At 37.4% G+C, this 116,219-nt stretch overlaps 1 long non-coding RNA gene, 2 other non-coding genes and 2 pseudogenes across 4 annotated transcripts; 1 reads left to right on the top strand and 4 right to left on the bottom strand.

The window, feature by feature from the left end:
- Nucleotides 1-6,337: 6,337 nt before the first annotated feature.
- LOC128311938 (uncharacterized) lies at nucleotides 6,338-17,177 on the bottom strand. 2 transcript variants are annotated; one of them, XR_008290673.1, is made up of 4 exons: nucleotides 14,822-17,177; nucleotides 12,056-12,191; nucleotides 10,870-10,935; nucleotides 6,338-8,316 (listed from the first exon to the last, which is right to left on the bottom strand). It is a non-coding gene; the product is annotated as an uncharacterized LOC128311938 (long non-coding RNA). The 2 variants fall into 2 exon arrangements; XR_008290672.1 differs by lacking the exon at nucleotides 6,338-8,316 and having other exon boundaries at nucleotides 8,340-10,935.
- Nucleotides 17,178-17,377: 200 nt separating this feature from the next.
- LOC128311649 (NXPE family member 4-like) lies at nucleotides 17,378-19,806 on the bottom strand (annotated as a pseudogene).
- Nucleotides 19,807-33,147: 13,341 nt separating this feature from the next.
- Nucleotides 33,148-111,409, bottom strand: LOC106980578 (NXPE family member 4-like; annotated as a pseudogene).
- LOC113593273 (U6 spliceosomal RNA) lies at nucleotides 56,046-56,152 on the bottom strand. The gene has a single exon (XR_003413364.1). It is a non-coding gene; the product is annotated as a U6 spliceosomal RNA (small nuclear RNA).
- On the top strand, nucleotides 90,972-91,074 carry LOC113593269 (U6 spliceosomal RNA). Its single transcript, XR_003413360.1, has one exon. It is a non-coding gene; the product is annotated as a U6 spliceosomal RNA (small nuclear RNA).
- Nucleotides 111,410-116,219: the final 4,810 nt, after the last annotated feature.

Raw genomic sequence — 116,219 nt, 5'->3', positions numbered from 1 at the left:
TGGGTCGAAGTGAATTGGGGGAGAGAAAAACAGTGGTGCTGTGGCGGGGAAGGAACCCTTTCTGTGGAGAGACAAAAGGGAGAGAAAGGGAGAGAAAGAGAGAGGAGTTGAGTGATACCAACTTTGCACAAGAGGAAAACCTCTCTGGACCATAGACTGGGGAGTGGGAAGTAGTGAGTGTCCCAGTTATTTTTTTCAAATCAAGTTTGGAGCTCAAAGTCTGAGGTTTTGGAAGTCTGTGACTTTCTTGGAGTGGAACTGTGGCTTGTGCTCCTCGGAAGGAGGGAGCTGGCCCTGGAATGAAAATTGTGGTGTAGAGATAATCCGAGGTGCACTGGGAGAGAACATTCCCCTTCTTGCAGTACTTTTGGAAGAGGGTTTCTTACCTCCCCAAGGACAGAAGCCTCTTCAGGTACCAGCCAAAGACCTTTCATCAGCTGGGTGGAGAGGCTGTACTCCAGAGCAGGGGTGGGGGGTGGTTCCGCACGGTTCCAGGTCCTTTAAAACTTCTAATTTTGAATCCCAGTTATGCACCAAAGGAAAAAAATGTAGGAGAGTTGTGGAGCAAGGCTAGCTGACTGCCCTTGTTCTTCCGTGAGGGCTGCCTGAACAGTGGGGCAGGGGTGAGACCCCCAGTCAGGGGATGAGAGATTGGGGTGGTGCCATTTCCCCCCCAACACCAACAGGGTGTAGCTTCAGAAAGCAACACAGCAGCCCCCAGGAAAGACAGGACCCACTTACACCAAACCCCAGCCCATGCCTGGCAACTGCTTATTTATTGGGGCAAGAGTGACTCTGAGCCAGTGCAGTAGGCCTTTCCTCCAGAAGACCAGCAGAGCCAGCCCCCCACCATGCACCAAATGCAATGAAACCAAGTGCTTCAAAACAACACCAGTTTTTCCTTTTTTTCTTTCTTCTTTCCTTTGGAATCAGGCTCATAGTTTCTTGTTTGATTTTTCATTTCCTTTTCTCTTTCACTGGATCAGGCTTTTTAATTCTTTTTCTTTTTTCTTTTCTTCCTTTTTTTCTTTTTTTTCCTTTCTTTTTCTTTTGAGTCAGCCTTATAGTTTTTTGATTCTATGTTTTTTTTGGTCCCCTTTTCTTTTTTGGGGGTATCAGGCTCTTTTCCTCCCCCTTTTCAGGCTTACTTCAACAAAACAAATCAAAGTACACCTAGTTAAAGGTCCAAACACTCCGCCACTGCAAGCAAGGAGGAGCTCTGCAGAGGACTGACCAGTGGCAAAGAGCAGCCAAAATGCAACAGCAGAGAGCACACAGCATACAGCAGAGACACTTCCTGAAGTGCCATGCCCTGGACAGTGTATGACCCCTTTTTAAGATAGCCGTACTCTCAGGTGTAGGAAACATAATAAACTTTTAAAACACACAAAAGACAGAGACTTAGCCAAAATAGCGAGATGGAGAAGTTCTCCCCAAAAGAAAGGTCAAGAAGGAATCACAGGCTACAACTTTTTCAAAACAGATATGAGGAATATCTGAACAAGAATTCAGAAATACAGTCATAAGACTACTAGCTGGGCTTGAAAAAAAGCATAGAAGACACCAGGAAAAACCCTTTCTTCAGAGATCAAAGACCTAAGAACTAGTCAGGATGAAATGAAAAATGCTATAACTGAGATGCAAAACAAATTGGATACCGTGACAGGATCAAAGAAGCAGAGGAGATAATAGGTAAAATGGAAGATAAAATTATGAACATTATTAGGTCATGGGGGGAGACTTAGAGAACTAAATGATTCCATGAAATGAAACAATACCCATATCCCAGGAATCCCAGGAGAAGAAAAGCAGGAAAAAAGGGCAGAAGGTTTATTTGAACAAATTATAGCTGAGAACTTCCTTAATCTGGGAAAAGAAACAGGCATTTAAGACAAAGCACAGAGAACTCCCCTCCAGATCAATAAAAACAGGTCAACACCATGACATATCTTAGTGAAACTTGTGAAATACAAAGACAAAGAGAATTTTGAAAGCAGGTAGGCACAAAAAGTCCTTAACCTACAAGGGTAGATACATAAGGTTAGTAGCGGACTGGTCCATGGAGACTTGGCAGGCCAGAAGGGAATGGCAGGAAAAATTCAATGTGCTGAATGGGAAAAACATGCAGCCAAGAATTCTTTATTCAGCAAGGCTGTCATTCAGAAGGACAAAGAATAAAGGAGAGGTAAAGAACTTCCGAAACAAAAAGTAAAGGAGTTCATGACCACTAAACCAGTCCTGCAAGAAATTTTAAGGGGGACTCTCTGAGTGAAGAAAAAAAAAAGACCAAAGCAACAAAGACTACAAAGAACCAGAGAACATCACCAGAAACACTACACCTACAGTGAACACAATGGCACTAAATTCATATCTTTCAATAATCACTCTAAATGTAAATGGACTAAATGTTCCAATCAAAAGATATAGGGTATGAGAATGGATTAAAAAAACCCCACAAAACCCCAAATCCATTTATATGCTGCCTACAAGGGACTCATTTTAGACCTAAAGACACCTGCAGATTGAAAGTGAGGGAATGGAGAAATATTTATCATGCTAATGGACCTCAAAAGAAAGCCAGAATAGCCACACTTACATCAGACAAACCATGTTTTAAAACAAAGATGGTAGCAAGAGATAAAGAAGGGCATTATATCATAATTAAGGGGTCTATCCATCAGGAAAATCTGCCAATTGATGCCCCCACTTAGAACACCGAAATAAATAAATCAATTAAAAACAATCATAAAGAAATTTATTGATAAGAATACCATAATAGCACAAGACTTTAATAACTCACTTAAAGCAATGGACAGATTGTCTAAGCAGAAAATCGACAAGGAAACAATGGCTTTTAATGACATAATGGACCAGAGGGACTTAACAGATATATTCACAACATTTTATCCTAAAGCAGAATACATATTCTTCTCAAGTGCACATGGAACATTCTCCAGAATAGATCACATAGTGGGTCACAAATCAGCCCTCAACACACAAAAAGATGGACATCATACCATGCATATTTTCAGATCACAATGCTATGAAACTTGAAATCAACCACAAGAAAAAATTTGGAAAGCCCTCAGATACATGGAGGTTAAAGAAATCCTACTAAAGAGTGAATGAGTTAACCAGGAAATTAAGGACGAAATTTAAAAAACACGTGGAAGCAAATGAAAATGAAAACTTGACAGTCCAAACCCTTTGAGATGCAGCAAAGGTGGTCCCCTAAGAGGCAAGTATATTGCAATTCATGCCTATCTCAAGAAGCAAGAAAGGTCGGAGAGGGAGCCACACTGTAAGAGACTCTTAAAAACTGAGAATAAACTGAGGGTTGATGGGGCACGGGAGGGAGAGGGGGGTGAGTGATGGGCACTGAGGAAGACACCTGTTGGGATGAGCACTGGGTGTTGTATGGAAACCAATTTGACAATAAATTTCATATTAAAAAAAAAAGCAAGAAAGATCCCACGTACACAAACTGGCCTTACACCTAAAGGAACTAGAAAAGGAGCAGCTTTAGCAAGTAAAGCCTAAAGCCAGCAAAAAGGTATATAATAAAGATAAGAGCAAATAAATGATAAACAAACAAACAAACCCAGTAGAACAGATCAATGGAACTAAATGCTGGAGTTTTGGAAGAATAAACAAAATTGATAACCCCCTAGCCAGACTTACCGAAAAGAAAAGGGAGAGGACCCAAATAGATAAAATCACAAATCAAAGAGGAGAGATCACCACCAACACCACAGAAATACAAATAATTTTAAGAGAATTCTATAAAAATCTGGAAGAAATGGACAATTTCTTAAAAACTCATAAACTACCAAAACTGAAACAGGAATAAAAAATATGAATAGGCCCATAACCAGCAAAAAAAATTAAATCAGTTATCAAAAATCTCCCAAAAAAACAAGAGGCCTGCGGCAGATGGCCTCCCAGGGGAATTCTACCAGACATTCAAATAAGAGTTAATACCTATTCTTCTGAAACTGTTACAAAAAAATAGAAATGGAAGGAAAGCTACCAAACTCATTCTATGAAGACAGCATTATCTTGATTCCAAAACCAGATAGAGACCTCACTAAAAAGGAGAATTACACGTCAATATTCCTGATGAGCCATTCTCAACCACTATTAGTAATTAAAATAATTATTCACCATGATTAAGTGGGATTTATTCCAGGGCTGCAGGGCTGGTTCGATAGTCACAATTCAGTCAACCACATTAATAAAAGAAAGGCTAAGAACCATATGGTTCTGTCAAGATGCAGAAAAAGCATTTAACAAAATACAGCATTTTTCTTGATAAAAACCCTCAAGAAAGTAGGGATAGATGGAACATACCTCAAGATAATAAAACCCATATACAAAAGATGCACAACTATTATCATCCTCAATGGGAAAAAAAAATGAGAGCTTTCTCCCTAAGGTCAGGAACATGACAGGTATGTCCACTCTCACCACTGTTGTTCAATAGCTGGAAGTTCTAGCCTCAGCAATCAGACAACAAAAATAAGGAAAAGGCATCCACATTGTCAAGGAAGGAATCAAACTTTCACTGTCACAGATGACATGATACTCTACACAGAAAATCCAAAAGACCCTACCAAGAAACTGCTAGAACTGATACATGAATCCATCAAAGTCACAGAATATAAAATCAATGAACAGAAATTGGTTGCATTCCTATACACCAATCATGAAGCGGCATAAAGAGAACACAAGGAACTGATCCCATTTACAATTGCACCAAAAAAATACCTCTAAGATACCTAGGAATAAACCTAACCAAAGAGGTAAAAGGTCTATATACTGAAAACTACAGAACACTTATAAAAGAATTTAAAGAAGACACAAAGAAATGGAAAAATATTCCATGCTCATGGGTTGGAAGAACAAATATTGTTTAAATGTTGATACTACCCAAAGTGATCTACACATTCAATGCAATCCCTATCAAAATGACACTAGAGTTTTTCACAGGACCAGATCAAACAATCCTAAAATTTGTATGGAACCAGAAACGACCCCCAATAGGGACCACAATTCTGGATGTCAAGCTGTATTATAAAGCTGTAATCATCAAGACAGTAAAATATTGGCACAAAAACAGATACATAGATCAATGGAATGGAGAACCCAGAAATGGACCCATAAATATATAGTCAACTAATCTTCAACAAAGCTGGGAAGAGTATCCAAAGGAAAAAAGTCTTTTCAGCAAATGGTGTTGGGAAAACTGGATAGTGACATGCAAAAGAATGAGCCTGGACCATTTTCTTACACTATACAAAAAAAAAAGTTCAAAATGGATGAAAGACACAAATGCGAGACAGGAAACCATCAAAATCCTAGAGGAGAAAACAGGCAACAACCTCTTTGACCTCAGCTGCAGCAACTTCTTTCTAGACATGTCTGTGGAGGCAAGGGAAATAAAAGCAAAAATGAACTACTGGGACATCAAGACAAAATCTGCAGTGAAGGAAACAATCAACAAAACTTAAAGGCAAGAAGATATTTGCCTTTAAAGGGAGAAGACATTTGCAAATGACATTTGGTTAGTATCCAAAATCTATAATGAACGTATCAAACTCAACACCCAAAAAACAAATAATCCAGTGAAGAAATGGGCAAAAGACATGAATAGACACTTCTTCACAGAAGACATCCAGATGGCCAACCGACAAATGAAAAAGTGCTCAACATCGCTCTTCACCAGAGAAGTACGAATCAAAACCACAATGAGATACCACCTCACACCAGAATGAGAATGGCTAAAATTAACAACTCAGGTAACAACAGATGTTGGCGAGGATGTAGAGAAAGAGGATCTCTTTTGCACTGCTGGTGGGAATGCAAACTGGTGCAGCCACTCTGGAAAACAGTATGGAGGTTCCTCAAAAAATAAAAAATACAACTATCCTATAACTCAGCAATTGCACTACTAGGTATTTATCCAAGGGATGTAGGTATGCTGTTTAGAAGGGGCACATGCACCCCAATGTTTATAGCAGCATTATCAACAACAGCTAAAATCTGGAAAGACCCCAATGTTCATGAACTGATGAATGGATAAAGGTGATATGGTGTGTATATACAATGCAATATTACTTGATAATCAAAAAGAATGAAATCTTGCCATTTGCAAAAATGTGAGTGGAACTAGAGTGTATTATGCTAAGCACAATAAGTCAGAGAAAGACAGCTATCACATGATTTCACTCATACATAGAATTTAAGAAACACAACAGATGAACATAGGGGAGGGGAAGGAAAATATGCTAAAAACAGAGTGGGAGGCAAACATCAGAGACTCTAAACTGGGGGTTGCTGGAGGCGAAGTGCGTGGGGTGGATTGGGCTAAATGGATGATGGGCATTAAGGAGGGCACTTGTTGGGATGAGCACTGGGTATTATATGGAAGTGATGAATCACTGGATTCTACTTCTGAAACCAACAGTACACTGCATGTTAACTAACTTGAATTTAAATAAATAAATCTAAAACAAAAAATTCTGAGCTATAAGAAAACATTATACACGAACTTAATTGCAGGATTTTAATGTATCGGTGGTATATACATAACGATGTATTTTAAATAAATGGTATGTTAGAGTCAATAAAATATTTAGCTCCCATTGTCTCCTTCTATATTACATTATTTAATCTAGTATTTATTTCAATTTTTTAAGTTCCTCAAATTATTCAGTATTATTTTAACTGTCTAATAGAACAAATGTTTTTTACATGTTTGCCAAGTGTCAGGCATTGTTCATATGTTTGAAAAGAAACAACCCAATTTGTCTGTGCCTTACTATCATCAGTTTCCAGGTATATATCTTATAAGGCTGCTATTAGGATTAAATTAATGCATGACAATATTTAAAACAGTGCCTTGCACTTAACGCTCAGATTCATAGGAAGTTGCAAAGATTGTAGAGAGAGATCCTCTCTGCCTTTCATCCAGTTTTCCCCAATGGTTATGATTTACATGGCATATGATCAAAACCAAGAATCTGTCACCGGTACAATGCATGCACGTAGTTCTCAGTAATTTTACCCCACATGTAAATTTGTGTTACTACCTCTATGACCAAGATACAGAACTATTCCCTCACCACAAAGATCTACCCTTTTGTAGCCACACCCTCCTTCTCCCGTACCATTCCTAACTTCTGGTAATCACAAATCTATTCTGTCTCTATAATTGTGTCATTTCAAGGATGTTATATAAATGGAATTATACATGGTGTTTTGAGATTGACTTTTTCACTTAGCATATAGCATAAAGATCCATCCACGCTGTTGCACCTACCAATAGTTTGCTCTTTTGTGTTGCCAATAGTATTCTATTGTATGGATGTACCCAGTTTGCATGACCATTCATGCGAGGAACATTTGTTTCCAAGTTTGGGGTATGGCAAATAATGCTGATATCAACAAATGTGAACAGGTTTTTAGGTCAACATAAATCTTCCTTTCTCTGGGATAAATGTCCAGGAGGGAAATTCCTGGGATGCATGTTAAGTGCATGCTTAATTTTCTATTTTAACCTGAACTTTTTTTAATGTTTTATTATTTATTTTTGAGAAAGAGAGACACAGAGCATGAGCAGAGAAGGGGCAGAGAGAGAGGGAAACACAGAATCCAAAGCAGGCTCCAGGCTCTGAGCTGTTAGCACAGAGCCTGACGCAGGGCTTGAACTCACGAACTGTGAGATCATGACCTGAGCCTAAGTCAGACGCTTAACCAACTGAGCCACCCAGGCCCCCTAACCTGAACTTTTAACCAGGAATTTTACTCTTTTACATATAATATGATTGCTGATGTAAACAGACTTATTTCTATCTTATTTTGTAAACCCAATTTCCAAGTCTTGCCTGGTTTCTTTATTGGTTTTCTTGGTTTCTTTATTATTGTTTTCTTTAAAACATTTATGTATTTCCTTTGTTAGATTTTTTCCTCTTCTGGCTTAAAATTAGATATTTCTTTATGAGCTGTTCTTAATTAAAAAAAAACCCGATAGGCTTAAATTTATACTTTAAAAGATGCATCTAGATAGCACATAAAATTTTCCTATTGGTATATTGTTATCACTCAAACCAGTATTAGTTTGCTGGAACTTCCATAACAAAACACTACATACTGAGCAGGGTAAGCAACAGAAATTTATTTTCTCACAGTTCTGGTGGCTCTAAGTCCAAGCTCTTCTGAGGCCCCTATCCTTGGCTTGCAGATTGTCACCTTCTTGCTGTGTCCTCACATGGTCTTTCTTCTGTGCATGTGCCTCCCTGGTGTCTCTTCCTTTTTCTATGAGGAGAGCAGAGCTACTGGATTAGGGTCCTACCCAAAGTGCCTCACTGTAACTTAATAACCTCTTTAAAGACATTATTTCCAAATACGGTTATATTCTGAAGTCCTGGGGCTTGGGACTTCAACATGAATTCATGAATTCAACATGAATTGGTGGGGGGACATAATTCAGTATACATTTAATATCATCTGGAATCTCTGTTATTTTTAGGTTCACATCCTGGCTCTACCACCTACTAGCTCTGTGACAAATGGCAAGTTATTCAACTTTTCTGTGCCTCAGGATTATCGGTTTATAGGTATATAGCTGACAGGATTGTTAGGAAGATTAAATGAATACTTACACGGTATTTAGAACAGTTTTTTTGTACTTAGTTTAAGCTCAGCAATTATTGTCCACTACTGTCATTACCACCTGTACTAATATTTATGCTTAAGTCTTACATATAATAATTCTCAATTATAGCAATATTGTTTTGTAACTGGCTTCTCTAACCGATATTACTTCTAAAAATTTACTCCTATCTACTAAATTGATTTCTCTTCTTGTAAATTTTTTAGTGCTTTCTGAAAGGGCCAACACAACACTGAATAGGTTTTTGCTTTGCATCCACAAATAGTTAAGTCTATCTGGTATAGGATGAGAGGATGAAAAATATTTGTCTTGTATCTTTGAAGATGCTGTTCTATTTTCTTCTTGCATCTAATGTGACTGATGAAATATCAGATATCGATGTTAATATCCTTCTGGAACTTTTTAAAATTTTCTCTTCATCCTTGGTTTTATGAAATTTATGCAAATCTTTTATCTTATCTTTTCTTGGTAGTTTTAATGGCTCATGACCCTTTACATCTGAGAACTAATATCTACTAACTTTCCTTTCACAATTTTGATCTCATTTTCCGTGTATTCTATATTCTGGAGGAATTACTGAGTTAATATTTCACCTTACCAGTGTATGGTTTTCATTTTGATTTTCACTGTGTCCCTCAAGTTTTTTTTTTATTTCATCTATCTTATGTTTAGTTTAGCAAACATCTGGCTAACTTTAAGCATGCTGCAACATCTTCTCAGGTCATTCCAGAAATGAATTATACTGTTTCCTGAATGTGCAAATCTCTTCTCTGTGTTGTGCTTGATGTCTTTTCTTTCAAGTATTCACCTTTTTCAAATGACTGGTAATTTTGGTTACGTATTCATCTTTGAATGTGAGATCTACTAGTAGCTTCCCTGTATAGACATACCTTCTTTTATTCTGTTTCACTTAATCGTGCTTTGCAGATACTGAATTTTTGTTGTTTTGTTTTACAACAACATTGAAAGTTTGTGGCAACCCTGCATTGAACGATCTATTGATGCCATTTTTTTCAACAGCATTTGCTCACATTGTGTCAGTCACATTTTGCTAATTCTTGCACTATTTCAAACTTATATTTGTTATGGTGATCTATGAGCAATGATTATGATACACTGAAAAATTACCAATAGATTATTTTTTAAATGTTTATTTTTGACACAGAGAGAGCAGATGAGGGGCAGAGAGAGAGGGGGACAGAGGATCTGAAGCAGGCTCAGTACTGACAGCAGAGAGCCTGATATGGGGCTTAAACTCACAAACTGTGAGATCATGACCTGAGTCAAAGTTGGGTGCTTAACCGACTGAGCCACCCAGGTGCCCCAGCAATAAATTATTTTTAAGCTAAGATTTAAACATTATTTTTTTAGATATAATGCTATTGCACACTTAATAGACTACAATCTTCTCAGGGCTCTCTCCCGAGCCAAGTATATGAAACTTTTGTGGCAATCCAGTCCTGAATTCATTTTGGACTGTAGTTTTCTAGTTTAATCTCCTCTCTTTTGATTTCAGTCTTTGGATTTTCTCACACTCTGTTGAAGGAAATTCTTCTTGTTTTCTGGCATGGTAAGGAAGTTTTATAAATCTCCTTCCAGACATTTCTGTGGACTTATTTTAGAGGGAAGGCTACAGCATGTGCCAAGTCCACCATTTTGAGTAAGTTCGACAGTTTTTCTTATTGTCAGCTTCCTACTTTCTGTTAGTATCTTGTTATCTCTTTATATTTTGAGTCACACTTGTTTATCTTTTATCACTAGATCCTGTTTGTATAATATCTGATAAAAGTTTCTTCTAGACTGGGTTGAGAATCTTGGACAGGTTCTTAACTTTCTACTCCTCTCTAGGCAGAATTTAGTGATCAGTAAGATGGGATATTAAGAGTACAAACTTCTTAGGGTTTTTGGTAGTTCCTTTAATCTGTTTCTTTCACTGAGGAGAAATATGTGAAATAAAATCATTCAGTCTCCATACAAACTCCGTGTGTCCACTTTATCTTAAGAAGATTCATAGCAAAAGATAGAAATACTATTATTTCAACTGTTTTCCATCAGGGTATCCAGAAAATTCTCTTTGGTATCAATCATAGATCCTCGGCCTGTTTAATTCTGTTAATTTCCTAGAGTTTGTAATGACCTGAACAACTGCATCTGCAGTCTTTTATTATTACTCTCCAGAGGCAAGTTGATCTTACAGGAACACACTATCCAGGACTCTTTCAATTGTAGTTTCCAACTCATGCTAGTAGTTTCCATGACAGCTAAAGGAAAAAGAAAAAAAGGGAATTTAATGAGTCATCTAGGGGTTCAAATAAGGTAAGCAAGTTCTCTAAGCCTCTAGGCTCTCCTGTCCTCTCTTTCCTTAAATCCATTCTCAGACTGGTTCATTTCACACTGTAGTCCCAAGAAGCTTAAGCCACACATGGGCTTCAGTGTTCAACTTTCACAATGAGAGGGGCCCACATCCTTCCAGAATTTATGTGTCACAGAAAAAAACACAAAGAAGAACTCTGATGGACTCAATTGGGACCCATCACTTATGCGGTGGTAGAGTGCTTTGATGGATGAGTAGGATCCAAAAAGAGGGAGAACCCCATGTTTGAGAGTTCCACTGGTATGATATAAACTGGAGTAAAGGCAGTTCTCTAGGAAAACAGGGGCTCTGTTACTAGAAGGAGGAGTACTGGTCAGGAGAGAAACAACAGATGTGCAGTACAAGAGGCAATACAGATGAAGGCAGCTAAGAGAGGGAGTCCTATTTCCTGCCTTTAATTCTTTGTTTAGGGAAGCTTTATCTGAAACTTTGTTCTATTCCTCACATGAGTCATAAGAGTTATTCGTTCATTCATGCATTCATTCATTCAGTCCCAAACATGTATTGCATGCCCTCGGTTGAAAACTTGGAAATAACTAGGAATCCAAGCATGATCTCTGAACTCCAAAGGTCAGGCATTGTTTATAAATGATAAAGGTATATTCCCTGCCCTCATGAAATATATGATTTAGTTTCAGTGTTATCTATGTTATCAGACACATACAGAATTATTTCTAATATATAACATCACAGCCATATGAAAATAGTGCTATGAGTGCACAGGAAAGGAGTGGTTGAGTATGCCTATATAGATCTGGGGCTTGAAGTTTGATGGTTCTCTTTAATTAGAGAATGCTATGAAGGAATTTCTTTCCATTAAAAAGGAACAGCTTGGATGATGGGTTTAAGGCAGGAACATATATTTAATATGATCCTTACCTAGTTCTGGAAGTGGGAAACCCATTTAAGAGATACTTTTAGAGGCTAATTTAGTGTGAGATATAGAAGTTTAGGCTATGCTGGCAGATCCTTGGTTTCATTTCTTAGTTATTTCCATACAAGTTTACCTCTTTAGTTGGATTACTTATACTTTCTGGCAGAGACCAAATCTTATTCTTCCTTATTTTTCTAAGTGTGCCAAACCCTTTCCAGGAGATACTTGGAGCATTATTATTGTTCATGTTCCAAAAGAGCAAATCTTTCCTGGCAAACACAAAGGTACAACTGTTAACATATGTTCATATTTTTCTTTCTCTTTTAAAGCTTCAGTCACCAATAGGTAGTCATGAAAAATACAACCTTTGTCCCTAAATTTGAAATTTCTGACTCACAACCTGACAGTATTTCATAATATACATCTCATGGGCTTTTTTTTTTTTTGCAGACTTGATGTATCTTGGAGTCTTTCTGGAATATCTAGATATATCCTCCTGAAAGAGAACATGTCTTTATAACATGCCATTATATAAATAGCTGTATAATTATTAGCTATTAGCTAATAAGTGACTATTAGTCACTGTGGCATCCAGCTTCCTCCCTGACAAATGTAAAAGGAGTCTTTATTTTATTCAACACACACAGATTGAACCAATATAGTCTGGGTGTTTTCTAGATGCTGTGGACAAAACATCTAGTGAGCAACACAAGGCCTTTATAGTCAGGGAGCTTAGAATCTAGCATTGAGTAGAACAGGTAAAAATCACATATAAATCTAACTTAATAAGATCATCTTAGATAGTGATAGTCACATAAAAAGGGAACATGATAATATAACTGATAGATGGAGGGACCTACATCTAGTTTGTGTGGTCAGGAAAAATTATCTCTTAGGAGACACTTGCCCTGCGGCTGGATTTAGAATCCATTGAAAGATTTTATCTAAGGAAGTGAAATAACACAATTTACAGTTTCAAAAAATCAATCTGACTGCTGTGTAGAGAATGCCTTGAAGAAGTTTCAAGATTATAAGGAGAAAGACCAGTTGTTGCCTAACTCCAGGAGAGAGGTGGCCTGAGCCAGGATGATAGCAATGAAAGTACAGAAGAGATAGATTTTCTACATTTAACAAAATATGACAGGATTTTGAGGTGACAGAAATGGATGAATAAAGAATAGCTTCTATTATATGAGTCTTGCTAACATTTTGTGAATTGGAGAAGACTCGGACAAAGGTGTTTTGGGATATAAATCAATAATTCTACTTTGATCATGGTGAGTTTGAGATGCCTCCTAGATAATAGAGTTCAGTAGGCAATTGGTTATGCAATTCCTAAACTCAATCAAGAGATCAGAGTTAGAGACGAATATTTAGAAGTCATTGAAATTTTAGGCAGTATGTAAACCAGAGAGTGGATATTACCCAGAATGAAAGTGTAGATAGGGCAAAGCAGTGAAGGGGATGGAACTCCAGGGTATTTCCAAATTTAGAGGCCAAGTAGTAGAGGTGGAATGGGCAAACGAGAGGGGGAAAAAGTCTCTAGGCAGGCAGGCAGGCAGGCAGAAAACACAGAAAATCATGTTACACAAAGGAAAGCGAGGGTCTGAATAAAGAAGGTGTATTCAACTTGAATGCTACCAAGAGGTTGAATGGTATGAACATAGACAAGTGGCCATTATATTTGACAACACAAAGGTGACCTTAAGAGGAGCAGTGTAGAACATAAGCCAACATGGAATGTGTTGTAACAGAGAGTATGAGTCATGAGGACAGTGAATAAACAATCACATTTTGAAGCAGGCTTTGTTCAAAGAGGAGAGATGTGTGACGGTAACTGAAGAGAAATGTAATTTCAGGGATGGATATACACATACAAATACATGTATATATTTATACATATAGATTTTTAAATTTTTGTTCATTTTTTTAAAGATGCAAAGTATTATTAGAGCATGGTCTTCTTTCCTAAGGAAAAAAAGGAATACACTAAAGACTGTAACAGTTATCAATTTTTCTCTCATGTCCAAACATTCCCTTCAATATACTCTCTGCAATAATGGACAGAATTCTCTCAAGCATGCCTCCTGTACAATGAGCACATTGTTTAGCTTTCTCAAGAGAGGGCACTGGAAAGACATTAGAGGAGGAAGGTGCTATCCTGCTATTTCCAGTGGCTACGCAGTGGGTTGGTGTTTTGGGTGTGGGACCATCTGGTGGAGCTCTTCCCCAGGCTTGCTCCCAGAACCTATCCATCATTTTATTGCCTTGCAGACTTGTTCTGAACTAGTGATAATCTACCCTGGCCTTTCCTACACAGGAAATGATGCCACAAAGCTTCCTCTCTACAAAGACCTCCTCCTTGTCTGGGCACCGATTACTTCTGCAGGTCTCCTGCACAGTTTGCCTGTGTTCCAGATCCCCACCTGCTCTGCATGCCCATGCCTCTGCTTGCCACTCACCTGTACCCTGGCCACCATCACCTGTACCCAGAAAACACACAGAAGGTGTTTTCTGCTTGCCTAGCAACAGCCCATGAACTGTGGTCTGGGAAATCCAACAATCTCTGTTACTTTCACCAACAAGGTCTGACCCTCAGCCATGGGAGGATCCCTTCCAAGTTGCTCTTTCCTTGGATTCCCTCCCTCTACTCTAAGAGTACCATATGATTTCCTTATATATTACAGTCACTCCTTTACCAGAGTTTGATAATTCTCTAGATGGGACTTCCTCAGTTTAGTTCACTGTATCGTTTCTACCTTCTAATTGGACCCAAACTTATACAACAATGAGAGAGTCTAACTACAGGAATTCAGCACTAAGTGGTACTTAGAAAATACCAGTTTTTGAAACGTTTTCCTTGGAAAGGTCCCCATATATGTAATTAAAAAACACTTACCTTCTCAGTTTCTTCTCAGTATATTCTTTAACACCCTTGCCCCTTGATAATGGTTTCCCTTGGAAATATTCACCTCTTTGTTTCTTTCAGGAGTAGTTTTCCATGTGTAACAATTCATTCTATCTAAAAGGCTGGGTGCCAGTCATTTTTACCTTTTCATCCCGTTGCAAGACCAACTTGCATTTCTGGGTACATACCCGGCAATCATCTCAGACAGGAAATGACCACATCTAATGTCAAGGAGGCATAGCAACAGTTACTTCTATATTTATGATGATTCAGTTTTTGGAAGAACCAAAAGTGCAAACTTCTGAGAGCTGTTCTGAATGTATTGTCCTATCTGAGCTTACATTTCTCTTAGGATTTATATGTTACAAACATATTTCTCTTTCTTTTCGTAAAAAAAAATCTCTAGGTCTCATTCTAATTTTTAGTCTCTGTTCTAAAATTATAGTCCTCTGTGTGTTCTCTTTAAAAATCTGCCCTTTAACATGACCTCCAATACCTCTTATCCATTCTCACTTCACTTGAAGAATGATTGTGGAAAATCACTTTATTAATAGAAAACAACACGTGCTGTTCCAGGTTTCCATGGTTTCACAACTCTTGTTCATTCTGACCTTAGCAACTGGAACAGTCTATGGTGATGCCCGAGTTAAGGTAACCAGTCCTTCCCTCCCTTACCCTCTATTTTCTTGCTCTATTGCTCCTTCTCTCTATTTTTCCATCCCTCTACTGCCTTCCAATTGTAATCAGAATAAAATTCAAACTCCTTGCCAAAGGCTACAGAGGCCATACATGATCGGGCTCCTGCTTTCCTCTGTAACTTCTCCCTCCATATTTCCTGCATTGCCAATACTCCAGGCATAATGATCCCTGTTCCTTAAATAAACCCAGCTCCATTATGTCTCATGGGTTTTGCAATTGTCATTTTTTCTGTCCCTACTTTCTCTCATGGATGCCTCATTTCCAGTATTTTGATCTTACTTGAAGTGCTTTCCCGAGAGGTCTTCTCTAACTCTACTTGTCACCTCCATCACCATCATGCCATCATTGTGCATTACATAACATTATATACTTTGTTTATACTACTTGAGCAGGTCGGAATTATTTTATATCTACATTATTCTTTCTTATAACGTAAATTCTTTCATGGCAGAGAATTCATTTGCCTTTGTGACCACTTTATGACTACAGACTAGAATAGTTCCTGGCGCATGATGGATAAAATTTTTGACCATCTGAATGTGGACTGGGCACTGAACTGTGAACCCTTGTTCCTGGGCAAATAAGTAAAAATTTATTATCCTTTACCCAGAGGAAACTGGATAAATAGATTTATGATGTTTCTACTATAATTTTTCTTTCCTAGAAGCAGCAAGAGTAGGTCAGAGGCCCAGAAGTATGTGGGCATGGTTTGGAGTGAAAAATTAAGGAAGAATATGCTGCCAGGTTGTTTTTATGATAATGATATTTCCCTTTCCAACTGAAATTCTATCAATCATTATTTTTTTAAATGATTTTAAATTTTAAATTTTTAAATGATTAAGTTTTGGGAAGGTCTGTTAAAATCCAAGTGAGAGAGTAAAATGTTAAACCTCCATGTGTAGGTTACAGAAACCACTGTTTTGATTATTGGTTTTCAAACAGTTTTAAGTAGTGGAAGCTTTTCAAATCAAAACCTTCCCAGAAGTCCAGCACACATATAGGTCAACATGGCTGATATCCTGGCTGAAAGGGCGTAGCAGAACTTGTATCCTGCCCACCAGGCACCTAAGTCCTGTTCCTCCAAGCAGTACCTGAGGGACCACCTATAGCACCCAGATTTGTACAGAGCAAGGTTTGAAAATCACAAATCTTGGACCAACTCCTTTATTTGGGAAATAGGCCCAGAGAGCTGAAGTTATCCAAAGTTGTAACATTACTGTTGACAAAAGGACTGCAGCTCAGCTTCTTGAATGCTAGGGCACTGTGCTTTCACCTGCTATTCTATATTCCTGGAGGATAAATTCTATCAAATCAGGTTAGCTCCTAGCAGTGGGAGTTCTTAAAAGGAGAGACAAGTCAACGGATTTTAGTATCCAGGGGACCTCACTTGGAATTCTGCTCTTCTAGGATTGAGGACATGGTGAATTACCTCACAAGACTCCTCTTGCCACTCGGCAATCATCTTGAGTTGGTCTTTCACGGTAGAAAGAAGAAAATGGGACTTTCTCCAAATATTTTATGGCTTTATTGCACGGAATGTCCATGAATCAGAAATTTTAACCATTTCTCCACATTCTTGCATTAGAAGTATTGACTTCCCATTTGTGAAGAGTGGCAGGACTCTTATCAAGAAGTGTAGGTCCCTTTCATGAGCATTAATTTTTTTTTCCTCTTAAGTAGAAGCCCAATTAGAAAGAACTGATTTGGTTCAATTGGTGGTTTATGGATTAGCCATAGTGTAGATTATTTCATGCTGATTGGGAGTGCAGAGCCAAATACAGCATCTGACAGGACAGCAAACACTTCATAAATGTTTTTAATTAAGTAAATAAATTTCAGAGATGTTAGCTACCAAATACAGTTTAACAATATATTAATTTGATTTCTGACTACAGGTTGAGGTGGGTGGACACTATTTTGCTATATGCAATTGTTTTATCAGGCATCAATGATGCCCACATAGAGATCTTGAAAAATGTCCTTAATGGCAAGATACTGGATGTAACCATGAAAATCACTAAATCTTTCCACATCGGTGTGCGTCTCCCTGATGTTTTCTGCCTTGATGATAACCATAGTGTCTGGGCTTCTCAGAAGATGCTGCTGAACAGCTTTGTGGACATTGAGGGCCCTTCAGATAAAAACATCAGTGGGGAAGGGTCTGAAATGCTGGCCCAGAGAAATAACAATGACAGTGTGTTTATCTCCTCCAGTTCTGTCAATGACTCTGGCAATGTACTCAATTTCTTTCACTGAATAGGTCAATGATCCAATCAAGGGATAACCATGTTTTTGCCACTGAATGTTGATATTCTCATCCAAGTCCACAGCAAGTTAGTGTTGAAATTTTCCAGCCTCAGGCAGATCCATTGACTTCAGTGCTGATGACAGGTAATCCCCAAAATGAAAGAAGTGTAAAATTATAAAGATCATAAAGACAGAAGAAAAGGTTTGGTGTTTATCGTAAGTTAATCATGACTGATTTATTACTGGTTCAACTGAAAGAATAGCTTTGAAGACTATTTGAATCAAAAGTGCTACGCAGATAAATTATACATGCTCCCTTGCAGAACCATGCAAAAGCAAATTGGGGATGGAAAGCATTCAAGTAACTTCACTGGAGTGTGATGTAATTTTTTAGGTATTATTTTTGTACATTTTGTGAGCTGTAGATTAAGCTTATTTGAGGATAGAGAAAGTACTAATTGAAGTATACATTTCAAAAACCAAATAAACCTAATACTCTGTTTCCTTAAGACTGGAATTATATTCTCTGCTTCTGCATTTCCTTTACCTATTCTTAGAATGGGATTGAGCATGTCATCTATAATAATGGTTTTACTATCCATTTGTGAAGGGCTTCATAGTTTACAAAGCATTTATTTGGATTTATACATTCATTCACCTCAAAGTGTGCTCCTCCTTTCCACACACATGTCCCCCTTATCCATTAAGAATACATTCCAAGACCCACAGTGGGTGCCTGAAACTGCAGATAGCACTGAACCGTATATATACTAGGTTTTTTCCTATACATACATTCCTATGACAAAGTTCAATTTATAAATTAGGCACAGTAAGAGATGAACAATAAAAAGGAGAATAATTATAATATACTGGAATAAAGTTAGATAAATGTGATCTCTCTCTCAAAAGATCTTGTTGTACTGCACTCATCCTTTTTCTTTTCTTGTGATGATTTGAGATGATAAAACGCCTACATGATGAGATGAAATGAGGCGAATGATGTAAGTGCTGTGACATGGCCTTTGGCTACTACTGACCTTCTGACAATATGTCAGGAGGATTATCTTCTGCTTCCAGACCACAGGTGATTGTGAGTAACTCCAACTGTGGAAAGTGAAACCATAGATAAAAGGGGGTGAGGGGGGGGAACTACTGTGTCTACACACACACACACAATTTAACTGCCATGTTATAGAAAACCAAGAGATGAAATGATCTGCTCAAGATTATACAGCTAGTGACAGAATCTGCACTTGACTTTGAACTTCCTCCCAATTCTTGTGAAAACAGTCTACCCAATCTTAGAACCTATGAAAATGTAATATGAACAGAATAAAATGATGTCCTTCAATTTTTCATCCCATAAATTAGACCTTTATTGGGGCCAGCTGCTTTGTAGTTAGAACTTCTAAGGAAAATATATATAAGAAGATTATTAATGCTTTGTAACAAGTGCCATCTTTGAAGTAAAGGGCTACATTTAAAGTTTTAACCCAGGGGGTTTGAAAATGAAGACACTGGAGCATTAGTTGAATGAAAATGGCAGTATCATTGTCTTCATTCTGCTGCTAATTTACTTCAATATCCTTGCCCAAAGCATGCTGTAAGATTTAACTTTTAACAAAATGTGTAGCACACATTTTGCTACAATTTAAAAGATTAGACAAAGAGGGAGGTAACTCAGTAATTCAGTACTTTCTATAACCTAAGAGATCCACTGGTACTGAATGTGATGCTAGAGATTACCACCAGACCCTTAATTGTTTAAAGATTACCACCAAACTGAGGTGTGGAGGAGTTCAGAGGTCACAATTTAAAACTCATCCCTTCTGGTGGGAATTCTACATACTGCTCGGAGCCAAGGCCCTACTGATTTTATAGTGGGAGGATAAGCTTACCTTCTAAGTTTGAGATCACAAGAGTGGCAACATTCCAGAAAGGCCATAAGAGAGCCACATAAGGTGCACTGTCCCCAGTGATGATAGCCACGACCCAGGACACAATGGGCAAACAGTAACAGTTTTATAGGTAAGAATGCTAAGATCTACTAATGAGTTCTGAATTACTTTTTGTGCATCCTTGGTTTAGTAAATAGAGAACGGGACTAAGATTCTAGCCACTGGATTCTAGCCCCAACCTGGATGTTAGATAACTGCATTGAAGTTTTCTAGGCACTTTCTATGTGTCTGTGTGCCTTGCAGTGTGTTAAAAATTTTATAACTATTATCTCATTTAGTATTTATAACTACCAGGTAGTATCATGTGGAGTTGATCGATGAGGAAAATGACGCACTGACAATAAGTAACATGCCAAAGGTCATGGCTCCTAAGAGGCAGAGTTTATATATGATAATACTTAAAAGCATGTGTTTTTTTTTGTGCCTAATTCTAACTGATGCAAAGTCATCACCTTGCTCCTGGCATCTCTCTTTTCATGTAATGATACAGTGATGATAGCTTATACCAAAGAGAACTTCACTATGTAACAAACAATTCTAAATGCATTGTATATAATACTTCATTTTACCAGGTGGGTACTATTTTCATCTGCATTTTACAGATGAAGAAACTGAGGGGGACACTAGTTATGTAAATTGCACCATATTATCCAGGTAGGACATGGAGAAGTCAAATTTTGCTTCCAGGGCAACAGGATCTAAAATCCACACTCTTAAGCATCATCCCAACTGTAGAAAATGGGCAATATCTTATGGTATTTTCAGCTCTGTTAACAATTTTCTGAGCATGCTGGATACAAACTGAGGCATGTATTCTACAGGGATAGGAATGTAATAAACCTTTTCTATACTTGCTCCCTTCCAGTCAGATAAACATATTGTTTTAAAGGAAAGGGAAGGATGTCTGGAAAAGTTTGAGTATGTTGTGATTAAGAAATATGAAGAAGAAGCCTTTCTTATTGCTACCTTGAAATAAAAGTAATTTCTTTAAGAGATATAAATAGTAGCTTAGACTGTGGCATACTGCTGATACTGTTTTTGAAATATTCCATCCACTGGCAGATTGTGGAATCTCCCATTAGATATATAAAATTCCCTCTTAGGCATTCTTTCATTTTGATTGGAGCCAAACTACAAGAGACAGGATTCCACGTGTCTTTCCAGACATGTCCACCCGGGATTGTGGATGCCATTCCAAACTCACATTTCTTTTTCATTCGAACTGTTTTTTCTGCCAAAGAATCAGCAAGATAGGATCTTTGAAATATCACCTTATTCATCACCATTTATTAAGAATCTATTATGTTTTCTAAGTATCCTCTTAATAGGTCATGAGGGAGGTGAAAAAGCCTATTGAAACATCATCCTTTAAATGTAATAGTTTTTTTTTAGTGTAATTTTTTTCTGATATGAATTTTCTAAGTGATGCCCATTAACGTTCATTATAGAGAACATGTTTTCTCCCCTTTCCTGCCTCCCCAAGAAAAAGAACACTCTGGGTAAAATTTAAGCATTTATTTGCCTTTCTATGAAAGTTACCAATTCTTGCTTAGTAATAAAAACTCAATGATTTTATCATTCTAGCCCTCTTTACCCCCAAGTTTGCTCCATTCTGTCACAGCACCTTAAATGCCATCATCAAACTAAATTCTTTGAACAGAGGGTCCAGAACGGCAGCATAGGAAGACCCTGAACTCACCTTCTCCCATGGACACACCAAATCTACAATTACATATACAGCAATTCCTCCTGAAAAAGTGAGGGCTGATTGAACAGCTTCTGCATGACAAATGATAGAGGGACTATATGGAGAAGGGTAAAAAGATAGGAGCATGGTAACAATAGGAGCCTCATTCCCAATGCAACAACCTCATGGAGGGGCCCACATACAGACTTCCCTATCTAAGGGCACAGCAAAAACCAGCTATTTAAAAGGCAACTAGTTTGTAAGTGAAGAAAATGCATTAACTAATCCTAGATCATCTACTAAATAGACAAGGAGCTACTGAAACGCTTTCTGGGGCTGGAGATGCTGGTAAGTGCCATTTTTTGCATTCTCCTTCCATCTTAATAGCATTGATGGGAGCAGAGTCCAAGTGCTCTAGCCAGCTTACTAGGGCTGCCCCAAGCAAGTCCTGTGCCCCTAGTTCACAACAGCTCCAGCTGCCCCTAGAAGAACCACCCCACCCTGCAACCCCCAGTTTGTGCCCTCCCAAGCTCCAACTGTCCTGCCAAGGGGCCCCAGAGTGGCATGCCACAGGATTTCTCCAGGCCATGCTTTACCCAGCCATCCTGCCAAGGTGGCCTAGACTGCCCTGGCATGATATACACCAGGAACCCCTGGCACGCACCCACTCCAGACTCAGCCATCTTGTAAGGCACTGTGTGTGACAGGATCTCCTGGCCCAGGCCCACTCCAGGTCCAGCTGTCTTACCAGGGTGGCCCCAGCACAGTACACCCTAGAACCTCATGACCCATGCCTGCTACAGCACCAGTCATTCTACCAAAGCCACCAGGCACACAGTTTACACAGGGGATGCTCCTACACAAGGCCACACTGTTAAGACTGAGAGACATGATCATTCTGCCTATTTCATAGAAAAAAAAAAGAGTGAAGCAAAATGAGGAACTGAGAATTATGTTCCAAATGAAAAAACAAAATACCCCCTACCCCAAAACCTTAATAAAACAGAGATAAGTAATGGTTATAATGATGATCAACAAAATGGAAGAATGGAGAACTTTAAGAGTTAGAAAATATAAAAAAAAAAGCAGAGCCAAAGAATACAAACTGAAATGGAAAATAAACTAGAGTAAATCAGCAGTAGAGTATATACAACAGAAGAATGGGATAGCAATCTGGAAGACAGAATAGTGAAAATCACCCAAACTGAATGACACAAACACTGAAACAAATTGAAAAAATAAAAAATATAAGGATAGTTTAAGGTAGCCATGGGATAACATTAAGCATACTAACATTTACATTATAAGGATCCCAGAAGAAGAGAGAGAAGGAAATGGGCAGAAAAACTCATGTGAATAAGTAATGGCCAAAAACTTCCCTAAGCTGGAGAAGGAAATAGACATCCAGGTCCAGGAAGCACAGAGTCCCAAACAAGTTGAATCCAAAGAGATTCATACCAAGACATAGTATGCCAATCAAAATGGCAAAAGTTAAAGGTAAAAAGAGGATCTTAAATCAGGAAGAGAAGGATAACCATATACATAGAAACCCCATAAGGTTATCAGCTGATTTTTAGCAGAAACTTAGTAGGCCAGAAGAGAGTGGAAGGATATAGTTGGAGTGCTAAAAGGAAAAACTTACAATAAGGATACTCTACCTAACAAGGTTATCATTCAGAATTGGAGGAAATATGGAGTTTCCTGGACTAGCAAAAACTGAAGAAGTTAATCACCACTAGACTGGACTTATAAGAAATGATAAAAAGAAAACAGTAGGTCATATCTGTGTGTGTGTGTGTGTGTGTGTGAGAGAGAGAGAGAGAGAGAGAGAGAGAGAGAGAGAGAGAATTTCATTAGTAAAGGCAAATAGGCAGTAAAGGTAGTAAAGAGTCACTTAAAGAACTAGTATGAAAGTTAAACACAAAAACAGGTTAGGCCACTATAACTACAATAAGCATTTAAGGGATACACAAGATAAAAAGATGTAAAATAAGACATCAAAAAAAAAAAAAAACCAAACAGATGGGGGGAACAAAAATGTAGTACTTTAGAATGCATGTGAACTTGAACTAACAGCTTAAATATATATATGTGTGTGTGTATGTATGTATATATATGAACCTTATGACATCCATAAACCAAAAACCTACAATAGATGCACAAAAGAGAAAGGAATCCAAATATAACTGTAAAGAAAATAAGCCAAAAAATAATAATAATTAAAAAAAAGAAAATAAACCAAAAGGGAAGAGAAGAAGAAGAAAGGAATGGAGGAAACACAGAAAGAACCAGAAAGCAATGAACAAAATAGCAATAAGTACATACCTACCAGTAATTACTTCAAATTTAAATGGAGTGCTTCAATGGAGAAAAAAGAAAGCACAAATTACCAGTGTTAGAAATGAAAAATAAGATTTCACCAAAGATTCTGCAGACATTTAAAAAGTACCAAATCATTATTACAATAAAAATGTATGCCAGAAGTTTTCAAAACTTAGATGAAATGGATCAATTCTTTGAAAAATAAAACTTACCAAATCAACAAAAGATGAAATGGAAAATCTGCATAGTCATGTTCATATTAAATACATTTAAAATAAAACACTTCTAAGAAAAAAGAAGGCATAGGGTGGCAAAACAGATAAAAAAATAAGACCATTTTTAAGCTGCCTACAAAAACTCACTTCAGATATAAAGACACACAGGCTGAAAGTGAAAGAAAGTAAGATATTCCATGCAAATGAAAATAAAAAGATAGTATAAAATACTCATATCAGACAAAACAGACTTTAAAACAGAAACTGTAACAAAAGACAAAGGAAGTATCACATAATGATAAAGGAGTGAATCCAAGGAAGGGATATAATGTTTGTACTATTCATGCAACCCAACATTGAAGCATCTAACTACATAAAGCAAATATTTAAAGACATAGGGGGAAATTGATCGTAACAGACTAACAGTAGGAGACTTAAATACTCCACACTTTCATTGATGGGTAGAACATCCAGACAGAAAACCAATAAGGAACAGTGGCCTTAAATGACACATTATAGATATCCATAGAACATCTCATTCAAAAACTCCAGAACACCCATTTTTTTAAAGATACACATGGAACATTCTCCAGGATAGGTCACAAGGCTCAGTAACTTCAAGAAGAGTGACATCAAAACAAGCATCTTTTCCAATCACAACAGTATGAAACTAGTTATCAATTACAAGAAGACCTGGAAAAAACTAAACACATTTATTAAACATGTTACTAAACAACCGATGGATTAAAACAAAATCAAAGGGGAAATAAAAATACCATGAGACAAATGAAAATGGAAACACAACTCTCCTAAATTTGTGGGATACAGCAAAACCAATTCTAAGAGAGTAATAGTAATATTGCTCTAAGAGAGTAATTGTAATTGCTATAGTAATATAGCAAGTAAGCAAGCAAGCAAACAAAAATCCCAAATTAACAATCCAGCTTTATACCTGAAGAAATCAGAGAAAAAGAACAAAGCGTAAAGTTAGAAGAAAAGATGTAATAAAGGTTAGAATGGAAATAAATGAAGCAGACTGAAAAAAAATAGAAAAGATCAATGGATTAAAGCTCATTCTTTGAAAAGATAATCAATAAATGTCAAGCCAGATTCATCAATAAAAACAAGAGAACATGAAATCCTGAAATGAAAGAGGAGAGCTTACAAAATGATACTACAGATATAAAGTATCCTAAGAGATTACTATGAACAGTCACATGCCAAAAATTTGGAAAACCTAGAAGAAATGAACAGCTTTCTAACTCTGCATCATAAAGAAATAGAAAATCAGAATAGGCCATTACAGGAAATGAAAGTGAGTCAGTAATTTTAAAATTTTCAAAAACCAAGGGTCCAGGACCAGACAGCTTTACAGGTGAATTCTAATCAACATCTAAAGAAAAGTTAATACCCAGTTTTCCCAAATTATTCCAAGAAATTATAAAGAAAGCAATGCTTTCAAACTATTTCACGAGGCCAGCACTACCCTGATAGCAAAACTAGGCAAAAACACTGCGCGTGCGCGCGCACGCGCACACACACACCATTAAAGGCCAATATTCATGATCAACTTAGATGAAAAAAATTTTTAACAGAATATTAACAAATAAAATTCAACAATACATTAAAAAGATCATATAGCACAATTGACTGGGATTTATTCCAGGAATTCAAGGAAAGTTCAGTATCTGCAAATTAATCAATGTGATATATCGTATTACCAAACTAGGATAAAAATCCTAAGATCACCTTAATAGATGCATTTTGACCAAACTCAATATACATCTATGACATGAACTCTTAAAGTGAATATAGAAAGAACAGATCTCAATGTAAGAAAGGCAATATATGACAAACCCACAGCTAACACCATACTCAAAGGAGAAAAGCTGAAAGCTTTTCCTCTAAGATCAGGAACAAGACAATAAAGTCCACTCTCATCACTTTTATTCAACATAGTATTCGAAGTCCTTGTACAGCAATCAAACAAGAAATAAATGTCATCCAAATTGGTAAGAACTATTACTATTTGGAGACAACATAATACTATACACAGGTAACCATGAAAGCTTCACCAAACTGATTTAATTAACATAAATTCAGTAAAGTTATAAAATACATAATCAATATTCAGAAATCTGTTCTTTCTCTACACTAATAACAAAGTAGCAGAAAGACAAATCAAGAAAACAATTCCAATTATACTTGCATCAAAAAGAATAAAATACGTAAGAATAAATTTAACAAAGGAGATTTAAAACCTATCAACTGAAAACGTAAGAAACTGATAAAAGAAATTAAAGATGACAAAACCGTATGGAAAAATATAGCATGCTCACGATAGAAGAATATTGTTAAAACGTCCATACTACTCAAGGCAATGTACAGATTCAATGCAACACTACTCAAAATATGAATAGTTTTTAAAGAACCAGAACACATATTCCTAAAATTTGTTTGTTACCACAAAAGACCCTGAACTGTGAAAGCAATCTTGAGAAAAAAGACCAAAGCTGGAGGTATCATAGTCTGATTTCAAACTATACTACAAAACTGTAGTAATCAAAACAGTATGTTACTGGCACAAAACAACACACAGATCAATAGAGTAGAATAGAGATACCAGAAATAAACCCACACTCATGTGGTCAATTCGTGTATGAAAACAGAGCCAAGAACATGCAATGGGGAAAACACAGTCTCTTCAATATATGGTACTAGGTTTCCTTTTTTAAGATTACTTTAGCTATTCGGGTTTTTTTCTGGTTCCATACAAATTTTAGAATTGTTTATTCTAGCTCTGTGAAGAATGCTTGTGTTATTTTGATAGGGATTGCATTGAACGTGTAGATTGCTTTGGGTAGTATTGACATTTTAACAATATTTGTGCTTCCTATCCAGGAGCATGGAATGTTCTCCATTTCTTTGTGTCTCCTTCAATTTCCTTCATACGCTTTCCATAGTTTTCAGCATACAGATCTTTTACCTCTTTGGTTAGGTTTATTCCTAGGTATATAATTATTTTTGGAATTGTAAATGGGATCAATTTCTTGATTTCTCTTTCTGCTGCTTCATGTTTGGTGTATAGAAATGTAACCAATTTCTGTATGTCGATCTTGTATCTTGCAACTTTGCTGAATTCATACATCAGATATAGCAGGTTTGGGGTGGTGTCTTTGGGTTTTCTGTGTAGCGGATCATGTCATCTGCAAAGAGTTAAAGTTCGACTTCTTCCTTGCTAATTCGTATGCGTTTTATTTCTTTATTTTTGTATGAGGCTAGGACTATACTAGAACTTGCAGTACTATGTTGAACAACAGTGGTGATAGTGGACTTTACCTGTCATGTTCCTAACCTTAGGGAGAAAGCTCTCAGTTTTTCCCCACCGAGGATGATATTAGCTTGTGGGTCTTTTTTATATGGCCTTTATCATGTTGAAGTGTGTTTCATCTATCCCTACTCTCTTGAGAGTTTTTATCAAGAAAGGATGCTGTATTTTGTCAAATGCTTTTTCTGCATCTATTGACAGAATCCTATGATTCTCATCCTTTCTTTTTATTAACGTGGTATATTATGTTGACTGATTTGCGACTACTGAACCAGTCCTGCAGGCCAGGAATAAATCCCACTTGATCATGGTGAGTTTTTTTTTTAATGTTTATTTTTGAGAGAGAGAGAGAGAGAGAGAGAGAGAGTGAAAGAGAAAGAGAAAGAGAAAGAGAAAGGGGCAGGCAGAGAGGCAGAGTGAGAGGGAGACACAGAATCCAAAGCAAGCTCCAGGCTCTGAGCTTTCGGCACAGAGCCTGATGCAGGGCTTGAACTCATGAACTGTGAGATCATGATCTGAGCTGAAGGTGGATGCTTAACAAACTGAGCCACCCAGGCACCCCTGTGAATAATTCTTTTAATGTACTGTTGAATTCAATTTGCTAGGATCTTGTTGAGAATGGTTCATCAGGAATATTGACCTGTAAGTCTCCTTTTTAGTGGGGTCTCTGGTTTTGGAATCAAGGTAATGCTGTCTTCATAGAATGAGTTTGGAAGCTTTCCTACCATTTCTATTTTTTGGAACAGTTTGAGAAGAACAAGTATTAACTCTTCTCTTTAACTGCCTGGTACATTTCCCCTGGGAATTCCCATCTGGCACAGGACTTGTTTGTTGGGAGATTTTTGATTACTGTTTCAATTTCCTTGCTGGTTATGACTCTGTTCAAATTTTCTAATTATTCCTGTTTTGGTGGTTTGTGAGTCACTAGGAATTTGTCCATTTCTTCCAGATTGCCCAGTTTGTTGGAATATAATTTTTCATAGTAGTCTCTTATAATTGTTTGCATTTCTATGGTGTTGGTGGTGACATCTCTTTCATTCATGATTTGATCTATCTGGGTACTCTCTCTTTTCTTTTGGGTAAGTCTGGCTAGGGGTTACTAATTTTGTTTATTCTTTCAAAGAACCAGCATTGGGAGGCCTGGGTGGCTCAGTCAATTAAGCATCTGACTTTGTCTTGGTCATGATCTCATGGTTTGTGGGTTTGAACCCCGTGTCAGGCTCTGTGCTGACAGCTCAGAATGTGGAGCCTGCTTCAGATTCTGGGTCTCCCTCTTGCTCTGCTCCTCCCCTGCTCATGCACACTCACTCTCTCAAAAATAAACAAACATAAAAAAAAATAATAAAGAACCAGCATTTAGTTTCATTGATCTGTTCCACAGGGGTTTTTTTGTTTGTTTGTTTTGGTTGTTTGTTCCTATATCAAAGCTAGAAGCATCACAATTCCAGATTTCAAAGCTTGATTATAAAGTTGCAATCATTAAGGCAGTATGGTATTGGCACAAAAACAGATCAATGGAACATAATAGAGAACTCAGAAATGGACCCACAAACATATGGCAACTAGTCTTTCATAAAGCAGGTAAGAGTATCCAATGGAAAAAAGACAGTCTCTTCAGCAAACGGTGCTGGGAAAACTAGAGAGCAGCATGAAGAATGAATCTGGACCAAATTTTTACACTATACGCAAAAATAAATTCAAAATGGATGAAAGACACAAATGTGAGACAGGAGGCATCAAAACCCTACACAAAAAAACAGGCAGTAACCTCTCTGACTTTGGCTGCAGCAACTTCTTTATAGACGTGTCTGTGGAGGCAAGGGAAATAAAAGCAAAAATGAACTATTGGGACCTCATTAAGATAAAAAGCTTCTATACCGCAAAGGAAACAATCAAGAAAACCTAAAGGCAACCGACGGAATAGAAGATATTTACAAACGACATATTGGATAAAGGCTTAGTATCCAAATTCTATGAAGAACTTATCAAACTCAACACCCAAAAAATCAAATAATCCAGTGAAGAAAGGGACAGAAGACAAGAACAGACACTTTTGAAAAGAAGACATCCAGATGGCTGACACATGAAAAGATGCTCAACATCACTCATCATCATGGAAATACAAATCAAAACCTCAATGAGATACCACCTCACACCAGAATGGGAATGGCTGAAACGAACAACTCAGAAAACAACAAATGTTGATGAGGATGCAGAGAAAGGAGAACACTTTTGCACTATTGGTGGAAATGCAAAGTTGCAACCACTCTTCAAGACAGCGTTGAGTTTCCTCAAAAAATTAAAAATATAACGACCCTGTGACCCAGCAATTGCACTACTAGGTATTTATCCAAAGGATACAAAAATACTAATTCAAAGGGGAACATCCACCCCAATGTTTATAGAACCATCAGTAAGAGCCAAATTATGGAAAGAGCTCAAATGTCCATCAAGTGATGAATGGATAAAGAAGATTGGTAAATATGCATATACACAATGGAATATTACTGGGTAATCAGAAAGAATGTAATTTTGTAATTTGCAACAATGTTGATCGAACTAGAGTATATTATGCTAAGTGAACTAAGTCAAAGACAGATATCATGATTTCACTCAAATGTGCAATTTAAGAAACAAAACAGATGGACATAGGGGAAGGGAAGAGAAAATAAGATAAAAACAGGGAAGGAGAGAAACCATAAGAGTCTCTCAAATACAGTGAACTGAAGGTTGCTGGAGGGGAGATGGGTGGGGGGATGGGCTAAATGGGTAATGGGCATTAAGGAGGGCACTTGTTGGGATGAGCACTGGGTGTTATATAGAAACGATGAATCACTGGTTTCTACTCCTGAAACTGATTGTACACTGTATGTTAGCTAACTTGAATTTAAATAAATAAATCAATTAAAAACAAAACAAAACTAAAAAAAATAAATGGCATTTGGAAAACTGGACAGCTACATGTAAAAGAATGAAACTGGATCATTATCTGATACCATATCCAAAAACAAATTCAAAATATATTAAAAGACTTGAATTTAAGACCTGAAACCATAAAACTCCTAGAAGGCATAACTAATTTGACACTGGTTTTAGCAATACTTTCAGGGAACAATTTCCTAAGACGAGGGCAACAAAATCTCATATATACAAATGGGATCACGTCCAACTAAAAAGCTTTTGCACAGTCAAGTAAACCAACTAAACAACACAACAACCTACTGAATGGAATCATAATCCTGTAAGTGGTTAATATCCAATATATATAAAGAACTTATACAACTTAGTGTAACTACCCCCAACAATCTGGTATTGAGCACAGGACATGAAGAGATTTTTTTTTTCCACAGAAGACATAGAGATGTCTAAAAGACACATGATAACATGCTCAACATCATTAATCAATAGGCAAATGCAAATCAAAGCCACAATGAGATAGCCAATTTGATGGCTGTGAAGTGTTATCATGAAAAATACAAAAACTAACAAGGGTTGATGAGGACGTGGAGAAAAGGGAACCCTGTGCAGTGTTAGTGGGAATGTAAATTGAAGCAGACACTATGGAAAACAGTACGGAGTCCTCTCAAAAAAATTAGAAGTAGAAATAGCAGAGGAATCACTAATTCCACTTTGGGGTATTTATTTGAAAAAAACAAGAACACGGATTTGAAAAGTCATATGCGCCCCTATGTTTACTGCAGCATTATTTACACTAGCCAAGATATGGAAGCAAGCTAAGGGCCTACCAATAGGTGAATGTATAAAGAAAAGCTGTGTATGTAAATATATACACACACATATACATTTTGTAAATATATATACCCCCTCCACACACACACACACACACACACACACACACACACACACAATGGAATGCAAGTGAACCATAAAAAAGAATGAGATCTTGCCATTTACAATAGCAGGGATGAACCTACAGGGTATTATGCTAAGTGAAATAAGTCTGACAGGAGAAGACAAATAAATGCCCTATAATTTCACTTATATGCAGAATTTTAAAAAATAAAACAAATGAACAAAACAAAGCAGGACACACAGATACGGAAAACTGTTAGCTGAGTGGGGAGAGATTAGGGTGTAGGTGAAATAGGTGAAGGTGATTAAAAGGTACAAACTTCCAGTTGTAACATAAATAAGTCATGGGGGTGTAAAGTACATGTTACACTGTAATAATTTTGCATGGTGACATGGTAACTGGACATCATGGGGATTTCTTAATATATAAAAATTTCAAATCACTATGACATATACTGAAGACAATAGGAAAGTGCATGTCAATTATACTTCAGTAAAAAAAGGAGACAACAGAAGTAAAAAAGAAAAATACTCATAAATCCTTTGAGTGAAATGCGGAGTAACATAAAAAATAATTAAGAACTAGTTTGTTTTGGCACTTGGGCAGTTCACATGGATAAGATTGCAGGCTAGAGTCGAGTCCAAGATACGCCAGGTATTAACCCATTAGTCAGTGGTTTGTGAAGAGTCTGGGAATCTGAGTGGCTACTGGGGACTATTCACCAACCACAAAAATAGTTTAATGTTCAACTGGCAGGAGCGTATTTGTGTATCCTGGGTATCTCAAAAAATGGCATCTCTTCTTTTAGGTACATATTTACACTTCAGTGTAAGTTTACCAGCAATTATCAATCTGTTAATGCTGAATTTACAGAGACACAAAAGATTTTCCCTTAAATCATTTGAAAGAGAGATTTCTTCAGATATTTGCAGTCAAAGAAATTGAAGAGAAATTAATAAATCTAAGTGTGGAAGTGCTATTTTATATGTTAGAATGTTTTGAAAGGCAGCAAAAACCAAGAGGGGAAACTGTAATGAACTCTTTTTTTCTAATTTTTGAGAGAGAGAGAATGCACGCACACACACATGCACACACACAAGTGGGGGAAGGGCAGAGAGAGGGAGAGAGCATCCCAAGCAGGTTTTGTGCCATCAGTGCAGACCCTGATGTGAGTTTCAAAACTCATGAATGGTGAGATCCTGACTTGAGTTGAAATCAAGAATTGGACCCTTAACCGACTAAGGTGCCCAGGCACCCTCCCCCAACTTTGTTTTAATGAACTAACTCTTAGATGGTAGGTTGCAAACCTTTAGATGGTTATTTTTAGGTTCTTAGTGATGTGGGAAGGGGATGATGGTGGTGATGTGGAGAGGTAAACACCTAGGTGTAAATTGGGAGAGAATTTTGATATTTGAAGGTTACTGTGTTGGATGATCAGGTAATTTCTTGCCGATTAATAGATTAATGGTGAGTTCCACTTCTTAAAACAGGTTTATGATAGCCTAGTGATTCCAATCATCCATTCACTTGGGTAACTGATATCTTGGCCCACCACAGAGAAGCCTGATACGCAGAATACCAACAGGACTGATAACAATGAACAAGTCACCTGAAGAAAGAAACGCTTTAAATGGATTTAGTACTGGCACCTGGGCAGCTCAGTAGGTTAAATGTCTGACTTTTTGGTATCAGCTCAGGTCATGATCTTGCTGTCCATGGGATTGAGCCTCACATTGGACTCTGTGATGACAGCATGGAGTCTGGGATTCTCGCTCTTCCTCTCTCTCTGCCCCTCCCCTGTATATTCTCTCTCTCTCTCACAATAAATAAATATTGAAAAATAAATGGGTTAACATTAAGCACGAGTCATTAATTATCTACTGCTTCGGTTACTTCTTAATTCTACGAATTGACTACTGTACCCACAGTTCTAGGCCACTGATTACATTTCCCTTTCTTTGTTTACTAGGGTTTACCAGGGGGTGCAGATACCCGGAAGATGTGCAAGGTAATTTACAGAAGTAAGAATATACTCGAGCACTTACTTACATGTATATTTCTGATTCCCTTTTAGTATTTATTCTGTTTATGTACCTTTTTGTTTCAATGATAAGGGTTAAATATTCACAAGGATTGGGGACTACTGGAAAGTAAACACTGTCCCCAAATGAATTCAAAGACCTTTTCTAAAATGGCTCTTTATAGAGTCCCAAAATGGACATACTCCTAGCACTTTCACTAGATCAACATGTAGGCTAAATCATTACTATATTTTCCCAGGTAGTCTCCAGACTATAATTATTTACCTTTTGAAGAGTCTCCATTCTTGTTTGCTGAGACAAGAAACATCCTTGTTTTTGGAATGCATGTGAGTGCAGCACAGGGCATGTGCTGAGGTCTCACACAGTAGAAGGCTACTTGCTCTTGAGTATCCAGGTATGCACATAGCTCAGTGCTTGAGTTTAAAACCAGGGCACAATCAGTATTGACAGGGGAGGTGCCCCTGGCAATCTGGCCTGTGAAGATCGCCCTGTCATGGCCTTGGTTCCTTGCCTCCAGAGAGCCGACACTCCTTCCCTGGGGTGGATGAGCAGAAGAGACAGAGATACCCGGCCTTCCCAGGGTGAAGCTGTCAAGATGCCATTGTTGAAGTCTGTCGCCTTTCCTGAAGCACCTGCCTTCAGATCTGGGGAGGACATCCTGGCCTCAGGAAATCCCCACCATACATCTTCCTGTGTCCCAAGTGGCCCCTTACCTCCAGAAGGAGGTCTAGCTGATCCCCCCGGCAGTAGGCATCTCGAGGGTGAAGGACAGTGGCTCTGCTGTGTGCAGCACTGGTGGTGGTGTTCACGTAGGTGAAAGGTCTGGGTGGGATCAGCTGGTCTAGTTTCTCCATGATTCCCTTTATTCTCAGCTCAGTCTCTGCTGATCAAACTACTGGATGCAGTGGTACTTCAGGACATGAAGGCTTCATGATAAAACTCCAGTGATAGAGGGAGATGGGCATCTTAAGTGTAGTCCATATCTGAGGTGATAAGGAATACAATAAAGAACATAGATGATGTCTTTATGTAATATCATCATTTTTGGTAGGCTAGCCAACTTCGATCTTTTATAGAATAAGAGCAGGTGCAAAACCTGAAATAAAATGATACGGAGATTTTATTATCATACATGTTTCATGGGAAAAATAAGTTTCCTCAAATTTGGTGGTAGAACTGCACGTTTCACCAGCTAATCTGTTTTGGGTTCTAGGATCTTCTTCCCTAAAGTGGTGATGATAAAATACACTTTTACTGGGGCGCCTGGGTGGCTCAGTTGGTTAAGCGTCTGACTTCAGCTAGGTCATGATCTCACAATTTTTGAGTTCAAGCCCCGCTTCAGGCTCTGTGCTGACAACTCAGAGCCTGGAGCCTACTTCAGATTCTGTGTTTCCCTCTTTCTCTGCCTCTCCCTCACTCTTGCTCTCTCTCTCTCAAAAATAAATGACCATTAAAACATTTTTTTAAAAAATACACTTTTGCTGGGCAATTGTCAAGACAGGAAAAATTGTTTTTTAACTGCAGAGCACACAATTTTTATTGCTGTTTTATTATTTAATCTTAAAGCTAGAACTCAGTCATTAAAAATATTCTTAAGTAAATGTTTAAGATGCAGGGGGATTTTATGTAAGATACGATTTTTTTTCTGTACTTTTATACTCTGCTTAAACATTTTGTGATATTTATTAGTATTTTTCAGATTGTTCTAGTTAGGAGATAATCAACATAGGTTTATAAAAATATCTATTTTCTAATCATAAAATACCACTGATTATTAAAATGCTTTTTTTTTTTTTAGAGTTTATTTATTTTGAGAGAGAGAGAGAGAGTGGGGGGGCACACATGTGAACAGGGGAAGGAAAGAGACAAGGAGAGAAAATCCCAAGCAGGCTCTGGGCTGTCAGTGTGGAGCCCAACATGGGGCTTGACTCACAGAACATGACCTGAGCTGAAATCAAGGATCAGAAACTTAGCCCACTGAGCCACCCAGGTGCCCCTGAAATAACATTGATTATTAAAAATGGGAGATGTGAAACTGTATAGGGGATATAAATCAGTGATAATTATACCAACCATTGATAATTATTATTCATCTTATGGTGATTTTTCTTTCATTTTTCTGTATGCCATTTAACATGATTATGAACAAATTAAATATTACCAATGAATTTTGATTTAAAAATAGTATTGTTAAAAACTTCACCTTATGTCACTGGCTCATATAGTCTTCCAGCCTATGGATACAACTTAACAGTTTACCTATTTCCATCTTTGTATTTTTATTGCATTCAACTTTTATAATCCTGTGAAGAACACTTTTGGTATACATCTTTGCAATCCAAGTTATTTGCTGAGAACTCAGAAACAGAATTATTGGTCCAAGGTGGTGAACACTGTTAAAGCTCTTAACACATGATGGCAAATAGTTTTCCAGAAATGTGGTGCTAATTTGTGCCTGAAGGAGAAGTGAATGAGAATTGTAGTCTTACAACATGCTTTCGACACTGGCTAGTTCAATTTTAGAGATATTTACCTGGATTAAAACCTAACTCTGTCACCCACTAGTTACACAATCTTGGTTAAGTTTGTTAACTTCTCTGTTCGTCAGTTTCATCATCTAAAAAACTGAGTCATAAAGATACACCCCTTATATGTTATTTTATTAATGGACTAACATGAAAAACATTGGGAATGGTACCTGGTACACACTAAGTGTTTGTATTACCATCCCTGGTATTTGATAAAAATGCTTTTATAAAGAAAAATATCAACATATCAAATAACAAAATAATCATAGTAATTATAGTACTATCTCACAATTTTCAATAAAGGCAGAATAACTTGTGTTAGACCAATTCTGCAGATAACAATAAACCAAAAATAAAGAAAATCCTTCCCATAGCGCTAGAGAGTTACCACTAGCAGGTTGACACTGGAGGGAAGTTGAAACTTGGAATAAGGAACAGCACTGGGCTTGCATTGTAGGGGGTGTTAACTCAAGTTCTTCAAACAGAAGGGAAATTCAACCAATAGAAACATGGATATTCTGGAAGGAATGAAAACACCAGAAATGCTAATAATAAGGATAAATATAAAATTCTAAATGTTTGTCTCCTAATTTCTTTAAAATGAATGTAATTATTATTATTTTTTAAAAGTTTTTTCTTAGGTTTATTCATTTATTTTGAGAGAGAGAGAACACGAGCACAGCAGAGGGAGAGAGAGGGAATCCCAAGCAGGCTCTGCACTGTCAGCACAGAGCCCAATGAGGGGATCCATCTCATCTACCATCAGATCATGACCTGAGCTGAAACCAAGAGTCAGATGCTTAACTGACTGAGTGCCCCAAAATGTTTGCTTATTTTTGAGGGAGAAAGAGCCCAAGCAGGGGAGAGACAGGGGCACAGAGGATCCAAAGCAGGCTCCATGCTGACAGCAGCCAGCCTGATGCGGGGCCTGACCTCACAAACGGTTAATTTCATGACCTGAGCCAAAGTCGGATGCTCAACTGGCTAAGCTACCCAGGCACCCCTAAAGTGCATGTAATGATTTAAAGTAAAAACCAATTTTGTAATAATATGAAAACTACAACATAAAGAATGGGGAGATGAGTCAATGGAAGTGAATAGTTGAAAGGTTATTACAGATTACATGAAGTAGCACGATATTAACAATAAAAGAGTGTATATAATAATACCTACAGGAAACACTTAAAAAAAAAACCTTATAGCTGTAAAAATAATAAAGAAACTAAAAGGAAATTCTAAAAAAATTCAATTCATCCCAAAAGAGGAACAGAAGGGCCAAAGAGAAAACAAACAGCAAGTTGGTGGATTTAAATCTAGTGATTAATTTTATTAACAGTAAATTGCCTAGGGCACCTGGGAGGCTCAGTTAGTTCAGCGTCTGACTCTTGATTTTGGCTCAGTTCTTCATCTCATGGTTAGCGATTTCAAGCCCCACATTAGGCTCTGCACTTACAGCATGGAGTCTGCTTGGGATATTCCCTCTCTCTCTCTCTCGCTCTCTCTCAAAATAAATAAATATAAACATTAAAAAACCAGTAATTTGACGAAGCATATTTTTTTTAATTTTTATTTTTAAGTAATCTCTACATACAATTTGGGTTTGGACTCATAGCCCCAGGATCAAGAGTCATGTGCTCTATTGACTAAGCCAGCCAAGTGTCTCTATTTGCTGTCTAACAAGAATGTAGGTTAAGTATGAAGTTATCTATAGACTGAAAGTGAATGGATGGAAATTAATATACCATTTAAGCATAAAAAAGCTAATATTAAAATAGACTTCAAGACAAAACAGTTACCAGACATAAAGATGGACATTTACAAGTGGTAAGAGTCAATTTGCTAGAAACATAGGAATCATAAATGTGTATGTGCCTACACATCCATGTATTTATATGTGAAAAAAAATTGACAGAATTCAAGGGACAGATCAAGAAATTCACAATAATTAGAAACTTAAAAACCTATTTTAGTTGCTATAGGAACTAGATAAGAAATAATAAACTAGAAGATAGGAACATTATCAGAGTACTTTCTTAATCATCAGATATTATCAGATAATTCTCAGAATTTTTAATTGTTATAACTTCAAATAAAAAATTTAAGTAATTTTTAGTATGATAGAATTATACTCTGTGCAAAAAACTTGTTGGTGAAAATAAATAGGAAACTCCTGATTCAAGAAGGAGGACAAGGGATATATTACAGCCTCAATTTCCCACAGAATGAAAGACAGAAAAATAAAAAACTTAAAACTTTCTAAGTATTCTTGGAAATAGGAAGAGGTACCTTAATTAGACCATAATTTATAAGAAGTCTGAAAAAGAGGGGGGCTTGGCTGGCTCAGTCAGTAGAATACATGACTCTTGATCTTGGGGATCATGAGTTCAAGCCCCACATTGGGTGGAGAGATTACTTAGAAAGAAACAAAGAAACAAAGAAACAAACAAAGAAATGTCAACAGTAAAAGGCAGGAAAAGTAAAAGGCAGAGGAGATTAGATCAAGGAAGAAAACCATGGCTCCAAATGCATGTCAGTGAGAGTTCTGCAGAAGATGGAAACCACTTCAGGGCTACTACAAACCTGGAGGAAATTGATGATTGGATTAAGAGGTGGTAAAGGAGTGGCCCATAGGAGGAGTATTGGGATGGTTAATACTTCCCTATTTTTCCCCTTGTGCATGGCCAGGCAGATAGAAATGGGAACTTTTGTACTCTACTGTGAGTAAAAGCTATAAATATTTAAGTTTGAGGATGCAGGGTAGGACCCTGAATGTGTGGCAACACCCTAGACAAATGCAGAGCATTTATTGCCTTGAGTACTTTCTGCAGCTGAGCTACAAACACGCTGGAGAAAATAGGTAACAGTACTCAGAGGCCTGGCCACCACAGAATCTTAAGTATAAGAATGTACACCCAGCCAAGAATTAGTCAAAATTTTATGAAAGCCAACTCATGAAAGAAAAGGTATTAAGTTCAATAAAGAGAAAACAAAGTAATAGAAACAGAAAAAGCAAAACAAGACTTTAAAGCAAGTATATTTCTATCCTCAGAGAAATTCCAGGTGATCTTTGCATCCATAAATTAATGAATCAGAGACCATGGAAAACAAAATCTTGTTGTTCAATATGCAAAAGTCAACTGTATTCCTTTACATCAGCAACAAGGAATTAGAAAATGTATTTAAAAAACACTATTTACAACAGCAACAAAAAATTATAAAATAATGCCTAGTTATAAATCTAATAAAAGATATACAAGACATATACGCAAAAAGTTTAAAATTTACTGAATGATCTTAAAGACCTAATAAATGGAGAAAGATTACATGGTGCTAAAGACCAAAATAATGTTATGAACATGTCAGTTTTCCCAAGTTGATCTACATGGTTAATATAATGCACATAAAATTTAAGTAAGATTTTTTCCAGCAAATTTGGCAGACCAACTGTAAAACATATAAAGAGTAAAGGGTCAAGACCAGCCAGGAACATTGTGAAGTAGATTAAGCAAAGGTAACTTGACCTACAAGTTCTTAAGAGTAACTATGAAGCAAATTATTATTATATTAATTATAGCAATGCAGCATTGATATGGGGAAGATATATTAGTCAGTGGAGTAGTACAAATGGAGGAGGATCTGTACTTATCAGAAATTTTGATATATGACAAAAAATGTCTTGACAAATCAGCAGTGAAGAAAACTACCACAAAAGAAGAACGGAAAAGGTGATCATCCATAAGGAAACAAAAATCAGCCAAGAAAAAAACTCAGATCCGTCACAGGATTAAATGTCTAAAGCAACCTTTAAAGGTTTAAATAGAATATTTAGATAAATAATCTGACACCGAAATAGGGAAGGGTTTCTTAATACTCAAAAAGAATCAACTGTTTATAAAGGCGGATTTTACTATATTTTACTATATCAACATGAAAAGGTGTTGTGCAGAAATGTCATTAAAGAAATGAACAAACAAGCTACACATGGGGAGAAAATCATCACAGATGTGTATGTGACAGAGGAAGAATGTGTGCATGCGTGTGCGCGTGCGCGCGCGCACACACACACACACACACACACACACACACACACACACACACTCTATTATCATCTCCTGTGCTGCGTAATGGTTACCAAACATGTTAGTTCTTCAAGGTTGTGTAAGCTTTTCAAATTCCCTTACTACGATGTCTAACTCTGGTTGTTTGGACTTTCCTAGAACAGGTGAAGTAGGAAGTAAAATTATACTTATGTTAAGACACAGAAAGAGATTCCTTTGTGGAGTGTTGGAAAACTGTAAACGTGATCCAGGAGGCAAATATAAACAGTACCAACAGTAACTTACGATTTTTCATACTTGTCATGATTAGGATCCCACAAGAGAGAATACAAAACAAACACACAGCAGAAAAGAAATGCAGAAACACATAAAAAATGTCTAACTCCTGATTCTTTTGTTCTAAGTTTCTACCAGCACAGAACCCTGCCTCCCTCCCACCCCAGCATCTCTTACTATCCCGCCAACGGCCACCTTTGGCTATCAACTTGTCCCTTCAACTGAAGCGCTATTCTGAGACATGAGAGCCCACCATGGACTCTATGAAACTGAGCTGTCAATGGCCGGTAAGATGCAGGATTGCTAATGTTGAGGTCAAGTCTCCTGGCTAGTTTTTCACCTAACAGGTTTATTATACTCTTCCCTTAAACACAAAATGTAGACACAGAACACCTCGGCAAATGTTGACCGTGATCGTCACGTTATCCCCGGGCCCTTTTAATATAACTTGATTTTCCCAGCATCTTTATTATAATTCTTATTACGTTCCTTATTCTTAACTAGCCTTTTTAGTATCACTGAAGATTGAAAAGATTTTAAAACTTACATTTAAAAACTTCAATGTTTTTCCATTGTTAACATCTTAATTTCTGTCTTTGTGCAAGAACTTCAAGTTGTATTTTAAAAGCATACTGCTTAGTGGTTCTTGGGTGGCTCATTTGGTTAGGCGGCTGACTTTGGCTCAGGTCATGATCTCATGGTTGATGAGTTTGAGCCCTGCACTGGGCTCTCTGCTGTCAACACAGAACTCACTTCGGATCCTCTGTTCCCATCTCCCTCTGCCCTTCCCCCACTCCTGCTCTTGCTCTCTAAAAAATAAATAAGCATTAAAAAAAAGATTGCTCGAGTGCTTCCTTTCTAAAATTTTCCATCTTTCAAATGACTCTCCCCTAGAAACACCTCCTATCCTAGATTCCCAGTTTATACATAGACATTAGAAGTTTGGATACCCAAGAAAAAATGTTACCTTTTCCCTCACCTGCACAGTTGTGAAAATGTTTTCATACCTCTAAAGATTGTGTTTAATATACATAGGAACTACCATAAGCTGAGTGTTGAGGCTTTGTTCTGAAGCCACAAGAGTACAACTGGGGTGCATCTCCTCTGTGCCAAAAGAAAACACAGGCAAAGTTGCCTGCATGCTTTTAACTTGGAAACACAATCTTCTGCTTATTTCAGCAAAGCTATCAGGCATGCCAACTCCACCTTAAGGGGGTGTCTGAATCACAAGCTGTGGTTATCAGTTCATGCAGAATGGGGGAGGAAAAATGAAATTCTTCGAATAACTTTAATGTCTTTAGACTTCACTAGTCTAGTTATAGTACATACACAATAGACACCTGACGAAGTAAAGAGTGGATTTAACTCAATGTTTCTTCACCTGAAAAACTGTAACTGCCTAGTTGCCATCTGAGCCTTGTCATCAAGACCCAGTTGCCAGGATTCTAGTGCATATTATCTTGTACGTTGTAGGTACTCAAAATTTGAATTGAACTGATGGAACCTCAAATACAATGTAGGCAAGACAATGATATTAACTCTCAGAACAACAGCATAATAGCTTACAGTCATGAGTTTGAATCCATCTGGGATTTGGATTCTTAAATTTATAGAAATGGTGCCAGAAAGAGCAGGTACCCGAGGCAATTGTACCAGTGCCCATAGAAAGCAGTAGCTGATTACACTTTGGATCCCTCCACAGTCTCATTTGTGCTGTCCCACACAGGAAGTTAAGCATATTTAAACATGTCTGTTTGTCTATTTAAGAATCAAGATCTGTTTCATAAGCACATAATAACCCTTTCAACATCCTTGATCATGCTTTACTGAACTGGCGTTAACAATACTCCTTTAGGTCTTCACATGAGGACAGTTGGAGAAGCTGTTTGAACTTAATGTGTATGACTGGGTCCAGGATTGCTCAATTCTGCCCTAGGGACCCTTTAAGAGATAAAGATTTACAGTTCTGGTTTGGTTGCTCCTTAGGAGACTAATGTTAGCAACCATCCAAGTTTACCACCCACTCTAACACACAGATTTATGCATTTTAATTTGCTCTAGTTATATTGATGTTGACATTTAATGTCAACCTGACATTTCTTCCTGAAGCAAGAATAACAGATATGCTGGACTTAACTGAGAGCACAGAAGAGAATTTAAATGGTTTGTCCCAATTATCTAGTATGCTTGCAAACAGAGCTGAGATCAGGATTCCTGTCACTCTGACCTCTGATTTAGAGCACTTGCCAGCACTCAGCATTACTCCAACACGAATGGTATAACCAAGTTCATGTAGATCCTTGTGGTTCATATATTTATTGTCCATTATGCTTAAAAGACTCCCACCCCCTTTAACCACTCAAAAGCCTCATGTGAGCAAGATAAATGGTCCTCTTTATGTGTGCTCTCCTTGTAGTGTGTAGCTTGGTCATTATCTTTGATTGAGTATCTTCCTTTCCCCTATGTTTATGGGTCTAAATGAGGGATGTAAACATGAGAGCTCAGCCAGGGGAAAAAAGGGCCATGTATTTCCACAGTAAAATACAAGCAAGGAGATCATCAGTTCTTGGGGGGGGGTATGAGTAGGGTAAGAGTAGTGCAGGCCAGGATCTAAAAGAGCCCAAGGAAAATGGGCACATTGCCAGCATCAGCCAAGTGAAGAACAGATGTCCAGGGAATGGTCACTGGAGCCTGAGCCACAAGTCAGGGAAATGGCTGCTGTGGCTCCAGCAATCAAACAAGATGTGCCTCATTGCCAAGGTGGTGTTGCTGATAGTAGGAGGGATCCTGTCTGTGGGATCTGAGTACCCATGGAAGGATGAGAGAAAATGCAAAAACAAAAAAGACTCAAAATTCCTTTTACCTTCATAGGAAACATCTTTCACACTGCTAGTAAATAACAATATAATCATTTGTGTTTGCAATACGTGTAATCCAGCTTCATGAAATTTTGACACTTTCTCACATTTTAGAATCCTGTCTGAGAATTTTAGGGGTAAGATAAAACCATCCCAGACCCCCTAACATGTTCTAGTGCCTTATGGAGATCTATCTTCTTTTGAAAACTGTCTGCTCATGTCTTCTGTCCATTTCTTCACTGGATTATTTGTTTTTTTGGGCTTGAGTGTCATAAGTTCTTTATAGATTTTGAATATATCTAATATGTCATTTGAAAATATATTTTCCCATTCTGTCAGTTGTCTTTTAGTTTTATCAATGTTTCCTTCGCTCGGCAGAAGGTTTTTATCCTGATGAGGTCCCAATAGTTCATTTTTGCTTTTATTTCCCTTACCTCCACAGACACGTCTAGAAAGAAGTTTCTGCGGCTGAGGTCAAAGAGGTTGCTGCCTGTTTTATTCTCTAGGATTTTGATGATTTCCTCTCACAGTTAGGTCTTTCATCCATTTTGAATTTATTTTTGTGTATGGTGTAAGAAAGTGGTCCAGTTTCATTCTTCTGCATGTCTCTGTCCAGTTTTCCCAGCACTACTTGTTGAAGAGACTGTCTTTTTTCCATTGGATACTCTGTCCTGTTTTGTTGAAGATTATTGGCCATATATTTTAAAAATCAGTAAGCTTTAAATCTGGAAGCTTTAGAAATTAGTGGGACTTAACATTAGGAGAGCCAGAGGGTGACAGAAGTGGAGTCCTCACCCTTCAAGAGTCAGCATGTGAAAAAGCTTTGCCTGAGACACCACACAAAAGCAGCAGTTGAAAAGTGGGGTGTACATGAAGGAGATTTACTAATTTTAGAACATGTGCAAGAGGAGCAGGGATTTGTAGGTGATTTGTCCAGGAACAAAAGGGCTGGCAGGTACTTTTTTCTTGCCTTCTGCTAGCCCAGAATGCTGGATGCTTCTAGAAGACAATGATAACACTCTCCATCTACTTTGCTTTCACCATGTGTCCCGCCCTGGGGATTCCCTTATGGACCTGCTTGCCCAAATCCCTCACCTTAGCACATACTCATCCAAAGTGATTACTACCCTGCCACACCCAGCAGGAAGCCCTATCTAGGACCAGCGCCCCTCAAAAATGATTCCTGCCCTGGGAAGGGATGGCAATAACCCCACACACCAGCACACCTGTAGTTCCTGCAGCCTTGGCTCTGAGCTGGCTGTGCAGTGTGCTAGCCCTGCCTTTCAGCACACAGAGAGCCAGGCTGAGGGTTGGTTGCACCCACCAGCAAGCCCATGGCAGCTACAGCCAGGCAACTCAGTAGTTACGAACAACCCATGCTCTGTACACCCACAGCAGGTGAAGTGGGTCATTGCAGCCAGTTGGGCTGAGTGTCAGCCTTACTCACTAGAATGCCCATCGCAGCTGAGGGTAAGCCATAACAGGAGAGTGCACACAGCCTAAAAGGAGCACCTGGTTCTAGTTACAAAGGGAGATTGGCTATAGGGCAACACAGGACCTCTTTTACTAAGGCAATTACTTTCAAGACCAGGAGACACAGCTGACCTATCTAATACATAGAAACAAACAGAGATTTAGACAAAATGAGGAGACAAAGGAATGCACCCCAAATCAAAGGGCAAGACAAAAATCACAGAAAAGGGGTTAAGTGAAATAAGCAATATGCCTGATAAAGAGTTCAAAGCAATGGTCATAGAGATACTCACTGGACATGACAAAATAGTGATGGCTCAAGTAAGAATTCCAACCAAGAGATAGGGGGAAAACAGTTAACGTTGAAGAATACAGTAACTGAAATGAAAAATGGAGGCAATCAACAGAAGCTGAGAGGATGTAGAACAAGAGATTGGTAATCTGGAAAACTGTATAATGGCAAGCAATCAAACTGGACAGCAAAAAGAAGAAAATAATAAAGGAGAATAGGTTAAGGGAGCTCTGTGACATCATCAAATGTACTAACATTCACATTATAGCAATCCCTATAGACGATTATAGGAAGGAAAAGAGAAAGAACAGAAAATTCACATGAAGAAGAGCTGAAAACTTCCTTAATCTGGGGAAGGAAACAGACATCCAGGTCCAAAACAGATGAACCCCCAACAAGATGAACCCAAGGAGACCCACACCAAGACACATAATAATTATTAGACTGCCAAAGACATGGGATGTTAATATGAACCCCAGTAACCACAAAACAAAACCTATAATAGACACACACACACACACACACACACACACACAAGTAAATAGATAGATAGATAGATAGATAGATAGATAGATAGATAGATAGTAATTCAAGCACTAACCCTAAAGAAAACCATCAAACCACAGGGGAAGATAGCTAGAGAGGAAGACTGAAATAGAGAAGAACAACAAAAACTACCGGAAAACAATTGACAAAATGGCAACAAGTACATACCTAAAAATATTTTAAATGTAAATAAACCAAATGCTCCAAACCAAAGACATATGCTGACTGAATGGATGAAACAATGATCCATCTAGATGCTGCTATTCACCTCAGACCTAAAGATATATACAAACTGAAAGTGAAGAAACTGGGAAAAAAATATTTCATGCAAATTAAAGCAGAAAAAAAAGCCAGGATAGCAATATTTATATCAGGCAATATAGACTTTAAAACCAAGACTGTAACAAGAGACAAAGAAGGGCTTACATAATTAAATAATAAGGAGATCACTCCAAGAAGAGGATATAACAATTATAAATATCCATGCACCCAACACTAAAGCACCTAAATACATAAAGCAAATATTAACAGACATAAAGAAATTGACAATAATAATAGTAGGGAACTTTAAGACCTTAATTACATCAATGGATAGATCATCCAGACAGATAATAAGCAAACAATGGCTTTGAATGGCACATTAGAACAGATGGACTTAACAGATATATACAGCACATTTCCATCCCATAACAGCAGAATACACATTCTTTTCAAATGTTTGTGGAACATTTTCCAGGAGAGCACATATTAGGTCCAAAAATCAGTCTTAATACATTTAGGAAGATGAAAATTACATCAAATATTTTTTTTGCCTATAATATGAAACTAGAAATCAATTATAAGAAAAATTGGAACAAATAAGGAGGCAAACAACATGCTAGTCATCATCCAATTGGTCAACAAAAAACTAAAGAGGAAATTTAAAAAATGAAGACAAATGAAAATGAAAACAGTTTAAGATCTTTGAAATGCAACAGAAGTTGTTTTAACAGGAAAATGGAGAGTAATACAGGGCTACTTTCTGAAAAATCTGAAGAAAACAAATCTTACATCTTCAGGAACTAGAAAAAGCAGAGCAAATAAACCCAAAGTCAGTAGAATGAAGAAAATGATCAAGATTAAAGCAGAAATAAATTAAACAGAGACAAAAATAGAAAATACCAATGAAACCAACTGCTGGTTCTTTGAAAAGATAAACAAAATTGGTAAACATTTAACCAGATTCATCAAGGAAAAAAAAAAGATACACGACTCAAAATAAAAAATGGAAAAAGAGAAGTAACACCACATAAAGGATTATAAGAATATTATGAAAAATTATATACCAACAAATTGGCAACCTAGAGATATGGATAAGTTCCCAGAAACATAATCTTCCAAGACGGATTCAAGGAGAAACGGAAAATCTAAACTGATAGATTTCTAGTAACAAAATTGAAACAGTAATCAAAAAACTCCCAAGAAACAAAAGTCAAGGACCAGACATCTTCACAGATAAATTCTACAAAGCATCAATTCTTCTCCCATTGCTCAAAAACATAGAAGAAGAAGAAAAACTTCCAAATTCCATCTATAAAACCAGTATTATTATCCTGATACTCTAACCAAAAACCCTACCAAGAAAGAAAACTACAGGCCAGTATCTCTGATGAACAAAGATGCAAAAGTCAGCAAAAAAAAAGTATTAGCACATCAAATTGAACAATACATTAAAAGGATCATTTACCATGATCAAGTGCAATTTATTTCATAGATACAAGGATGGTTCAATATTTGAAAATAAGTCAATGTGATACATACATCACATTAACAAGACAAAGGAGAAACCACATGATCTTCACTATATGCAGAAAAGCACTTGACAGATTCAAAATCCAATCATGATAAAAGCCATCAACAGAGTTAATTTGGAGGGAACATACCTCAATATAATAAAGACCAAATATGAAAACCAACAACATCATATTCAACTGGTGAAAAACTGAAAGGTTTTCTTCTAAGATGAGGACCAAGACAAGGATGTTCACTCTTGCCACTTTCATTCCACGTAATATTGGAAGTGGCAGCTTCAGCAATCAGATGAGAAACAAAAGGGATCTCCATCGGTAATGAACAAGTAAAACTGTCACTATTCGCAGATGATATATTATAAATAGAAAATCCTAAAGATTGCACCAAAATGATTTAAATTGATAAATTAATTCAGTGAAGTTACAGTCTACAAAAATAATGTATAGCAATCTTTTGTATTCCTATACACTAATAACAAAGTAGGAGTAAGAGAAATTAAGAAGATAATCCCATTAGCAATGGCAACAAAAAGAATAAAATACCTAGGAATAAATTTAACCAAGATGTTTACTCTGAAAACTAGAGAACATTGATGAAAGAAATGGAAGATGATACAAGTGGAAAAATATTCCATGCTCATGGATCAGAAGAACTGATATTATTAAAACATCTATGCAACTAAAAGCAATGTACTGATTCAATGCAATCCTTATAAAATACCAGTAGTATTTTTCTAAACACGAAAGTAAAGAATCCTAGAATTTATATGGAACCAAAAGATCCTGAATAGCCAAAGCAATCTGGAGAGGAGGAATAAAGCTGCAAGTATCACAATCCCAGATTTCATGATATACTCCAAAGCTAAAGTAATCAAAACAGTATGGTACTGGCACAATAGATACATAGATCAACAGAACAGATAGAGAGCCCAGTAATGAGCCCATACTTATATGGTCTCTTAATCTATGACAATGGAGGCAAGAATATGCAATAGGGAAATAACTATCTCTTCAACAAGTGTAGTTTCATGGACAGCTATATGCAAAAGAATGAAACTGGACAACTTTCTTACACTCTATGAAAAAACAAACTCAAAATGGATTAAAGACTTAAATGCGAGGCATAGAGCCATAAAACTCTTAAAAGGAAACATGGGCAGTAACCTCTTGGACACTGGCCTTCGCAACATATTTATAGATATATCTCCCCAGGCTGGAAAACAAAAGCCCAAACGAACTATTGTTACTACATCAAAGTAAAAAGCTTTTGCACAGCAAAGGAAATAATTAACAAAATGAAAAGGTAACCTACTGGATTGGAGGAATTATTTGCAAATGATGTATCTGATAAGGGATTAATATCTAAAATATATAAAGAACTTATATAGCTCAACGCCAAAAAATTGTAAAAAATTAAAAATATAAAAAAATGGGCATAGGACCTAAATAGACATTTTTCCAAAGATGACATACAGATGGCCAACAGGAACATGAAAACATGCTCAACTGTGGGAAATCAAATAGTTATGTCCTGATTAAGAAGATTATAGGGAACCTATTACACTGCTTTCTGAACCTTCTGAAAACAGCTGACCAGTATCTAATTAATGCATATTTAGGGGTTGGGTCCTGCCTGTGCTCATTAATTCCTTAAACCATGTTATCTATGGAATATCTTATCTTGTCCTCCACCCTGCTTTCAGCATCTGCTCTTTTGTAATCTTGGGAACACCTTGTTGTTCTCTCTCTTTTTTTTTCATGCTTTCTGTATGTTCTTACTGGTACATCGCCACTGACATATTGTGCAATGTTTTCCCTATAATGTATGCCTAATAAAAAGTCTCTGAGAGACTTCCCTCAGCCTCCCTCTCACCTCTCTTGACTTGCATGGAGTCTTGAGTAATCCTTTATGCTGTCCTCAGTTTTGCTGGACAAAGCCAAAAGCCAAACCCATGCCCCACGTTACTAATCATCAGGGAAATGCAAAACAAAATACAATGAAATATCACCTCATAGCAGTGGGAATGGTTGTATCAAAAAGACAAGGAATAACAAATGTTGGAGAGGATGTGAAGAAAAGGAAACACATGTGTACTGTTAGTGGGAAGGTGATTGGTATAATCTCTGTGTAAAAGAGTATGGAGGTTGGGGCGCCTGGGTGGCTCAGTCGGTTAAGCATCCTACTTTGGCTCAGGTCATGATCTCACTGTCTGTGAGTTCGAGCCCCGCGTCAGGCTCTGTGCTGACAGCTCAGAGACTGGAGCCTGTTTCAGATTCTGTGTCTCCCTCTCTCTCTGCCCCTCCCCTGTTCACGCTCTGTCTCTGTCTCAAAAATAATTAAACGTTAAAAAAAAATTAAAAAAAAAAGAGTATGGAGGCTCCTCGAAAAATTAAAAACAGAAATACCATATGATCTGGTAATTCCACTACTGGGTAAATAACCAAAGAAAATAAAATAAAAACACTATTTCAAAAAGAGATAGGCAACTCTGTTTATTGAAGCTTTATAATAGCCAAGATAAGGAAGCAACCAAAGTGTCCATTAAGAGATGAATGTATAAAGAACATGGGATGGACATACATACACACACACACACACAGAGGAATATTACTCAGCCATAAAACGAATGAGTTCTCGCCATTTGCATCAATATGGATGAACATAGAGGTACTACATGAAGTGAAATAAGTCAGAAAGACAAAGTGTTAGGATTTTACTTATATGTGGAGTCTAAAAACCCAACCAACCAACCAACCAGACCAACCAAAAAGAGAAACAGACTCATAAATATGGAGAACAAGCTGGTGTTTGCCAGAGGGAAAGGGGAAGACAGGTGAAATATGTAAAGGAGATGAAGAAGTACACACTTATAGGTGTGAAGTATATAAGTCAGAGATGGAAAGTACAGGACACAGAATGTAGGCAATAACACTGTAATAATAACGTATGGGGACTATACCTATTATGGTGAGCTTTGCATGATGTACAGAATTGTTGAATCACCATGTTGTACATCTGAAACTAATATAACAGTATATGTCAACTATACATGAATTAAAAAAAAAACGTGATCCTGAAAAACAGGGCAGGACTAAGCAACTTTCAGAGATTGGAAGAGATTACAGAGATGATTACTAAATTTAATGTGGGATCCTGTCTTGGGTTCTGGAACAGATAAAGGACATTAGTGGAAAAAATGGTGAAATTCAAATAAAGTCTGCACTTTAGGTAATAGTCACTAAAGTACCAATGTTAATTTCTTGGTTTTGTACATTGTACAATAATTATACAAGATGTGGGGTGCCTGGGTGGCTCAGTCGTTTAAGTGTCTGACTTCGGCTCAGGTCATTGTCTCACAGTTCGTGAGTTTGAGCCCTGCGACAGGCTCTGTGCTCACAGCTCAGAGCTTAGAGCCTACTTTGGATTCTGTCTCTCTCTCTCTCTCTCTCTCTCTCTCTCTGTCCCTCCCTCACTGTGCTCTCTTGCTCTCTCTCTCAAAAATAAACATTAAAAAAATTTAAAAAAATTATACAAGTTGTTATTATGTAAAGTTGGCTGAGGCCTATATAAGAACTCTCTATACTATGTTAGAAACTTTCTGTACTTATAAAATTATTTCAAATAAAAAAAATTTATAAACTGTCTTAAATGGTAGAAATAATATATTTCTCTGTGAAATGTTTCATTTTCCCCCTATCATCTACCAAACAAATGTAGCAAATAATTGAACATGTCCACACAGATTGGTGCCACCACTTTCATCATTTCAAGTTGCCATCTATACATGGTATAGTTCTGGGCTCTTCATCTTGCTTGGTATGTTTTTCATCTATAAAAGCTACACTGCTTTTTTTTTAATAACATGTCTTGGTATATCTTATTTTCTGGGGAGTGGGTGGTACATCTACTTGTTGCTCTAAATTTTCCAAATTAGCTACCCAATTGCCTTTTTTGTTCACATGTTGTTAGGAATCAGTGTGCCTAGAGTAAGGCAGAAAGATGGAATACTAACAAGATGCTGGTTCCTTCATTTGACCCAACACTGGGTATACCCCAGAAGTGACAAGATGGTACATTTCAGGTGATAGTAAAAGCTCTAAGAAATTCCTAGGAAGTCCAAGATAATTGCCTTCTGATGTACCTGATGGGAGGTTAGGGTTTAGGAAGAGGAAGCCAAGCCGGGGCAGGAGAAAGCTGGTAGCCATCAACAGGGAAAAGATTGAGGCAAGCATTCTGCACCCTTTGAATTTCCTTCTAATGCCCTGGTTAAACATTGATTGCTATCTTGCGACTGCAGAGGAGAAGCAGCAGCATTTTTCACTACCTAACTTGTAGCATAATACCATCAGCTACCACTAGAGAAACCTGAGGGTAGAGAGGAGAAACCTACACAGGCAAATGAATCAGTTAGTCCTAGACTTTAACTCCTCCCCTACTGCCACACATGGGAATGCTATTATCGTTTTATTTGGGACAGTACTTTATTGTGTGGGACTTCTTCACGCGTATACGTGTTTAGTATTCCCAACCCTTTGCCCTAAATGCTTTAGCAACGTGGTGTCATTACAGAAACCCCTAAATTTCCTTCACAGATTTCCAAATACCATTTTTGGTTGAGAAGCTGTGGTTTAGAGTATTAGATCACAAGAAGATGAGAGATCTTGGGAAAAACTGTGCTTGGGTGGAGGTACAGCAATGTCACTTGAGATCACTGTCACATTATGTCTGTGTGACAGACGGGAAATTGGGAAGGATATATCAAAATAGGCTCTTAGCCCTAAAGAACCCTTCTAAGAATCTCTGTAAACTCGCCACACCAAGGGCACAAGCTACAGCTTAGACTTTGGCTTATTCTCCTAGGGAGATATTACTGTTGATAGTAACAGATAATCTCCAAGAAATGTTACATCACAGGAAAAATGAGACATCTGAAGGCACAACCATTACGTAAGAAAGGGAAAAATATGGGCCAGATAAACAAGAATTAGGTTTATCGCATCATTAGAGAGGGAAAAGGGGAGATACTTATTATCTCACTGTAAAGCAGAAACAAGCAGTCATAAAAAAAGAACCAGTTAAAGATTCTCAGTCTGAAATAAATAATACCTGGAAGTAATAGTCTGGTGCAAGAGCAGAATGCATATAAAAGCCCAATTAGTAAACTGAAAGATCAGGTTGAGGGACTCCCCCAGAAATCATCAAATAGCAAAGAGTTTAATGAATATGAAAGACAAGTTAAAAGATATAGACAAAGAAATAAACATGCCAATATCCATAAGAATGCCAGAAAGGTAGGGTAAAAACCGAGTAAACAAACTGAGATGCCACATTACATTCAAGTACATAGGAAAATCACAAGTAGAACACATACTGGGTCATAAGGAAAACCTCAGCAACATTCATTATTTAAATGTAAGTTACAATGAAATCACAGAATTTTGAGTGAATAAAAATGAAATTACTTTTATCTAATGGTGTAGCATGCCATCAACTTACACTGGTGGGAATATGTAAATGTAAACATAGATATTAAATACTAGTAAGAATTAAGACTACATGAGCTAGATGTCAATGTCAGGAATAGAAAAGAAATAACACAGTAAACCTGAAAAAATAGGGAAATTATAAGTAGAAGAACAGATGTTAATAGGAAATAAAACAAAGAAACAATAATCAACAGCTAATAAAAAGCTAATTCTTAGAACAAAACTAAAAAGTGAGCAACTTTCCAATAAGTTTGATGCAACAGAAAGGATAAATATACAGATAATTCATTTAGAGAATAAAAAAAGGTATACTACAGCTGATACAAAGACTTTTGATATTATGACTATATCAATATATTTGCAAAGCTTGACCTAAGAACTATTTTCAAACTATATGACAATAAAATTGATGGGAGAAGATCTAAACTCAAAAAAGGTAATTATTCTGTGCACAGTGCCTTCCTTCCAAAGACTACAGCATGGGAGTAGGGAGAGACTAACTTAAACAGTAGAGAAACATGACAAACATGACCTCAGCCAGGTGATCAAGGTCAACATCAATAGTGACAAATCATATGCATCCTTGATATGTGGTGATACAAAGGACACTGCACTGCTGTAGTCTTCTTCTCTAAAACCCATAAATTCAATCTAACCGTGAGAAAAATACCAGATAAATCCCAATTGATGAACATTTTATGTAAAATACCTAATCAATATTCCTCAAAACTAAGTCATTTAAAAACAAGCGAAGTATGAAAAACTATTAAAGCCAAATGGAGTTTAAAAAGACATATCAGCTAAATGTCACATGGGATCTTGGACACACAAAAAAGACATTAGATTAAAACTAAAGAAATCTGAATAAGTACAGTTTTAGTTAATGATAGCATATCAATATTGGCTCATTATAACAATATACCATAGAATATGTGTTATAATAGTAATATATACCACATATATTTATATAAATGATGATGTTAATAGAAAAGTGCAAAGTATTTGGGAACTTTGTACTATCTCCTTCTTTTTTCTATAAATCTACAAGTGTCTTAAAATTTAAGCTGATGAAAAATTTAAAAATGTAATTATTAAAGAACACGAATTCACAATTAAAAAAAATCCCTCCCCAACCTGTACCACAAGGCACAAATTTTACCTGATTTTTACCCAATTTTATCTGTTATAAAAATTATTCAGAAATAGAAAAAAGGCTGAAAATTCCTCAAACTATTTTGTGAGGAAAGTAAAGAAAGAAAAAATTAATTTCACCAAGGGACAAAGCTGAATTATCTTTTTAAAATTTTGTTAAATGTTTTTTTTATTTTTTTTAAAATATGAAATTTATTGTCAAATTGGTTTCCATACAACACCCAGTGCTCATTCCAACAGGTGCCCTCCTCAATACCCATCACCCACCCTCTCCTCCCTCCCACCCCCCATCAACCCTCAGTTTGTTCTCAGTTTTTAAGAGTCTCTTATATTTTGGCTCCCTCCCTCTCTAACCTCTTTTTTTTTTTCCTTCCCGTCCCCCATGGTCTTCTGTTAAGTTTCTCAGGATCCACATAAGAGTGAAAACATATGGTATCTGTCTATCTCTGTATGACTTATTTCACTTAGCATCACACTCTCCAGTTCCATCCACGTTGCTACAAAAGGCCATATTTCATTCTTTCTTATTGCCACGTAGTATTCCATGTGCCCCAAAGCTGAATAATCTTAAATAGATTACTATCCAAGTGAATTCTGTTAATATATAGGAGAAGAAAACCATGACGGCTTAGTTTTGTCCCAGGAAGACAATGATGGACATCCATTGTATTTTCCCAGGAGGGACCCATTCAGAATCCCAGGGTTCACATGGTGGTGATTTTAAGCTGAAGACATTTGAGATTTGATGGATGCAGACAGAAACCTTCTTGGAGCATCCCTTAACTGACTAAAGGCAGCAACTTCTGGGAAATGAGGCTACCACAAATGTCCCTCTAGGGAATTTTAATGGCCATGAAAAGGACAAAGAGCACCTGCATAAACCAACATTATCACAAACTTTCTTCTATCCTATTTGTTCTCCTCAAAAACAAATGGTCTTTTCTAAAGAAACCTTTTTGTTCTTCCCAAAGTCTGCTCTCCCTCCTCCCCTTTCTCTAATAAATTAGAAAGATAATCCTCTAACTTTAAACATTTGAGAAGACTGCTACTTTTTTGTTGGCTCCCATATACACATATATAAACCTTTTCCTTATGTTCTTCTGTCTTTTATGAGTGTAATTCACAGGACTCTAGTTACTAAATATGAGACAACAGAGGAACAGTTTGTCCTCCCTGACCATCACATTCACATTTAGATGGAGGAAATGTGGTCATTTCAATTGATGCTTAAAAAGCATCAATAAAATGCAGCACTCATTTATAATTAAAAAATAAAACAATGTAAAAACGACCTCTCAGAAAACTAGAAGTCAAAACTTGACTAGTACAATAAAGAGGATTTATTAAAGCCCTACATCCAATGCGTTACACTTACCTGTAAAATTTTACAAGGATTTATACTAGTTAGCAATAAATTAAAATTGTTTGTCATCACAACTTTTACTTAATATTTCCCTGGAGTTGTAGCAAAGGTAGGAAGACCCAAAAAGGAAGAAAATAAACAATGACAGATAAGACAGGAAATGAGAAAATTGCCTGTTTCATTAAAACACAGAACTCTATATAGAGAATCCACAAATTATTAGAAGTAATAAGAAGACTGATTAAATTATTTGATACAAGATATAAGTGAGTTAAATATTGTCTCTCCCAAATTCACATCCACCCGGAACCTCATATGGTGACCTTATTTAGAAATAGAGTCTTGGCAAATATAATTCATTAAGGATGTAAAGATGAGATCATTCTCAATTTAGGGGAGGCCCCAAATTCATTGAGTGAGATCTTCAAAAAACAAAAGACAGAGGGAAAAGGAGATCCTGTCAAGTCCGAAGTAGAGATTCGAGTTATGTTACCACAAGCCAAGGAATGCTTGGGGTCACTAGAAGCTGAGAGAGGCAAGGAGGAGTCTTCCGTGAAGTCTGCAGAGGGAATGTGGCGCTTCTGACACCTAGATTTCATGCTCCCAGCTTCCAGAACTATGAAAGAATAAATTTAGGTTGTTTTAGCCACACAGTTTGTGGTACTGTGTTATGGCAACCCTAGGAAATTAATCCACATATAAAATCAATCGTATTCCTAGGCAGTAATAATGACCAATTGAAAATTTATCAGTAACAATTCTATTTGCGCTAACATATAAAATTAACACCAGATATAGAAGATTCTTATGGACAACACTATGAAGTGTTGAAGGACATAAAGGAAGGCATGAATAAATAGAATAGTAAGTAATGTTTATTAATAGGGGGAATATAACCAGTAGTATTTACCAGCACTTCCTACCCCATACCACTATGTGGACAGTTTCTTCTTTTATATTATAGTTGCACTTTTACTTTTGTTGTTTCTTTTAAACTTGGATTGGGCCTCCAGAGCGACCTCTCCAAACCCCAATTTCTGTGCTAATGCACAAAAGGTGTCAGTTCACTGGGGAACTGCCCCCTATGTGGAACGCTTCATGAATTTGAGTGTCATCCTTGCACAGGGACCATGCTAATCTTCTCTGTGTCGTTCTAATTTTTGTCCGTGTGTTGCCAAAGTGAGCACTATAGTTGCACCTTTAAATTTTTTTTAAGTTTGTTTTTTTATTTACTTATTTTGAGAGAGGGAGGGAGGGAGGTCATCCTTATTTCCATATCTTGAACTATTTCTAAATTTTCCCTCTTCAGTAAAATGCTGTAGAATTTTGGAAGATAGTTTTTGAAAAGATAAATGCTCTTTTCTATTTCAAGTATTTTGGGGAGTTTTTATCTTAAATAATTATTATAAATGAATATAAATAACCTTATCAAATGCTTTTGTGCATCTATGAAAATAAGCATTAATTTTTCTTAAATCCCTTATTGGGATTTCAGTGAATTACGTTGACAGATATTTTATTTTTAAAAGATCCTGAGAGAAATCACATTTGGTCACAAGGTCACGATTACTTCACCTTATAAGGGAAATTTATTTATTTATTTATTTATTTGAAAAACCTGGGGTATAAAAGTGAACTCTCATTAAGTAATATAGTTACTTAATTTCAATAGGAAGATACTTTAAATATTTTTAGCATCAAAATGACATCCATTTTTACTATAATGATACCAAATACCATTAAAATAGACGCAATTACTTCAGTAGTTAAAATTCATTTTGGGAATATAACCTGCCAAGGCATTTTTCTCTATATTAATTATATAATAGTTCTTATCTCCTCTCATCAAGGAATTTTCTTTTTAAACTATTACACATTTACCCTTAGGAATATGCTAACAAAAGAGGTGTTCTACATGATTCTCAACATTTGTGTAATTCAAACTTTAAGGGGAAAAAAGAAAATCCAAGAATTAAAAAATAGAGCAAAAGAACTTTGTGGAAACAAGGCGAATGGTACCACACTCACTGCAAAGGTTGGCAAATAAGGGGCATCAGTTCTGAGATTATGTGTGCTGTAAACCAGCACATGTGCCCTGAAATGAGAGGCACCAATAGAGGGCTCATCTCATGGAGCACACCGGCTGCCAAGAGGTCCTAAATTGAAAATAGCCTTTATAAAACCAACTTTAATATCCCTAATCAAGTTGGATTCTTATAACCCGAGTGGTTGTTCATCACTGTTAGAGGTGTCTTATCTTATACACTGATAGATTTGGCTAACTAATGTTTTACTTAGGACTTCCATATACCTATGTTCCCAAGTTAAATAAGCCAGTAATTGTCTTTTATTGTATGGTCTTTATCAGCTTTGGCATAAGGTTTCATAGGATAAATTGCAGGTTTTCCCTTTGTTTTCTAAAACAACTTGTGTAAGATAGGTTCATCTCTTCTATAAAAAGTTTGATAACTGTCACTTGCAAAAACCATCTAAATCTAGTGTTTGCTTAGAGAAGAAAGTCTTTAAATACCATGTGTATTTTCTTAATGCTTACTGTTCTAAGCTTTTTATTTCTCCTTAAGAGAAGTAAAATTATGGAATTTTATGTTTTTCCAAAAATGTATCATTTCCCTTAGCTTTCAAGTTTGTTGGTTAATAGGTTTATAACATTCCCTCTTAGCTTCTGGAATGTGTGTGTGTGTGTGTGTGTGTGTGTGTGTGTGTGTGTGTGTGCGCGCGCGCGTGCGCGCCTATTCTCATTCTGTAGTTCATTAAGACTGTCAATCAATTTTTAAGAAACATTTTTTTTAGTCTTTTCACAAAAACCTTATTTTAGTTTTGTTAATACTCCCTATGGCATAGTAAAAAATATATTGGTTTCTGTCCCTGGTTCTTGATACAAAGTTCCTAAAACTTCAAATTTCTTGAGCGATATAAGTGCTTTTTAAGAAATTTTTTTCTTGATGTTTATTCATTTTTGAGAGACAGAGAGAAACAGAGCATGAGCTGGGGAGCATCAGAGAAAGGGGGAGACAGGATGTGAAGTAGGCTCCAGGCTCCGAGCTGTCAGCACAGAGCCTGATGAGGGGCTAGAACTCACAAACCGTGACATCATGACCTGAGCTGAAGTCAGACTCTTAACTGACTGAGCCACTCCAGGTGCCCTGAGTGTTTTTATTCATAATGAGCCCCTTTAGACCACAACTGAGCTTATGATAACAAGATGATTCAGGGTAAGGCCCATAGATAGCCTCAGGATGAAGACTAGTCACCACAAAGCCTAAACACATGATTAAAGAGTGGGAGCTTACAGTCCTCCTGGGGAGGGAAAAGGGCTAAAGACTGAGTTATAAAAACTCATGAACAACATTTGCAGAGCTTCTGGGCTGGTGAACACATCAGAGTGCTGAAAGGGTGGTACATCCAGAGAGGGCATACAAACTCTGATCTTCCTTCTCATACTTTGTTCTGTGCACTTCTACCATTTGTTTCTTACTTGTATCCTTCATAATAAATAGGTAATAGTAAAGTGCTTTCCTGAGTTCTGTGAGGGGATAATCAAATAAGGGAATAATCAAATAAGAGGGGGGGGTGTTGTACAAACTCCCAAATGTATACTGGTTGGTCAGAAATACAGGTGGCCCTCGAGACTTGTAACTAGTATGTGATGTGGGAGCTGCCTTGGACTAAACCCTTAACCTGTGGGGTCTGTGCTAACTCTGGATAATTAGTGCTAGAATTGAGTTGTCAGACACCTAGTTGGAGAAGAGATTGGTATGTGGGTGAATGACATATTTGGTGTCAGAATAAAACCATACACTCTCATTGCTTTTTGGTTCTCTATTGATCCTGGTTTTTTTGTTTGTTTTTCTGACTTGCTTGTTGGGAATGTCTTCTCTGATTTCTTAAATTCAAGAGTTATGTAATTAAAACTTCCTCTTTTTAAATGTATTCAAGGTAAATTTCCTTCTAATTTTGTTTAGAGGTAGGTTACAAATTCTGACATGTATCAATTTTGTTGTCGTCTAAACTAAACCATATTAATATCATACTTAACGGAGCAAGGCACAATGGATTCTAAGACCAGGAGGAAGTCTAGAATGTCTGTTCTTACTCATCTTACTGACAGTAAACTTGAGATTTAGGAGCAAGGCTGAGAGAGATTCCAAAACATGCAAAGCCTGCTGAAGCTGTGGAAAGGGTAAGAAAGCTGAGCAACTTTACTTGGAAGCAGTCCAAGCATTCACCAAATTCACTGCAGTGGCCTGCCAAAGTGAGGGAGATGCAGAGACAGGGGAGGACTGAGAGAAATCCTTCCAAAGCTCTTCAGGCTGCATTCATCTAGTGTTTATCAGTGATCTCCAAAGGTTAGAGATGAAGCCCCTGGCTATAGAGGATTCTATTAAGGGGCAATAACCTGAGAGTGAGACTGGAGAGCCAACAGAAACTCCCAGAGATCCAAAGAAGCTAGCATCATGAAACAGAAATTAAATGGCTGGTTTCTAAAGCATGGAGGGATCTATGGAGTCTTATGCATGATCAAGACCAACCTGTATTAGAAATCTCTGATCCTGCCCTCAACATTTCTAAAGCAAGTGATGAATGGACTGAAGCTTAAGGTGTAGCAAAGCCCTGGGGTGTCTGGATGATTCAGGTGGTTAAGCATCCGACTCTTGGTTTTGGCTCATGTGAGTTAGAGCCCCAAGTTGGGTTTGTGTTGACAGTGTGGAGCCTGCTTGGGATTTTCTGTCTCTCTCTCTCTCTCTCCCTCCCTCTCTCCTGCCTGTACAGTCATTCTCTCTCTCATAAACAACAAACAAAAAAGGTGTAACAAAGCCCAGATATGGCTCAACTACAGATTAAATTGACTCAATCCTGCATTCTGGTAACTTGACAGAAGGAGCATGCCCTTTTTAGAGAGGGAGTAAATATAATTTATTTCAATATCTACTATTTATTTATACAAAATGTCTGATACAGAATCAAAAATTACAAGTCACATAAGGGAGACTCAAAGAAGGTCTCTTTGTTGGAATCATTAAATAGGTATTTTAACATAACCATGGCAAATACAGTAAAGAATATAGGGGAAGAAAATTGGACAATGTGAATAGATGAGGGAATTTCAGCAGAAAGATATAAATTATTAGAGAACCAATTATTTTGATGGAACTAATAGATGGAAATGTTAAAAATGAAAAAAATAATGCAGACATGAAAATTTATTTGGAATTATAGCAGACTGGACTTAGAAGAAGAAAAGAACGGCAAACTTGAAGACAAGCCAATAGCAATTATACAAAATAAAAAACCAAAATAAGAAAAGCAAAAAAACCCAAGAGAATATCTAAGATCTGTGGGGCAGTATCATCTGGACCAGTATACAATTAGAGGACTGAAAAAAGAAAACAGATATTGGCAATAAATATCTCTGAAGGGATAGTGACTGAAAACTTTCTAAAACTGATGAAGTACTTCAACCTACAGAAATAAACAGCTCAAAAATCTCCCAGGAAAACAAAACAAAGACTTCCTTACCCAGGCATATCATGGCCAAACTGTTGAGAAGCGAAGATGTCAAGTCTTATAACAGGCCCCCAGAAAAGACACACTACATACAAGGTGTATTAGGTCTCCTGAGAAACACAATCTATAAGAACACAATCTATAAGAAACACAATCTATAATACATTGTAGAGTTTATAGCAAAAATAGATAACTGGATGAACAGCGCACAAAGGGTAACAGGGAGTAAATAGAATGAGACTGCTGAAGGTTCCTACATTAATCATGAAGTAGCATATTCCTAGAAAATAGACTGATAAATTAAAGATTCACTTTAGGGGCGCATGGGTGGCTCAGTTGGGAGAGCGTCCAACTTCACCTCAGGTCATGATCTCACAGTTTTTGAGTTCAAGCCACAAGTCGGGCTCTGTGCTGACAGCTCAGAGCCTGGAACCTGCTTCGGGTTCCGTGTCTCCCTCTCTCTCTGCCCCTCCACTACTCATGCTCTCTCTCAAAAATAAACAAGCATTAAAAAAAGATTTACTTTATAGAGTAGGGGTGAACAATTTCTTTTGTTATAAAGGATCAGATGGTAGATATTTAAGGCTCTACAGGCCAGAGTGTCTCTCTCACAAGTATTCAACTGCTCTGGTGTTGTAGTGCAATGTGCGAACAACCATAGATCATATGTAAACAATAAAATTTTATTTAGAAAAACAAACTGGGGCCATTTTTGGCCTGTAGACCACAGTTGTTATAGATGAGCAACCACTGATTCTAAAATAAAGAGGTATAGCTAAAAATTCAATGAATCATGCAAAGACTTGCAAATGAATGTTCATAGCAGCATTATTCCGAATGACTTCAAATTGGAAACAATCTAAATGTCTGTTACCTGGAGAATGTGGTATAGAAAAAATGTGGTATATCTATACAGTGAAATAGTATTCAGCAGTAAACAGGAATGTACTGCTTACACATCCTAGGACCTGGCTGAACCTCAAAACTACTGTGCTCAGTCAGTGAAAGAAGGCAGACAATGGAGATCACCTTATTCCCTGATTCCACTTGAAATATGAAAAATTTGAAATGTCCAGAAAAGGCAAAGCTATAGAGACAGAAACTACATCAGTGGTCGCTGGGGTGGGGACGAAGATGAGAGGAGAATGGAGATTAATGGCAAATGGGCATGAGGGATTATCTTGGATATCTAGCATAATGTATGGAGAAATTGAATCACTATGTTATACACCTGAAACGAATTTAACATTGTGTGTCAGTTATATTCAAGTTGAATAAAAAGTCTAAAAAATAAAAACAAAATAAAGAGGGATAAGCCCCTTCAAGAAGAGATGAGATATACAAACCATTTTATCTTTCATGGAGCACAGAAAGAGAGAAGAGAATGACAGAAAAAGGAAAAAAGAAAATTGTTTAAAGACCAAATGTGGGCTAGTGTGCTAATTTCAAATAGTTGGACCTATCAGAAATGAGCAGGCCACAGTCACCCAGAAGCTCATCCTCATGGCTCTTCACAGGTGTTCATGAAGAGGACTGAGGACTGAGGTCTGAGCAGGAGACTGAGACGGTACCACTATTTGGTGCAGACCTGAAGCAAGATACTGGAAGCTGCTGAAGGGTAAGCATAAAGCCTTGTAGACTTCTCTTCCAACCCTTAAGCAAAAGCCTTAAACTGCTTGAGGAAAGGCTAACAACTCTTTAGCTCCCAGGGCCCAGACAAAACTTCATTGTTGAGAAAGAAGGTTAGAAATACAATGTCTAGGCACATGAAAAGACGTTCAACGTCGCTCCTTATCAGGGAAATACAAATCAAAACCACACTCAGATATCACCTCACGCCAGTCAGAGTGGCCAAAATGAACAAAGCAGGAGACTATAGATGCTGGAGAGGATGTGGAGAAACGGGAACCCTCTTGCACTGTTGGTGGGAATGCAAATTGGTGCAGCCGCTCTGGAAAGCAGTGTGGAGGTTCCTCAGAAAATTAAAATAGATCTACCCTGTGACCCAGCAATAGCACTGCTAGGAATTTACCCAAGGGATACAGGAGTACTGATGCATAGGGGCACTTGTACCCCAATGTTTATAGCAGCACTCTCAACAATCGCCAAATTGTGCAAAGGGCCTAAATGTCCATCAACTGATGAATGGATAAAGAAATTGTGGTTTATATACACAATGGAATACTACGTGGCAATGAGAAAGAATGAAATATGGCCTTTTGTAGCAACGTGGATGGAACTGGAGAGCATGATGCTAAGTGAAATAAGCCATACAGAGAAAGACAGATACCATATGGTTTCACTCTTATGTGGATCTTGAGAAACTTAACAGAAACCCATGGGGGAAGGGAAGGAAAAAAAAAAGAGGTTAGAGTGGGAGAGAGCCAAAGCATAAGAGACTGTTAAAAACTGAGAACAAACTGAGGGTTGACGGCGGGGGTGGGAGGGAGGGGAGGGTGGGTGATGGGTATTGAGGAGGGCACCTTTTGGGATGAGCACTGGGTGTTGTATGGAAACCAATTTGACAATAAATTTCATATATTGAAAAAAAAATACAATGTCTGCCTTGGAAGATAGACAGGTAGCTTCCCTGTTCCCAGGACACATGCAAAGCTCCACGGCTGCAAAGACAGGACTTAAAGGAATAAGCTCTCTACTTCTAGGGAAGGGGCAGGAAGCCACATTGGAGCCAGGGTCTACACTGATAGCAAGTGAAGTTCTGCTACCTCTGTGAGTAGGGCAGGAAACTCCTGCCCAAGACCAGCCATGGATCCAAGCGAGAGAGTGGTTGCTACGAGGAGGAGGAACAGGAACTCAGAAAGTCTCTCTCAAAGACTCAGGCTCACAGGACTTCCCTAAGACTGGGGCTGGACCAGGAAAACCGAGAATCTCTCATGCCTCCACTCCAGGCTTGATACCCAGTAGCAAAGGCACAACATCAGCCTGTAACTCGTAAAGGGAAAACACAATGACATTGGCCTCAAAGGTGGCTGACAGCACCGGGGGCAGCAGGAATTCTGAGCAAAGACCCTCGTAACTCTCAGCCCCCACCTGAAGCATAGGGCAACAAAGAATTTGAATCTAGAGGTGCACTCAAGGTTGATGATAACACAACCAAGAAAATGTTATTATGATGGTGGTAGGATAGCAACAGTGCTCCATCTTTCTGTATCCCAGCTTGAAGTGGAATTTGAAACTGGATTGGACCTCAAAAGGACTGGCTACCCAACTGAAAAAGCTATTCGCTTTTCCCAACAGATACACCAATATTTCCAACTGTCCCTTTGTTTACTATCTATAGTGGTTTACACTCTGGGGCAATGCACCCTAGTAAGATTCAAGAAGGGACAGGGATCATCAGGGAGAGATGGGTCATGTTGAAAAGGGACTCTGAAACCTCCCTTTAGTAGGCAGATCCATTTTATAAAAGACTATTTATGGAAGTTGAGTATGTGGAATAGAAAGCTATTTTGTAAAACCTTTATTCCTTTTCACCCTTTGGAAAGGCCTGTAGTCACCAGGGTTTCCTGTACCCAAGCTTGAAGCTATCTACAGGATTTATCTGTAGGATTAAGAGTATTTTTTTCAAGAGTCAGACTGCCACACTTACAGGCTGTGGGACTTTGGACAGGTGCATTAAGTTTCTAGTGTCTCAATTTTCTGTATTGTAAAATGAGGACTGTGATGGAATTAATCATATAGGGTTGTTGTGAGCATTAAGTGAGATGGCCCATGTAAAGTGCTTAGCAAAATGAGTGCTGCTCAGTGTATGTTGCACAATCAGTGCTGCTCAATGTATGTTAGTTATAATAATTCTCACCATGAGGTAATAAAGTCCTTGCATCATTCTTGAAGTCAGAATGAAAAGAAGAAGATAGAAGTCAAGGATATTGTGCAGACAAAATCAACTTGTGGACTCATTGAATACAAAGAATGAGAGAGAGAGGGCAGGTTGGAAAATGACTCTGCATTTTGGGACTCCCAAATCCTGGCAGAATGATGGTGTCAGTGGTACACTCGAAAGCATGCATCCGGTCTGTAAAAGGTTTGGCTCCAGCCCATTCCATTTGGGATTGCAAGCTAAGTCACTACTTTTTCAATTAAAGCCAGAAATCCAGATAATTATGTGAAAACTCCTTAATTTTTTATACTCTTAAAAATTTGGAGGAAATAAAACATGACTGTGAGATGCAAATTTGCAACCTCTGTGTAGGACCTTAGAGGTTCACTGCTGTGGAACTCATTAAATGTCCCATAGTGCCTTGCACATTTTTAAGGGTTCTCATTAAAAACTGGTTGAATAAATGGATTTTCGATCACAGTGTTTTACATAAAGCATACATATCAATACTAACTGGTTTTTTAAGTTTCAAATTTATAAAGGTATTTGAAGAAAGGAATTTTAAAACATAGTATTGTGTGATATTTAACACTTTAAGATTAGAGATGCAAAGCAAACAAACATTATAAACAAATTATGTAGGCTGAACCCCAGGCAGAATTGTTCAAGGAAGTGGTAACCTTTTCAGTCAGTATATGTTACTTCTATTTTTTTCTATAAGAAATAGATAATACATTATCTTGTTATATAGATAATAAGCCATCTAATTTTCCTCTTGATTCCTCTTCTGATGTCCCATTTTTTTTTTCTGACCTAGAAGACAGCTTCAAAAATGTTTTAGTATTTGCTGCTCATACTCCATATCATATTCTTTTTTCTTGTTAGGGCTGCCTTTACCATGGCTTTCTTCTCCACCTGCCTATAGAAAGCTTTCCTAATGACCGGTAGCCTCTACATTTGTGAGCTCCTGATGTAGGAACTCGCTGGGGCACTCGGGTGGCTCAGTTGGTTAAGTGTCTGACTTCTGCTCAGGTCATGATCTCTTGGTTTGTGGGTTCAAGCCCCACACAGGCTCTGTGCTGACTGACACTTTGGATTCTCTGTCTCCGTCTCTCTCTGCCCCTCCCCTACTCATTCTCTCTCTCCCTTCCTCCCTCCCTCTCTCTCAAAAATGAATAAACATTAAAAAAGATTAGAGAGGAACTCACCATAAAGTCTGAGTTCCAGTTAGCCAGGAGACAAAAACATGACCTGGAAGAGGGTATGCAAGGTGTTGAAACAATCTTGTACAAACCACAAAGGTAGCAAAATCAAATTATGTTTGGGAATGATAGTGGTGTAGGGTGATTAAGGAAAAGGTGAAGAGGCAGGAGATGAAGCTGGAAAGTTGGTTTTCAGGATACAATGCCCAGTCCTTCAAGACGTCATCCCTAAGCATTTCCAGACTGAAATGCCTCCCTCCCACAGAAATGAAGACACACCCAAAGCCCCTCCCGACCTTTGAATGAAAGAGATGTAGGTTTAAATACATGCTCTGTAACGTATGAGCTACTTCACCATAGGAAAGTTGTTTAAAACCTTTAGGTCCCAGTCTTCTCATCTGCAAAGTGGGAATCAAGTATGTTTACCTGAGAGAGATGTTTTGAGGACTTAATTACATGCAAGGTGGTTTTTTTGTTTGTTTGCTTTTTAACCAAGAGAGAGCAAAAGAGAGAGGGTGCACACACATGCACAAATGGGCAGGGGAGGGGCAGAGGGAGAGAGAGAATCTCAAGCAGGCTCCGTGCCCAGCACGTGCTGGGCACGGAGCCTGACACGGAGCTCAGTCTCACCAATGGTGAGATCGTGACTTGAGCTGAAGTCAGGAGCCAGTCACTTAATCAACTGAGCCACCCAGGTGCCCCTTAATGTACTTAATACAGTACTTGGCATCTAAAAAGGGTAACTGGTAGTAATAATAGTTGTGTTCCGAAATACAAAATTTCTTTGAGTTCCCCGAATGTGCTACACTCCTGCTCAAGTGCATATTTTGGTAGATGTGATTTCTACCTGGTGTCTCTCTAAAGGCTTCTCTGACTTTCCTCCTTCTACCTCCGATTGCCTTTTTATTTTAATTCCAGTATAGGTAACACACAGTGTTTTATTTACCTCTGATTGCTTTTGATGGTTCTCTGCTTCAGCAGAGAGGTTGCTTAACCCAGTGTTCCCCTTGGGGGGATCCATAGACAGGAATCAAAGAAGAACTGAACACAGATGGAAAAAAGATTCCATCTTTATTTTCACCAATGTCTCACTAAAATTCACTATTTAAAAAAATTTGAATAGACAGTAAAGTACCATAGTATTAGCAATTATCTAACATGCAAATTATTAGAAATCACAAATGTTTCACATCACGTCGCAATTGTTGCAGATATCATGAAATAGCATTTACTCTCACCAGTCCTTTGAAATTACAGTAGTTGTTAGACCTAACGTAGATATTTTTATTTCATGTGGTAGATAGGAAGGATGTGTATTTCTACATATTTTAAAATACTTTTAAAACTATAATTCCATAGAATTGGTTTTCTTTATAATCCTATATATTTTAATTCAGGCATTTGGTAACATTTAATAACAGAAAAGATTTGTAGATTATGAAAGGGTTCTATGGCACACACAAAAAAGATTAAGAACCCCTGTCTTAGCATTTACTATAGTATACTATGCACTATTAGATAAATATACTGTTTTCAGTTAAAAGTTAGCCTTCAGGTTCAAATTTACATTCTGGGCAAACCTTCTCTTAGTCTCACTTAACATCATCATATTCCTCCATCAAAAAGGAAGACAGCACACAGTTACTTTCTTTTAATTGTAGACAATTAGTGCCCAACTTCTTGAGCATGAGTTTTTCTTTAAATTAGGGTTTTCTTCTCTCATTCAAGGGCCTTGTCTCCCTAAAACAGTTTTATATCCTTTAATATAAACCTTAGAGGACGTCTAACTTCAGCTTAGGAAGTAGTTAGCCAGCAGGAACTTTATAACTCCCAAAGGAACAAGAAAAATCCAGATGATCTACAAATGATAACTGTTGCTTAACTTACCAGAAAACTGGGGTCATAGAGCCCAAACATCTAACTTAAAATCTAAGGAAAGACAGTACTTCCCAGAACAGAAGGGCAGAAGGGACACAAACATAGACTTTTGAGGGAACAATGAAGAAGATGAATTTAGTTATTTTTTAAAAAAGCCAAGTGCTGAAAGCTGAGTGTGGGCTAGTGTGAGAGTACAGAACTCCTAGGAGTAAAGACATTGGGAACACTGATACTTACCAGCAGCTCTTCCCCTTGGTCTCCACCAAACACTCATGCGAAAGACTGGGGTCAGTGCAGAAGACTGGATAAAGCCTCATCAGCGGTATAGGCCTAGAGGAGAGAAAAGTTTCCTGATGAGAAAGGCACCAAGTCACCCCTGCATCCTCCTCCACTGAGAGCTGAGGCCTTATGCCATTGGGTAAGGACCGTGAACCTTCTAGTGCCTTTCTAGAGCACATGTGAAGACTGTCTGTGGCTGGGGAACTGCAGGAGAAAGAAAATGGTGTGCTCCTGGGGGTGGGGGCGGGGACAGGAAAGCGACATGGATCCATACCATTCGAGATTTCCTAATGCTGTGGGGAAGGAGGCAGGCTCACCAAGAAAGCCATCCTCAACCCCCATCCAGTCTAGGGCTACAAAACCTGCCTGAAGATTGAGGTTGAGTCAGAACACCAGAGGATCACACTCCTTCACCCCAGCAGGGTAGGGTAACAGGTAGGGTGAAATAGGAACACTGAGGAAAACCCTTTGACAAAAAGATACCCACCCCATGCACCAAGCAACTCCAGACAAGTTTGAAGCTGATGGTGAACCCAAGGTCACCATAGCAATAACAAAAACCCAAACCCAGCCAACTCCTGACTAAACTGAGTGAACCCCCTTCTGCCGACACACACACTAATGGCCTAGGAAAAGATACGTAACTTTTCTGTGCATAAATACTATTTATTTCAGTCTACAGTTTTTCAACTTTATGTTTGGCAATAAATAAAAAAAAAAACTAGGAAACACACAAATACACAAGGAAAAATAATCCATGGTAAAGAGCAAGGCAAACAATACAATCAGGTAAACAATAGAAATGACCCCGATATCGGAATTATCCGACAGCAACAGTCACAGAGGTGAACTACGTCTGTGGTAGCTGTGATGGTTAATTTTATATGTCAACTTGACTGGGCTAAAAAAATGCCAAATGCTGGTAAAATATTATTTGGGGAGTATCTATGAGGGTGTTTACAAAAGAGATTTATGATCCTAGGCAGACTGAGTAAAGTTCACCCTCATCCTTCACCAGTGTGGACGCACATCATCCCATCCATTGAGGGCCAGAAAGAATACAAAGATAGAGATAGGGTGAATTTGCCCTCACTACTTAAACTGAGACACCTATTTTTTCTTACCCCCAGATGTCAGTGCTTCTGGGTCTCAAGCCTTCACACTCAGACTGGGATGAATACATATATATATTCATACATATTTTCTCAATAAAATAAGCAATCCAGTTAGGGAGTGGGCAAAAGTTTATTAATTTCACCAAAGAATATATACAGATAGCAAATGAACATACCAAAAGATGTTCAATTTGTATTAGGGAGATTGGACATTACGAGAATAAAAATTAAGATTATAACCAGATACTACTACACATACATTAGAAGGTCTTAAAAAAAAAAGGCGGACAGGACCAAGTACTGTCAAAAACGAGGACAAACTGAAACTCTCATATATTGCTGATGGAGTATGCAAAAATGGTGCAGACACTGTGGAAAACAGTTTGGCAGTTTCTTATAATGTTAAAATAGACTTACCGCCAACCATCCAAGAGAAATGGTAACTTGTGTCCACACAAAAATCCATTCATGCTTGTATGCAGAAGTTTTATTCAAAACTGCCCCAAACTAGAAATAGCCCAAATGTCCTTCAACTGGGTAAACAAACTGGGATGCATCCATATAATGAAATACTACTCATCAGTAAAAATGAACCAACTACTGATAGACACACAACATGTATTGACCACAAAGGAACATGAGATAAAGTCTGGGGTAATGGAACTGTTCTGTATCTTGATTGTGGTAATGGTCACATTCTGTCAAAACTCAGAACTATATACGAAAAATGTTGAATTTTACTATATATAAGTTGTACCTCAATAAACTGACTTAAAAAAAACCTGGACAGAGTGTCATTTTCCACACTAGCTGTCAGACGCGTTTGCACACCATGATGGAAAGGGACTCCTTAAAAGGTATGTCCTTACAGGACATACATAGAAGTTTGTACATACTTAAACACATGGTATTATAAATTATCTTATATACTCATTTTCCAATAAAAACATAAATTAGAGTTTTATTATAGACATGTAAAATAGGTTTGCCATACTCTTCCTACTTTTTTTTTATGATAAGGCTATTATCTTGGTAAAATACAGACCATAGTACCTATTTAAGATAAATTAGAAAATGTCAGTGGAGCACCTGAGTGGCTCAGTCGGTTGAGTGTCCAACTTTGGCTCAAGTCATGATTTCACAGTTCATGAGTTCGAGTCTCACGTCGGGGTCTGTGCTCACAGCTCAGAGCCTGGGGCCTGCTCTAGATTCTGTGTCTCCTTCTCTCTCTGCCCCTCCCCACCCCCTCACACTCTGTCTCTCTCAAAAATAAACCCTAAAAAAATTCTTTTAAAAATGCTGGCTATTCACAAAAATATTTTCTTATCCAGTTATATGCTAAAGAATTTTAAACGCTGATTCCCCCCACCCCAAATCTCTTCAATTAGAATATTGTGGTTGTAAGCCGATTTCACTTTGATGATCTGTTAATGAAAAGGTATGCCCTAAGCTTGTCCGAATTTTTAAAAATTTATGAACCTGGTCGATGATTTTTACCCCATTGGTAGTCATGCTTTACTGAGGGTTGTATCAGTATTCAATTTATCAATTTTAAACATGAAGGAGTTTGAAAAGTCTGAAGATCTCAAAGCATGCAAAGAGACTTGTACCTTTTTAGATATTCCGACAACATCTCTGAAGCCCACCTAGTTAACATTGTGTGGTAGGACGGGACATGGAGAGCCAGGACAGGCTGTTGGAGTCTGTGTAGGTGGCAGATAATTCAACCTATTGAAAATAATTTAAAATCTGGAATCAGAAAGGCAGAGTGTGTAGGTGGCAAACATGGAGATAAAGTCAAGGTCAGAGTCCAGGGACTCACAGGAGAGCTGAGAGTATCAAAGTTAGAAACTTCCTCTTGCAAGTGTTCTCTCCTCCATGGCCTGAATAACTGAAGCTACCATTTGTCGAACATTAACAATGCACAAGGGCCTTTATCTGCACTAAAACCTGTGTCTTCATGACAAACTCCTGTGCAGTTATTATTATTCTCCTTTCACCAGGAAAGAGACGGAGCTAGTGGCAGAATCAAGAATTGAACTTCTAGCTTTCTGACTCTGATTTCTCTGTTTGTTGCGCACTATCCAGCATCTTATGGAAAACCACCCAGCGGTCCATCTTATTCGGCCCAAATGCACGTTTTCCAGGTTCTCAAGACGCATTCCCCACCTTCACACAACAATACCATTCTTCCCAGTGGCCCTATCTCCTTCTTTATGATTTGTGTTGTGCTCTAGACCTCAGAACTGGCCCCCTCTCAGTAAGGCCCTGACAGTTTGATTTTTTTTGAAACTGAAACACCTGTTTTGCCTGGTAGCAGGTGCCTTCCTCTTTACAAGATCTTCTTCCTGATACACAGCATCTTCAGGTTTACAACATTCCTTTCTCACCTGGAGCCTGTATCAGGATTTTCTTTATAGTGAAAGTCCCATATCTCCACAATTACCCTTAATTTGGGGATGGGAAAATTTCCTGCCTAAAAAGAATTGATTATTTCTGTCCTAAGTGCATTGTTTAATCAGCTATGTCGTCTTTAATAAATCATAAAACCACTTTGAATTTGAGTTTCTTGATCTCAAAAATCAGGCATACTTGCCAAATAATTTCTAAAGAGGTCCTAGAGACCCAAATCTCACTCTAGCTTGTTACCATATGCATGGGATAAACTCATGGTAGCTAGAGTATCAGCTCATCATGGAGAGCTCTCAATATACTTGTGTTTTTCTTGTATTTATAGTCTTTGTGTGAGCTGAATTCTTGTTCTATCATGAGGGACCAAATTACTAAAGGAAAAACAAGCACCTTTCCTCATTCACGATATGCATACCTATATAGAAGACATACCTAAAACACATCCATACACATATCACATACCCATTTCATAGTGTAAACCCTGAGTGTTTGGTTGTAACACAAGTGCCTGATTTAAGCTTTGATTGCCGAGACACCCACTTCAAAGATGGTTGTCTCTAATAAACATATTGGCAGCCACACAACCAGATAAAAAATCAGGCCACCTTCCCCCACTGAGCCTTCTTAGTTTTAGAGATCTTGCTTCATTTCAGTAACTGACCATTTGGGCCACTTGTTTTTTCTCTTCACACACTTTACATTCTCATTCTTATATTTTAAATTCACCAATGAAGAGTGAGCCTGTAAAACCTTAGGTCCCTACCCTCTCCCCCAATAAAAGCAGAACCCCAGATCCCATCTCTCTCTCCCCACTTCCCACGATCTCACTGGGTAGCTGAGGTGTGCTGTATAATGTCCAGATTCTATACATAATAAACCTTTATTTTTGTCAAGGCTTCCTGATGGTTACTACTAAAGGGGGTTTTACAATCGTAATAAGAACCACAAGGGCCAGGTGAACACCAACATTGGTTACTGGTGGGCTGATACTGGAGTGAAACAATTGGGATTAACTAAGGGGAATGCCCTATACCTGTAACTTGCTTGACTAGCCACCTAGCCCAGGTGGGTACTACCATCTGGAAAGTTGCCACTACTTGCTGGGGATGATTCGCATACAACCTCTGTAGTGTACTGCCTGCTATATCCAACCCAAAGGTCACAGCTGCCATAATAATTCAACATCTCCCCTGAGCAGGGTGATCAAGGCCACATAGTCTAATGAAACTATCATGCCACTAATTATAAAGGCCTTAGTTGACTTTTAATGTGTGTAAGTCTCCTCCATGCCTCAAGGCCAAGGATAGATAAAGAGGGTATGTGGATTGCAAGGCTATTGTGACTGCCTCAGGAGAGGCTCTGGGCTAAAGCCATAAAGAAAACATTCCTGTGGGTGAGGAGGATGGAAGACCTCCACCTACAGCCACCGAGTCAGTGGGTCATGCTTGGACTAGGTGTCCTAGCACAAGAGTGAAATAGCCTTGCAACCAGAAACCAATGGCGGCACCAGAGGGAAAATAAAACAGAGGCTTATGGTCTCTGTCACTATTTCACTCACCACTATTCTCTTCATCTACTGATCCACCTGGATATTATGGGTCCAAATCCCTGGTGTGATATTGCAAAAAAATTAATGGACAAATATAAATGTCCTGAACATCTGGTGCCAATGCCTCCTAAAAACCATGAGTAAGTATGCCAGCTTTCTGATAAATGCAAAAATCCCATGAATGCTTCCTGGATATTATTCAGTGCTATATACTAACATGCCAAAACTGTAATATTTACACTATAGAGACCTGGGCTCTATAGTGTTTAAAAAAATTTTTTTTTTAATATTTATTTATTTTCGCAGAATGCAAGTGGGTTAGGGGCAGAGAGAGAGAGAGGCAGACACAGAATCCAAAGCAGGCTCCAGGCTCTGAGCTGTCAGAACAGAGCCCAACCCAGGGCTCAAACTCACGGGCTGTGAGATCATGACCTAAGCTGAAGTCGGAGGCTTACCGACTGAGCCACCCAGGCACCCCAAGCCTGGGTTCTTTAATACACTGTGCATATCATGCTAGTGGAGACAGAATTCCAGAGAGATCTCTTGGGACATGCTGGAAAGGAAAGCAGCCACCTATAAGGAAGGGCCACAGTGACATCCAAAAATTTCTGGTAACAACACGTAAGATTAAGGTAACAGGATAAAAACAAGAAATAGAAACGGAGATCAAAAACTCTGCCTCAACTGAAATTTATACCTTTCTTAAAGATTTTATGCAGCATGAAGCAGAGAGGGGAGCTAATTGGCTATTGTGGATTTTCTCTTTTGGAACAGAAATTTTTACTTACAGCTGACAAAATGTATTACCTGGACAGTACCTCTAAAGAACCTACAATCTAAAACCTTCTTAAAGATCAATCTGGGCTTGATGCTTATTTCCTCCAAGATACCGCAGAATTCCAAGACTCTGGCTTTCCCCTGACTGGAACAGAAGTGAGCAGCATGTCTCATGAGGCATTTCTGTTCAAGGGAAAAGCTGACAGGGTTAGTGAGGCACCCGCTGAGGGAAAGGGGAAAAAAGGAAGGCAAAGCCCTCCAGAGCCACTGATACTCAAACCAGAGTGCCCCCACTCCTCACTTGGATATTTATTACCTGGCCCCAAGCCCACCCTTCCATCACAGTCATCAACAAACAAGGCTTGCAGTGAATAGGAAGCATTAAAGTGAAGCTGCACAAAATTGACATGGTCCAATGGATTTTATCATTTCCCCAAATAGTGACCCAAATGACCCCTCTTTGTTTTTCACCCTGAAGATGCCCCATTTGATCCTGAGTCCAGAGAATTATTCTTCACATGGGACTCCCCCTAATTACAGGATGGCACTAACTACATTTTAATTGGGGCTGCCAAAACAACCCAAAATGTACTAAACCTCCTAGGATAAAATTTGCATTTTCTTTCTCTGTCCCTTGAAGATGTAAATCTTACCACGCTTTGAAATGTAAACACCCCAGGAGATAACTAAAACTCTGTTCACAATCGCTTATGAAGGAAAAAAATGAGAAGGAAAAAAAAAAAACCCACAAAAAACCCAAAGCAGAAAGAGGCCTTTTAAAAATATAAACTGCTAAAAAAGCTCTTTTGCCCCAAATCTAGTCCGTAGCCTCAAGATTACTTGTCAAGGACAAATACAAATTTTGAAAGTAAAAAGCTTTAGCCACTGGAGTGGGTAATCTTTATTTTTTCCTCTGCCAGAGAGCATTTGGATTCAGCTGTTATTTATGAACCAGTGAGTTTTATATTGCGCTGACTCATGGGCAAAATTTTAGAATGAAAGCTATAAGGTTTCCGTTTGAATTTGTTTGTATGTGTCTATACATGTATGTTGCAGATGTGTGCCATTTTTCTCCCTCTAGATCGAATTGCCAAAATTAACTTCTAAAAGAGCTTTATTTAATTAGCTTAAAAATAAGCACATATGAATTAAGTGTTCTAAAAATCACAAATACAGAAACCCAAATATTAAAAAAAAAATTTTTTTTTTTGAGAGAGAGTGAACAAGCATGAGCAGGGGAGGGGACAGAGAGAGGGAGAGAGAGAATCTCAAGTAGGCTCCACACTCAGTCCAAAGCCCCACACAGGGCTTGATCTCATGACTATGAGATCATGACCTGAGCTGAATTCAAGAGTTGGAGGTTTAACAGACTAAGCAACCCAGGTGCCCCTGGATATATGTTATTAACTTAAGTGTTCCAGAAAATGTATGAAATTCCTAAAAATCAGATGTGTAATGTTATCAGTCATAATTCCACTTGTCATCTTAAGTTGTAGGTCACAGAAATAACTATATTTCTTTGTTAATTGCATTATAATGAACTCTCCTCAGATCTTGACATTTTTTATATCTTTTATATCTTTTGTCATTTATAAACAGTTATTGTTTTACTCTGTTGCTTTTGCAAAAGTGCTTCATCTTCCAAGAAATTCAAAGAGGGTTCTCTAACAAGTACAGATTTCTGATAACTTGGAGGTCGTAACACTGAACTGGGTAAAGATTCAGAACTCTAAGGAAAAAGTGGGTTCATAAAACTAACAAAAGATCAATAATTAGTTACACAGGACTGGGTGATGATTATAATTTTTCATGACTTTTGTTTGAGACATTGCTGGTTCTTTAATCTTTTGTTCTTCAGATTTAATGAAATTTTCTCTTACGCTGTGACTTCCTGCAATTTGGTAAAGTATACCTTGATGAACAAAGAAGAAATAATTATTTTTTCTCCCTACTTATTAAATACCAGATGCAAACACTTGCACCATATAGACCTAACTTAGATGAGGTCACCACCTCCTGAAATAAGATACAACCCTCTAACTGAATTGACTTATTCTCAAGACTAAGAGATTAATTCAATGAGATATGGAGCAATCTACCAACACAGGATAGATTCACACCTACTTATACCAGATGACCCAAAATGTTACAGTTTGTCACAATATTCTCCAAATCTTTGGACAATTGCTAGGGCCCCTCAGATTACTGACTTGGTTTCATCATGGGACACTTCAAGCTTTGGATAAGCAGACGGATGTTATGCCAACAGATCAAGACAGCTTAACAGAGAGATCAGCATAAGAGACAAAGAGAACCATGATAGAACTATGGTCATCTCAGGGTGGTTGCATCAATGCCCAAGGTTACACTTTCTGAGGAGTAGCATCAGGGTCTGCATACCCCAGAAGAAATCGACTTTACCAAAGTGTCCAACCAAGTCACTAAACAAATAAACAAGCAAACAACATCATCAAGATTCTTAGGGGTAGATTAGCACATAGAGTTACTGCAATATATCATCTGAAATGTCCAGTTTCAACAAAAAAAAATGAGGCATACAAAGAAACAGGGAAGTATGACTGGGGAAAAAAAAGCAAGCAACACAAACTGCCTAAGAGAGGGTCAAGGTGTCAGATCTAGTAGACAAAACTTCAAAACAACAACTATCAATATGTTTAAGGAATTAAGGGCAATTTTGTTTAAAGAGATAAAGAAAGGTATTCTAACAGAATCTCAACAAAGAGAGATCACCAATTCAGAGAAATTACTTAAAAAAAAAAAACAAAAGATAATTTTAGAGTTGCAAAGGATAATAACTGAAAGGTTCACTAGTGGGGCTCAATATATTTGAGTAGGCATGTCAGCTTATTTGAAGATAAATTGATACATATTATACATTCTGAAGAATAGAGAGGAAAAATAAAAAATATAAACACATCATAGGGATGTGTGGTACAACTTAAGCACATCAACATACATATAATAAAAGAGAGGAGAGGGAGGAAAAAATAGAAAAAAATATTTGAAAAAAATAATGGCTGAAAGTTTCTCAAATTTGATTAAAAGCACTCATCCATACATCCAGGAACTCAACCCACTCCAAATATGATAGTATAGAGAGAGCGACATCTAGACACATAATAGTAAAAAATGTTGAAAGACAAACTGAAAATCTGGAAAACAGAAAGAGAAAAATGCCTAGTCATGTGCAAAGTACTCACACAAGATTAACAGCTGATTTCTCATCAGAAAAAATGGAGCAAGAAGGGAGTAGAATGACATTTAAATGACCTATTTTAAGGAGGGGAAAAAGAAAAACAACAAAACTCATCAGCCAGAATCTTTTATCCAGCAAAACAGTATTTCAAAATTGAAGGTTAAGAAATAAAAGACATTCCCAGAGAAATAAAAATGAGAGAATCCAATGCTAACAGACCTGCCTTAAAAGAAATAGTAAGGGGAATTCATCAGGTTGAAAATAAGTGACTCAGTAATTTGACTTGACACACATACATGTACGTGCATGTGTGCGTGATCAAGCCCATGCGTGCTCACAGAGTAACTGTGGAACATAACTACCACACGTCACCAGAATCTACTATATATGGTAATTGCAAGAAGAACCATTAAAATTTTTTAAATAGTAAAAATATTACTAAAGTAATTAAGAGTTGCCCCAGGAAATGTTCATTTAATGCAAAAGAAAGCAGTAAAGAAGGAACAAAGGAATAAAAAAAAACGGGACAGGAGTAGATGGCAGAGGAGGAAAATCCTGAGCTGAACTCATTCCATGGATATACCTAGGTAACACCCACATCATAAACCCATAAATGTCTTGAATGCTGGCAGAAGAGACTCTCCACAGCTATTTATGGATTAGAGGCCACATAGAAAAACTGTAGAAAGGGCAGAGACCCATTTGGGAACCAAATTAACCTTTAAGACTAACCACAAAAGAGACATTGAAAGTATGGAGAAGGGAAAGGAAGAGACCCCACATCAGGCACCCCAGGCACAAGGGACGTACACTAGGAAGATAAATCCCCATAACATTTCGCTATGAAAAGCAGAAAGCTTAACTTTGTAAGTTTTTTGTGTTTTGTTTTTTTTGGTTTTTTTTTTGTTTTTAATTTTTTTTTCAACGTTTATTTATTTTTGGGACAGAGAGAGACAGAGCATGAACGGGGGAGGGGCAGAGAGAGAGGGAGACACAGAATCGGAAACAGGCTCCAGGCTCCGAGCCATCAGCCCAGAGCCCGACGCGGGGCTTGAACTCACGGACCCTGAGATCGCGACCTGGCTGAAGTCGGACGCTTAACCGACTGCGCCACCCAGGCGCCCCTGCTTTGTAAGTTTTTATAATTAGTGGGGTTTAACACTAGGAATTTTATAAGTCAGTGGGTTTTGCTCTGGGAGAACTGGAAGGAGATAGGAAACAGAGGCCCTACCCTTAAAAAGACAGCATAACAAACAACCACACAGAGATACAGCACGGAACCATCAGTTTGGAAAATGCCTGGGGTATACAGAAAGGGGATTTATTTACTAATGTCAGAATGGGTACAGGAAGGGCAGGAAATCTGTAGGAAATTTCTCCAAAAACCAAAGAGCTAACTGGCATGATTTCTTTTTCCTACCCACAAGCCTCAACATGTGCACACCTAAGGGAACCAGTGCAAATACTGTCCACCTGGCTTGATAATAATTCACCCCACCCGCACATTCTCTTGTGAATCTACCCCATCAAACCTGCCCCATTCAGCAGGAATTCTGCAAAAGTGGTGCTCGTTCACTTCCAACAAGCAGACCAGTGGGTACATTGCTAATGAACCCCAACCCACACTCCTGTGGATTCCCCCCATCCAATCGGCTGCACTTGGCAGGGATCATTCCCAAGTGATGTCACAAGCATGGCAATGTGCAAGCAATGGCCACCACCACTCCCAAGTGGTTCCTACCGTCTCCCGGGGATGATAACTGTACTGAAGTTTAATTGCAGCTACAGCAGTGGGCCAGGGGCAGATATCTGGTCTGACTACAAGCCCCACTCGTCAACATACACTGTAAAAGGGGCAGCACCAAGAGACAGCCTGGTAATTTGGGGTCACTGCAACCTCAACAGATAGAAAGCAGGCAGACATGGAGTCTGATTTCAGGCCCTGCCCACTGACAAAAGCATCTTAGGGGATAATTCAGGGAAAGAACTCTGCAGTTTTGTGCAACTGCACTTCTGGCAAATACCAGGTCTGACCAAACTCAAGCCCAAAGCAGCCTTATACTGGCCCCTTAGCACAGGACAAAACCCTGCCCACAACAATCAAAGCAAGTCATTGCAGATGGCTGGTTTGAAGGAAAAAGCAGCTCAGCCTCAACAGTAGGGCACACAGAATGCACATAGGAGACACCTCTAAAGCAACACATTTTGGGGAACAGGGGACAGTGCACTGCAGGGGAACCAGAGGACCTCTTCTGCATAAGGCCACTACTTTAACAGCAGGAGATATAGCAGACTTTCCTAACAAATAGACACCAATAGTTAGATACAATGAAGGGACAGAGGAGTATGTCCCAAATGAAAGAACAGGACAAAATCAAACCAAGAGAGCCAAACAGAATAGAGGTAAGTAATATAATTGATAGAGAAGTTAAAATAATGGTCATAAAGATACTCATTGGACTTGAAAACAGAGTGGAATCATGGGGTGCCTGGTGGATCAGTCAGTCAAGCATCTGACTTTTGATCTCAGCCCTGGTCATGATCTCACAGTTTGTGTGATTGAGCCCTGCATCAGGCTCTGCGCTGGCAGCATGGATCCTGCTTGGGATATTCTCTCTCTCTCTCTCTCTCTCTCTCTCTCTCTCCCTCTCTCTGCTCCTCCCCTGCTCTCTATCTCTCAAGATAAATAAACATTTAAAAAAAAATAAAAGTAGAATTTCAGTGAGATCTTCAACAATGAGATAGAAAATATCAAAAAGAACCAATCATACATGAGCTCAATAACTGAAATTAAAAATACATTAGAGGTAATAAACAGACTAGAGGCAGGAGAAGGATTTATCAGTGAGCTGGAAGATAGAGTAATGGAAACAACTAGGCTGAACAACAAAAAGAACAATAAAATAGGAGAATACGTTAAGGGAACTCGATGACACCATTGAGAATACTAACATTTGCATTATTGGGACCCCAAAAAGAAAAGACAGAGAAAAGGGGACAAAACATTTATATGAAAAAATAATAGCTGAAAACTCCCTAACTCTAGGGAAGGAAACAGACATTCAGATCCAGAAGCCACAGAGAGCCCCAACAAAATCAGACCAACAAGCTCCACATCCAGACATAGTAATTAAAATGGTGAAAAGGCGTAATAAAGTGAATTTTAAAAGCCACGAGAGAAAAGAAAACATATACGAGGAAAACCCCACAAAGCTATGAGCTCATTTTTCAGCAGAAACTTTTAGACTACAAGGGAGTGGCATGATATCCTCAAAGTGCTGAAAGGAAAAACCCTGCAAACAAGAACACTCTATCCAGCAAAGTTATCATTTAGAATAGAAGGAGAGATAATGAGTTTCCCAAACACAAGTTAAAGGAATTCATCACCACTACACCAGTCTTACAAAAAATGTTAAAACAGGTTTTCTGAATGAAAAACAAAGACGAGGTGTGCCTAGTGGTTCAGTAGGTTGAGTATCCAACTCTTGATTTCAGCTCAGGTTATGATCTCATGGTTTGTGAGTTTGAGCCCCACATCATGCTCTGTGTTGGCAGTGTAGACCCTGGTTAGGATTCTCTGTCTCCCTCCCCCTGCCTCTCTCTGCCCCTCTCCCACTCACATGCACATGCTCTCTTTTGCTCTCTCTCAAAAATGAATAAATAAACAAACATTGAAGAAAAAAGCAAAGGAAAGACCACAAGCATGAGTAAGAAAAATAGGAAAGGAAAAAAAATTCACAGGCACATATAAACATAATAAAATTATTAGATTAATCACTTACAAAACCAGTATGGAGGTTAAAGCACAAAAGTAGTAAAATCCAGTGTATCTATAAAAAATAAGTCATGGATTCATGAAATAAAACGATGTAAAAGATGATACCGTATACCTAAAAGGTGTAGGGGGTAGCAAAAATTTACTGCTTTTAGAAAATATTCAAAAGTAAGTGACCATAATCTTAGTATAGACTGTATGCATAAGAAATTATATATAAACCTAATGGAAAGCACAAGTCAAAAACCTGTAATAGATCTACAAAAACTAAAGAGAAAGTAGTCCAAGCATATTACTAAAGAAAGCTATCAAACCACAAGAGCAAGAGAAGAAAGCAACAGAGAACTACAAATACAACCATAAAACAAGTAACAAAATGTCAATAAATACACACCTACCAATTATTTTGAATGTAAATGAACTAAATGCTCCAATCAAAAGATATAGGATGAATGAATGGATAAAAAAGTAAGACCCATCTATATGCTGCTTACAAGACACTAATTTCAGACCTGAAGACACATGCAAATTGAAAGTAAAGGGATGGAAAAACATTCACTGTGCAAAGAGAAGTGAAAGGAAAGCTCGGTAGTAATACTTATATTGTATAAAATAGACTTTAAAACAAACTGTAACAAGAGACAAAGAAGAACCCCACATAATCAAAAAGGGAATAATCCAACAAGAAGATTATAAATATTATAAATATTTATACACTCAACATGGAAACACCCAAATACATAAAGCAGTTATTAACAAATATGCAGAAAGAAATCAATAGTAATACAATAGTATTACAATAATAGTAAGTCTTTAACACCCCACCTACAGCAATGGACAGATCATCCAAACAGAAAATGAACACAAAACAGTTGCTTTGAATGACACATTAGACTAGATGAATATAACAAATATATTCACAACATTCCATCCAAAACTAGCAGAATGCACATTCTTTCAAGTGCACATGAAAAATTCCCTAGAACAGATTACACTAGGCCACAAGTCAACCTAGAAATAAACCATAAGAAAAAATCTGGAAGGAATACAAATCCATGGAGGTTAAATTGCATGCTACTAGACGATAAATGGGTCAACCAAGACATAAAAGAAGAAAGAAAAAATACATGAAGACAAGTGAAAATGAAAATACAATGGTTCAAAATCTTTTAGATGCAGCAAAAGCTGTTCTAAGAGGGATTATAGCAATACAGGCCTACTTCAAGAACAAAAATCCCAAACAACTTAACCTAGCTCTTAAAAGAACTACAAAAAGAATAACAAAACCCCAAACCAGTAGAAGAAAGGAATAATGAAGATTAGAGCAGAAATAAGTGAAATAGAAACTAAAAAATAGAACAGATCAATGAAACCAGGATCTGGTTCTTTGAAAAGATCAACCAAATTGATAAGCCTTGAGCCAGACTCATAAATAAAGAGAGAGAGAGAGAGAGAGAGAGAGAGAGAGAGAGAGAGAGATCTCAAACAATATCTGCAGTTAAAGAAGACTATTAACAATCAACACCACAAAAATACAAAGGATTATAAGAGAACATTATGAAAAATTATATGCCAACAAACTGGACAACCTGGAAGAAATGCATAAATTCCTAGAAATATCCAGTCTTCAACAAACTGAACCATGAAGAAATAAAAACTTTGACTAGACTGGTAAGTCATGAAATTAAATAATCAATCAACCCCCCGCCAAATAAAAGTCCAGGACCTGATGGATTCACAAATGAGTTCTAGTAGACATTTACAGAAGAATTAATACCTATTCTCTTCAAACTATTCCAAAAAATGGAGAGGAAGGAAAGTTTCCAAATAGTTTCTACAGGGCCAGCATTACCCTAATACAAAGTCAGACAAGACACCACAAAAAAAGAGAACTACAGGCCGATATCCCTGATGAATATAGATGCAAAAATCCTCAACAAAATATTAGCAAACTACATATAACAATACATTAAAAAGATCATTCACCATGATCAGGTGGGATTTATTCCTGGGATTCTAGGATGATTCAAAGTCTGCAAATCAATCATCATGTACCTCATTAACAAAATGGACAAAAATCATACAATCATCTCAACAGATGCAGAAAAAGCATTTGACAAGATCCAATATCCTTTCATTATAAAAACTCTTAACAAAGTGGGGATAGATGGAACATACTTCAACATAATAAAGATCATATATGAAAAACTCGTGGCTAACATTATCTTAAGCAGTGAAAAACAGAGTTTTCCCTCTAAGGTCAGAAGCAAGACAGCATGTCAACTGTCTTCACTTTTATTCAACATAGTACTAAAAATCCTAGCCAAAGCAATCAGAGAAGGATAAGAAATAAGAGGCATCCATATTGGTAAAGAAGTTGAACTGTCACTATTCACAGATGACATGATGCTATGTACAGAAAATCCTAGATTCCACCAAAAAACTACTAGAGGCAATGAATGCAGTCAAGGGGCATGTAAATTCAGAAGTTGGTAGTGTCTTTATACACTACAACAAAGTAACAGGGAAGAGAAATTTAAAAAACAACACCATTTACAATTGCATCAGAAAGACTAAAGCAATTAAGAATAAACTTAACCAAAGAGGTCAAAGACCGGTACTCTGAAAAATATAACACACTGATGAAAGAATTTGAAGACGACACAGACAAATGGAGATAGTCCATCCTCATGAACTGGAAGAATATTATCAGACGTCCATATCACCCAGGGCAATCTACAATTTCAATGCAACCTCTGCCAAGACACCAATAGCATTTATGGCAAAACTAGAATAAAACTAAAATTTGTATGGAATCACAGAAGACCCTGAATAGCCAAAGCAACCTTGACAAAGAACAAAGCTGGAGTATCACAATCCCAGATTTCTAGATATATTACAGAGCTGTACTAATCAAAAGAGTATGGTACTAGCACAAAATAGACACATAGATTAACAAAACAGGATACTGACTCCAGAAATAAACCCACATATACATACAATCAATCTATGACAAAGGAGAAAAGAATATCCAACAGGGGAAAACACAGTCTTTTCAATAAATGGTGCTGGGCAAACAGGACAGCTAGATGTAAAAGAATGAAAATGGACTGCTTTCCAACACCATACACAAAAATAAACTCACAATGGATTAGAGACCTGAAAATGAGACCTGAAACCATAAAAATCCTACACGAGAAAACAGGCAGTCATTTCTCTGACATCAGCCAAACCAACTTATTTCTGGATAGGTCTCCTAAGGCAAGGGAAACAAAAGTAAAAATAAAGTACTGGGACTACATTGACACTTTTTTTTTTTTTTTTTTTTGCATAGCAAAGAACACCATCAACAAAACAAAAAAGACAATTTACTGAATGAGAGAATGTATTTGGCAAGTGATATATCCAATAAAGAATTAATATCCAAAATACATAAAGAATTCATACTACTCAACACCAAAAAAACCCCCAAACAGTCCAATTAAAAATGGGCAAGGACCTTAATAGGCAGTTTTTCCAAAGAGGACATACAGATTGCCAACTGACACATGAAAAGATGCTCAAAATCACTATTCATGAGGGAAACAAATGAAAGCCACAATGAGATATCACCTCATACCTGTGAAAAGGGGGAAAAAATCAAGAACAGAAGAAATAACAAGTGTTGGCAAGGATGTAGAGAAAAAGGAACACTTGCATACTGTTGGTGAGAACGCAAATTGGTACAGTCCCTGTGAAAAACAGTATGGAGGTTCCTCATAAAAAAAAATACCATATAGTCCAAAAATTCCACTACAGGGTATTTACTCAGGAAAAACGAAAACACTTAAAAAGATATATGAACCCCTATGTTTATTGCGGCATTATTTACAATAGCTAAGACATGGAAGCAATGTAAGTGTCTGTTAATAGACAAATGGATAACGAACTTTTGGTATATATACACAACAGAATATTGCATAGCCATAAAAAAAGGAGATTGTGCCATTTGAGGCAACATGGATGGACCTATAGGGTTTCAGGTAAGTGAAATAAGTCCGACTGTGAAAGACAAATACCTTATGATTCCACTCATAAATGGAATCTAAAAAAAAAGTAAGAATCAGAACTATAAATACAGAGAATTGGTGGTTGCTAACAGGGGACACAGCTCGGAGTTGGGCAAAATGGAAAGGAGAGAGGGAGATACAGGCCTCCAGTAATGGAATAAGTCATAGCGATAAAAAGGTAGAGCCTAAGGAACACAATCAGTGATATTGTAACAGCGATGTAAATGGGACAGATGGTAGGTATACTTGTGGTGAACATAACATACTGTATACATGTGTCAAATCATTAAGTTGTACACCTGAAACTAATGTAACATTGTGTCAAATATACTCAAAAAAATACAATCATCTCAATAGATGTGGAAAAAGCTTTAGACAAAGTACAACATCCATTCATGATAAAAACTCTCAGCCAAGTAGGTTTAGAGGGAACACACCTCAACGTAATAAAGCCCATGTAATAAAAGCCCACAGCTACCATACTCAATGGTGAAAAGCTGAGAGCTTTTCTACTAATATCAGGAATAAGGCAAGGATGTCTACTCTAACCACTTTTCTTGGTGGTGTAATTATTTTTTATTCTTAATTTTTAAATAACATCTTTGTTTTTATTCAAAATATCTGAGCAATTTTGACATTCTTTTTAAAAAAATAATTTTAACAGTTTTAAAAATTTAAATCCAAGTTAATTAACACAGCATACTTATGGTTTCAGGAATAGAATTTAGTGATTCATCACTCTGCGTATAACACCTAGTGATCATCCCAACAAGTGCCCTCCTTAATACCCATCACTCATTTAGCCCATTTCCCTGATCCAACCCTGGTCCAGCAACCCTCAGTTTATTCTCTGTATTTAAAAGTCTCTTATGGGGTCACCTGAGTGGCTCAGTTGTTTAGGCATATGACTTCGGCTCAGGTCATGATCTCACAGTTCCCGAGTTCAAGCCCCACATAGGGCTCTGTGCTGACAGTGCAGAGCCTGAAACCTGCTTGAGATTCTGTTCTCCCTCTCTTTCCCACTCTCTTCCTCGTGCTGTCTCTCAAAAATAAAGAAAACATAAAAAAATTTTTTTTAAAAAGAGACTCATATGGTTTGCCTCCCTCTCTGTTTTTATCATAGATTTTTGTCTCCATTTTCATTCAACATAGTACTGGAAATCCTAGCTAAAGCAATCAGTCAACAAAAATAAATAAAAGGCATTCAAATTGGTAAGGAAGAAGTAAAACTTTCACTATTTGCAAAAGGCATAACAGTACACACAGAAAATCCTAAGACTCTACCAAAAAATACTAAAACTGACAAATTAGTTCAGTAAACTACCAGGATACAAAATTAATATACAGAAATCGGTTGCATTTCAATACACTAATAATGAAGTAGCAGAAAGAGAAACTTAGAAAACCATTTTGTTTACAATTACACCAAAAAATAATGTTTCAAGGAATAAACTTATCTAAGGATGCAAAAGGCTTGTGCTCTAAAAACTATGAAACACTGATGAAAAAAACCGAAGATGACACAAATAAATGGAAATACAGTCCGTTCTCATGGATTGGGGGAATATTGATAAAATGTTTCTACAACCCCAAAGCAATCTACAGATTTAATGAAATTCTTATCAAAACACCAACAGCATTTTTCCACAGAACTAGAATAATCCTGAATTATTCTGAATAATTCAAATATACAACTTAATGACTTTGTAAGTTTACATATTATGCTATATTCACCACAAGTATAGCTACCATGACCCTGAATAACCAAAGCAATCTTGAAAAAGAACAAAACTGGAAGTATCACAATCCCAGATTTCTAGATATACTACAAAGCTATAATAATCATAGCAGTATGGTATGGACACAAAAATAGACACATATGTCAATGGAATAGGATAGAGACCCCAGAAATAAACCCACAATTATATGGTCAATTAATAGATGGCAAAGGAGGCAAGAATATGCAATGGAAATATGCAAGGTCTCTTCAAAAAGGGTGTTGAAAAATCTGGACAGCTACATGCAAAAGAAGGAAACTAGACCACTTTCTAACACCATACACAAAAAGCAACTCAGAATGGATTAAAGACATAAATGTGAGACCTGAAACCATAAAAATGCTAGAAGAGAACACAGACAGTCATTTCTCTGCCATTGGCCATATCACTATTTTTCTAGAAGTGTTTCTTTCCTAAGACAAGGGAAACAAAAGCAAACAAAACAAAAAAACAACTGATAGCACTTTATCAAAATAAAAAGGCTTTGCACAAGAAAGGAAACAGTCAACAAAACTAAAAGACAACCTACTGAATGCGAGAAGATATCTGCAAATGATATATGTGATAAGGGATAAATATCCAAGATATATAAAGAACTCCTACAACTCGACACCCAAAAACCGAAATAATCCAATTAAACAATGGACAGAAGACATAAACAGACATTATTCCATAAACATAAAAATGACCAACACATGAAAAGATAGTCAAAATTTCTAATAATCAGAGAAATGCAAATCAAAACCACAATGACCTATCACCTCACAGCTGTCAGAATGGGTAAATTGAAGAAGACAAGGAACAAGTGTTGGTGAGGATGTGGAGAAAATGGAACTCTCATGCACTGTCGGCAGGATGCAAACTGGTGGAAAACAGCATGGAGGTACCTCAAAAAATTAAAAATAGAAATACTATATGACCCAGTAATTCTATTCAGTATTTACCCAAAGACAATGAAAACCGTGATATAAGAAAATATGCACCCAGAGGTTTATTGCAGCATTGTTTACAATAGGCAAGATATGAAAGCAACACAGGGTTCATTCATAGATGAATGGATCAAAAATAGATGGGATACTCACACACACACACACACACACACACACACACACACACACACACACACTGGAATATTACTGAGCCATAAAAATGAAATTTTGCCAGTTATGACATCATGGATGAATGTAGAAAGTATAATGTTAAGTGAAATAAGTCTGTCAGAGAAAGATAAATACCCTATGGTTTTACTCATACGTGGAATTTAAGGGAAAAAAGAAGAAACTTATTGTTTCCAAAGAGGAGGTAAGAGGATAGGCAAAATAGTTGAAGAGGATTAAGAGTACACTTATCATGAAGAGCATGGAATAATGTAAAGAATTGTTGAATCACTTTATTATACACATGAAAGTGATATAAGACTATATATTAATTATACTGGATTTAGAAAATAAATAAAATAAAAACACCCAAAATGGGACATACTGAAAATAAAAGTACAATTATCTCAGTATTAACATTAAATGTGAGTGGATTAATCAATCCAATCAAAAGGCACAGACTGCCAGATTGGTTAATAAGAACCAACTCTAAATTGTCAACACGAGACAAACAACATTTAATAATGCTGAGAGACTGAAAGTAAAAGAATTTCAAAAGCATTTCTGTATAATTCATACAGAAAAAAATCTGGAGTTACTATAGATAAAATAGAATTATAGCAATATTACTAAAGACAATGAGGAACATTTTCTAGTGATAAAAAGCATTAATCAGGGATATATAACAATTTTAAAAAATATACGCATCTAACAATGTTTGCTCCAGTGGAGCAAAACTAAGTGAAGGAAGAAATAAGACAATTCAGTGAGAATAGTTAGACACTTCAATATTTCACATTCAAAAAATATTAGAACAACCCGACAGAAGATCATGGAAATCTAATATTTTAACATTATAAATGAACTAGACCTAATAAACATCTATACAAGTCTTTGCTCAGAAGACTACACAATTTTATCAAGTACACGTTGAATATTCTCCAGAACAAAACATGTACTATGCCAAAGAAGAAGCTTCTCTCTATATGTAAGTTGAAATAATGCAGAGCATGTTCTCTAACCACATTGAATGAAATTAGACATTACTAATGGCAATGGGTTTGGTAAATTCACAAATAGGTGGAAAGTAAAACACTACTGAATAATCAATGTGCCAAAGAAGAAACAAAAAGGAAAATAAGAATATTCTGAGAAAGAAATCAATGAATTATAAATTAACCTCCATCTTAAGAAAGTGGAAAAAGAGCAAACTAAACCCAAGGCAAGAAGAAGGAAGGTAATAGAAAGATTGGAGCAGAAATTAATAGAGAATAAAACAATCAGTAAAACCAAAAAAGGGTTCCTTTGTAAAGACCAACAAAATTAACACACCTTTATCTAGACTGGACAGGAAAAAAATTTAAGACTTAAATTACTAAAGTCAAGAATAAAAGGATAAATCACTGTTAATTTTACTGAAATAAAAAGGATTATAAGGAAGTGCCATGAATAACTGTATGCTAACAAATTAGATAATTTACATGAAGTAGATAAATTCCTAAAGAGACAAACAACCAACACTGAGTAAAAAAGAAAGAAAACGTTAATGACCTACAACACATTTTAAAAAATGAATTGGTAATTTTAAAACTTCTTGGAAAGAAAAGCCCAGATCCAGATGACCTTATTGCTGAATTCAACTAAACACTTAAAAAAATTAATACCAATTATTCATAAACCCCTTTAAAAAATAAAAGGAGAGGGATCACTTCCCAACTCATTCTATGAAGCCTGCATTATTTGATCTCAAAACTAGACAAAGACACTACAAGAAAACTGTAGACCAGTATCTCTTACGAATATACATGCAAAATACTCAATAAAATATTAACAAACCACATTAACTTTAAGAAGGATTATACACCATGACCACATAGGATTTATTCCAGGAATGCAATATGAGTTTAACATGTGGAAATCAGTGTAATGTAACTTATCCATAGAATAAAGCGCAAATCCCACAGGGTCATCTCACTACACACCAAAAAGGCATTTGACAAAATGTAACAGCTTTTCATGATTAAAACCTTCAACATACGATTAATAGAACTTCCTCCACTTGCTAAGGGGCATCTATGCAAAACCCACAACTAATATCATACTTAACTGAAACACCTTAAGTGAAATACTGAACGCTTCCTCTAAGATCAAGATAAAGGCAAGGATGCCTGCTTTCGCCACTGCTGCTCAACATTGTGCTGGAGATTCCAGGCAGGGCAATTAGGCATTAAGAAGGAATTAGGCATTCAGGTGGAAAAGAAGAAGTAAAATTATTTCTATTTGCAGGTGACATGATGATACCTTGTATAGAAATGCCCAAGCAATCCACTAAAAATTATTAGAACAATGACAACAAAAAAGAATTCAACAAGTTTGCAGGGCAGATCAAAATATGAAAATCACTTGTATTTGTATAAATTATCAATGAACAATCTGAAAGTTAAATTAAGAAAATAATTCTATTTATAGTTGCAAAAAATCAAGTATCTGAGAATAAATTAAATAATTGAAATCTTATAATCTGAATATTAAAAAACATTGTTGCAAGAAATTAAGAAGACCTGGGGTCCCTGGGTGGCTCAGTCAATTAAGCATCTGACTTCAGCTCAGGTCATGATCTCATGATTCATGGGTTTGAGCCCCACAACAGGCTCTGTGCTGACAGCTCAGAGCCTGGACACTGCATCTAATTCTGTGTCTCCCTCTCTTTCTCTCTCTGCCCCTCCCCTGCTCATGCTATGTCTCTCTCTCTGAAAAATAAGCAAACATTAAAAAGTTAAAAAAAAAATCAAAGAAGACCTTAAAAATATCAAAGTCATCCCTCATTCACGGACCAGAGAACTTAACACTGTGAAGATGACAATCCTCTCCAAATCGATCTTTAAGATTTAACACCATCTCTAACAAATTCCCAGTTTTTTTTTTCTTGGAAAGTAGCACTTTACTTCCTAAAATTCATGTGGAAATTCAAGGTACATGTAATAGACAAAACAATCGTGGGGGAAAAAATAAGATTAGAGAATTCACACTTCCCAGTTTGAAACCTTCTACAAAGTAACAATAATCAAGCCTGTGTGGTCCTGGCATGAGGATAGACTTATAAATGAATGGAATGGAATTCACAGTCCAGAAATAAACCCTTACATTTATAATTACTTGATTTTTGGTGTGGGTGCCAAGACAATTCAATAGGAAAATAATCGTCTGAATAGTCTATTTGACAAATGATGCTGGGACAACTCTGTAACCATAAGCAAATGAATGAAGCTGGACTTCATATGTAGTAATTCACTCAAAATAGATCATAGACCTAAATGATTATACAAGGAAAACTACAAAACTCCTAAAAAGAAAATATACAAGGAAATACATGTGACCTTAGGTTAGACAAAGCCTTCTGAATTATGATACCAAAACACAAGGAACAAAAGAAAAAAAAATTCTGCTTCATTGCAAGAAAAAAAACGTTTGTGGTTCAAAGGACACCATTTAAAAAATAAAACAACAGTGGTTGCTTCGGCAGCAAATATACTAAAATTGGAACGATACAGAGAAGATTAGCATGGCCCTTGCACAAAGATGACATATAAATTCATGAAGCGTTCCCTATTTTATGAAAAAATAAAACAACCCACAAAATTGGAGAAAATATTTGCCCCCATCTATCCAACTAGGTACTTGTAACTAGAATAAAGAACTCTTACACCTCAATAATAAAAACACAAACCAATTTTAAAAATGGACAGAAGAGATGAATAGACATTTCACCAAAGATGATACACAAAAAGGCAATCAGCACATGAAAAGATGCTCAGCATCATTAGTCATTAGGGAAACGCAAATAAAAATCACGTTGGAGATAGCTATAAATAAAAAGACAATAGCAAGTGTTGGCGAGGATGTGGAGAAATGGGGATCCTCATACATTGCTGGTGGGAGTATAAAATGGCACAATTGCTTTGGAAAACTGTCTAGCAGCTCCTCAAAATGTTAAACATAGAGTTACCATGTGCCCAGAAATTCCAGTCCTTGGATATATACCCAAGAGAAATGAAATCATACCTCTATACAAAAACATGTACATAAATGTTCATGGCAGCATTATTAGCAAGATCGCCAAAGGGGAAACAACCTGAATATCCATCAACTGACGAATGGATACATAAAATTTGGTCTATGTATGCGATGGATTACAGTTCAGCAATATAAAGGAATAAAGTACTGATTCATGCTGCTATTCGAATAAAACCTCATAAAAACTTTTATGCTGAGTGGGAAAAAAAAGTCATAAAAGACCATATATTGAATGATTGCATTTATATGAAACATCCATAAAACCTAGAGACTCATAGCAGGTTAACAGATATCTATCCGGGGCTGGAAGTGGGAATGAGAAGGGACTGTAGATGGACACAAGGGATCTTCTGGGTACGAAAGGAAATGTGCCAAAATTTTTTTGTGATGGTTTCACAACTAGATACATTCATTAAGAGTCCGTGAACCTTACACTGGGTGTATTTTATGGTACATATACTCTAGCTCAACAACGTTGTTAAAACAAAAAAATTATGTGGGATATATCCTCTAATAATGGAATGTGTGACATACTGGGAACAAATTAAGGGAACATCTGTTCATTTTGAGGCTAGAGGACACTGAATATAGAATGTGGAAGGCAAACCATTCTTGGTTTCATCTATATCACCCTCTTCTATGGAATCCCTCCTGTTATGGAGGGTTATTCTCTCCTGCTAACACCCTCACCACCCTCCTTTGCCTTCTGTCAAGATCTCTCTTATATTTTAATAGAGTTTAGTATGCAGTTCATGACCTTCCTCCCCATTCTCATTTTGGGAGTTTTTAATAGTCTCAAAGATGGCACATCTGACATGTAAGTCCTCCTAGCTTCTTATCGGTCTTCAACCCAGTGACCTTCCCTCTTCATACCACTTCAGATCATCAGACCCATAGGCACATGTTACAGCTTGTCATCAGCCATATTTCTCTGCCACTTGACTATGCTACCTGCTGAACACAACCTTCTCTTCTTGTTGCCCACTCACTTTTTTATTCTTACGAATCCAACCAATTATTAGATTGTTTAGACCAGGGGTCATCAGCAAACTTTTTCTGTCAAGAGCCAGATAGTAAGTATTTTAGGCTTGGGGTTCATATGACCTCTGTCACAATTCCTCAGCTCTGTGCCCTACTCTGTTGTTGTAGGGAGAACGCAACAAAAGGCAATAAGTAAGTGGGCCTGGTGGTCCTTCAAGAAAAACTTTTATAAAACAGGCCAAAGACTAGATTTTGTTTATGGGACACAGTTTGTACTTCTCTCTCCTTCATGGAGACATAGGCCTAGGCACAGGCTTATAGGAAGGAGTACAAGCAAATTGTTTTACTTTTCTGAGTCTCCCTTTTTCCGTGTATGTAATGGAAATAATGCTTTCTACGTCTTCAAGTTTATAGCAGTTCAATGAGAAGATGAAGAAAAAGTTTAAGTGCAGATGATGGCACATAATAATGAGGAAATTCATGGGTTTTCAAATGAGTTCTAATAAATATATTCTTTCCTGTCCATTGAGTTCTAAATGAGTTTAGCAATTAGAAAAAAGTAAGCAAGGTTGCCTGGGTAGCTTAGTCGGTCAAGGGTTCAACACTTGATTTCGGCTCAGGTCATGATCTCACAGTTGTTGAGTTCCAGTCCTTTGTCAGACTCTGTGGCTGTCAGCTTGAGATTCCCACCCACCCCCCCTCCTCCACTTCTCCCCCACTTGTGCGTGTACTCACACACATACTCTCTCTCAAAATGGAGAACCACGCCCCAAAATTCACTGTCATATATAAGAAAGGTGAAGTTGGAGAATGTTGCATGTCTACAGGCCAGGGGTCTAATACTGAATTCCGGAATCAGAGAAGCTTACCTGTCCTGTCCAAGCAGCACTAGACCAAGCCAGGCCTTCCAGAACAGGAATAAGTAGAGAATTTTGGGTTCCTTCTTAAAAAAAATTATCAAATGTTCTTCCAAACGGATGGAAATATCAGGAGTGGGTTCTTAATGTTCTGCCTAGAACAAATGTTTGTTTTCTTCCCCCACTGTCCCCAGACTGGATGTTCATGAGGTCAGAGCAACCTCTCCCGCAAGGGTACACACACATTCTTGTGGTTTCTCTGAGTGTGTGCCAGCAGAGTTTCTTAGAGGCTAGTTCAAACTTCTCTACAAATGTAGTCTAAAAGTAAAGAAGAATAAACTCTAATCTCCAGGGGCCTATGGATATTGCTATAAAAGATCCTGCTAAGAGATGAAAATTCTTTAGCCGTCTTTTATCTTAAAAACCAAGCATATGTTGCATTTTTCCCTATGGTTGAAGTTTATTTACCAATTAAAGAGCTTTAATCACCTACCCCTAATGCAAAATAATTGAGTAAAATTAACAGTGTGAAAAAACGTACTGTGTACATTTTCTAACAACCTTCCTGCCACACATATGGCCTCACTCCCTCCACCATCAGGCAAAATAACTTCGAGAAGCACAAGTCAGGACTATGTTACTTCATCTAAAATTCAGCTCTCTTTCATCATGTTTACTTCCTCTCAATCTGGTCTCAAGGATTTTGGAGCCAGACCCTACTTTCTGTGGGGTGCAGGTCCACAAAGGTCAGGGTCCTGGAGCTCCAGCCCCAACTCAATTGCTGAACTATGAGCTCAGACCGGTTTTGTGGCCTTTCTCCACATCACAGGCTCTTTGTTACTAAGGGTGGTAGTATTTGTCCTGACCAGCTCAACACTATTACAAAACAACATGAGCTAATTATTTTAGGGGTGCAAAGCAAATGCCTGTTTACTGTGGTATTCTCTATGTGATCATGGTAATTATGCCAGTAGCTCAGAGCACTGTCTTTCCCCACTCCCCAATAAATTCCTTTAGAAATTATCTATCGTATCTCTAAGCCAATCTCCAACATGCTATGATCACAGTCCTGATATCCATACGATTGTATGGGTATGTGCCTGGAAAGATTGGCAAACAAGTGTTAAATGTATATACATAGACCCTATATATGAAAAACATGCATGTATACCTATATACATATCTATATCGATATCTCTATAATTGGATCTATCTATATCTTCTTATACCTCTCTCCATATTTCTATCTATATAGATATCCCCAAGCAGAGCAATTCAAGTTGAGCATGGCTGGTGTAGTATGGTGTAACAGGTCATCTGGTAGGTGGCTGTACTGTGAACATGTACCACCTTTAGTGGTAGGGATACTCATGTCCACAGAGTTTGCTCCTTTAGATCTGCCACAGATCTAAGTTGTACTGGGATTTAGACCTATGGCTCTTCCTTTTATGACCTGAGATTTAACTTAAATCATTGTTGGTTAGGTTCATTTGTAGGTATCTTACTGTTTTTGGTGCAATTGCAAATGGGATTCATTGATTTCTTTTTCTGCTGCTTCATTAGTGTATAAAAATGCAACAGATTTCTGTATGTTGATTTTCTACCCTACAACTTTGCTGAATTCATGTATTAGTTCTAGCAAGTTTTTGGTGGAGTCTTTTGGGTTTTCTACACAGAGTGTCTGTCTGTCTGTCTGTCTGTCTCTCTCTCTCTCTCTCTCACACACACACACACACACACACACACACACACACACACACACACACAGGAGTATTACTCAGCCATCAAAAAGAATGAAATCTTGCCAAATGAAATGACATGGATGGAGCCAGGATGTATTATGCTAAGCAAAATAAATCAGAGAAAGACAAATGCCATATGATTTCACTCATATGTGGAATTTAAGAAACAAAACAGATGATCATATGAGAAGTGGTGGGAGAGAAGAATGGTGGGAGAAACAAATACAAGAGACTCTTAATACAGAGAACAAACTGAGGGTTGATGAAGGGAGGTGGGTGGGAGATGGGCTAGATGGGTGAGAGATAAAAGGAAAGCACTTGTTGTGATGAGCAATGGGTGTTGTATGTAAGGGATGTATCACTAAAATCTACTCCTGAAACCAATATTGCACTATATGTTCACTAAAATGTAAATTAAAAAAATCAGTATATGCAGTTGTTTATAGCAAGAGAAAGAACTTATGAAAAAAAGCACTACAAATATTGAGAGAAATCAGCCAAATCAAGTCTCAGTTGTTCAGGAACTATAGACAAGGGCTTCTGTTTTCCTTCTTCCCAGTTTTTCAAATACTTCTGCTACTGTGGAAGTGACTACTTCCTCATGATAGCAAAACAAAGGCATTATTAAAGGAAATGCACTTGGTATAAAAATATGCAAGGCCTCACCCACAGGTGGCAATAGGCTGTAATTAGATCTATTCTCTAAAACGCACTGAAGAACTCCCTCCTGGCTTCTTTCTTCTGGCTGTGTGGAGTGAGCAGGGGCAGGTCATGGACGGGAGTTTTGTGATGCCAAGTGGCACACTGTGGCCATAAATGGCTCAGCTTTTGACCAATGAAGCTTAGAGGGAAACTCTAACACTGAAAATAAAGACTGCTTGAACCAAAGAAACTCTGGATGGTTGTAATTCCTCTGAAAGAATATGTGCATCCATAGATGTGGTACTTTTCAACTCTTATTTTTAGGTTTAATAGCACAGACAGGAGGGAGAACCACAGGCTGGTCAGTCTGTGCTTTTCAAATGGTGCATTACAACCCTTAAGGGGATAGTAAAGTTATTTTATTTGGGCATGGAAAATACTTTACAACTGGAATAGAACGGAAGGGAGTCAAATAGAATAACTACAAAATATCATAATACATTGCATGCGGTTAGGATAAACATTGTTTTAACAGACTTGTGTTTTCTGTATATGCTCTGAAATGAGGTTTCATAGGGTTTTCTTATTGTGGATCTCAGGAAAAAAAAGTTTGAGAAACAGTTATGTAATTTAGGTCTTTGTCACATACTTTTGGGATTCTAGGTTTAAAAAATAAACTAAAATTCTGGCCACTTAACAATGGCCTTTTCTAAAGAATATACCCTTGTCGCTTATGGCAATGTTTCTCAACTACTTCAACGTGAAGAGATTTAAAACCCGAGGTGGAAACAAGCTGCCTAAAAATCAAATAGGAAATTTAAAATGAAGTTTCAAGAAATGTATGCATTTCTTCCAGGTTGCCTAATTGGTTGGCATGTAATTTTTCATAGTATTCTTTTATAATTGTTTGTATTTCTGTGGTGTTGGTTGTGATCTCTCTCATTTATGATTTAATTTATTTGGGTCCTTTCTTTTTTCTTTTTGATAACTCTGGCTAGGGGTTTATACATTTTATAAATTCTTTCAAAATACCAATTCTTAGTTTTATTGATCTGTTTTTTGTTGTTGTTCTGATAGCATTTATTTCTGCTCTCATCTTTATTATTACCCTTCTAGTGGCTTCAGTCTTCATCTGCTGTTCTTTTTCTAGCTTCTTTAGGTGCAAACTTAGATTGTGTTTTAGGATTTTTCCTGCTTCCTGAGGTAGGCCTGTATCGCTCTCTACTTCCCTCTTATGACTGATTTTGTTGCATCTCAAAGGTTTGAACTGTTGTGTACTGTTGTGTTTTCATTTTCATTTGTTTCTATGTTTTTTTAATTTCTCCTTTAATTTCCTGGTTAAGATAAAAAGCTTCTGCAAAGCAAAGGAACAATCAACACAAAAGGCAACAGAATAAAAGAAGATATTTATGAATGACAGACCCGAAAAAAGAATTAGCATCTAAGAATCTATGAATAACTTATCAAACTCAACACTTAAAAAACAAATAATCCAGTTAATAAATGGGCAGAATACATCAAAAGACATTTTCCCAAAGAAGACATCCAGATGGCTAACAGACACATGAAAATATGCTCATCATCAGGGAAATCACTCATCATCAGGGAAAAACAAAACAAGACAACAAAGAGATACCACCTCAAACCTGTCAGAATGACTAAAATGAACAACTCAGGAAAAAAACAGATGCTGGTGAGGATGTAGAGAAAGGGGAAACTTCTCACACAGTTGGTGGGAATGCAAACTGGCTCAGCCAGTTTGGAAGATGGTATGGAGGTTCCTCAGAAAGTTAAAAATAGAACTACCCTACAACCCAGCATTTGCACTAGTAGGTATTTACCCACGGGACACAGAAGTACTGATTCAAAGGGGCATATGCACCCTGATGTTTATAGCAGCATTATCAACAATAGCCAAACTATGGAAATGCCCAAGTCTCCATTGACTGATGGGTGGATAATGATATGGCATATATACATATACAATGGAATATTGCTCAGCCAGAAAGAGAATGAAATCTTGCCATTTGCATTGATGTGGATGGAGCTAGGGTGCATTATGCTAAGTGAAGAAAGTCAGAGAAAAACAAATACCATATGGTTTCACACATATGTAGAATTTAACAAGCCAAACAGATCAACATAGGGGAAAGAGAAAAAAAAGAGAAGGAGACAAACCTTAAGAGACTCTTAACTATAGAGAATAAACTGAGGGTTGCTGGAGGGGAGGTTGGTGGGGAAATGGGCTAAATGGATGACAGGTATTAAGGACAGTGCTTGTGAAGAACAGCGGGTGTTATATGTAAGGGATGAATCACTAAATTCTTCTCCTGAAACTAACATTACATTATGTGTTAACTAGAATTTAAACAAAAACTTGAAAGATTAAAATAAAAATAAAAATAAAATGAAGCTTCATGAGGAGGGGAAGATCAAGGAGAGAGAACACCAAGTAATACACATATTTGTGTATCTGAGATTTAGACACTAGGATGCATTGGAGGGCACCAGGAAAGAGTGTTTCTTAGGGTAAACCATTGCTAAAACTTTGCTATAGCCACGAAGTACTTGAGGAGAGAAAAGGCTCAGAGCCCTTATGTCATTCCAAAAGGAAGAATTAACCCGAGTCAGGAAAAGGAGTCCTTTAACAAGTTCACTTCCTGGCTTTAGGAAGGACCACTGTGTCTGATTTCTAGTAAAACATTTAAGGGAGCTTTCTGAAGACCCAGGAGATAGCAGCTGCATAGAACATAAGTAACCTTTTCTGGAAAGTTTTGAGGGATGTATGTAGAGCAGTATCATGTGTGTATGACTTAATGTGTGATTATGTCTCCTGTCCTCTCTTAAAGGATACTAACTTGGTTTATAAATGCCATAGTTCATAAATTACTGCTGATGTTGATATTTTTGTTAGTTTTCTGTGTCACTTATTTGGCTGCAGAAGTCCATATAAGAAGGAAGAAAGGAAGGAGGAAGGAAGAAAGAAAGGAAGGGCAAGGGCAAGGGCAAGCAAGAAAGAAACTTAGAATGGCTTGACTGATTGGCTTTCAATGCTTTTTTCCTTTTCTTGATTTATTCTATTTCCTGGATAGAATTTTACCAAGTATCAAAGCAAAAACAATCCACCCAAAACAAAAACCAAACCGTCACCACCAAAAACAAAATAAAATGAAACGAGAGAGAGAGAGAGAGAGAGAGAGAGAGAGAGAGAGAGAGAGAGAGACCACAATTGTTTCCTTTTTCAAAATTTCAGGAATGGTCATATCCTTTGAAAGCTCACCTTGATTACCAAGGAAAAATCTAAAAATTAAAAGCATGTCATCTTAGAAACAGATGTGAAAAGACGATCAGTCCCTTTGACAGTGGATTTGCAGCCAACTCTAGTATTTGGCTCTACCAACCAGCTTTCCAAAAAATTCTTTCTGATATTGGCTTTTGAGACTCCAGTCCAGTTAAATCTCTGTTTCAGCCCTACTCTACTTTTTCCATAAGGGTTTTCTTATTTGTTTTGCATAGTGTAGCTAGTTTTTTTAATTACTTTTCTGCAGTCTTTAAGTGATCTTGCTTACACTTTCTCTTTCTCGCAAGTATATAGTACAAAATTGATCTTTCAAACTTTCTGCTTTCATAATCTTCTTGTCCCAGTCAAAAATTTTCACTAATGGCTTGCACAGATGATGGCACCAATGAGATAAAACTCCTTAGTTTAGCCATTAAAGCCATTAAATTTGAACACAATTTCTTTTAAAAGGTTCTTTCTTACCTCTATCTAATACAAACTTCCAGATCCAAACAAAAAGGACCATAAGGGGTGGCTGGTTGGCTCAGTCAGTAGAGCATGTGACTTTTGACCTTGGGGTTGTAAATTCAAGACTCACAATGGGTAAGATGTGACCTGGGAAATAATAGAGCATTCAGACTATAGCTCAGAAGGTTTGTTTCCGTTTGTGAGTCCTCTCCATCGTATCTGTGCTCTCTAGATTTTTCCTTCAATCTTTTTCTCTTTCACGCTTACACCTTTTAATTCACCTGCTCAGGTCCCATTATCCACTACTAATATTAAAGTGAGGTCTCGACAGTCTATGCACTGGAACAGCAGCTGGGTTTCTGTGTGTGTGCAAAATGCAGATTCCTGGGTCATGCTTCAGTACTACTGAAAAGAAATTTCTGGGCTTAAGCCTAAAATTACTAAGTATTAACAAGCTCCCCTGCTGATTCTTATGCCTGCTAAAGTTTGAGAATCTCTGCTATGTAGCCCCAGAGCTGACTTCCTCTGTGTCTCACCCTTGAGTATGTGCTGCTCATCAGTTTTCTTCACCTCAGTCTTCCACTAGTGTTGGTACCAAAGAAATATATACTGAATTTATTATCTCTCTTACTACCCTTCTTGGCACAAACAGAATCAAATGAAAACAAATTCCCTGCTCTTCTTCCCATTTCTCCTATGTTGCCACAGCTCATTAGTCAACAAAACCAAAACTCTCTTCACAAGCAAGCTGCCACTAAAGCTCATAAATTCTACCTCCTAAATAGCTCTCAAATTGAACCTTTTTCTCTCTATCCCTATTGTCTTGATTTAGTTCAGTCCTTTGTCATTTCTTATCCTTGGTATTGAAATAGTAGTCTTCTAATTAATTTCCCTGTCTCCAGTCCAAGCCTGTTCTCATCATTTATTCAACAAATATTTGTTGAATACAGACTGTGTCTAGCACTGAATTAAGTATTAGGGATACAGAAATATAGGACATCATCCTTGTGTTCAAGAATCTGAGATGATATTTCTAAAATGAAAATTTGGATATGTTACTCTAACCAATTTCAGTGGCTCTTCCTGTAGAGGACAGGGTCCAAACTCCTTAGTACAGTGCTTCAGACTCAATTAAAGGAAACAAAAACCCACTTACTCTATCCCAGACATTCTTAGACTGGCTGTTTCCTCTGGCTTCTTTTCCTCCAGGTTTTCACATTGCTAAATCTCTTCCTTCAAGTCTGTCCTCAGTGTCATATTCTTTATTTAACACTAGAAACAGCCTTACTTGCATGTTAGCATTACCCTTACTCTGTTTTTTTTTGCAATAATGCTTTTTCACTTTCCAAAGTATTACATAATTTATGGATTTATTATGTTCATTACCTATTGCCCATCATCACCTAATAAAAGGTGACCTGCATAAGAGCAAGCATTTTTTCTGTATTTATTTATTGGTATATCCCAAGTGCCCAGAACCGTGTCTGGCACATAACTGTCAAATAACAGGAGATTGTTAACTGATCTAGATGGGAGGTAGTGGTGATTTAAAATAATGTGCTAAGAGAGAGGAGCCAAGATGGTGGAACAGCATGGAAGTTTTTTGTGTGTCTCATGTCAATGAAATACAGTCAGACCAACACTAAACCATCCTACACACCTAGAAAATTGATTGGAGGATTAACACAACAATCTTCACAACCTGAACCACAGAATTCAGCAGGTATGCGGCACAGAGAGCTGAACGTGGGAAGTGAGAAGGAGCACGAAGGGAGGTGCTTTTGCAAGCAGAAAGAGGAAGGAGACTGGGTGGGGGGGATACGGGAAAAGCACCCTCCCCAAAAGCAGCTGGAGAGAAAGTGGAAAATTGGAAACAGCCATAGGGACTAAACTAAAAAGGGACAAAGGAGAAAGGAGAGGATTTAAATTCCATTAAGACTGTAAACAAGGGGAGTGCAGAGTCTGCAACTCCACAGCTCGATACCTGGCAGTGCTCTGGTGGGAAGGGCAAATCCCCAGGAGCAGAGTGGGGTCTGGGAGGTTCTCGGACCACACGGGGAAAAGCAGTTCCACTGCTGGAAGGACATTTGGTAGAGACTGTTGAGGCCACCTGATCCCAGCAGACCCCAGAAAATGGCCACATTCCTGGGTGCTGGAACAAGGTCATTGTGGGTGAAGCCTGGTGCCAGATGTGTGTTGTGATTTTCCATAATCCCTGAAATGCTGCTGCTACACTGTCTCACGAACTTTTTCTGGGGCGGACTGGCACCTGGCCACAGTCTTGGGGCACTGGCACCATCAGGGTCCAGCAAGCGTTCACGGATGCAGCCATATTCAGCCATTGCTCATTCGGCCATTGCTCAGTGAGACCCTCCCACGGGGGGGTGGGGGGAACAGATCAAAGCCACAGTCCTTCAGAAGTAAGGGGCCAGAGAAAACAGCTGCATCTGAGACAAAACTCGGGAGAGAGAGAGTGAAGAAGCGGGGAGTGGACAAGAGCTCAAGACTGAGGACAGGTGTGCGATTGCTGATCCCGGAAAACCGACTGGGTAGCTGGGTGGCACCATTTTCACCTGCGCGTGCGCAAACGCACATACAAGCACCCCAACAATCCACCCCAGTAAGATAGAAGCGCCATCTAGTGGAGAGCATAGCTGTTACACTGAGCCCAGCCCAAATGGCCAATTTCAAGAATGCAAGTCTCACTGCCCGCTTAGTTTATGGACCATAAAGCGCTACATAGTCTGACTTCTAGGGGAAAAATGAAGTAATTTCAGTCCTACTTCAATCTGTTAGCAGGTCCATTTACTTAATTTTCTTTCTTTTCTCTTTTACACGTCTTTTCTTTTTCTTGAATACAGAAAGAGAAAAACTTCCTGTTTACTTTCAATTTCTATTAAAAATATTTTAATTTTTTTACTACATTGTTTGTTTTTATGTAAATGTTTGCAAATTCTGTTTTACTTCCTTCATTTTATTTTAGTCTACTATGGTATATTCACTTTTTCAAATTTCCAACGATTTTTTAAAATCATTTTTCTCCTTTTTCTCAAATACAGAAAAAGAAAAAAATTTTATTTTTATTAAAAATGTTTTTCTTTAATTTTTTTCTACTGTATTCTTTACTTTTGTCTATATTTTTTCAAATTCTATTCTACTCCCATCATCTCATTTTAGTCTACTTCAGTGTATTCATTTTTTCAAATGCTATAACTATTTCTATTTTTTCTTCCCCCCCTTTTTATTGTCTAATCTGTCAAACCACTTTTAACACCCAGACCCAAACACACCTAGGAACTAGCATCATTTATTCAACTTGTGTGTGAGTGTGTGTTTAATTTTTTAATTTTAATTTTTTAATTTTTCTACCTCATTAATTCCTTTTCTCCCTTCAAAATGACAAAACAAAAGAATTCACCACAAAAGAAAGAGCACGAAGAAACAACATCCAGGGATTTAACCAACATAGATACAAGCAAGATGTCTGAACCAGAATTTAGAATCACAATAATTTAGAATCAGCAAACTTACAGAGAATAATGAAGCAGAAAACAGGAGGGAGATTAAGGCAAAAGAGCACGATTTAAGAATTAGAGAAATCAGTGACTCATGAAAAAGGAACAACATCAGAATCATAGGGGTCCCAGAAGAGGAAGAGAGAGAAATAGGAGTAGAAGGGTTATGCGAGCAAATCACAGAGGAAAACTTTCCTAACCTGTGGAAAGACACAGACATCAAAATCCAGGAAGCACAAAGGACCCCCCATTAGATTCAACAAAAACCGACCATCAACAAGGCATATCATAGTCAAATTCACAAAATACTCAGGCGAGGAGACAATCATGAAAGCAGCAAGGGAAAGAAAGTCTCTAACCTAAAAGGGAAGAGAGATCAGGTTTGCAGCAGACCTATCCACAGAAACTTGGCAGGCCAGAAAGGGGTGGCAGGGTATATTCAATGTGCTAAATCAGAAAAATATGCAGCCAAGAATTCTTTATCCAGCAAGGTTGTCATTCAAAATAGAAGGAGAGACAAAAAGTTTCCCAAACAAAAATTAAAGGAGTTTGTGACCACTACACCAGCCCTGTAAGAAATTTTATGGGGGACTCTCTGAGGGGAGAATATGTATATACATATGTATACATATATGTATACGTATACATATATGTATATACATATATATACATATACACATATATATGTAAATATATTAAAATATATAAATATAATATAATATTAATATAATAAATAACAAATATTAAATATATATTAAGTAAATATATATTTATATGTATTAAATAAAATAAAATATATAAATATAAATTTATATATAAAACATAAATAAATAAATAAATAAATAAATAAATACCAAAAGCAACAAAGATTAGAAAGGACCAAAGAACACCACCAGAAATTCCAACTCTACAAGCATCATAATGGCAATAAATTCATATCTTTCAGTACTTACTCTAAACATCAATGGACTCAATGCTCCAATCAAAAGACATAGGGTAACAGAATGGATAAGAAAACAAGATCCGTCTATATTCAGTACACAAGAGACCCACTTTAGACCTAAGACAACTTCAGATGGAAAATAAGGGGATGGAGAACCATCTATCATGCTAATGGCCAACAAAAGAAAGCCAGAATAGCCATACTTATATCAGGCAATCTAGACTTTAAAATAAAGACTGTATCAAGAGATGCAGAAGAGCATTATATCATAATCAAGGGGTCTGTCCACCAAGAAGACTTAACAATTGTAAACATTTATGCGCCAAATGTGAAGCACCCAAATATATAAACCAATTAATCACAAACGTAAAGAAACTCATTGATAATAGTACCATAATAGTAGGAGACTTCAACACCCCACTCACAACAATGGACAGATCATCTAATCAAAAAATCAACAAAGAAACTGGCTTTGAATGACACACTGGACCAGATGGACTTAACAGATATATTCAGAACATTTCATCCTAAAGCAGCAGAATATACATTCTTCTCCAGTGCACATGGAATGTTCTCCAGAATAGACCATATACTGGGACACAAATCAGCCCTCAACAACTATAAAAGGATCAAGATCATACCGTGCATATTTTCAGACCACAACACTATGAAACTTGAAATCAACCACAAGAAAAAATTTGGAAAGGTAACAAATACTTGGAGACTGAAGAACATCCTACTGGAGAATGATTGGGCTACCCAAGAAGTTAAAGAGGAAATTAAAACATACATGGAAATCAATGAAAATGGTAACACCACAATTGGGATGCAGCAAAGGCGGTCCTAAGAGAAAAGTATATAGCAATCCAGGCCTTCCTAAAGAAGGAAGAAAGATCTCACATACACAACCTAACCTTACGCTTTAAGGAGCTGGAAAAAGAACAGCAAATAAAACCCCAAACCAGCAGAAGACAGGAAATAATAAAGATTAGAGCAGAAATTAATGCTGTTGAAACCAAAAAAAAAAAAAAAAACAGTAGAAAAGATCAATGAAACCAGAAGCCGGGTCTTTGAAAGAATTAACAAAACTGATAAACCACTAGCCAGTTGGATCAAAACAAAAAAGGAAAGGGCCGAAAGAAATAAAATCAAGAATGAAAGAGGAGAGATCACAACCAACACAGCAGAAATAAAAACAATAATACGAGAATATTATCAGCAATTATATGCCAATAAAATGGGCAATCTGGAAGAAATGGACAAATTCTTAGAAACATACACACTACCAAAAGTGAAACAGTAAGAAATAGAAAATGTGAACAGACCCATAACCAGTAAGGAAATCGAAATAGTAATCAAAAATCTGCCAAAAAACAAGACGCCAGGGCTAGATGGCTTTCCAGGTGAATTTTACCAAACATTTAAGAAAGAGTCAATACCTATTCTCTTGAAGCTGTTCCAAAAAAAAACAACAACAACAAAAAAAAACAAAAGGAAGGAAAACTTCCAAACTCTTTCTATGAAGCCAGCATTACCTTGATTCCAAAACCAGAAAGAAGCCTCACTAAAAAGGAGAACTATAGGCCAATTTCCCTGATGAACATGGATGCAAAAATCCTCAAGATATTAGCCAACAGGATCCAACAATACATTAAAAAAAAATTATTCACCACGACCAAGTGGGATTTATACCTGAGATGCAGGGCTGGTTCAATATCTCCAAAACAACCAATGTGATTCATCACATCAGTAAAAGAAAGGACAAGAACCTTGATCCTCTCAATAGATGCAGAGAAAATATTTGACAAAATACAGCATCCTATCTTGATAAAAACCCTCAAGAAAGTAGGGACAGAAGGAGCATACCTTGAACTCATAAAAGCCATATATGAACGACCCAACACTAATAACATCCTCAATGGGGAAAAACAGAGCTTTCCCCCTAAGGTCAGGAACAAGACAGGGATGTCCACTCTTGCCACTATTATTCAACATAGTATTGGAAGTCTTAGCCTCTGCAATCAGACAACACAAAGAAATAAAAGGCATCCAAACTGGCCATGAGGAGGTCATACTTCCACTCTTTGCAGATGACATGATACTCTATATGGAAAACCCAAAAAGGTTCCACCAAAAAACTGCTAGAATTGATTCATGAACTCAGTAAAGTTGCAGGATATTAGATCAATGCACATAAATCTGTTGCATTCCTATATACCAACAATGAAGTGAAAGAGAAATCAAGTAATTGATCCCATTTACAGTTGCGTGCGCATGCACACACACACACACAAATACCTAGGAATAAATCTAACCAAAGATGTGAAAAATCTATCCACTGAAAACTATAGATTGCTTACGAAAGAAATTGAAGAAGACACAAAAAATGGAAAAAGATTCCATGCTCCTGGATAGGAAGAAAAAATATTGATAAAATGTTGATACTACCCAAAGCCATCTACGTATTCAATACAATCCCTATCAAAATAACACCAGCACTTTTCACAGAGCTAGAATAAATAATCCTAAAATTTGTATGCAACCAGAAAAGACCCCGAATAGCCAAAGTGATCTTGAAAAAGAAAACGAAAGCAGGAGGCATCACAATCCCAGACTTCAAGCTATATTACAAACCTGTATCATCAAGACAGTATGGTACTGGCACAAGAACAGATACTCCAATCAATGGAACAGAATAGAGAACCCAGAAATTGACCCACAAACGTATGTCAAACTAATCTTTGCCAAAGCAGGAAAGAATATCCAATGGAATAAAGACAGTCTCTTCAGCAAGTGGTGCTGGGAAAACTGGACAGCGACATGCAGAAGAATGAACCTGGACCACTTTCTTTCACCATACACAAAAATAAACTAAAAGTGGATGAAAGACCTCAATGTAATACAGGAAGCCATCAAAATCCTCGAGGAGAAAGCAGGCAAAACCTCTTTGATCTTGGCTGCAGCAACTTCTTACTCAACACGTCTCCAGAGGCAAGGGAAACAAAAGCAAAAATGAACTACTGGAACCTCATCAAAATAAAAAGCTTCTGCACAGCGAAGGAAACAATTAGCAAAACTAAAAGGCAACTGACAGAATGGGAGAAGATATTTGTAAATGACATATCAGATAAAGGGTTAATATCCAAAATCTATAAAGAACTGATCAAACTCAACACCCCAAAAATAAATAATCCAGTGAAGAAATGGGCAAGAGACATGAATAGACACTTCTCCAAAGACATCCAGATGGACAACTGACACATGAAAAAAATGCTCCACATCACTCATCATCAGGGAAATACAAATCAAAACCACAATGAGATATCATCTCATACCTCTCAGAATGGCTAACATGAACAACTCAGGCAACAACAGATGTTGGTGAGGATGTGGAGAAAGAGGACCTCTTTTGCATTGTTGGTGGGAATGCAAGCTGGTGCAGCCACTCTGGAAAGCAGTATGGAGGTTCCTCAAAAAACTAAAAATAGAACTACCCTATGACCCAGCAATTGCACTACTAGGCATTTATCCACGGGATACAGGTGTGCTATTTTGAAGGGACACATGCATCCCCATGTTTATAGCAGCACTATCCACAATAGTCAAAGTATGGAAAGATTCCAAATGTCCATCGATGGATGAATGGATAAGGAAGATGTGGTGTGTGTGTGTGTATGTGTGTGTGTGTATATATATATATATATATATATACACACACACACACACACACACCCATATACATATATATACATACACACAATGGAGTATTACTCAGAAATCAAAAAGAATGAAATCTTGCCATTTGCAACTACGTGGATAGAACTAGAGGGTATTATGCTAAGTGAAATTAGTGAGTCAGAGAAAGACAACAATCAGATGACTTCACTCATCTGAGGACTTTAAGAGACAAAACAGATGAACATAAGGGAAGGGAAACAAAAATAACAAAAACAGGAAGGGGGACAAAACAGAAGAGACTCATAAATATGGAGAACAAATTGAGGGTTATGGGAGGCGTTGTGGGAAGGGGGATGGGCTGAATGGGTAAGGGGCACTAAGGAATCTACTCCTTAAATCATTGTTGCACTATGTGCTAACTAATTTGGATGTAAATTTTAAAACATAAAAAATAAAATTAAAAAAATTGGCAAAAAAAATGTGATAACAATGAGGATGGCAAAAAGTCAGCCTGAGATACAATTGACAAAAATATTGATGGACTGTGGGGGTAAAAAGGTAGGGTTATAAGCAGGAATTATTTCAGGTATGTGCAGATGCATGACTGATGACGCCATTCGTTCAAGTACAGAACAGTAGGAGAAATTGTTTTGAAAGAAAAAGAAATTTAGATACAGTCTATGTTTGAGGTACTTTTAGGTCATCCAAATGGAGACATTGCTTCAATAGACTGTTGAATATAAAGATTCGAAGCTGAGAAGGACTGGTTTAAAAAATTGATTTAGAAAGAATCAGAATATAAATGGCAGTTCAAATCATTGGATCCTGTGACAGTTCCCTGGGTGAACTATAGAGTGAGAAGAAAAAGTTGCTAATGATATCGCCTCAAGGAAAAACAACAAAAAAAACTTGTTGAAGAAGTGAGTGGTAGCAGAGAAAGTGAGCACAGGGATTGAAGAGAACTTGTGAGAAGCTTAATTAGGTGACATTGGGAAATAGTAAAAATTAGGGTAGTAGTTAAAGGGAAGATAGAAGGCTTAAAAAAAGTATGTATTTTTTTCCCATATGGGAGATATATGAATACTGTTAAATTCTTAAGGAAAAAAGCTAACAAATATCTAGGAAAGAAAGAGGAAAGAAAAGGTGTGGCTACAGTTAAGCTGGACAGGGTAACAGGAAGTTGGATTATTATTTGGCTACTCTTATGGGTCTCTAAAGCTAAGAAGGTTAAGAAGCAAAGAGATCTAGGTATTGAACAAGTTGTCTACATGGACATTGAGGTCTACCTGGAGGATGTAAAAAATATTAATAATAAAGAAGACTATAAGTTAAAATTCTTCAAAGTTTTCAGTAAATGAGTGGAAAAAAATCAATGGGTTGGAGAATGACAGAGAAAGGAGAGTTGTGTAGAAATAGGTGATATTTGATCAGATGTATAATGGCAAACAAAAGAGTTTAGAGTCTTCTGAAAAAGACCCTGTCTATTAGGGTCTATAAATTGAAACATGTATTTGAAGTGTGTATGTATTTATTATTTATATTTATATTTAAATTAAGTATCTCTTTTATACATGTGTATATATGTATTAATTTATTTGAGATCAATTATAAAGAAGGAGGAAATTGAGTTAAGGGTTAAATTAATCATTGACTGCTGACTCTAGCTCTGCTACTACAATTTTAAAGAGTCTTTCCCCCTTTATATGCCTAACTTTAAGGATCTGGCACAAAATTGTTTTCATTTGCTCAGATTTAGGTCTCATATGTTGTATGATTCCACTACGTAATATTTTTAAATGACAAAACAGAAATCGATAACAGGTAAATTATTGCCAGGGGCTAAAGGGGTTAAGAAGGACTAGGGGTGGAAGGAAAGTAGCTGTGGCTAGAAAAGGGAAATGTGAAGGAAGTGTTCTGGATCTTGACTCTACCAGTGTTTGTATTCTGGTTATGGTATTTTGCTACTGTTTTGTAAGATGTTGTGGAAATTGGGTAGGGGTACATGGGATTTCCCTATTATTTCTAACAACTACATGTATATTTCAACTATATAAACATTAAAAAGCTTAATTTTTCCTCTTTACTACGCTTTTGTTCAAGTTTAAAACCTTACTATATACTGAATCTTATCCAAACAATATTTCCCTTAAGAGTTTAGAACTCAGTGTAGTGCTAAGCATGCCTCTGTCAGACCATGTTCAAATGTTCTTGCTTAATCTCAGGTGCTACAGGAAATCTAGGGGAACGTATTAGGTTTTTCACTCAGGCTAGGAATCCTTCTTCCTGTCCCATGTGTCTGCCTGAAAGACCAAAAGTAGGAACCCTGGAGAGTAGAAAATGTTAAGTGAAATTGCAGAGAAGACAAAGCTCCAAACAGCTATCCCATAAAATTGTGGATGAACTTCTGGGCTCAACTCTGAGTTTAGCATGTGTTTTTCTTACTCTGAAAATACACTCAAGGGTTTGGGAATTGACCTATAGGCTGGACCACTGTCTAGGTCCCAGATTGGCCATGGATGTCACACACATGGGACATATTTGAATAGCATAGCAAAGGTTTTAGAACCGAACAGACTTTAAAGCCCACAAAAGATGAGTTTGGAACTTGTGGTCTTAGCTAAATCAATTACCTAATTTTTAAACATCTACATTATCCTTAAGGTTCTAAACAAGACCCAGAATCTCATCGTCTAATATTTAAAATATCTAAGATAAGAGCCAAACTATTCAGCTTCTGAAGAACCAGGAAAATCACCACTTACAAGGGAATAAACAACAGTCACCAACACTAAGATAACATAGATGTGGGAATTATCAAAGAGTAAAACAGCAGTCATCATCATACTGGTTTTCTAATGCTGTTGAAACAAATTACCTCAAACATAGTAGTTAAAATAATACAAATGTATTATCTTACATTTCTGGACGTCAAAACTTTAGGATGGACCTCATTGGGCTAAAATCAAGGTGTTGGTAGGTTCTGTACCTTTTGGGACAGTCCAGGGAAGAATTCTTTCCCTAGCAATGTCTAGCTTCTAAAGGCTGTCTGCTTCCCTTGGGTCCTCCACTTTTAAAGCTAGAACATTAGACTGAGTTCCCACACTTCTCTCTTGTTTTCCCTTTTCTGCTTCCTTCACTCACTTGTGAGGACCTTTGTGTTGATAGTAGACTTACCTGGATAACTTAGGACACTCTCCCTATTTTAAGTCAGCTTATTAGCAACTTTAATTTCACCTTTGATCTTAATTTCCCTTCAACATGTAACCTAACATATTCCTAAGTTTGTAGAATAGGACATAGACATCTTATGTGTCTTCTTCAACAGGGAAGATGATTTGCTCCCTCTGCTTTCTACCATGATTCTTCTCTTTGATTTTCTACTTTTTGAATGATATACTTTGGTGTAGATATTTTTGGTATTTATCATCCTTGGTGTTCTTTTAATTTCCTAAGTCTATGGTTTACCTTTGTTATTAATTCTGGGCAATTCTCAGATATTATTTTGAGTATTTTTTCTGTTTTTTTTTCTTTTTCTCTTCCTTTTGGTATTCCCATTATGTGTATGTTATATCTTTTGTATTTGCCCCACAGTTTCAGATATTTTGTTGTTTCTTCTTTTTTTATTCTTTATTTTTTCCTATTCACCTCGGGAAGTTTCTATTGACATACCTTCCAGCTCACTGATTCTTTCCTTAGCTGTGCTCAGTCCACTAGTGAGTTCATCAAAGGCATTCTTCATTTCTTTTTCGATGTTATAAATTTCTAGCATTTTGATTCTCACAGTTTCCTCTCTACTTATATTACCCATGTGTTTCTGTATGTTTCTTATTTTTTCCATTAGAACCATTAGCACATTATAGTTAAATTACTGGTCTGATAATTCCAAAATCTCTACTATAACCTCGTTCTGATGCTTACATTGTTTCTCTAGCTTTTTTGGGCATGCCTTGTAATTTTTAAATGAAAACTGGACATGATATATTAGACAAACTGCAACTGGCATATATTAGCTTTTAGTGTGAGACTTTATGTTTATCTGGATAGGAGATGGACTGTGTTTACTGTTTATTACAGATACACTGTTAAAGGCTATAATTTTCTTAGAATTGTTGGTTTGTTTCTTCTAGAGACAGTGTTTTGTTTTTCCTAGATGCTCTTTTAGGGATCTGAGGCTTACAACGCTTTTAGCTTTCACCCATTTTCATACAAGATTTCTGTTGATGTGGTGGTAAGGTGTTGGAGAGGAAAAGCATTCTACAGTACTATGATTTTAGTCTCAGTATTTTAGTGAGTTTGTACTCCTAAGCTCTTTAAGAACTACTCAGCTTCCTGTCCCTGACTCCCCCACCTCACTCATTAAATAAATTAGGAAGGCTAAAAAGGAGCTGGACTTGGATATTTTCTTTCTCCAAGGTTGGTTAGGCTTTGGTAAACCCAAGTTATTTAAGCTCTGGTGAAATTCTTTCCCATGAAGGCAAACCTTGTTAGGGAGAACAGAAAGCTCTGGGCATATTTCAAAAATAGTTCTAGAGGAACTAAAAAACAAAAAACCAAAAACAGAAAACCAAAAACAGAACAAAGAAAATAAAATGGCAGACCTAAGTAAAAGCATATCAATAAATACATATAGTCAAAACATACCAATTAAAAGATAGTGAATATCAAATGATTTTTTAAAAAAGGAACCAAGCATAACTATAAAACATCTACATTTTAAATATAAAGATACAGGTAGACTAAAAGCAAAATTATGGAAACAAGTATACCATGCTAATATTAACCAAAGTAATGGTTAGAAGGATTTATTAATATCAAAGTTGATTTCAGAAAAAGAAAGTTGACCAGAAGTGAAGAGGTTCATTATGTAGTGATAAAAGGATCAATTTACCCCAAATTCTTAATCATAAATTCATGTACAACTGACATGAGAGCACATATAAACGAAAGAAGGACAAATCTAAAATTAGTAATAGCTGGTGACTTCAGTGTTGCTCTCAGTAAATGACAAACAAGTGGCCAGAAAGTCATATAGTAGGTTGAATGATATCCTCCAAAAAAGATAAGTCTACCTAAAACCACTGAATGTAAGCTATTTACTACAATATTTTTTGCAGATGTAATTAAATTAAGGATCTCAAGAGGGGATCATCCTGGATTAGGGTGGACCCTAAATTTAAGGTAATTGTCCTTTAAGGGAAAGGGAGACAACACACAGAGGGGAATGATGATGTGAAGATAATGGCAAAGATTGAAATGATACATCTACAAGTCAAGAATTCCAAGGATTGGTAGTAGCCACCAGAAGTTAGGACAAAGGCATTGAGTAGATTCTCCCTCAGTGCCTCCAAAGCAATCAACTCTGTTTACACCTTGACTTAAGACTTCTGGCCTCTGTACCTATGAGAGAATAATGTTTTTTTAAGCCAGGAAATTTGTGGTAATTTGTGACAGGAGCCCAAGGAAACTAATAATAAGCAAAAATATAAAAGAACTAAGGAATACAATCAATTAACTTGATTTGATTGACATTAAAAAATAGTTCACCAAATAGCAGAATATACATTTTTTTCAGTGCACATGAAACATTCACCAAGATAGAACATATTTTGAATCACAAGACAAACCTTAAATTTTAAAATAATTGAAATCATACAAATAAGTCCTTTGACCATAATGAATTAAACTGCAAATACATAACAGAAAAATTGGTAAATCTCCAAGCATTTGGAAATTAAATATTGCACTTCTATGTAATACATAGATTAAAGATATAGTCTCAAGGAATATTAGAAAATACTTCGAACTCAACAAAAATTGCAATAGAACTTAATACTTATATACAGGTAAAATAGTGCTTAGAGTGAAATTTATAACGTTAGGTTAATATTCTAGAAAAAATTAATAGTTCAAAACCTAATATTCCATCTTTAAAAAACTAGAGAAAGAAGGACATATTACAGTAGAAATTATCAAAATAGGGAAGAAAAACACAATAGAAAAGTCAAGAGAACTAAAACTGGTTCTTCAAAATGATGGATAAAATTGATAAAATATGAGCCTAACTTAAAAGGAAATGAGACCTAAATAAGCAATATCAGGAATTAAAGAAGGAATACTACTAAAGAAATCACGGACTTTAAATGTATTAAGGGAACAGAGTTTGTGGAAATGACAGAGTAGGGGGATCTGGAGCTCAACCTCATCACATGGGAACACTGAAATAACAGCCACATTAGTGCAACTAACTCTGAAAATCAACCACAGGACTGGCAGAACAAACTTTAGACAGTCAATTGTAGAGAGGAGGCTAAATCAAAAAGGGTTGGAGGGGTGGACACCAAACCCTGGTTGGTAACCAAACCCCTTGCTAGACAAATGGGAGGGATACCACAAACATGGAGATGATCAGACCCCACTTCAGGTACCCCAGACATGGGTTATCTACAATGGGAAGATGAGTTGATATAACACTTTCACTTTGAAAACCAGGGGGCTTTGCTTTGTGAGTTTTTACTATCAGCAGGGCTTAACTGCATACTTTTTTTTTAATGTTTATTTTTGAGAGAGAGACAGTGTGAGTGGGGGAGGAGCAGGGAGAGAGAGGAAGACACAGAATCTGAAGCAGGCTCCAGGCCCTGAGCTGTCAGCACATAGCCCGACATGGGGCTCAAACTCATGAACCAGGAGATCACGACATGAGCCAAAGTTGGACACTTAACTGGCTGAGCCACCCAGTGGCCTTTAACTCTACATACTTCAAAACTCAGCAGACTTAAGTCTGGGAGATCTAGAGGGTGATAGGAAACTGAGTCCCATCCTTAAAGAGCCAGGATAACAAATAACCTGGCTGAGATACAGCATAGAAGCAGCAGTTTGAAAAAGCACATGCGGTATAGAACATTTATTTACTAATATCAGAACAGGTCCTGGGGTGGGGGCAGCAGAAATCTTTAGGAGACTTCTCCACAAACAAAAGTGCTGAGGGTGCTACTTCTCTCCTACCCTATCCGCTAAGCGTACATAGCCAGACATTTGCAGGAACTAGAGAAAAAACTTTTTTCAATGTATGAAATTTATTGTCAAATTGGTTTCCATACAACACCCAGTGCTCATCCCAAAAGGTGCCCTCCTCAATACCCATCATCCACCCTCCCCTCCCTCCCACCCCCCATCAACCCTCAGTTTGTTCTCAGTTTTTAAGAGTTAGAGAAAATACTTTACACCTATCTTGCTAGCTCTGCACACTCCATTGTTTTCACGTTCTCCTAGGAATCTGCCCCCATCAACCTGCCCCACTCTTCAGGCATTCCTCCAAAGTGCCTCCTGCTCATACAGATCGTGTAAGAAGACTTGGCAGACAAGCACCACTCCAAAGTGGCCCCTGCCCTGAGGAAAGGGGAACACAAACACATGCACCAGTGTGCCCTCAGTTCCAGCAGCTGAATTTTACAGCTAACATCACAGATAGAGTCCCCTTGCAATCAATGCAACTGCAGCCATGCCAAAATGGACTAGGGGCAGGCACCTGGCCTGATTGCTAACCCTGACCATCAATGAAAGACTCATAGGGTGAAGGCAGGGAGGATGCTTGGCAGGTTGATGCAACTACAGCACTGGCAGATGTGCTGAGGACAGGCATCTTGTCTGACTGCTGATACCATTAAACTACAGCCCACATTAGCCCCAGACTTGCCTCTGAAGCGCAGAGGGACCAAACCCTGCTTGGTGTACCCACAAAAGGCAAAGTGTGCCACTGCAGTTACTGATTTCAAGGCAAACGTGGATCAGCTACAATAGTACGACACACACAATCCACAAAGGAAACACCACTCAAGTGCCTGGTTCTGGTGAACAGGGGGCATTGCACTACAGGATATCAAATGACTTCTTCATAAGGTCACTACTTTCAAGATCAAGAGACATAGCTGATTTTCCTAATACCTAGAAACAAGCACCAAGGGGGCGCCTGGGTGGCGCAGTCGGTTAAGCGTCCGACTTCAGCCAGGTCACCATCTCGCGGTCTGTGAGTTCGAGCCCTGCGTCAGGCTCTGGGCTGATGGCTCGGAGCCTGGAGCCTGTTTCCGATTCTGTGTCTCCCTCTCTCTCTGCCCCTCCCCCGTTCATGCTCTGTCTCTCTCTGTCCCAAAAATAAATAAACGTTGAAAAAAAATTATTAAAAAAAAAAAAAAAGAAACAAGCACCAAGAAAGGGAAAGGGAAGATGAAACAGAGGAATATGTTCCAAATGAAAGAAGAGGGAAAAACCACAGTAAAAGAGCTAAATGAAACAGAGATAAGCATTATGCCTGATAAAGAATTCAAAGTAATGGTCATAAAAATACTCAACAGGACTAAGAAAAAGTGGAGGATTTCCATGAGACCTTCAACAAAGAGATAGAAAATATAAAAAATAATTAGTCATAGATGAAGATTTCAAGAACTGAAATGAACAAACGAGAGGGAATCAATAGCAGATTAGAGGAGGTGGAAGAATGGATCAGTGATCTGGAAGACAGAGTAATGGAAAGCAACCAAGCTGAACAGCAAAAAGAACAAAAAATAATATTTACACTAAAAATA

This window comes from Acinonyx jubatus, chromosome D1, assembly GCF_027475565.1.
Source record: "Acinonyx jubatus isolate Ajub_Pintada_27869175 chromosome D1, VMU_Ajub_asm_v1.0, whole genome shotgun sequence".
Lineage (NCBI taxonomy): Eukaryota > Metazoa > Chordata > Mammalia > Carnivora > Felidae > Acinonyx > Acinonyx jubatus.
The sequence above is the reverse complement of the archived record's forward strand: the minus strand, read 5'-3'. Positions and strand labels throughout refer to the sequence as shown.